This window comes from Hypomesus nipponensis, chromosome 8 (assembly GCF_054491055.1).
Source record: "Hypomesus nipponensis isolate SF chromosome 8, ASM5449105v1, whole genome shotgun sequence".
Classification (NCBI taxonomy): Eukaryota; Metazoa; Chordata; class Actinopteri; order Osmeriformes; family Osmeridae; genus Hypomesus; species Hypomesus nipponensis.
In genome coordinates, this window is record NC_140368.1 from 4,477,231 (window position 1) to 4,621,409 (window position 144,179).

At 43.7% G+C, this 144,179-nt stretch overlaps 5 protein-coding genes across 8 annotated transcripts; 3 read left to right on the top strand and 2 right to left on the bottom strand.

Moving 5' to 3' along the window:
• Positions 1-3,323: 3,323 nt before the first annotated feature.
• On the top strand, positions 3,324-15,283 carry LOC146274806 (cysteine-rich secretory protein LCCL domain-containing 1-like). The gene is made up of 15 exons (XM_084702992.1): positions 3,324-3,597; positions 4,158-4,559; positions 10,209-10,327; positions 10,504-10,636; positions 10,741-10,856; positions 11,038-11,138; positions 11,255-11,443; positions 12,160-12,220; positions 12,343-12,409; positions 12,505-12,635; positions 12,726-12,769; positions 12,880-12,952; positions 13,043-13,118; positions 13,278-13,411; positions 13,983-15,283. The coding sequence occupies exons 2-15, from the start codon at positions 4,299-4,301 to the stop codon at positions 14,032-14,034; spliced, it is 1,557 nt and encodes a 518-aa protein (XP_084559118.1). The 5' UTR covers positions 3,324-3,597; positions 4,158-4,298; the 3' UTR covers positions 14,035-15,283.
• An 8,521-nt stretch (positions 15,284-23,804) lies between these two features.
• dok6 (docking protein 6) lies at positions 23,805-57,188 on the top strand. The gene is made up of 8 exons (XM_084703585.1): positions 23,805-24,010; positions 40,402-40,509; positions 44,205-44,319; positions 46,515-46,634; positions 48,729-48,918; positions 49,300-49,438; positions 50,341-50,446; positions 55,198-57,188. The coding sequence occupies exons 1-8, from the start codon at positions 23,945-23,947 to the stop codon at positions 55,353-55,355; spliced, it is 1,002 nt and encodes a 333-aa protein (XP_084559711.1). The 5' UTR covers positions 23,805-23,944; the 3' UTR covers positions 55,356-57,188.
• Positions 57,189-57,237: 49 nt separating this feature from the next.
• On the bottom strand, positions 57,238-62,307 carry cd226 (CD226 molecule). Of its 2 annotated transcripts, none has more exons than XM_084703584.1 (6): positions 62,115-62,307; positions 61,095-61,427; positions 60,495-60,875; positions 59,281-59,383; positions 58,737-58,791; positions 57,238-57,630 (listed from the first exon to the last, which is right to left on the bottom strand). In XM_084703584.1, exons 1-6 carry the CDS (start codon positions 62,179-62,181, stop codon positions 57,604-57,606), a joined length of 966 nt encoding a protein of 321 aa, XP_084559710.1. In that variant the 5' UTR covers positions 62,182-62,307; the 3' UTR covers positions 57,238-57,603. The 2 variants fall into 2 exon arrangements, with proteins under 2 accessions (XP_084559710.1, XP_084559709.1); XM_084703583.1 differs by having other exon boundaries at positions 57,361-58,526.
• Positions 62,308-62,893: 586 nt separating this feature from the next.
• rttn (rotatin) lies at positions 62,894-87,531 on the bottom strand. Of its 3 annotated transcripts, none has more exons than XM_084702863.1 (48): positions 87,355-87,522; positions 86,883-87,070; positions 86,378-86,567; positions 86,062-86,148; positions 85,829-85,919; positions 85,363-85,477; positions 84,839-84,989; positions 84,030-84,204; positions 83,727-83,917; positions 83,216-83,331; positions 82,086-82,253; positions 81,791-82,003; positions 81,394-81,506; positions 81,051-81,177; positions 80,819-80,944; positions 80,467-80,583; positions 79,735-79,874; positions 78,669-78,810; positions 78,449-78,548; positions 78,270-78,358; positions 77,589-77,706; positions 77,094-77,190; positions 76,826-76,888; positions 76,528-76,707; positions 75,890-76,129; positions 75,430-75,580; positions 75,020-75,210; positions 74,295-74,514; positions 73,136-73,264; positions 72,919-73,029; positions 71,983-72,141; positions 71,494-71,571; positions 70,814-71,098; positions 70,481-70,574; positions 70,117-70,315; positions 69,724-69,814; positions 69,363-69,513; positions 68,799-68,936; positions 68,076-68,266; positions 67,799-67,904; positions 67,420-67,517; positions 67,050-67,127; positions 66,412-66,538; positions 65,202-65,392; positions 64,328-64,604; positions 63,733-63,836; positions 63,261-63,330; positions 62,894-63,130 (listed from the first exon to the last, which is right to left on the bottom strand). In XM_084702863.1, exons 1-48 carry the CDS (start codon positions 87,383-87,385, stop codon positions 63,051-63,053), a joined length of 6,687 nt encoding a protein of 2,228 aa, XP_084558989.1. In that variant the 5' UTR covers positions 87,386-87,522; the 3' UTR covers positions 62,894-63,050. The 3 variants fall into 3 exon arrangements, 2 of the variants coding, with proteins under 2 accessions (XP_084558989.1, XP_084558988.1); XM_084702862.1 differs by having other exon boundaries at positions 77,550-77,706; XR_014766290.1 differs by lacking the exons at positions 62,894-63,130; positions 63,261-63,330; positions 63,733-63,836; positions 66,412-66,538 and having other exon boundaries at positions 64,471-64,604; positions 77,550-77,706; positions 87,355-87,531.
• Positions 87,532-91,968: 4,437 nt separating this feature from the next.
• Positions 91,969-96,706, top strand: socs6a (suppressor of cytokine signaling 6a). The gene is made up of 2 exons (XM_084703476.1): positions 91,969-92,389; positions 93,233-96,706. The coding sequence occupies exon 2, from the start codon at positions 93,256-93,258 to the stop codon at positions 94,963-94,965; it is 1,710 nt and encodes a 569-aa protein (XP_084559602.1). The 5' UTR covers positions 91,969-92,389; positions 93,233-93,255; the 3' UTR covers positions 94,966-96,706.
• The last annotated feature ends 47,473 nt before the right edge of the window (positions 96,707-144,179 follow it).

The following is a 144,179-nucleotide window of genomic DNA, read 5'->3' on the forward strand; positions in this document are numbered from 1 at the left end:
GGCATCTAAAGTTCCGCTGATTGACATGGCCACAGACATCCTATTGTCTCTCTTATTGGTCTTCACGGTCCTTCTCATGTACTTTTGTCTAGAAAAACATTGGTGAATCCTAAATTTAATCTAGATTTTTATCAGAATCACTTTATTATTGAACTTACCGTCAATGTGTAACAGATAGCTGTGTGACCACATGCTAAAAGCCATGGTGAGAGAGTGGTGTGGTGAGACTGCTCGTGCCTTGAACAGGCACTGATGGACACTGCCCCCTGTTGGTCATCACTGAATGTGGATGAAAATCATGAAGCAGATGACAGGAAATCAGGAACTGAGATGTAGAGATCAACCCTACTTAGTAACATTAAACTACAATAAAACTTAATTCACTCATCCCTTTCTGACAGAAGGTTTCTAAGCACTGCAGTATGGTATAACATATAAAACACTTTGAATACAAAATGGACGCACCTGTGTGATTTTGTAAATTTTGAACGTGGATTAGTTTGCTGGGTAAAATCTCAGAAACGCATCAGATATGGACATGTTCTTTGATTTAATAAAAAACAGTTTGCTATTTGGGGGCCCACACACACACACACACACACACATTTGAGCACGCAGATCTGTCGAGTTTCTCAGTGCACTGACAATAAGGAACCTGCAGAAGGCAGAGTTAGACCAACTAAATCTAACATACATCTGCATCTACAGCTTCCAGAGCAGGACTGGTGACTGAACAGGATGGAGAGTTCTCCCATCCCAGTCCAGTGGCCCAGCAACCAGATGACCCTGGAGACCTTTACTCTCACTCTCACCCTTCTTCACCCCCGTCCAGTCCCCGAGCTCGCTTGAACTCCCAAACTGTGATGTTCCACAAATAATTCAAATTTAAACAGCCTGATAACCCAGCTTTGTGCCTGGTCCGTTTAGAGCGGTTGGTTGTGGTTCTGTCCCCAGGCTGTGGTCTGGCTGTGTAGATACATTCTCTGATCTCAGCCTGGCAAGAATACACACAGAGCAGCACTGGTGTACTGAATGCAGCATCTGGTCCTGGGTGATTTTTGAGAATGTGTTGGTAAGACACAGAGAACAAGGGATATTGAGTCAAACGGAACGGAGGAGGAGGAGGAGGAGGAGGAGGAGGGGGGAAATGAACCGTTCATCCAACTGAAAGGTAGATGAAGGGAGAGCTAGGAGAGATATGCGGTATCGTGAGAATGAAAAAGAGAGAAAGAGAGGGCTATAAAGAAGGAGAGAGAAAGGGGGGAGATTAAGAGAGCATGGACAGCCAGACCAAGAGGGAGAAAGAGAGGCAGTAAAAGACAGAGAGGATGACAGAGAGAGATGAAACAAGCAGAACTGGAAGGTGGGGGTTGCAGAAGCCCTGACAGTTACTTGAGATACAATTGAACCTGAACAGTTGAATCATCCTCACTGCTACCCGGAATACTATGTTTGGAGTTGTATTCAATAAGCATTTATCAGACGGTGTCAAAGGGACTTCAACGAATCGACTGACTTGAAAACTACCCGACTGTAAATCACAACAGGGTGAGAAACGGCCTGTGTTTTTTTTCGTCCTCAGGTCTCCTGGTTCATAGCGGGGTAGCAGAGTTTGCAACATGGTTGTATCAGGCACTCACAGTCAGTCTTTGTATAATTCAGCTACAACTTTAATTTAACACAAGCCATTTCATGTCTCTGAACCATAAAACATATTTGGGTTTTCAAAAATAAGTATATGTTTAGTGTCTCAGCTTAAATATTTACGTAATACACAGACGCACACACACACACACACACACACACACATACACACTTGTTCATAAGGAAACACACCCACGCTCACTCCATCCCTCCCTCTCTCACAAGTTAAATGTAGAGCAGTACGAATAATTCTATAGCAGATGAATTAATGTTATTCTGTGGGGCTTCCCCCTGGGAGCACTGAGTGAAGCTGGAGTGTGCTATTTCAGCTGCAGTGGCCGAGCAGGACCAGGGGGAAGGGGCAGGGCATGGGGAGGGGGTAGGGGGGGTCGGAGGGCCAGACTGGGGTGGCTGCAAAGAACACCATTGGCAGGACTGTGGCTGAAGCCCCTGCTGCTGACCCGTGGAGCAGACTGTAAACCTGGGGTTTATGGGAGTTCAACACGCGGTGGGTCTCTAATGTGAGGGCTCTTTCTAACAGTGACAGAAAAGTAAGTTAGATCTGTACAGGAGTGGGGGTGGGCATGGACTCCAACCTGGAACAAGAAATAACCATTCCCGGTTTCCCCAATTCGCTCCATTGAACATACCACCTTAGTATTTGTAAGAGGATGACCACTAATATTCCAAAGACCAAAAAATATCACTGGCTAGTCCCCATGTTGTGACAAAAAAAAAAAATCTACATCGCATGCATTAGAATTGTAGATTGGACAATCCGCCATACAGTATTTCCATTGACTTCTGTTGCTAGGTTTCTTTGCTTCTGTTTCCAAACCCCTTCGATTTTTCTAACACACAAACAACAAGGCAGTATCTACAATTCCAGAGAAGGTAGCCTGGCAACAAGGAGGAAACAACCATGACAAACCAGTGGGACTCAGCGGAAAACCCTAGATGTTGATGGCCACATATGGAGTCCAGTAGCTGAACACTTAGCTCAATGAGGGTTGGGTTGTTTTGGCTAGCGGTTGGTGTAATAGTGTTTGTCAAGTAGAATACAAGGGGATTATGTCCCAAGCATGGAAACTTTGTGTAGTTCTAGGGGAGGGAGAACACACCTCTTATGGAGGTTTGATAATTGGCTACTGTTTTCAGTCTTGTCATTGAAAAAGGACAGACCATCTACTCCATACACAGCTCCCTGTTCCCAGAATCCAAGTTAAACGGTACTGTAATGTATAAATAGTAAGGAAATTATGACCAGCAGTACAGGCTGAAGTGGATACTTTGTCAGAGGTGGACTCCCACAGAGCTACCAGTAGCCAGGCAGACCTGAGACAATAAAGACAATTTGCGCCATAATATCTTCTAATGAAGACGTGAGGAAGGCTTAGGGATCGTTGTTCACATTCCATTATAGCCGTGGTATTACAATAAAGTCCAAAAAATAACGATTTTATGTTGTTCTATGCTTTGCTTTATGTATTTAAACACACATGCACACACACACGCCCGCGCACACACACACACGCAAACACACACACACACACATGTAAAGACTCGCACACGCACATACACACGGTGTGGGCATGAACAAGTGGGTTGTTTTAGAACTTTGGGAAAGGCGTGGTCAGAAACGTCACATTACTGTGCAGCCAACTTGAGGATAAATGTGAAGTGATGCTTTTGCGGCTTTAGTGCAAGATTTTTGCCAGAAGAAAGACTTCTCAGCTGCGAAAGGTCGTCACGAGAAGTGTACACATACTTACACGTACAAAATATTCACATGCAGGGCGCTTTGAGTGGCAACATTCCAGTCACCTGTGCTATCCAAACTAGCCCACATGAATTTGTGGTATTCATCGCTGCCTCATACGGTCCATTCTGCATATTGCAAGTTTTGACTTCGTCACATCTTCGCAGGACTGGAAATATTGATACGGAACTAAGGTAATTATTTGGCTATTCGCTCTCTCGATTAATTACTGAAGTTTATATTTAGTGTTTTTTTTTTTTTTACACACTTTGTCACAGTTCAGAAACTACATCATAGCGTATCATTGCAGTTTCCAAAACAACCATTGGAACATAAATATGGCAGGAAATATGAGCTGCTGATGTGTACCCTGGAGGTTTTAGATGTTTCTCAACACTTCCAAAGACAGTGCATGGCCATTTAGCTGCAATCTGAGGTTCAGTTTTAACTAAAAGGAAATCTGTCAGCATAGCATGAAATGTCAAGGAAGTCAAAAACACTAGTAAGGGTTTATTTCCTTGGAAAGGGCAAATAGCTATCAATAGCGTGCCAATTTACTACCAGTGAATCCCCAGAGATTTCTAATGGCAACCCACCAAGCCAGGACTCTACTGTACACCAGCAAGCCTCTGCGGTCTAATGGACTCAACCTCCCAAGTTCAATATTGACTCAAATTATTTAGCGAATTGGATACAGTTTGCGAACCCAGACCAATAATACTGTTTTGCTCTCTTAAATGTCTTTCTTTGCCAGCTCATTTAGTGGAGGAAGAGAGGAAAAATAAACCGAGAGAAAGAGAAAAAAAGAGAAGGAAAAGGGAAGATCTCTGAGCCTCCCCTCTCTGTCCCGTTCCAGCAGAGGAGACGTTAAAAAGCTCATCGTCTTCCCCCGATTATGAGGTTTGCATCCCAGGGATGGTTCAGGGGTCTGACCCTGCTCCTGGTGTTCCGGACGGCCGTCTCCATGGTGATGCAGCCCAACTCCACAGGCTGGGAGGCCCTGCTGGACAAGTATTTGGATGAGGACGGGGAGTGGTGGCAGGCCAAGCAGAGAGGCCGGAGGGCCATCACAGACAGCGACATGCAAATGATCCTGGATCTGCACAACAAGCTGAGAGGACAGGTCTACCCCCAGGCCTCTAACATGGAGTACATGGTAAGATTCCGCAACACAGCAATTCACCCATACGCTGTAGCTATAGTCTACCGGACACGAGTCAGTTTCATTGTCCTAAAACAGCTTGACATTGTCAGTGTATCAGCGCAGACAGAGCAGCTGGAGTATCAGAAGTATGACTGTGGAGTTTGGCTGTCTCTTCAATAATAAAAGACTAGTATTCAGGTCAGAGTGATAGGCAGGGGCCCCTGAAGTTCTGGGAGATGTAGTTTTTTTCTCCAAATAGTGGCCTTCTTGCGACCTATACTACTGCCTAATGAGCAGGGCATGCCACGGTCTCCTCCGCCCGCGTCACCTGACCTGCTGGCACAGAGCCCATTGGGCAGAACCACAAACACACTGCGTTTTACCCCTTGCTGCTAACTCAAACACTCCCTACTGTAGCATCAGGTGCTGTGGTCGGGACTTTCCTTTCATTGTATGTTGTTCGACATATACAAATGAGCTCGGTTAGACTGTCTTCATCGGGTCTCTGGGTGGGTGTGAGGGTGTGTGTGTGTGTGTGTGTTTGTGTGTGTGGAGCAGGATCACCTTTCACGGAGCATGTGCAGCACACTCCCAGCTGCTGTTTGAGACCACCTCTCGTTTTATCAGCTTTCCCTCCCGCTCCTAATACCCCCACCTTACCCCCACCCTGCGCCCCTGAAGCCCTCCCCACCCAGCCTGGTGCCCTACCCCGGTTGTGCTGTACTCACAGAAACCATTACCCTTTTGGTAGTGCCAGGCAGCTCTACATAAGCACTCTGTGGAGCGAGGGCAAACAGATGAAAACAGATGCACATTTTTGATTGTGTCCAGTATGATCCTGACGGTGATGTTGTGCAGTGCAGTGCCACTAAGACAGCTCGTCTCAGATGAAGTGTGCAGGGTGCATTAGCTTCTCCCTTCCTTCATCTCAGCTGAGAAAGCGCTAGAAGAAGGGAGGGTGATACGTGATGACAGCAACACAAGAGTTTCACTCCAGTTAATGTCTGGACTGGCTGATTGGGTCACTGACAAGCTGTATTTGCGACCTCTGTGTTTTTGTGTATGAGACAGAGAGAAAGAAACAGAGAGAGACAGAGAGACAGAGAGAGAGAGAGAGAGAGAGAGAGAGAGAGAGAGAGAGAGAGAGGGAGAGACGGAGGGAGAGAGGGAGGGAGGGAGGGAGGGAGGGAGGGAGGGAGGGAGGGAGGGAGGGAGGGAGGGAGGGAGGGAGAGGGAGAGGGAGAGGGAGAGGGAGAGGGAGAGGGAGAGGGAGAGGGAGAGGGAGGTTTGTCTCTCTTCGTGGCAGCCCCCTGTTTGGGACATGCTCCAGTGAGGAGATGCTGAGGCAGCAGAGCGCAGCTTCTACTGGCTCCTGTTACAGTTGGCTGACTTTTTTAGCTGCAGGGGCACCCAGGGGTGAAATATTGAGAGACATGCAACAATAACACTGCAAAAGAGAGAGGAAGAGAAAGATGTAGATCATGAGAGTGTGTGCGTGTGTGAGAGAGGAAGGAAGACAGACTGAATTAATGCGTGTTTGATGTGTGTGCGTGAGAGAGAGAGAGGGACATTGGGGATAGTGTGGAATGAAGAAGGGAGAGGAGAGGCTGTATTAGAGAGTTGAGAGAAGGTAGAAATAGGAGGGGCTGTTGACGATGTGGTCAGGAGAGTGAGACACCAGAAGAGCTTGGATCAGAATGAGACAAAAAAAGTTGAAGAATTTGGAGAGGGATTTAAGGGAATACAAGTGTGAGAAAACTTAGAAAAGAATGATGATGGAGGGCTCAGAAAATGGACAGAGAGGAGGCAGGGACAGATGAAGGAGCGAAGAATGATTGGAGAATCTTGTGTAATACAGTTATTATGGACGATGGCATGCAGTATCAAGTGTATCATTGCTCTTACTGTCTTGCTTTTGTGCAGGGGCAAATGGGCCTCAGCCCAGCTTTTCAAAGGGCTCTGTTTTTCAATCTCTTTCTCTATTTCTTTCTATCTCTTTCTCTCTTTTTCTCTATTTTTCCCACACCGGCTTCCTAAATGAATGAATGTAACTTTCAGAATTGGCTTTATAGCTGTAGATACTCTCTGGTACCATGCCTCACTACAGTATCTATACCTTTTTTATCCCCACGTACACACACACAGTGGGTCAGTTGGGTTTGTAGTTTATCATAGTATTACAGAACAACCCTATTGACCTCGGTTGTAATCATAATAGCAGCTCTAGTAGATAACATCAAGCCAAAACTCCCCTCCTCGCTCCCTCTCTCTCCCTCTCTCTCTCTCTCTCTCTCTCTCTCTCTCTCTCTCTCTCTCTCTCTCCCTCCCTCCCTCCCTCCCTCCCTCCCTCCCTCTCCCTCTCCCTCTCTCTCTCTCTCTCCTCTCTCTCTCTCTCTCTCTCTCTCTCTCTCTCCCTCTCTCTCTCTCTCTCTCCCTGATCCCCGTGGCTCAGTTCCCACTCTGGCATGATCCCACACAGCGGCTGAGAAGAATTTCCTGGATAAGCACTCACTCCACAGCCATCCAGTCGGCCCGCCGTCCTCCCAGAGCCAGGAGTGACTAAGGCATTCTCCTCACTCCCAGGCTGACCTACTGATATAAACAGTAGGGTGTAAGTGTTTGAAGCACTGTTTGACAAACAGATGACATCTTGTGAAAGAGGGCCATCCTAGCTTTGATATTTGAGTGAGAGTGAGGCTATTTTCCAGTTGGAGCTGAGGTGCTGGTATTTACATTTTGGGATGTAGCTGTATTGATTTTTCTTCTCTATCTGGAAAGTGTGAACGTTCGTTCCTGTAAACATATCTGGACCATATCCCGGGAAGTCTGCTGGTGATCAAGTGTTTTACAGAGTCGAGTAAAGTTTTTCTCGGTTGACATTTCGGAGCAATTTTCAGACCAACTTGGCATTACCCCTGTTGATTTCGTCTTCCAAACCACAATCAGAAGGCAGTATTATAGTGAGCGGATGAGGAATGATGTGCTTGACAAAGGGTATCAATAGCCAGTTTGGTCAAAGGCTGCCTATGAGGGGCTTCTCCGGTCTGGAGTCAAGCTTTCACAGTTTGACAGCGTACTGGGGTGACAATGGCAGGACTTGCTCTGTGGCTGTGGGAATGCAACTGGTGTTCTGGACATTGGACTGTCAACACACATACTGTACACGCACGCACACATTCAGATAAACAGTCTCTTATTCTTCCTGTCTGCCTCTTGGTCGATCTCTCTTTCTCCCTCTATTTCTCACACTTGTTTTGCATGCTTCCTCACAACACAGCCAACCATCTTTTTATATATCAAACCTCTTCTTTTCTCTTTCTATCTTGTCTTTTTTTCTTCAGTGCGCCATCTCTCTCTCTCTCTAGCACTCTCATGTGCACTGTATTTTCTGCCCCTCTCTCTGTCTGTACACTCTCTCGTCTCTCTTTCTTTCTTTCTTTCTTTCTTTCTTTCTCTCTGTCTTTCTCTCTCTCTCTCTCTCTCTCTCTCTCTCTCTCTCTCTCTCTCTCTCTCTCTCTCTCTCTCTCTCTCTCTCTCTCTCTCTCTCTCTCTCTCTCCCTTTCTCTCTCAAACTCACAAATGGAAGTTTGCCATTCTGCACCCGTAGGAATGCAAGACCAGATGACCAAGCGTAAAAAAAAAGAAAAAAAGAACTGGACGTAAATGAGGTGTTAAGTGAAATAAACAATGCAGTGTGCACGGCGCTGAAAGCATTTAGCAGGGGACATGTTTTTCTTTACAAGCCCCAGCAGAAGTGCGGTCAGAGGCTGGGGTTCGGAGCCCCCCCCCCCCACTGGTTGACTGTGCAAACAGCAGTACTTTGACATTCAGGCAGCAGAAAGCACGAAACACAAGAGATCCCAAAAATGTGTCTTGGTAAAAAGCTTTTTTCATAACTCGTATGGTTCGTTTTTTTTGTCCGTCTTCCCTTTTGCGGGAATGTGGTTGTATACCGTGTGGAAAATTGCCACTTTTTTATGTGCTCACTGAATTATGTAACTTTAATGTTACAAAACATATATTTGTAATCATCCAAACCACACTAAGCTATTTTCTTACTTAAAAAAAAAAGATTTGGTCAAAGTTGGTGTGGCTCACTCGAATGGACTCAGTGACCTCCGTTGGATTGATCACTTGTGGTCTAAAACACTCCTGTCACCCTTACAAAGTAGCCATTCATAGGATTACATTGTGCTCACATTTCTAAAGTTGAAGGATTCAAAGACGATTTTGCCAATCTCCACATTTCATCGGTAATGTTTTGCGGTTGAGTTCCCAGCGTAAACACATTGATTAGTCTTTTGGCAAGGGAAAATAGGGTTACTTGTCAGGAGAATCGATGAAGAGTATGACATAGGGAACAAGGGTGTAATAAAGCAAAGCCATGGTCTACTAATCATCTGAGTTATAGTACCACAGATACTTTCCATGTCCCTTCCTAATACTTTCCCTGGCTGTGCTAAACAGCAAGTGTTACGCACTACTGTACAGTCCACCCTACAGGTAGAAAAAGGGACTGCAGAAAGTATGTACTTCACACAAACACACACAGGCACAGGTGCTGAATGAACGAACTCCCCCCCCTCCCTCCCCCCACAGTACCTAGGAAGGCCCCCTTGGTTTATTTATACAACGTTCCTTCAACGTTTTTTACAACAGACCTTCTCTGGTATCTGATATACCTCCTTGTGTTGCCATGGCAGTGTCAGTCCACCAACATTGCCTCAACATCCCAGCTTTACCCAAACAGCTCCACTCAGCTGCTTTAAATTCCCAGAATGAGCTGTGTAACCTGTTTAGAGAGTTAATGTGAAGCACTAGCAGGCATCCTGTTGCCGGGCAGGCTTGTGTCACAGCAGGACTAAATGTGGAGACCAGCAGTTGTTTTTAGGGGCACAAAATGAGCGTAGAGTGGAAGGGGGGGTGCTCTATTTTCGACTCTGTGATTGGTTGAGATTTACTGGGGGGCCACACTTTTGGATGTCCAGGACCCAACGTGTGAAATGTCTAAGCTCTGACACCCGCACACTTATATACACACACTTACATACACACACTTAAATACACACACTTAAATACACACACTTACACAATCGCCAAGTATAGGATGTCTCAGCCCAAGGTGAAAGTTAAGGTGTGCATTTAAAATAGAGTTACCTTCAACAGAATGATTACTGTTATTTTACTATGTGAAAAACGACAGTCTTTGCAATGCACCGCAAAACCTCCAGAACGGCTGGTGTATTCTGCTTCCGACCATAACCAAACTTGGCGAGAGGGCATCATAGAAGGGGCAGCCATACTGGACCCCTTTGCAGACATATGGGATGTATTACTTAAGGAAAATCAGCCTGCCCTGTCTCTCTTTTTTTTCTCTTTTTTTTCCTCATTTTTGGAATAACCTCAATCTTTAGGGAAAATAAGCCTCTGCCTGGTCCAGCACAGCCAACGAGAAATCCCTCTCCAGCCGTTCACTTTACAGCAACAGCAGATCTGCAGCGCAGCGTTCGCTCATGGCGTCTACGCCGTCTCTCCCGGTCGGCCTCAGCAGAGCCGTAGTGACTCACAGCGTCGATGTGTGGTGCTGTGTGTCGAGAGCCTTGTGTCTGTGTTTCTGTCCCCTCACGCGTCTCTCTCTGTCTCTCTTCTCTCTTGCTGCAGTCGTGGGACACCGAGCTGGAGAGGACGGCGGAGGAGTGGGCGGAGACGTGTTTATGGGAGCATGGGCCTGCCAGCCTCCTGCCTCAGATAGGACAGAACCTTGGGGCTCACTGGGGAAGGTGTGCCAGACACCACTCACACAGCCAGCCCACTGAATCTAAAACCACTCTGTTGTCACTTGACATTGTTGTATACAGTTAGGAGTTGGCTTCACGTTGAGTCTCACAGAACATAAACAACACATTCAAGTTTGGCTCTGACTCTGACTTTATTTTTTTACTCTGTCTCATGCTAGATTTCGTCCCCCCACGTTTCACGTCCAGGCGTGGTATGACGAGGTGAAAGACTTCTCCTTTCCCTACCCACAGGAGTGTGACCCCTACTGCCCCTATAGATGCTCCGGTCCTGTCTGCACACACTATACACAGGTAACGTGTAGACTGTACCACTTCTTCCGAACATGGGGGTATCCAGTGTGGACCTGGTTGACTGTGTTTTCCTTTGTTGTTAACTCTCTTTCCTGTTTCCACAGCTGGTATGGGCCACCAGCAATCGTATTGGCTGTGCCATCAACATGTGCTACAACATGAACGTTTGGGGTCAAATCTGGGCCAAAGCTGTCTACCTGGTTTGCAACTATCAGGCAAAGTACGGCTGTTATGAAATGGGTTTATTTTCCACTAAAGTTATTGTATAAAGTTTCCACATTCTCAGAGAGTACATAGTAAACCAGCATTAAGACTTAAATAAATCAAAATAAAGGGCATTTTTGCATATTGTCAGAGATAATGTATTCCACTAACCTGTAATATCTGACCTGTACCTGTAGAGGTAACTGGTGGGGCCACGCCCCCTACAAACATGGCACCCCATGCTCTGCCTGCCCGCCCAGCTATGGAGGAGGCTGCAAGGACAACCTCTGCTACAAAGGTGTGAGTGGGTTTGTGTAAGGGAGAGCCCAATAGCCTGCTATTTTCTGTCCGGCCCTGTAGCGAAACAGCAGCCCTGCGCTCTGAACCGAAACACTATCCTTCCCTTTCCTGCAGACGATGGCTCTGAAACCCATACTCCACAAGAGGAAACGGAGGAAAACAACTTCATTGAACAAGAGGAACCCCGAAACCTCCCGAAACCTCGGCCCCGGGCCCCCAAACCCAACCTCCCCCCGGCCACTACCACCAACCCCCGTTCTGAGAGTCTGGAAAGGAACGAGGTGGTCAACACACAGCAGATGTGTAAGCGGCCATTTAAGTGTTTATTCTGGGTCCGGTTTCTTCTCAGCATGGGGGGGATACGGGTTCTGGTTTTTGAGGGTGGGATGGTTGGGCTTAGGGAAAAGCAGGTCAAAACCATGGAATTCTAAGAACCCCTCCATCTTATACCGGTTATTGTTGATTAAGCAAAACGGGGAGCAAAAAGGAAAAAAAAACCTCCACGGAAATGTTTTGGTGCAATTTCTTCAAAATTGCCTTGAAGTTCTGCAGGTTTTATCTGTCACGTCCCTAATTCACCCTGACAGTTTTTTCTCTCCAGCAGACTTAATATTGCAAGTCACTCTTTAGAGCAAGGAGGAATGTCTTATTGTTTCAGCAGAGATCTCCTGTGTGTGTTTGCTTTTGGCTTGCAGAGTGCAGAGCGGGGGGCACGTGTGGGCAGGGGCTTGTGGTTTTTAAATGGCTTCCTCTCTCCTGAGCAGGGGGCCAGGCTGAGGCCTGCTTCTCTCGACTGACCACCCTGCTCAGCCCTGCGTCAGGAATGCTTCGTTCTGGAAGCATCAAAAGAACACCCCGATAATCCACCACAAGGCTCTCTATAGTGGTACCCATGCTTCAGAGAGCTGCTACTCCACATGCTGTGCACATGCACGGCATGCTGCCTTGTGCTAGGCTAACAGTTCTGTGTGTGTTTATGTGTCTGTTTGTGTGTGGGTTTGTGTCTCTGTGCAATTCAGCTCAACTTGTGACCTGTGATACTAAACTACGAGATCAATGCAAAGGAACCACCTGTAACAGGTAATGTAATCATTTGCTCACGCTCATCTACCTTTGAACAAATGATCAATACAGCCATAATCCATTGTTTTCCATAATTTTTTGAATGAATGCGACACCAACACGTTGCTATTTGTCTACAGGTATGAGTGTCCAGCTGGCTGTATTGATAGCAGAGGGAAAGTAGTGGGAACAGTGCACTATGAGATGGTGAGTGCTACAGAGACAGATAGTATTCATCTGTGTCCACTCAATTCAAATGGAAACATGAATAAAATTTTGTTTGAATTGGATTTGATTCGAAGCAATCGAGTATCTGCAGAGCTGGCCTCCACGCCGGTGTCATAGACAACGATGGAGGATGGCTGGATGTGACAAGACAAGGTAGAAAGGAGTTCTTCATCAAATCCAACAAGAATGGTGTCCAGTCCCTTGGGTAAGGTCATGTTGATGATCTATAGATGTGAGGTGAGATGCTATTTGATATCCTTCCGGATCTTGACTGACCTTGTGTGCTCTTTCACAGGAAGTACCAGAGTGCCAATGCTTTTATTGTTGACAGAGTAACAGGTCAGTTTCGCCGTGTCGTCTTTTTCATCAGTTACACTACAGAAGTCATCGTGTTGGTGTCTCACTTCAATCTTCTGTGAATCATGTGTTGTCTGTCATCCCCTCTCTAGTTAAAGCCATTAACTGTGAGACGACCGTAGCACAGTTATGTTCCTATCAGAAGCCTGTGAAGCATTGTCCAAGGTACTGTTCAACCTTGAATCTCTCTCCCTTTCTACTTTCTCTCTTTGATACAGAGTTAGCCTGATACTGACTTAGCCTGTCTCTTTTCAGACTGTACTGCCCCAGTAACTGTATGGAAGAGAACCCTCACATATCACGGGTCATCGGTACCAGAACATACTCAGATGTAAGTCACCAGGTCTTATAAATATATACAAAATATTAAAAATAGATTATAATTCAACGTGAAATGATGCAACCTTTGTAATGGATACAAAATTGGAACGGATGTGAGATTCTGAAATGCAGTTGTCTACTCTGTTCTCTGTGGCGTTGGGGTCTCCAGAAATCCAGCATATGCCGGTCAGCGTTACACGCAGGGGTGCTCAGGAACGATGTGGGTGGCTACATCGACGTGATGCCGGTGGACAAGCGGAAACAGTACATCGCCTCGTACCAAAACGGCATTTTCTCCGAGAGGTACAGCTGGACGGCTAATCCGTCAGTTTGCTGGCTAATCTGGCCATGGTGTCTAGCACTTGTCAGCACGTTAAACCAGTCAGGGAGGAGAGAGAGTCAGGGAATCTGAGAGAGGGAAATGCTGAGGGGAAGAATGGAAAGTATTCTTCATCATAGTGGGTAGTCAGTATCAAATATTCAAAAAGTTCTAATGATCTGTCTCTGTTTCTCTATGTGTGCTGGTTTGGATTCATGGCAGGAGCCTTTGTGTTTGTGTCTGTCTATCATCTATTTGTTTTTCAATAATCCCTTCATTCATGTCACTTTTTTCAAAAATTGTATTGTTGGCGTATAAACGGCAGCAATTTCTGTGCTTGTTTTGAAGAGCGCCAGAACCCAACTGTTTGAGTTGTATCTGTCATCTGTGCGTTTGTACTAGCTTGACGTGGACGTCTTTCTTTGAACCACTGAAATCTGATCTCACCTGACCTGTGTCTTTCATCCTCGCGTCTGAACAGTGGCAGAACGTGTTCTGTTCCTGACGCATGCCACACCCTGCCTGACCTCTGGATGTGTTTTCCTCGTCCTCCAGCCTGCAGAACCCCCCAGGAGGAAAGGCCTTCCAGCTCTTCGCAGTGATCTGAGCGCCGCTACAGGGCAGACTGGCCAATCACACCGAGCACGTGGATGTTTATCAGGCAGTCCTCCGGCCCACCGTCTGTTTGCTGGGGGTTGCGCTAGGCTTCGCCGACCTTGTCGTTGCCCGCAGATCGTCTCCACGGCAACGTAAAACGAGAAAGGAAACTTTACACACTCAAACGCAGAGCTAGGGAGGGGCTATGGGTAGGGGTTCTTATGCTCCTACTTAGATGCTGTCTCGTTAGGGAAAATGGTATAAACTGTAAATATATTTTATACGTTCAATATATGTTATGTTGCACATACTGTAAGTGGATCTTGTCTCTTTGACAAATTGACAGAAAATGTAAAAAGGATACAGTAGTCGGCACTTAAAGATAATAAACCATATTATTTGCTGTTCTTTTTCATCTCTTTGTTGTTTTTAGAGCATGTTCCGTTAAACGTTTTCAAGTTAGGCACATGTTAGTGGTGCTCTGGAGTATTCTGATGTTGTGGTTGTCCTTTTAAAGAATATAAGTGGTGCACATTATGATGCATTTATTTTTGTATTGAGTTTTTATATTGCATTATGGGTAGTTGAGTCAAGGAATGCTGCTATAATTTTGCTGTGTCATTATTCCTATAGAGATGTTATGACTTTGTAAGATAATGTTTATCAGAGGTGAAGCTCCCTGCTGGTCGGGTAGTCAGAAACATCCAGAACATCCTACTTTATTCTCCCATCATGCTTGAGTTCTTGCTTTGTGTTCACCTGTTTCTCACTCAGTAATCCCAACATCGTAATTGTTCTGGTTGTCACATAACGGGACTTTGTTTATGGTGCTTGTCAAGAAAAATACAATTTAGCATTGTAGTTGGTACGTTTTTTTGTCTGATTGGACTGTGAAATAAAGACCAGCTTATCGAACAACAAGTACAACTTAGTTACAGTACATTGGTATATAAAGCCTTCATCTGACCTTTAGCTGTACTGTACTGTATGCACACTAAATGATTTGTGACACAAAACTAGAACACACAACATTCAAGGGTGCTACTTTTAATGTAATTATGCCTACTACCCGCATGTTAAATCTGAATATATTGTTTCTGGTGACCTTGATATTTGTGTGGTAGACAATAAAACTTTATTTATAAAACAGCTCTTTTCAACTTGTTTTCAACAACTTGTTTTCAACAAGTCTTTTCAAAATCATCATGCATAATGGAAACACACAATTTGCCATGTTGTCTTTGTACATGCATTTTCCCTACCTCAATTTGTTAGAGAAAATCAGTTCATTTTGCAATAAAACATTTCAACTATATGTCTTTTGTGTCATATTTAAGCAATCCTTCCTCCTTTTGTCGAGGGAATTTAGCAAATGATTTAATACAACACAACCAAGTTCCCTCGTGATTTTGACTGTAATACAGTGCATGTTATCCCTGAACAGCCAACATACTGATGTTTTGTGGTTCTTTGGCCGGGATCCTTTTGATATTTCCCTGCTGTCTCAAAACAATGTTTCTTGTTTAGTAAGTAAAGTAATGTAACGTAGTAGTACTAACTGGAACTTGAGCTTCTTTTCTCAACTTGAACAAGGCCCATGGCCCTTACCGGATCCAGCAGGTTAGACAAACATGACTCTTCGATGATTGGAAAAACACCTCAAGAGGTCCAGGTCTAGTCCACTGCTCCTCCACACAGAAGGAAAGTGTCTCCCTTTATCCAGTCACTGGGGAGATGAGTTGTCACCCCTCGTCTCACTCAAGGCTGGAGGTGGGGCAGCCTGGCCGCGGCGTGTTGATGTCTGGTTGCAATAAGGCATCCGCTGACTGGAGGGGCCAGTGGGTTAGGATTCAGGCTGCTGGCCGTACTTACAGAATGGGGGAAGTGTAACCAAAGCTGTACCACAGGGTTGGTTTATGATGTGATGCACATGCCGCTACTGGCCCCGCAAAACCAGGGTGATGGAATGAAAAAAATTAAAAGATGATTTCACAAATATTTTCTTTGCCACAAAGTGGGGAAACGGGTTCAATAGGACTAATGTTTTCGCTTCATACAGGACAAAGCATAGAGACATTCTAATCCTTACACTGTATGTTAGACCACTTACATGCACACTGGCTTTGAACCAGAAGGGGCAGACAAAGACTGGAATTGTGTGTGTGGGTGCATGCATGTGTGTGAGTGAGTGTGTGAGTGAGAGAGAGGCCTTGGAGATAATATCTACGGACGTAATGTTTGCATTGAATCTTCTCACAAGAAGTGAATCAGCTATCCAGGAAAAATGAAGAGGAAGAAAAAAATTAAGAAGGGGGTAGAAGGTGATGCTACCGTAGAGAAAGCCTCCCTCCATGGTTTAAAAGCTCTTTATCCTGTTTTAGCAGAGCGGATATGTGGAAAAACGTGCAGAATATGAGCATACAACTAAAAATGATCCTGAAGTTATCGCCAGGACTGTCCACAATCAATCTTGTAGCGTCTCATAAAGGTGAATGAGAACGCCTGGCTAAAGCCTGATTTATAAATGATTCCTTGTGTTCAGACTCCAGACGTTACACTGGTTTAGCTGGAGGTGTGAGGTGTGACACACACACACTGAGAACCCAATGGATGAACAGACATACATACACACATTACACGATGGAGAGAAAGATAGATGGACGCATGGCTGCACAGCCAGACTGACATGGAGGAGAGAGACAGTGGGAGACAGGGTGTTGAGAAATGGATGAAAGACGAGCTCAAATGCGACAGAGTTGTTTTGATGTTGTTATTGTTTACGTAAGATGAGAATTGTTCTTCTTTTCGAAACAGTCATTTATCTGCTCGTTTCCTCAGCTGCAATCTGACCTGCACCACTAAGGGTAACGCTGAATGGAAGCAGGCTGTTAGCAGCCTGGAAGACTGTGTGCAGCATGTCTAATGTATCTGAGGAGAGACAGAGAGAATTAGAGAGAGAAAAACAGAGCGAGTGAGAGAGGTAGGTAGAGAGAGAGAGAGAGAGAGAGAGAGAGAGAGAGAGAGAGAGAGAGAGAGAGAGAGAGAGAGAGAGAGAGAGAGAGAGAGAGAGAGAGAGAGAGAGAGAGATTGGGTGTTGTGCGTGTGTGTGTGTGCCAGGCATGTGTGGGCGAGTGTTTGTGAGTGTGTGACTACACGTGTGTGTTTTCTGCCTTTGCGGGCCCCGCACACACTGGATGTGTTCCTGCTTTCATTGACTCCTCTGTTTGTTGATATTATATGTGGCCTTCTGCACCACATTCAGACAGTAGGGATGCAGTCTCAGCTTGTCAACACAGAGGTGAGTTATGGCTACCTGTTGTAACGTCTGTGTTTCTTCTTTTCATAGCTTTACTTTGGCAGATGAAGAAAACATAAAAATTTGACGGGGTGAGTTTTTTTCTAACATGTTCCAAAAATATTACATACACACTGAACGGTTTCTCGCTTAAGAAGCAACTTTGGCAACTTGACTTATAAACTTTTGAGTTATTTTGGGTTCTCTTTATGTTCTTGAAACAACCCTTTGACACATTGAAAGACGTTTGATTTTGAATTGCTGTTCATTACCCACCGACTCTACTTTTGACTACTGAAACACTAGGCACCTGTTTTTCTAGTGGATATAAAACTTTGTTAGGTTCATTGAGTTTCTGAAAACTGGGCCGTGCAGGTAGGGTCTAATGAGATCAAAAGCAGAACAGATATTAGATTTGCGTGGATAAATCACTTTATATAAAGTGAGTGGAGAGAAGAATGATTGATCTTCACACTTCAGTTGGAATTTAGGATAAAGTCTCATATGTGTGTGTGTTTCTGTGTCTGTCACTCTCTTCCACTTTCTTTGAGTGTGTGCATGTGTGTATATGAGTGTGTGTGTGTGTGTGTGTGTGTGTATGTGTGTACAGTTTGTGTGAGTGTGCCGCATGCACATATACTGTGTTTGTATTCTTTGGCTAAAACCTTAGTGTTGAGGCTTCTAGAAAACCAAACTTTTCCACCTTGAAATACTTACACCACCACTGACACAAAAGGCTGTTTGTGACCTTATACCACAGTGGGTCGTAAACTACAGCTTGTCCATTAACCACAACAATGGTGCATTCAAATTATATTGTAAACTGTTCAAAAGGAGAACACGTGCTGAGGTTCTGAGGAGTTCTTATGCAGGGTCGTTATTCCAAAGTGTTAGCAGCAAGGGTGCCCCTAGCACTGGCAGAACACTGCCCAGGAATGTGTATGATCCTTGCTTTTGTGTGTAATGTGAGCCAAAGTGCTGTAAGCACAGGTCATGGAGCCAAACAGTATGGTCTGAGCCTTGTGTATTGTGTGAGGGCGCTGCGCTCAGCCTGGCCCTCTATGGTCCTTGTGGTTAACTGCAGTTGGCTTTAACCAATCAAATGCCTTCTCGGCGTTCCATTCCAAGACAAATAAATGAGTCTTTTCTGCTGTGTGACTAAGAGAAAAGGTTTCTTTGTTCAGCAGACACATTTTTTTCCCCTTGAAAGTCTTGCTGAAAGATTATTTCCTTTGTAGCTACATAATCAGGTGAGGGTAGTTAGGGATTAGCAACAACTGGCAAGTTACTACTAATGAAATACAAATCTAATACACATGCAGCACTAACTAGTTATGGTAGCACTATACAGTACATATTGTTCAACCCACACACCAATGCTGACGCCACAACATAGATGACACACGCCGCTTGATTCATGTTTCCGTAGTAACCAAGGACTCACGTCACAAATTTCTTGTCCACTATGTGGTAACGTAAGAGACTGAGGGCTCCAGACGCCCTCACATATTTCATTCACAGGAATTGTATTGAAGCTAATGTAGCATTCGCTAAATGGACGTCAGTGGAGCCATGATGTGCACTGGATGCAGATGTGCAGCACGTGTCAAATCTTCTTAAAATAAGCAAACTGGAATAGCGAGAATCCAACTTGGAGTATCACGGCAGGAGAGGAGGTGAGCCTACAGATATACAGTACACTGGGGTTGCAGAAAGTCCACCACTTTGCTTTCAACTACATCTAGAGATAATCAATCATTCATTGATCTCCAAAACCGATGGAGACACTCTGGATTAGACGTATTCTAACGAGCAGAATTACAGTTAACATCCTGTATATCGAGAGGTGGGGCCAGTGTCTTATGAATCGTACTGTTCAGTGTAACAACATCGCTAAAGGGGAGGTACACCTTCAAAGCTAGAGCTGATTTGGACTGGGAACGGAGAAGTAAGTTCTTCCCAGACCAGGATGTGGGTCAGTGGAGACTTTGATAATACATGTCTGGAAGGTTGGTGTCTGCCTCCATAGACAGAGTTCCACATCACAGAGGAAATGGCTCCCTCATTCAAGACGTTTGTTCTATTCGAGGCACAATCAGTAAGGAAGCCAGAACAAACACTTGTTTGCAACAGAGAGGACCATTAATGAGTGCTGAGACTGGGTACCGGGCATGAAAGGACGAACAACACAGCAAGCCCATGGTTGGAATCATGCATTAACTATAAAATCATGCATGATAGATAAAGCACACCCCTTTCGATAATAAACGCAGACATTATTGTCTCCATGTTAAGAGAGGAAGTTTGGGAAGGCTGGGAACGAATCAGCAGTTGATAAAAGAAGACACATTGTGCAGAAAGAAGACTAGAGATCACAGTAAAAACAACATGAAAATAACCAACAACATTTCGCTGAAGTCAGCAGCGAAGCCTTCCGAGGGTGGATCCCGAACACACCTCTCTGACAAAACCATGTCCAATCCATGCTCTATTTATACTGGAATCATGGTCAAGGTGCACAGGGTGCAGATGTGAAGACCCGCAGCGAATCAGGAGGCACAGATGGGTCGCATAATCACGACGGGGGCCGTCCCTGGGCTCTGACGTCATCGCTGACCTTTCTGTGTTTACAGAACAGGTTTGATTTCGCCCCCTTTTTCCATGTTCACACATGAGCCGTTGTGGAGAGGAGCGCCGGGGTAAAAGAGTGGCTTTGTCCACACCGGGATGGTGAGCCATGGAGCCATGCACCAGTGCCAAACCTCGTGGAGAAGGGCCCACAAGCCCCTGCCATTGAGAAAAGCACAGCCCTCACCTGTTTTATATTAAGCCTGTCAGATTAAATAAGAAAAACCAATAACTTGCCTTTCTGAAGGTGTGGAGCTGTCGGCCAGAATGCAAAGCTCTCGTGATCCTTTACCCCACGGATCCAATACTGTATAGATCTCTGGGTAAAGAGACTGCACATCCGTACAGGAGATCTGATCACACTGTCAAACCAGGCAGCACTATTGATCCTGATGTGGCTGCTGTGTCGTTGCTGCACTTGAATGAACCTGCCAGACTGCCCTTGTTTTTCAAATATGAATCGTGTGTGAAAGTGAATGTACAGTCCCTGCGTGACTAATTCATGAATTGCCTTCACCTATTCGGTCGTTTTGATTCATAAAGACATAAAAGGCCGAAGCATTTCCAATTGAGAACTGTTTATGTGACCAAGTGAATCTGAATCGTTTTCAACATTGAAGGCCTATGGGAAGGTGCATCACATTTGTTTCAACAACTGTTCATGCTTAGACAAAACTCTTTCTGGTTGTCTGATCTCAGTGCCTGACAGAGGAATAGAGGGCAACGTCGCCCTCTGCAGGTCATCAATATAAATATCCCACAGCGCTCCACCTGACAGTTGTCTGAAGCGTAAGAAAAAAGTAAATTTTCAATTCATCACTCCCACGCACTTGTGAATAATGTTTTGGCAAAAACAATGTGCTTCAACTCAAACCAAGCTCTCAGCAAACTCTCTGACTTGGGCTGTTACAAAGTGCCTCAACCCTCCTTAAAGCTCTAGACGTACTTCTCTCTGTACTTGTCTCAGAACATTTAGTAGCTCTGGTGAAGGACCCTCTCAGAGGCCAGTGTTCGCCAGCTAACCTTCCAATCAAGGACAAAGAGAGCCTCCAACCATGTTCGGTTTGAACGGGTGTAGAGTAAATCACAAACATGACACTGTGAGCTCCCCTGGGACCCTCTGCAGCACACAGACATGTTACAGAAAATCTATCTACTGTGTAATGCCCTCCCAGGGACCCAGAGAGCCAGCGTTGGCCCTCATCACTTAGACTCAGAGCAGGAGAAGTGGAGTACAGAGCAGGAGTTGTGAACAATTTTCCCTTCCTTTTTTGTTCGTCCTCTGTTTTTCCTGAAGGCATTGACATTTAATCAAGCTCAAATCCCACTGTGCCTATTAACATATCAGACTGATGTGGGATGCTGTAAAAGCTTGCACAGAGAAACCCATAGAAAGACATTAACATAACTCTGCCTAATACTCTCTCTCTCTCCCTCCCTCTCTTCCAACACTTGCAAATGCTTACAAGGCAAATAGCTAAGCTTTAAGTATATCACTCCTTCCCCATTTCTCTCATCTCTCTCTCCCTTTTTTTCCTCTTTCACGTTTTTAAATGTGTTAATTATTCAGCTGTTCTCTTGAACGTTAGCCAAGGAACGCAATGAAAGTATGCTTCACCCCTTTCTTATTAAGACAGTTGATATATTTCACCAATACAGTGACCCATTTTGGTTAGAAGTATTATCTGTGCAACGTAGTAGTATGAGCACTGATGGTACTGAAGAAAGAATATTCTATGGCTGTCACAGCACCACTGGATGATGTAATCAATTCTCAGGTTTCAAAGATAGCAACTTTGACTTAGCAGTATTAATCATCATGGACGTGGATAGACTCATTCCAGTTGTGAAACACCTATGAAAAATGGTCATGGTCCATAGCTGATTCATTTCTAGATTGTCGGAGTGTTTCCACTCACGTCAGCAGAAAATATGTTGGTTTCCAGCGGTGACCTTGGTGAATGTCTTCCTCTGCTCTTGAAACTCCCTCTCTCCCTCCCATCTCCTCCCGACCCCATTGGCAAGCACCCATGTATGACATGGCCATATGCTGAGTCTTTGAGGGGACCTACTTACCGTACCTGAAATATACAGAGCCCCTGTGGTAGTCCTGTATCACGACATTCAGTCCTCTTCGACCCCCTGAAAAGTAGAGCAGTTCTTGTAAATGGCAAGAAGTATGTTTTGGAAAATAAAAATTCAACACTGCTGTCATCATTGTTTTTGTAGAACACAACACGCTTTGGGAACTGGCTATGGGCACGCAGTTAAAACACGATTATGAAGACAAAACAATTCTGACAAGTCTGAAATTTTAGGACACCTCTGGAAAGATATGTATCAAAGTAATGTTGCTTGTTGGTGGGAAGCGGCCCTGTCTCAACCCTACAAGCATGACAAGTACAACAGAGAACACAGGCATTGTTCTTTACCTTCACACTGAACAGCTGACACTTGACAAAACACGGTGCTCAAAGTATCAATCATCTATATGCCACAGTGAATAAAGCCTCTTCTTTTTGAGTGGAAAACAGCTTTTTTTGTACAAAGGCTTAAAAGAAAAAAGTAAGCAGGGGGGGCATTGTATGGTGCAAAATGGGATTGATTGAAATGTTGCTGTCCATGTTGTCCGTGTAGAACAAAAAGTCTATTTTGTGAAAAGGGGGCAGTTTTCATTTTGTGATGTTTTTTCAACCATCCTCCTTCACCCATGTCTGATCATGGATGCAAGATTGGAAAGATAATAGGAAACTGGGAAAAGGTATTTGTTGTCCAAACTTGATCTTCCTTGAATTAAATTGTTTACAAGACCTCTGTTGCATGAGAAAGCCTCTGGTTTGGTTCTATATTTTGATTCAGCATTAGCAATTAAACATCAGTATTCTCATATCAATGCGCAGTACCTGCCAGTTTAATATCCTAGAAAACACTCTTTATAATCACACAACCAACACAATCCCCCCTCCTTCCCCCTATAAGGATTACAGGATTTACAGTAATTGAGGTTTGGCATGGATAAGAAAAAATGCTTCTGTGTTTTGTTTTGTAATTTGTTTCCACAGAGTTGTATCTGTGCTACCGTGTGTTGATGGTGTAAGTTGGGTTTGCTGGTTGATTTGCATTTATTCTTTTTTGAAAATTTAAATTCAAATATGTCTAATCCGGCGGATTCTGATGTATTACAGTCAGAACAAATACGAGGATGTCCAATAATGACCAAACCAATTGCTAACACACAGGCGATCTGAAAATGTATTTTCTTATTATTGGGCTGCCTCATGAAATGTATGGAAATTATATTCATTCTCAGTCAGGTAATAACCAAAATACAAAGAACAAAGTTTGATGCAAATTAGTATGAATGCCAAACAATGCTGGTCATTAGCATATCGCATTATTTTTAACCCTGAAGAGAAAGATCAGGGTGTTCATGAATTTGGATGATCCGACCTATATCAAAGTAAATAGAACAAACAATTACTTTAGCTGCATGCTAATGAGGACTGCCGTGCCACACACACCAGCAACTAAATCTAAAGACGGGGTTAAACATTACAATCTGTTCTTCATCTGTCTGCCCTGAAATGAACCAGGTCTCTTTAACCAGGTCATCCCTCAACTGTTTACTGTGAGCAAAAAATATAATGAATAAAAACAAATCCCTCATTATTGTCCCTAACTGTTATATTTTATGTCGATACTTACACCTTGGGCTAAGTGCAGTGATAACCATTTCAACGCATATCAGACTCGTGTTGCCCCCTGCAGATTAGGGATGGTGTGATCCAGGAAGCGCTTCTCTCAGTTGAACTAAACCAGCTGACGAATGGTATCTCCCTACTCCCGGATGGAACGCGCCGCTGGAGCCGGGTGCCCAAGCGCTGACAGCAGAGCAGGTTGCCAACAGTGTATCGTGTTGGATGTCGGACTGACTCTGAGGACACTTCTTTGCCGAAAAGGAGGTTACTTTTCCGGGCAGTAACGGTGGGCGTTGACCATGGCCTCTAACTTCAATGATATAGTGAAACAGGGATACGTGAGAATACGGAGTAAAAAACTGGGGGTGAGTGGCATTGGATGTTACTGAAGATAGCCTGCTGGTATTCAGTTATGTGTGGGCAGTGGTAGATGCTTCAGGAGCAGCTGGACTAACTTGGTGCTTTAATTGCTCTATAGGCGGTTGTCCTGTGGGTGGCTCTTTAAGAGGGAGTACAGAACAGAACAACATAGTGAAGTTTCCCTTCATAACTGATTTTTTGTGGGGATTTTGTGCAAGGAATGTATTCTAAGTATTTATACAGTACATAACCTGTATAGCTTGTCCTAAATATACTGTTCTCCTTCGTCGATAGCACGTGCTAACATGTACTATTACAGTGCCATCTTTCATTAATTCAGGGGATGCATTTTTATAACTTTGTTGTGTTTGGGAAACTGATTTTAATTGTATACATTTGTATATATTATTATTGTAAATATTATTACATGTATCATAAATATTGTGATTAACACTGTACTATGAGAGCAGGCATGTATTGATTTTGAAGCCCTATACTTCGGCTAATCATTGGACTGCCATGGCACAGTTAAACTTGCCTTGTGTGTATCTGCTTAAAGTACAGTAGGCAATGCAATGTAATCCACAGGCTCATGTAGGAGTTTAACATGTCACAGTGTTCTGTGGGATAGCGTCTATATTACCATGCATCACCTGTATTTGTACTTTTCATTATTCAGTTCCCCTAGTTTGTCCTTGTCACGTTGATGGTGAATTCAGAGGGCTTGTAGGAAAATAGTTTGAGATATGACTGGAGTGACAGCAGGTGCTGCTGGTCAAGATACAAGGCTGTATATTTGAGATCTAATACGAGAATGTCAGTTGGGCAAAAAGAGGTTTTATCAGAATGGAATGTGCCTGTCATTCTTAGATTGCCACGGGCTGCTTTGTTCACTCATTCATAAAACCGTGTGGTTGGTTTTGGATGACAAAGCCCCAGCTTTCAAATGATAAATGAAAGCTGCTGTATTTGGATGATGTTTGCAGTGAAGGACAATGATCCCAGCCTACCCGAGCATCACCAACCGTGCTTTCTGAAGGCACTGAGTTAAGGCGTGACTCTTTTTGTGTGTAATCTGAAATCTGTAGTTTGTTCTTCTTAAAAAAAAATGTAATCCCATGTAATCACTGTAAATTATGTCTGGATGTTGAAGCACACACAGCCACATAGGAGGCTTAATATTTCCTCTATGCAGTCTGATGTAGAGATACACTGTAGTCTACTGACAGAGTGGACACCGATTGGCAGTGCTGGAGGTGAAGGTCTTATCTGTGCTGTCTCCTCCCTCTCTCTCTCTCTCTCTCTCTCTCTCTCTCTCTCTCTCTCTCTCTCTCTCTCTCTCTCTCCCCCTCTCGCTTTCGCAACATTTCTCTCTGTCTTTCTCTTCTCACCCCTTCTGTCCCTGTTTACTTCTCTTGCTTTCTCTCTCTTTCCCTTTCTGTCTCTCTCTCTCCCTCTTTTTCTCTCTCTCACTCATCCACCCCCCCCCCCCCCTGCACTTCACGCTGTTTGTCGATGTGTGGAGCTGGAGAAAAACAACATGTTTATTGTGTCCTTTTCACCCTTCTTACCTCTCTGGCTCATTTAATCATCGAAATGCCATGCTGAGATGGGGTTGCCTGTGTGTGTTTGAATTTGTTTGTGCCTTTGTACACGAGTGTGTGTGTGCGTGCACGCATGCATGGATTTGTGTGTGTGTGTGGGCTTGTTTATTCTTGTAAGTCCTCTAAAGAATAGTAAAACAAGGACTAACTTGTGGTGACATTGAGTTGGTCCTCACAAGTCCAAGTACTTTTGGTTTTAGAGGGGTTAGAATAAGTGTTAGGGTAAGAATTACATCAAGAGTTTGGGTTAAGAGTTAGGGATAGTTTAGGTTTAGGGTTCAGATCAACATTAAGGTTAGGGTTAAGGTAAGTGTTAAAGTTAGTGTTATGGTTTGTTACACAGGATTTTGAATTGTGAGTCCTTACAAGAATAGCAACACAAATGTGTACAAAATGTGCGCGTGTCTGTGTGTGTCTGTGTGTCTCTGTATGTGTGTGTGTCTGTGTATGTGTGTGTGTCTGTGTGTCTCTGTATGTGTGTGTGTCTGTGTGTCTGTGCGGCCACAAGTGATACACGGGTACACAGTCTATTCACTGACAAGATTTTTCTAGACAGACAGTAATTTCAGCTTCTAATTATACCATGTTCGCTGACACCTTTGCTTAGTCTAACATGCATATGACAAGGTGAGCTAAATCAGACATTCACATTTGTCTCCTTTCTGATAGATTTAGTTTGTTCCTTCATGTCTATTTAAGACGTCCTCTTCCACCACCACTACCACAAGGCTAAGTGTTATGTTAGAAGACATGCAATTGATATCTATACATTTGTCTGACTGTATTTTAAAATGTATGTAACATACAGTAGATTACATCTGTGTTATTAAGTGGGTTTTATTCTTAGTCAATTGCAGCTGTACGGGGAAGGTCTTGCAAATATCAGGCATCAAGGCAAATATCACTGACCTTTCAATATTATGACATTTTGCTTCATATTGTACTATTTTACATTTTTCATCCATTATATTTCTCTGTCTTATAATATACTAGATATTTTTGGTGAACATAACTGCTGCTGACAAAAGCTTTGGCCAAGCTCATTGACATCTCTGAATGTGTCTGGTTTAGTTAATGTATCCATGGTGTTAATAGCCAGAATTTGCCAGGCCTCCTTCCATTCCTTTTTGATCGGTTGTTTGACCTGGAAGCTAGCTGGTTGGTTCCTGCTTCAGCCCACTTTGTCGTTTTGTTTGGTGTGGACAAAAAATCAGTTTCTTATTCATTCTCATCCTCCTCCCCATTTTCCTCCCCTCTATTCGCACTCCCCACGCTGTTCCCTTCACCTATCTCCATTATTACTTCTCTATTATATCTCTCTTTTTCTTTCTCTCCCTCTCCACCTCTCTCTCTTTTGCCACCTCTTTATACGTCACCTCTGTTTTCTGACAATCATGGACAGCTGAGTGATTAAATGAAATGGGATTGGCGACCTATTCATTGCCCACACTGCCAAACCCCTACAGCGCATCACCTCTTGGACGCGCACGCACACACACACGCACTTCTCTCTATCTCAGACGACACTGTTTCTCGCAAGTACTGATCCAACATTGAAGAACGGGTTCCAAAACACACAGACAACAAGCTAGCAATCTGTTGCTCACAGATACGTGTGCATCCGCAATTAAATCTAATCCTGAAGCTTTGTATCCTAAACCATCACCCTACCTAAACTGTGTTGACTGACTGACTGCATATGCATACAAGACAAAGCATCGAGAGTGGCCCGACAGGAGAGAATATGATAAAACTGTGGTGAGACACGGATGTAATGAAAAAGATAGATCTAGTGCAGTGTGAGGAATAGGTTCGGTGGCAGAGGATATTGCCATTGTCCCCCTTTCCTTTCGGTTTCTGTGAGGAATGGCAGATATTATCGGAGGAAGGGTGGACTGTCTTGAAAAGAGGCATAACATGACCTTTGAGTAATTTGTGTGTCAGTCTGAATCCAGGTCCGTGTTTCACAGTTTGAGGTGGTTGCAGTAAATTGAAAAGGTCAGACAGTGAATATATTTACTCCACAAATTTCATGGTGCTGCAGTTTTAATGCACAGGGTGGTCCATTTGACTCCGGTCTCCTGCAAGTCAGACTGACAACCACTCGGACGTGCGTCTGTTGACACAAATGCACTGGGAGATGTTTACTGTGCACTGGGAAAGTTCCTAACTTGAGAACTGGAGTAAAAGAAAATGAGAGACTGCTGACGCGACAGCGACGGCAACATTCTATTTAATCTGACCTCATTTCTGGACGCTTGGTGATTGTGTGGTAATGTCGGTCGAGTCCATTCTGATAAATGTACTCTGCCCAACTTCCTTCATGTTGCACCATGTTGCACTGTGGCTTAGACTGTCCACATTGGTCAAACTGTAGCATCTGAATAGAACGTTATCTTCAGGAGAACAGGGAGGGTCCATCTGTTCTTGGTGGCTTGACTTACCCCTTCCCATCTCCTTTTCTCCCTTTTTCCCTTTATTTCTCCTTCTCTTACTGACTCTCTCCCACCCACCATTCTTATTAACTTGCCTAACCGTTCTCCTTTTGTGTTCTCTGGGGTGGGGTGGGCAGGGGTGGGGGTGGGGGGGCTGTGACTCACAAGGGGAGGTTTGTGTTGGGAGAGATCACTGGACTGTACATGAGGAATATGTATTGTCATAGTGTGGCTACACTCACTGTTGTTGACGCACAGCACTGCGACCCACAAAAGAGCAGGGAAGAAGTGCAGAACAATGTCCCTATTGTGAAAGATGGCCCAGCCATTTAAGATAGGATCTGGCCCCTTGTGGGCTTGCACTGTTAGCGCTGACAGGCCTGCCTGAATAGAGGGCGTCAGGAGATCCCCAACCTCCTACGGCTCTGACCATAGGGCCACGCAGGGGGAGTCTGAGGCGTCAGACAGAGACTCCATTTTATTAAAACACCGAGCCGATCTGAAAGGAGAAACAGAGACCGAAAAGAGAGGGAGTGGGAAGTGTCTGTGCTCGCAGAGCGCTGCAAAAGTGGCACTAATCACTAAAATAAGCCATCAGAACTCAGAAGGGATAAATTGTGAGACGGCTGTGTATTTTTGCAGGACATAGCGGGCATATTCACGATCCTCCTTCAGTAGTCTGTCTTGTTTGTAGGTATCATCACAGAGGTGTCTATACTGTGGGATGCTCTGGCTGAAAGTTCTGTAGCCTACTTTCTGTTTTGTTCCTGATAGATGTTGTTGAACTGAGTGGATTAATTCACAAATATGCAAGGTTGTGTGCAGTTTGTTTGGCCATTCGTTTTCACTTTCATCAGTTGCTATCAGACAAAGGCCAGAAGACAAATTGCTGGCTCTGATTGGCTCTGATGAATTGCATCTCACAGGAAATGGGAACAACAGCGCAAACGTTATTCACAGTGAAAAATGTGCCACTATTATACAGCTTCTTTCATAAATAAATCTTTGCCCCAACCTCACTTGAACATTTCACATCATTGATCCCCGCTGTACTTAATTATCAAAAAAGCTTTTTACTCAGAACAGGGACAAATGTTGCTATTAGCAGTTAGCAATGTCTAAGGCGGAATTGATTAAGTAATGTGCTCTATAGTAGGACCAGTACTCACAATACACCATTGTGTGTGTCATTACACTCTTACTCTCTGCCTCTTTCATAATGCCAGAGGACTCTCTCTTTCTCTCCCTCTCTCTTTTTCTCTCTCTCCCCCTTTCATTCACTCTCTCCCTCACTCCCTCACTCCCTCCCTCCCTCCCTCCCTCCCTCCCTCCCTCCCTCCCTCTCTCTCTCATTTTCTTGCTCCTCTCTCACTTTCTCTCTCTCTCTCTCTCTCTCTCTCTCTCTCTCAGCATCTCTTTCTCTCTCACTCTCTCACTGCCTTTCCCTCTCTCTCTCCCCATCCCTCCCTCTCTGAAATCCTCTGACGACGCGTAACATCAAGCTCCACGCTGCAGCTTTGTGTTGAGCCTGTGTGTTCTGATGAGCTGCTTTGTAAAGTGCAGGGATCCCTAATCCACATGGAGGGGAGAAGGCAGAGCTCAGCAACAGGACAGACAGGACAACCTCCACATCACCATGCCATTTAATCTCCCCAATCCCACCCGGCAGACACGCTGACCTCGCAAACCCCCCCAACACACACACACACACACATGCCCATGCACACTCTCGCTCTAACCCCCCCAACACACACACACACACACATGCCCATGCACACTCTCGCTCTAACCCCCCCAACACACACACACACACACACACATGCCCATGCACACTCTCGCTCTAACCCCCCCAACACACACACACAAACACACACACATGCCCATGCACACTCTCGCTCTAACCCCCCCAACACACACACACACATGCACACTCTCGCTCTAACCCCCCCAACACACACACACACACACACACACATGCACACTCTCGCTCTAACCCCCCCAACACACACACACACACACACACACATGCCCATGCACACTCTCGCTCTAACCCCCCCAACCCTTTACCTACTTACCCAAGACGAACGTGTTGTGACATTAATCATTTTGCATTGATACCTCCTGTCACCTCGGCTGCCACTTTCATGCTCTGGATTTGCTGGGAGCCAGCACATTTTCATTCATCTCAAATGGACATGATCAAATCACCTATCTTCCAACCACTAAATAAGAGTCAAGTTCAAAGAGAGGTGATTGGTGAACCGGAGACTGACCAACCAACCGACTGACTAACCGGCTGACCAAAATAGGGATTTATAGAGCTGCTTGTCACAGCAACAACAAAAAACTGAAGAAACACATAGATAGATGTACAGTTTTAGTTATCACCTTAAGGATGTTTAAGGATGCACTTTAAGGATGTTCTTCAAAATGACAATCTTTTACATTTGTAAACTCTTTACCCCCTGTTATTGACTCTTTGTTGACTTACAGAGAGATCTTTCCATAGTTTGAATCTCCCCTTCCCTTCTCAATCCTGTCTAGATCCAACTTTAGATGACAATTTCATATTTCAAAGATAAGTTTTTTATGATTCTCTGCGGTATTATTATATATTTTGTGGCCACACTTGAGATTCTCCTATAAAATCTAGAGCCTGAAGGAAGCTATCATAACTCCATTAACACCTCTGCTCTATCCTTCTGTCCTCTCTCCATCCGTTAGTCTTCAGACCATTCCTCTAGGCTCAGATCTACCTTGTCCTGGTGTGAGTGTGTGTGTTTGTGTGTTGGTTAGACTGCCAGTAGGAAAGCTTTGTATTTTCTGGGTAAACAATCAAGAACCATAGTGGAAGAAAATGCTGCTTTTATCAGGAAGGAATACGTTTACTATTACTATTTATTAGAAACACATCCTAATAAATAATCATTATTTTCTCCTCACTCGCCCTCTTTCCTTTTTCCTTTACACAATTTAGAATGTAATTGGCATAAATTGCTGTAGCCACTGAGAGATTATTGTACAAAGAGTAGAACTTGCACAGGTACAAGAGAGTAGACAGGAAGTGATGCAGAGGAAGGGCACGTCGGGTACTGTTTTAAATGTTTTCACAAATGCCCCTTTCCTGCAACAGTCAACAAAAATTTAATTAAAAAAACAACCAGGTTCAGGGTGAACCTTTGTCCAAACTGAAAATGGAAGTTCTCAGCAATCTAATCATACAGCTGGTCTGTCTGTCTATATCTCTCTGGAGGTTCTTTTAATAGTAAGAAGGTGACAGTTTCTTTATTTCCATGAACCGGGGATGACATACTAGGTACCTGTCTAACTGAGAACAATAGATACTGTAGCAAAACAACTCAGGGTGCCGTGCCGCGTGCTCTTATAAGATGCACTGTCTTCTAATGAGCTGAGCAGTCGCACTGCAAGACGATCCACTTTCTGGTAGACAGCTTTTGATATTTCCTCAAGAGTTATTGTTTAAGAAATTAATTTTGAAACAGGTCTGCCAAGGGATATAGTAAATGGAGCACAAAACCTTGGCGGTGCCACGAAAAAATATTTCATGATGCATAATGGAGAAAATAAGGACTTCCTCAGACATAAAATGCATGCCAAACATGAGGTTACTGGACAACATTTTGTATTGAAAAACGTGTGTTGTGTGCAATATGGAGAGAATTGTGAATTAAGCCTTGTGGAAATCATCTAAAGTTTAGTATGGACGTAGTGTTTAGCTAACTTGATCAAGGCTTGTTTGGAGCTGGTGTTGTACCAGGTACTGGTTATATCTATACAGCAAAAGGCTGTTTTTGTACTGCAGAAAATCCCACTTTTTTGCCTTCTTTTGTTTCAGATTGTTCCATCTCATTCTTGTGAATAGTCTGTTAGGCAAAGTGATAATTGCATTCCTCAATGACTTCATGCTGAGGCATACAGTGACACTGAATCACAAGCCTCTTATTCCAACGGAGTTTGTTCTTTGAGTGGAAATGAGACAAAAATAATATGACAAACTCCATTTCTACACCTCCTTTGACATTAAAATGCTACAATGTGTTTTCCCCCCTGTGCACATGTGTTTACTCCACAGTGTATAATTTGATTTGCCGTCCAAATGAGAGCTTGTGGCTGAATCTAGTTAGTTCCAGCAGACATGGGTATCTGCTTTAGGATGAAGAGAAATACGCTTCAGGCACAGCCCGAGCTTACCAGCTAAATGCACCAGAGAAGCAGCCCAAACATCAGTAGAGTACCTCTTTAGAATTAATCCTCAGGGAGATTTGAACCATTGCATGAGATTTACCACTCTCAAGAGTCTCTGATGATAATCCAATAAAGCAATGTTCCACAAAGTGTCCTCAGAACATCTTGTTCATTATTCTCCCAACTGCTCAACCTTCAGATCAAAATCTATATTTATATGATAATGAAGTGGTCAGCTAATGTTAATTAAAGTAGTCAAGTGGTGTATCTGGATTGCAATGATCTCAGTAAAGGTCCCTTTCATCCCTTATTAGAAGCTCCTCCGCTCCCTTTGAGGCCTTTATGGGTCCCTTCAGAGGGACACGGCCTATAGTCCCTGAACAACCAAAACACACCTGTGTAGCTCACATGCTAATTTGTCTTTGGTTAAAGAAGAGCCGCTAATATAGAGATGGTAAAAGCAACCAAGTGCAACGTTTTGATTTTAGAAAGAAAAAACACCTTCATTGTGCAGTTTAGATGCAGACCTTTGAGGATGTGGACAGGAGGAAGTAGATTTATCCTTTTCTTCCTTTTTCACAGGTTCTGAGTGCTGCTTGTCAGTTGGTCAATACTCTGTAATAGGAAAGAATGGCCAATCTCCCTAAAGTTGATGATTTGGCCTGTGTCTGTGACAGTGCTAGAGTTGTGCACACTGTCAGACAGGTTATTCTTGCATAGTCAAATCCCCTTTTTGTCTGCGTGTTATTGTCCGTGAACACAACGCTTCATCCTTGTAGATAGATTAAATGGAAATTGCTCTCTCTCTACCCAGACTGCTGACTAAAGCTGTAATGCTGAGAGGCTTGGATAAGAGACGCTTTAAAGAGCAGGCAATTGTCATAATGATGACTGAGAGCAAAATCCTTCCACTGTAGGCCTACAGGTATTTTTATTGTATTTACATCAGGACAGACATGGCCAGTAGCACTCAAGCTAACTTTGTTCATCCTAATTGGAATCATTGGTCCAATAAGGAAATATATATTTATCACCAGTATATCACCAGTCGGCATCTGGTGGGTTTGATGGCATCCATCAAACCCAAAACCGGGAGTAGCATTAAACTGGATGAAATTCTAGAGTAAAATACAGGTGTCACAGGAAAATGTCGCCCGTCGTGGTGTGCTACTCACCCTTTGTTTTGTCTTTTCCCCCGACTTTAATGTCAAACAGTTGTCCATGCTTCCTCCGTGATAGAACCCTGGCCATCAATCATGTATTTTGTGACAGCCAGGCTTGCCGAGTCCTGCAGGGCAGATGTTGGAGCCGACAGCAGCGACACCGAAACATCCCCTCTTCACTCTGGCACACCGGAGAAGGAGAAACTTCAATATTGACCTACATCTCCTTCAGAATAATTGTGCTGCTATTTTTGTCCTGTGCTTAAGTACGCTTTTTTGGGTGTCATGGCTGTATTCGCAGATCTGCGATGTGTTTGACATTTTAACTAATGTTCCCTGCTTTAGCCTACGGTGCTCGACATAGGTCAAACATCCCCTGCTGACGTGGTAACAAGAAAACCAGGTGAAACGCTTTCTCCCACAAAAATATTTGTATGAGAGCTGAGGCTGTTTTGTGTGGCTAGGTCCATAGTCTACTGTACGTGTCAAACCAATCAGCATAAAGCTTTGGATGAAGTTTTGGGTGAACAAGGGGTGAGGGAAAGATGGATCCCTTTAGGCTACAGAGCCTTGGATTCCATGTGCTGTTAAGTTCAGTGTTAAAATCTATTCACTGCCCTCTGACTATAAGGCCTATTTAAAAGCATAATTTATCATGATGCTTAATGTGAGGCAAGAGTGCCAACTGCAGGAGATGCTTGTGCCAGACTTCTGATGCAGCCTGTTCTACACAGCTGCTGCTTCATACTTTTTCCCTCTTTTTCTTTCTGTTTCTCCTTCTCACTTTATCTCTCTCTCTCTCTCTCTCTCTCTCTCTCTCTCTCTGTCTCACTCTCACTCTCTCTCTGTCTCTGTATCTCTCCCTCTCTCATTGTCACTCTTCATCCTTTTCACAGTAGTCTCTCTCACTGCCATGAATAGCAGCTGTGTTGCTGGTGTTATGCTTGCTACATCGTTGTTGTGCCTGAGGTGAGACACAGCTGTCACCTTCACACATCGCATCCTTTGACATCAGCTAGAAGTGAGTGAGTGGCACTGCATCCCACTTTTTCCCGATACAGTAGCAGGTACATACAGTGACTCTGACAGGTGAGACAGGGCAGGGCGTTCAGGCGTTAACACAGGACCCAGTCCGCTCTCTCTTAACGAACCGTGGGGCTACCATGACAGATCTTTGGTGTTACATTCCTGGACTAGTTTGGCCCATGAATGTTTGATGAGGATCTCTCTATCCATGCATAGTGAAAGAGAGAGAAAGATTGGGGTGGAGGAGAGGAAGGGGGAAATGAGAGGAACTGCGGGAAGAAGGGAGAGGAAAAGGAGGAAAAGAGATCAAGAAAAAGAGAGGGATGGTGAGAGAGTGGAACAGAAAGGAGGATAAGGGGAAAGAGAGAGCAAGAAGAAGAGGGTGAGAAGGAGACCGTGAAAAGGAGAGAGAGAGGAATGCTGCAAGGACTTGCCGCTGAGGTAGCACTGCATTCCACATGAGGATTTGGAATGGCCCAGATAAAGTAATCTATGATTAACTGGGACGCGGCAGGCTCACTACCCCGCCAACAGCTGTAGTCGGGGGCGAATTACAAAATTATGGGATGTCCAAACATTTTGGGGGCTGAGAAGGGTGTGTTTGAAGAGGGGGACACCAGGGAGGGAAGGGAGCAAAAGGTGGAGGTGTACAGGGAAGGGGAAAGAAGGAGAGACGAGGGAGCAGGGTACAATTAAGTCGAAACCCCTTAGTCATCACATTTACTGGGGGAATGTAGAAATGGTCCTAAGAGGGTGGGGTGAGGTGGGATCACTGCTATGATTGCTGTACCAACTGCCTGACGGTATAACAAATCAAATTATGAAGATGGACACCGTGACACTGGCTGGAATTGATTGCCGGCACCAGCAGCTGATATTGCAGGTTCGGGTCTGTCATAGTCCATCAGCACTCATTATTACCAGGGGAACAGTGAGCACTCCTGATAGGCAGAGAACTCACACCATGTAACTACACACACACACACACACACACACTCGCACACACACACGCACACACACACACACGTTAGGCACACGCACACAAAACACATACACAGGTACAGACACAGGCCTCCCAGCTTGCTATTTATTACATATTTACCCACACATATGATGCTAATTGAACAGTGATTATCATACACACAACATTCTAACAGTGCTATCCTTTCCTTCTCTGCTAGATTGAACTCCTTGTGGTTCAACAGTATTTATGTAGCAGACTGTCACCAAGTCATTTTACATCATTGTCTCAATACTGCTGAGTATGTTTATTAGTTTTGAAGTTTAAAACGTCAACAGTGTCTCTTTAAGACAGTGGACAGAGCCACAACTGAGATGAGATGAATGTAAGCATATCCTACTGAAACACTGATTATATTTCAATATTGAATACTGTCCCCCACTTCCAAGAGCTCTGGTTATTTTTATCCGTTCTGATTAGTCGGTTACCCAAAGCAACCTGTCATTTGGAATCATTTTCGTGTCTTTTGATGGTTACTTATGCTAATTCAAATGGTGACTAATATCATGGTGAGGGAGTGTGCCCTATATTTTATTGAAACACTAGGCATGTCTTCCATAAACCAGAAATGACATCATTCTGTGAAGTGAATGGACTCTGTGTATGGTGTCCCTTTAGAAAATGACTGATGGCTGATGTGAGTGGTCTTTTCTTTACTGTAATTAAAAAATGTAAATGTGTAGTTGTAGACTGCGTTATTTAAATGTATGTTTTGTTACCACTGTAACCTTTTTTTTAGATTCCTTCTCTTTTTACCGTGTACATCTCTATCACTCATGACTACGTCCCCTGGTGAATTTTGAAGCGCTAATGAGCTAACACTTAGCCTGGCAGCTGCCATCTCAGGTACCCCCCCCCCCCCCCCCCCCCCCCCCCCCCCCCCCCCACACACACACACATACACGCACACACACACATTCACACACACACACACCCAGACTATCTTAAAGGTGAGAAAAAAACTCCTTCAATACCACACAGCTGGCTGGTGTTAGTTTGTTTGTCTTCCTGTTGGCTGAAGAAAAAACATGCAAAGCAAACCCACCCACGAATGCTCCTGTGCACACATGATTTTCACATCTCATAGGACATGCTGTACTCAGGAGAACAGACACACACACACACACACACACAAGCATGCACGTCCCAAAGAATAAAATCAACGCAACACGCAGTGGTATAAAGTTCTGTTTCAGGGGGATTTCTATAATGATTTGTTCAAATTTAAGGATTCAATTGATTATTTTGAAGCTGTAAGTGGTAGCCCTGACCATTTCTATGAATACATAATCATGAATGCTTTGTGACTAGACATTAGTTTCCCCTAGGCTCAGAACGCTGGAAATCCTGTGTTTGTATAAATGCATTTGTATTAAAAACCAAAGCTGCAGTCAAATATGGATGGCATATTTGACCTGTCTTTGTAAGGAGCGATGAAGAGGGTGGTGATTGGAAACGTCAGGCCAGCCTAGGAGTCTGCAGTCTGTCTCACAATTACAGGCCTTCCAGTTGTTAATCAGACATTCAGATGTCAACATGCAATCAGAGCAGGGAGAGAGAGGCACTGTCCATCTTTAGCCCCTGAACCCTGTTGTGAAGCTGGTCCAATAAAGCCCCCACTGATTGCGTACAGTCCTTTATGCTGGTGTATTGGCTGGTGCATTGGGAATCTATGTTGAATGAATATGTCAATTTTTTTCGAAGTACGTTGGTATGGTTATGAAAGATCACCACTACAAAACTGTATGATTTCTACATCATGTGCCAGTATTGAACACACATAAGCGCTTAGTTGCATGTGATATTCGTCAGCCAATAGAGGGGCTTAAACAAGGGGCTTAAAAAATTACGTTTTTTTATATTGAATCGTATCAGTTTCGGAATAGCTATGATACTATTAAGTGACACAGCTCGTTTCTGGTTGTGCATGAAGTGTAATATTAGAGGGGAGGAAAAGGCTGGTGCCTCTACACAATGGTAATCAGATGACAGCGCAAAGCAGATTACGCTGATTATATTTTCACCAGCTCTGTCTTGATAATTATTGTGTCTTACTGGGAACTAACCTCTTTTTGTTCGGCGCCGAGCAACACTCACAAGAATGTTCCAGCATGCAGATGACTCACACAGCAGCAGTGGAGTTTCATTCACGTTGGTGTAATTAAAATCAGTGTGAGAGTGTCTCTGAATAAAACCCTCTAGAATACAGAGGATAGGACCTCACTGACAAAAGCGTTTGACAACTGTGGAACAGACAAAATTAAGCCCTCCCATTCATACCCTTTTGTTCTTATTATGCAGAAGCTACCTCTGCAAGCTTTCCTTTGTACTTTGATAATTACTTAATCTGTGCACATTCTGAGTGAATTACTCTTCTCTCCCCATAGTGGATTTGAAGCAACAGTTAATTCAGGGTTTCTTTGTTTGTTGAACTCAGATAGGAGATGTGTTGAACATAATCAGTACAGACTCCGATCCCATCCATTACCTCACCGATTGCTGCATTGCCCTCTGGATTTTTGTTTACCATTGTTTGCATTTAACAAATGTAGTCGTGAGAGGAAACGAGATGGTCCTTGAAGCAATGGCTGCTTTGTTCCAATCTGTGTTTCCACAGGAAGGCAAGGAGCAGATTTCTCCCAGCTCCGCTGTGTTCCTGTCTGTTTTGTTTGCAGTGTATAATGGGCCTGGCCGTCAACAGGACCGGGGGGCCTACCAAGGCAGATAGATAAGGACCCTGGAAACCCTCCGCAGTCAATTAACCGAGAGTGCCCAGTTCAGGTCATTCGTTTTCCTTTTTTTGTGAAGTACATCAGCTGAGGAAACAAGCTAATCCCAGTTCTCTGCTACCCCCGCACTATGCAGACAGGGATAATCCCACATCACGCAGATTATTATCAGCTGTCCGATAAGAGGAAATAAGGGGATCGTCACTAAGATCTGGCCGTGATAACGCAGGGCTAATAAGGTGTTCGACGATTGTCTTCACAGCACCATGCCGCATTTCGCAATTGTCTGCTTATTGGCTGACATTCACTATTAGTGGGGGTGGTTCATTTTCCGGTTGCCTGCTATTTTCAGGTGCCATCGAGGTTTTATAATAATGTAGGTGGAAAGATAGCGCCTAGGTATACAAGGGAAGGGACCCATCATCAGAGATATATAAAACCTGAAAATGCTGTGATTGACAGTCTTTTTCAGGTGATTTTTTATAGCAAAAGCCTGTATGATAGGTTACCATGACAAAATATTCTGCCATTGCTGACAGGTTGTCGATGTGTTTGAGGGTTTGTGCGTATGTGTACGTGGGAGACAACTTAGTGGAGAGGTCGTTAAAGAGCGTTCTTGAATCTAAGTGCGTGTGTCTCTTTTCATTCTCTGACCTTGAGGTGGCCCCTTGGCACACAGAGCTTGTCTGTGTCTGTGTGTGTGTGTGTGTATGTGTCTGTGTGTGCGTGCGTATGTGCGTGCGTGCGTGTGTGTATCAACAGCCCTAAGACCCTGCCGACGAGAATGGACCAGATCTTGGTCCTCCAATCAATACTCAGTAAGCTGCCACACCTTAGAGAAATGCAGGTGCAAGAAAATGACTATCAACGCCCTGCTGAGAAGAGCATCCAGAAATAATTCATGTGTGTTCAGAGTGCCAGTCCAGCCAGGATGAAATGGCTAACATACGATTTTGTTAAAACCAAAGTTACATATGGTTCAGTTGGTTCAATTTGCAAGCTCCATGCTTGTCACCATTTGCTGACCTATCTTTGCATCAACAATCCTGGCCATCCACACAGGTAGATCAGGCCACTAAATAGATGACACCACTCAAACTGTGTTGGGTTTCAATTGAGCACAAGGAAATTGTTTGTTTGCTTGGTGAGCTATTAATCTAGTGATGCGTGGATGAACATTTCAATGAGCTTGGTGCAATAGATAAAGAAATAACCATTTGGAGAACAGAGCATTTAAAAGGAGAAAGCATTTAAATTCATCCCATTTGTTCTTGTTCTCTGCCCCTTTCCAATTCTCTGAATTGATACTTTTCCTCTTCTGCTTAATTGTCCATCCAAATGTTGCTTGAAATCGTTGAAATGTTTTGTTTTCAAAGTGCATTTAAATGATGAATTAACTCTATTTGGTACCTATGGTATTGCACTGGTTGTTTTTGTCCATGCATTGTAGCCTGACTAATTTCAATATGGTAGCCAAGATGAATACACAGCCAGACTAGACACTGGCATTGATGGATGTCTAAGCACCAGGGAAAGAGAGAGACCTGCACACATTGCAGATACTATCACCACCAAGATCTCTACCTGTAGGCTTCTGATTTGGATGATGTTAATGATTATAGTGTTCGAATAAAGATAGTGTTAATGATTATAGTGTTCGAATGAGGATAGTGTTAATGATTATAGTGTTCGAATGAGGATAGTGTTAATGATTACAGGGTTCTGATAAGGATGATGTTAATGATTATAGTGTTCTGATGAGAATTATGTTAATGATTATAGTGTTTGAATAAGGATGATGTTAATGATTATAGGGTTCTGATAAGGATGATGTTAATGAATATAGTGTTGAGGATGATGTTCATATCAAAATTATGTTAGGGTTTCAAAAGAAATTACTGGATCCTGCTTCATTTTAAATGTTTGCTTCTGACAGAATTGAGGATCCTGGTTTTTGTGTTCTGTTGAGGATGATGTCCATAGTTTTGTTCTGTTTTCTGATTGCCATAATGTTGGTTGGTTCTGATATCTGAGAGGACTAACATATTCATACTACTAATATACTGTATCATAAGTGTACTAATATTGTGTTTTGGTGTTCTACAGTAAGGTGATTTGAGTCTGTTGTTTCAGGTTTGGGAGTTTGTGTTGTCTGATTCGAATAATTAGGGGTTGTGATTTCTGCGACTGGATGATTCTTCTGTGTGTGCAGATCTTCAGGAGGTGCTGGCTGGTGTTCAAGAAGGCTTCCAGCAAAGGGCCCAGGCGGTTAGAGAAGTATCCAGACGAGAAAGCAGCTTACTTCAGGAGTTTTCACAAGGTAAACACCATGTCTCCTTAACTGAAGTTCTCTTTTACTATAATATGCAGTCAATCACTCGAGCATGGTTTTCCATACAGTTCACTCCATTGTTTGTCAGAATGATACGGTATGAGATCATGACACCCGTGACAAGGAGCTTGATATAAAGGTGGCCCCGGGTCTGATAAATACATATTTATGTCTCTGAACTGATCTGACCATGTCATTGGTTGGTGTCCAGCCATCACAATATAGTCACACCCTTCACTTTGATTACGTAAAAATGATTCAAAAGCCTCTTTATTCTTGATGCTTTTGTTATTTTTGAAAACCTCTTGTGTTACCGGATAATCGTATTACACAGAAGTTAAAATATCCTTTCTCTTTTGTCCTTATATGAAAGTGCTGCTCTTTGGACACAGATAATACAGTTAAGAATCCATTAGAAGACATTTGCAACTTTATCTCATTCCTCTGGGGCCTTTTCTCCTTTTGAGGAGGATAATCCTGAATATAATATCTCTCTCCCCGCTTCTTAAGTCCTTTGAAAATACCCCAATTAGGGCTCATTATCAAGGCAGAGGCAGATTATCTTATATGAGTTACACTGCGAGAAGCGTACTGGTGTAATGAGGGAAGATGGAGTCTTAGATAGCCACTCTTGACAGGTTTTTGATGTGACTTCATTGTGCGAGAGCCCTTAATGTCCCATAACAGGCTGTCGAATACTCCCGTAATTACAAGTCAGACTTTCCGTGACCACGTCGCACAGCCTCGTCTTACAGTGTGATACAGTGGGTGAGGCACGCAGTGGGTGAGACACGCAGTGGGTGAGACACGCAGTGGGTGAGACATGGGCAGAAAACTTCAGACTGGAGTCCTGATTTTCCTCTGCTTTCCATGAAGCCCCTTGATAACATTTAGGTTAGGGTCTCAGACCTAAACAATCTATCTCCAGTAACGTTGTGAGGGAAATTGGGCTCTTGCACTGCATCATGCTGTCAGAGAGGGGCTCCCAAGGTGTGGTAACCCCCTCTAGGGACCTCTGCACACAGCAGAGGAGTGAGCGATGACTGCACACATGCACCAGTGCACCTGGTAATGCCTGGCTCTAGAGATCAGACAAGGTTCCGTCTGACAGAGGGAGTTTGTTCAAACAGCCAAACTGGAGAGGAATCACAGGCCACTCTCTCTCTCTCTCTCTCTCTCTCTCTCTCTCTCTCTCTCTCTCTCTCTCTCTCTCTCTCTCTCTCTCTCTCTCTCTCTCTCTCTCTCTCTCTCTCTCTCTCTCTCTCTCTCTCTCTCTCTCTCTCTCTCTCTCTCTCTCTCTCTCTCTCTCTCTCTCTCTCTCTCTCTGTCTCTCTGTCTCTCTGTCTCTCTCTCACCCACTCTCCTGATTCCATAAAACAACAGAATGGGCTACATTTGTTGTTGTGGTTTGATGTGTGGTTGTGTACTTCTTTACATGGCTGAATGGTTCCTGAATATTTTTTGAACAGGACTCAAATGGTCGGAGAAATCATTGATTTTTGGCTGCCTCTCTCTGGCTGCCTCTCTCTGTGTCTCTGCCTTTTGAAGATCTCTCTACAAGAAGGCCACAGACAGAAGACGTTGTGTTCAAGTGAACAGATATGAGCATGCAGTGCATACGACTTAACAAGCAAACTGTGGAATAGTAACTGGGTGTTTGGGGATAAGTGGGGGAAAAGAACAGGGGTCGAGAGGGGGAGGACATCACTAGTGATTCCCTATGCAACAAGCCAAACCCTGCAGGCTGAAACAATGCTCAAATCTTGCTTTCTCATACCCTCATACACACACACAGACACACACTCTAACACACACACACACATCTCATAAACGAATGAGATAGCAGAGTGATAATACACACATCCCCTCTCTGCTGATTTGGTCTCTGCTGGCAGTTGTCTGTTTGAATTGTGTTCTCTCTTTCACCACATCCACTTCCATACATGGAAAACATTCTGATGGTATCAGGAGTCTCAGGATAAGGCAATGCAGTAGCCAAACCAAAATAATAACTTGTCTCAGAATAATATCCCCCGTCGACTAACTCCCTCTAAACCACAGTTGCTTATTTTAAATAGGTAATATTAGCTATAATATTTGCAAACACACAGAAGAAAAATCTATTGTTCCTACATGTGTTGTTCAGTCGTGGCTCAAGGCTTTAACATGAAGGTTATACTATCTGTATGGGCTCACAGCCCACGTCATTTATTCCCAACCTGCTGGCGTTGTGCCCACTGCTGGGAGCTGGAACTACAATATTGTAATGGTCCTTATCTCTGGCAAAGAGAACACTGAGCACATTGTGGAATCAAATGGCCAATGAATGCAGACGATATTTAATGAATTGTAATCTTCTCTTTTTTTTATACAACCAATCAATCCTGCTGTAAAATGATTTAGATGCTTTTGATGGCATTGTTCGCTATTGAGCTGAGGTGTAGTTGTAGTTACAAATGTCAACGAATGGTTTCAATGTTGAAGTGAGGTGATATTTTGGAATCCTTGAAGAGATTTCACAGATATACTATAAAGTAAAAAAAAAAAATACTGTATTTTGTGAGCTGCAATTTGTTCCTCTTTAGTGTGTTACAGCAGTGTACCTCCCCTGCACAGCAGTGGATACAGGTACTTCACATTGACTATTACCTTATGCCTATTACCTTACCCTATAAGCTAACACACACGATTATATCACATTCAACTCAACCAAGCATCAAGAGAAAACGTGATGATTTCGGGGGAAATCAGGGGGAACAGGGGAACTGAACTCTCCGGAACACCATTTACCAAAACAGTTAGGCCTATATGTAAATATAAATATGCTACATGTTAATAATAAAACAGTAGCAGACATGTTAACGATACAACTCACCAGTCACCTAATGGTGTTAATTTACAGAAAGCTGCTGTAAATCTACTTGGTAGACTACTGCTATCTGTCCCACTGAAAACCATTCAAACTGGTTGACGGGTATCGAGAGCTATGCCTACATGAACCACATAATCGATGATGCTCTCTGTGTCTTGAATGAGGGCAATGAAACCGGAAATGCCATCCACTCACCGGAAACTGTAACTCGTGTGGACAAAAAAGTTTTCTCGTGCGTACGCGAAAGTTTCTCCTGCAGACCAAAAAGTGTCATTTTTTCTTCTGTACAGGTCCCTACAGGGGCCTTTCCAACCTATTGCTTTTCAACAATAGCTTTCCAACCTATTGGAAAAAAAAAATCTGAAACTTTCTTTTTACGCACAACACGACACAAAAACGTTGAAAGTTCTTCTTTTACATTTGTTTTTTCTTTCGAAAACTTATTTTAGAAACGTTTTAATCTGAACCTTTTTTTCGATAAAAAATGTTTTGAAAAAAAAAATACAGAAACCTTGTTTTCACACACAACACAAAAACGTGTTCAAGTTTATTGAAAATGTATAGTTCTGGTCGTTCTGATACCAGAAAAATCTACTGTAACGAAGCATTTGTACTTCCACAAGCCCAACACCAAGTTGTAGTCTCACTAATGACTAATGACTACTTCATTCATGCCTTCATTTTGTCTTAACTCATTCTTTTAACTTTGACCATAGCACACAGGAAACTCCGAGTCAAGACAGTGTGTTCTTCTAGGTTTTTCCTTCTGCTGCTTACTTGTGGAGGTAATGTTTGGACTGTGTTATCTCAGATCACAGAGCTTCACAGCATTAAGAACATCACCAGGATGCCCAGAGAGACCAAGAAGCACGCGGTGGCAATCATCTTCTACGATGAGACGTCCAAGACATTTGCCTGTGAGTCAGGTAAGCAACAGCCCCCTGTTTATCACCTTGAAGCTAATCCGCTGGAGTGGGAGGGAGAGACAGTTAGAGAGAGAGAGAGAGAGAGAGAGAGAGAGAGAGAGAGAGAGAGAGAGAGAGAGAGAGAGACAGAGAGAGAGAGAGAGAGAGAGAGAGAGAGGGGCGAGTATTGGAGCTTATCCAACTCTGTTCATTTTCTGCTTTATTAAGAAGGAGAGATATAACTGGAATTATGGATTTTCCCATTCCAGGTACTACAGAATTAATTTGCTACAGTATGTGATTCAAGCCAAATTACACACTGTAATTATTGCTGTTGCCTTTGAACTATGACCTTTGAATTGTCTGCAATGTGCCAGGCTGCCTTTGGAGCCTACCTTAAGCCTTGTATTTGTAAAGTGTTACCTTTGTTTTAGTCTTATTAAAAGAGAAAAATGTTGTGACTGAGTAATGCTAAACTACAAAACGGACTGAAAAACAGACTGTTGTTTACTGAAAGTAAACAATCACAACACAAGTTAACTTTCTTTAATTAGGCACCTGGTTTTTCATGTTTCTAACAAAGTAGGACAAGTGTTTGAAACTCTTAAAATATACAGCATCTCACGAGACTGGAAGGACAGTGAACTCCTCTCTCTCTCTTTCTCTCCACACACACCCTCCCTGGCCTCAGTTCCACCCTCTCCCCCTCTCTCCCCGAGCCATATGGAGGTCTTATCCATCCCGGGTCCACCACATGTAGCATGCTGACCTTCCAGGGTCCTTCACTTCCTGCCCCCCTCTCTGGCCCTCCCACAGTCCCTAAGTATGGCTGTACGCCTCTCTCTCTCTTTCTCTCTATGTGTCTCTCTCTTTCTCTCCACCTCTCTCTCTTTCTTTCTCTCTTTCCCTGTATGTCTCTCTCTCTTTCTGTCTCTCTCTACCCCCCACACTCACATGCAATCACCCTCTCCAGTCCTGTCATGCATCATCCCATCCACTAGAGAAACTGCCTCACTGATGAAGTGTTTGTTTATACGATTTTCCACTCAGCGGCCCAAAAAGTGTATGTGTGTGTGTGTGTGTGTGTTCGAGGGATTGTCTGAGGGAGAGAGGTCTAGGGAGGAAACATACCGTCACCAGTTCTGGGGACATCACAAATGAAACAGAGATGCATATGGAAGTGTATTGAGCAATGGTGTGTGAGTGTGTGTGTGCGTGTCTTAAAATAGAGCAACACACACACAAGCTCATTGTGGCATCCTTTCACTTTCACATGCATCTCTGTACACATCAGTGGCCACAGTGACATATCCCAGAATTCCGTTGGGGCCAGGGTGGAGGAGCTGCACAAAGATAAACAAGTCTGACGCTTCCCTCATTTCATACCTCACTGACTCTTACCAAAACTCACACAAAACAATTGGAGATCTTATTTCCCATTGTAAACATATACTTAAAAAAAAAACTGCTATTCACACACAACTTTCTGCTGTGCAACTTGAGAGTTCAGTAGACAATTAAACATTTGAATCCTAATGCAAATGTCACGTCTGAAACCTGGTGGTTTTGCATAGTGGGCGACAAAATGATTATTGAGACAGTCAAGTTGGATTAATAGGTTGCTTCTTACAGTCTTAGAGACAGAATTCTGTCCTGCTAATTATTTCTTTCACAGAGAAATCTCTCCAATTAAATGTTCTCTAACAGAAAAACTTGGCCCGTCCTTCAATTTGGATAATAGGCTATTGATTGTCTTGTCGGTTGATCTCCAGCCGTGAGCTTTTTGGTACCATCAGCTTTTGACGGTGTTGTTGTACTAGGGCTACTGCAATGAGAGGAGATGGAGAGAACAGAAAGAAGAAAACAGAGAGGAAATTCAGCATTCATCTGCCGTTTTGTGTTCATGAACTGCCTGCCTCTTTTCATCAGACCTGAATCAATCACATAGATTTTTTCTACACTTCTGGTTACCTGTACTCATGTCCTGCAGACTCTGGATTTTTTGCCGCGATCTTTGTTTGATTTATGTGTTTATTGTGTGTTTATGTGTGTGCGTGTTCCTTAGTGTCTGTATGTGTGTGTTTTCATGTGAGCACACGTGTGTGTGCCTCTAAGTGTGTGTTTGCTGGCGTGCAGGCGCGAAACCCTATAGTACACACACACACACAGATATCTGCAATTGGTTTAACCCTGTGTTGCCTGTCCTGTGTGAGCAGAGCTGGATGCTGAGGACTGGTGTAAGCTGCTGTGCGTGGAGTGCCTGGGCAGCCGTCTGAACGACATCAGCCTGGGCGAGCCGGACTTGCTGGCTGCTGGGGCACAGAGGGAGCAGAACGGTGAGTGCCCAGTTAGGCCCTGCTAACGCGGGCCATTCCGGGTCAGCCTTTGCCTCCACCCGGCCTCCTCCCCCCAGCCAGTGTTTAGAGCCAGAGACAAACGTGTTAATGCTACGCAGACCCCCCTAAGGCCTGCCTGAGCACAGCAACGACTATCCAATTAGTCGCCGCAAGCAGGGAGCGATGTCAATATCATCTCGCTGTGTGTGCGTGTGTTTTGTCAGTGCGTGTGTGCGCTTGTGTGTGTGTGTGTGTGTGTGTGTGTATTTTGACTCCCGTGCCCTCTTGTTCAAGTGCATGAAACGTGTGTACTGTAATGTGTGTGTGTTAGAGACAGACAGACAGACACAGACAGAGAGAGAGGGAGAGAGAGAGTGTACAGGTTCCTGGCTGTGGCTAGGGCTGTGTTCCAAGCCTAATGAGAGGTGCTGTGCATCACTGGGTTCCCTCATAATGAAGCGTGTCACAGAGATGGATGAGATTATAGCTCTTAAAGCCATGAGAAATAAATGTGCTTCCCCACATCCTCCACCCAGGAAACCGACAGGAGGACTCAGGGCAGGGGGCTACCGCAGTGGCTTTGTGTCATTTGTACCTTCGCTGTGGAAGGAAAAAGAAAATAAAGAAAAATGAAAAAGAAGTGTAATTGAAAAAGAAAACAGACCCATGGTCTCTTCTGTCTTTTCTTGCAGCACAATTAATCCTTTTTTCATTACTATGCTTTAGACATTATTATTATTTTTTTTGAATGTGCAGAATCTATAGTAACAAAACCATTTAATTTTTATCAGCAGTAAATGCTAGTCACAAACTTTTACCCACTAATTTAACAACAGTGGGTATACAGTAAGAATTTCTTTTCATAACAAAATGAGATAAGGGTGTCTAGAAAGTAATATCCCTCTCCTATCCCTGCCTGTCCTCACCACTCCTTCCCCTTTCTCTCCTTTCCTCTGCTCTCCTTATTTCATCTCCTTTCTTCTCCAGTCCTCTAATCTTTATGACCAAGATAGAAAGATATAAAACTGAGGTAGGAACCAGAGGCTCTGCTTTTCCTTACATTTCAATTAGAAACCCTGAGCAGTAGCGGACGATAATTAAATCAAGTTCATTTTCGCTTTTCTCTTTCTCTGTCACTCTAAAAATAGCCTTCGCTGTGACATCGCCATTTCCGCTGCGCCCCAGACACATGGCTTATTTTGAAACATTAGGCGTAATTAGCAGGCATTAATTTAGATTATGAAGTGCTCTCAGAGAGCCTGTTTAAATTGATTGGGTTGAGATTTGTACTGCGGCCCTGGGGTTGGCTACTGACAACATGACGATGCCTCGGATTCTACACTTTGCCTTAGCAACGGAACTGTGACCTTCACAAGTCATTCAGAGTCAGACACCTGGTGCCTGTTGTCTCTAGTGAGAGCCTAACTCCACACAGGAGGATAGGGGGTTGAGGGTTAGGTATCTTTCCAAGCCAGTTTTGTAACTAAAATACCTTTTTGAGGCTGTGCAGTGAGCAGTCCTAAAAACTTTTTAATTTACATGTTCTTATGACTTTTCCAACTTTTTCTGTTTGCCTCATTACTTTTTTGGAAACTGTTTTATCCCAACAATTCATGAATTTCATACTCATGTAAGTAGGTTTCAATGTTAATGCTTAATCCTTAAAGACATACATAATCTGTACTGAAATAACTTGGATCCATTACTTTCAGTGGCGCAACAAAGCAGCACGTCATGCAGAACTCCAACGTGCAGATATTGTGTATGTTTTTTACATAAACTCTGCCATGGTAAAGGCTTCTGTCGTCTTCTCTGAGTAGTCTACTAGGGTATATACTCCATTCACACTCCTAACCCTGGATGACTGTAAAACTCTTTCCATGTTACAGAGTAGGACTCATCTCTGGCCTTGCACTGGAATAACAAATTCAGAAATGACTTCCTTTATTCGCAGGTTAGCCTTAGAATGGCAAGTTTATAGAATTTCATCAAACAGATCGATATGTACCCTGTCAATTTTCTGTCTGAAATAAATCTACAGTATTTGATTCTTCCTGTTCCTGTATTCTCCTTTTCTTGTGTGTCTCGCTCCAGAGCGCTTCAATGTTTACCTGATGCCCACGCCTAACCTGGACATCTATGGGGAGTGCACCATGCAGATCACCCACGAAAACATCTATCTATGGGACATCCACAATGCCCGCGTCAAACTGGTCATGTGGCCACTGAACTCCCTAAGGCGATATGGGCGCGATTCGACCTGGTTCACCTTCGAGTCAGGAAGGTGTGTGTGTGTTCATTTATGTGTGTGTGTGTGTAAGTTCGTGCATGCGTGTACAGTGAATAGTTCACATGCTTTATTTTATTATTTTTTAGTTACTATTATAAACTTTGCGAGTTAGTGTATGTCAGTAACTTGTTTAAAGGAATTTTTGGAACTTTAAACATCCCAGGATATCAGCATGTGCCATCGACGCCCTCTGGCAATGAAATGACAGCTGTCTGTTCAGGTGTGTGTGTCTGTAGGCCTTTGAGGCTATGTGTCTGTATTTGTGTGTGTGTGTGTGTCTGGCTCACCGCAGCGCACCTGTATGCACCTGCACATTTGTAATCAAAGACGGTTTATGATCAAAGTGTGTGTGTGTGTGTGCCTTCCCTGTTTCAGGATGTGTGACACAGGGGAGGGCTTGTTCACGTTCCAGACAAGGGAGGGGGAGATGATTTACCAGCGGGTCCACTCTGCCACCCTGTCCATAGCCCAGCAGCATGAGAGGATGATGGAGGAAATGGAGAAGAGCTCCCAGGTACTGGCGAAAACACACACACACATCTGCGCAGACAAACACACTCACACACAAACACATTCGCACAAACACATACTAGCATTTATGCAGGATACAGATAGACACCCCCCCCAGATACACAAGGTAATATATAAACCAGAAACAATAAGATATTTCACAGAGCTGGAATGGTTAGCCTTGATTCTACTGCCACTTAATATGCATTTGGAAAATAAATCTTATGCCGTCTGTATGCGTTGGGGTTTTAATCTTTCTTCTGAGTATTGAGACAATGTTTTGTGGAATCCTCCCTCGGATTTTGAATTACCCTTTTCACACACACACACACACACACACACACACACACACACACACACACACACACACACACACACACACACACACACACGTGTACTCAAACACACTCCCCCAAGTTTGGTTTTGGATCAGTGCCTTTTGACATCCCACGGATCTAGCCTCTGTCTCCCCCTCCCCACGATCCTTCCTTCCTTTCTTCCTTCCTCTCTGCTATCATCTGTATTCTTTATTTATGTAGCCTTGCCTAGAGGTTGATGAGCCTTGACCATATGGCCATGGTCTTGGACCCCGCCGTGTGGGAATCATTCCAAAATCAGGCTTTACACTCACAACTATAAATCACAAAGCTACATGTAGGAAAACACAGACTGCTTTCGCTCTGGGTCAGCACTTTAGGAATAGGTCTTCTAATGCAAATTTAGAAGAAAATTACACCAAATACATTATGCTGGTACATTCCCAGATCAGCCACTGAAACAGCCGAAGGGTTGTATCATATTTAAGTATGTATTCATGATTTCCTTTTTTATAGCTGTCCCTGTTGGAGTAGAGATTCGGTAAAGTCTCTGTTTCAGAAACGCATGTTTTTTATGTCTATGTTTCAGACGCATTCTAATGAGACGTTAACCAAGTCCATCTCCCTGCCGCGGAGTGCTTACTGGCACCACATTATGCGTCAGAACAGCGTGGGAGACCTCTACAGTTACCAAGGTACAGTGGAACACAGCCCAGATGTACAACTGTAATGACCATGAACAGAACACAGACTTGTCTGTCTGCTCCAGTAAATGAGTGTGTGTGCGTGTGTGTGTGTGTGTGTTTGTGTGTGTGTGTGTTTGTGTGTATGTGGGAGGATCATGCTGCACAGGTAATGTTACTGAGACATAATATTGAACCTGCCTACTGACTGAACAGGCCACCTGGCCAGAACCACTGCCTGCATTCAGCCAGGATACTGTCTGAGAGGAAGGACCTGATCACATTAGATAGCATTAGTTTATTAGTGTACCTATCTAAGGAGTAAGTCTTAGAGGTCTTAGGGCTCTCACTGATCAAAGAAATTGGAGTCTGTAAGGGTTGAGACTAATCTTAGAAGTATTTTCCTCACTTACTAATTACTTGATAAGATGGAATTGATTAAATTAATATATCTGGTGTGACCAGTATTTTTACAGTCTACTTTCAGCCCTTGTACAGTCAATAAATTAAATCAATATGTTGATGTACATTAAAACTCTAATGGTTAAGTACAGTATCACATACTACAAAGGTCTATAAATCAGCTTGGTCTGAAAATTTGGTTCTAAAGCCTGAAACCTTTTTGTCTGGAGGTCCTTCATCAATGTGGTGGGCAGACCAGGGTCTTCTTCATCTTCATCTTCCTGTCAGGCCCATTAGGTCCGCCCCCCTGGTGGGCAGGGTTCTGACACAGGACTCTCTCATCTCATCTCTCTTCTCATCTATTCTCTTTCTCATGTCTCTTCCTCCTCTCTCTCCTCTTTCTCATTTCTCCTCGCCCTCCTCTCTCATCTCTTCCTCCTCCCTCCCTCCTCCCTCCTCTTCCTCCTCGTCGCTCCACATTCTTTTCTCTTCTTCATTTCTTCACCTCACCAGCTCTCCTGGTTTTCTCCTCTTGTCCACCCTGTCCTCCTCACTGTCTCCCCTGCTCAGTACGTCTCCGAGGTGTCCTCCTTGTCCCACTTCCTCCTATCTCTCCTTCTTTGTTCTCATACACATTCGACTCAGCTTGTCTTATTCTCGTTCTCGATGAATACATTGAATGTGTCAGTGTATGTGATGAGGCAGTGCGGGGCTACAGCGAGGGGACACGGCGATCTGGAGTGACAGGGCCGTTCTCCGGCCGTTTGAATGCCATCTAAAGTCCCCGTTTATAAAGTATAGGTATGCTCTCTGAATGTTACTCAGTTGAAGTCATTTCAGGTTCCTGGTGACCTGACAGCACTGTTCAGTTCCCAGTCCCTCGAGGTGCTGTCGGAGTTAAACAACATCCCAGCAGTGACAAAGCACCAGTCTGCCTTCCTAGGCCTAAATGAGAATTATTTATTTTCATACATTTTGTTTGTTCTCCTCAAACCTCTCAGCACAACCTGATGTGACGTAGGTACTGTACCCAAGTGTGATTTCACCCCACAAGTTCATCTGCAGCTGCTATGAACCAGATCTGCAGTGACTCACTTATATGTTACCATGGTTATGAAATTGTCATACATGGCACAAACTAACCTGTGCCTGCTGTGATGAAGCCCACGTTACTGCTCAGTGTATCCAATACATTTACCGGATACTGGATACAAAAGGAACAAAACACAAAGCAGAGACACACACAACAACATGAATATCTCAGATGCACATGATATAGATGTGGCAATACAGATTGTGTTAACCTCATAATGAAGGCTAACTTTGTAATTGGTCAACTATATATATAAAGACAGAGGCTGTATCAGTAGATGATAACTTGAAAGAGGGAAGGATGCTGATTTAGGTCTGAGCTGAAGTGAAAGATTGAGCTTTTCTTTGGGGTGAGGGTGGGGGGAGGGGGGGAGGGGGGAGGGGGGGAGGGACAACCAGCTCCCTGGGTATCAGTGTACACATGATGAATATCCAATCAGCACGCTCAATTTGCTGAGTCATGGTCGGGTGGCGTTCAAATCCCCCCGGGTCTGGGGAATAATTAAGGAACACTGTTTCCTGTCCCTCTGAGCCTTACTGCTGCTACTGTTTTGTTTATTATTTTGATTTTTTTATTCAGTTAATCAGGAACACACAAGCCAATTACCCTCTTTGAATACTTACCTATTTCAGTGTGACTGTTGCAGAAAATGTTAAACTGCAAAAATGCAAAACTTATAGACGTAGACTACTCCCTGGTAGAGACGACTGTAAAGGTCAGGTTATGTAGAAGAGTGTCAAAATGTTATGTAGCTGTTATAGTGTAAAGGTGCTGCAGATCTAAAGTTTTGTTAAATTATATTGCAAAGTCTATCACTTCAACAACCCAAAGTTGGAACTACAAGAAATAATTACCTTTTATTTCATCTGCTGGTGCCTATTTTACTTAATGGGATGCAGTTTCAGAGCCGATCTGTTTCTTTCACAAGCAGATTGCTGATGCAAAGAAATAATAAGCAGAAATAAAATTTATAATAAAAGCACAACCCTGCTATGTCTGAAATGGTTCAATTACCAGCACAGATACTGGAATGGGAAATGTTCAAGACTGCCTCCATTACGTTGTGTGCCATTTCAATTGATGTCTTCCTCTATCTCAATCTTTACCCATCCACTCTCATTTTCCCTCTTTCTCTCACTCTCTCGTCTTACAAACAGAGCTTTGTAAGAAGCTGTGTCCAGTGACCTGGCCTGGTCTGTCAGCGCTCTCACCTCACCTGGCCAGGTGGAAGGGGCTCTCCTTCTCTTGGTGCAGCTGTTACTAGATGGCCATCTGGGGGGATCAAACACTGCAGCGCTGGTGCAAGTGTGTCTGTCTGTAGGATTCTGTCTGTGTGTATGAGTGTGTATTTGTGTCTGAGTGTGTGTGTGTGTGTGTGTTTATGAGTGTGTATGTGTGTCTGAGTGTGTGTGTGTGTGTGTGTATGAGTGTGTTTGGGTTAGGGTGCCTGTACCACTCCCTCTCCAAACCCACCCCGCCACCCTCCCCCACCCCCTCCCCCACCCCGCCCCCCACCCCCCACCCCCTGCCCATCAGCAGCTGTCACGCTAGGCCAGATAGGATGACATGACCTTCCCTTGTAATGAAAAGGCACTGACAAATCACTGTCTGCCTTTGACTCTGTGTGTGTCTGTGTGGATGCGCATGCGTACCTATGCTCGATGAGGGAACCTATATTGTGAGAGTCTGAGTGTGATTGTGTATGTCTGCACGTGTGTGTGTGCTAAGTGAATGCACTAAGCATACACACATGATTCACTACCGGTAACTCTGTTCCCCACCTGCATGTCACTGGTGAAGGAGGAGACCAGATTGTCTGGACTGAAACATGAGAAGGATATTCACCTGTATTCCGGTCTTGGCAGAAATGTTCAAAGGACACCGGGCTCATTTTAGGGCACACAACTTCATTTTTATCATTAGAGTGGGACTGTGTGTGTGTGTGACTCATTCCCTCCACCTGTTCTGTCTGAAACCCCACTGGTGCAACCAGCTCCTCATTACCCCTTTCCCACCGGCCTCTCTCTCTCTCTTTCTCTCTCTCACACACACACATATATATATAACACACAAACTCTCATTCTCTCAGTCATGTAAACGTTCTCTGTTTTCTCTCGTTCCTCTCTTTCTACTTATTCCTACCACTCTCACCTCAGTGTTAACATCATTTTTGCAGAGCTGGCCAAGGTGAACTGGTGTGTTTTCTGTGTTAGAGTATGTAACAGAGTCTTGGCAGAACCACACACAGTCCTAGGACCCCACGGTGGCACGGTTGGAACCCCACACAGGAGGCTGGCAGAGTGGCACAGACAGAGCAGCCAGCAAGCAGTGCCAGCTCTACCATAGGACACTCCAGCTCCAGCTTACTGCACCGGCACGTCACAGGCCCGCCAACACATGTCCTTGTCCCTGCAGAATGCACTGCATCAGGTTGATACGTTGGACATGCTGAATATGAACTGAAGGCAGTTGCTTGAGTGATGCCAAGGCAGTCGTTTATAGGAACCCTTGATTAATTGAGATTATTGAATGGAAGTACAAAAAAAAATACATTGAGTCCCTTTAAATTCATTAATCAAACTTGCGTTCATGTTCTGCACTGAGTGAACTCAAAAAGTAATGGTCCTCAGCTCTTGAACATATTGATGTGTGATGGAACTGCTGAGCCCATTAGACTGGTGGATTGTCCAGTAAAACTGCTGGGCATAGTTGATTACAGTGTTTGTAGGATTTTGCACCTCATGGAATATTGATTGTTGGACACTTTCCACTTGTCTAGCAAACAATCACCAGTGTTGGCACTGTATCCTTATCTTACCTCTGTTGCACATCTCCAAATTGCTTCACATTCATTATTGATGATCCCAGTCTAACAGAAGCCCTCCTTATTTACCTCCCCAAAGCATCCAGTCCTCCTTCCTCAAATGACATGAAGTGTGCACTTGATAAGGCAATTAATTTAAATTAGGGAAAGGGATATTCTCCTCAGAGAACTGTTGTTTTTTGGTATAGCCAGGAATCCATCATACCATATCATTCCCATATACCATATCTAAAGTGGACTACCAGAAGCTTGATCTATGGTCGAATTCTTCGAGTGGAAATGAGATATATTTGTTAGCGGTATGGGGAAAATGTGTGTCTTTAACCATACTGTTGAGTCAGTTTTCAAACCACATGACCAACAGCTTATTTGATTATACCTCAGAAATATAAAATTAAGCTTGTTGGGATTTAGAAATGTTCATTCAATTTTCCTTCTGTCTAGGAACCAGTTTGACGATGACACTTATTCCCCGAGCACAGACTTTCCCCAGCTTCCTGTCTGAGAAGACAGAGGAGGAACTCACGCCAGAGCGCCAGGAAGAGGTGCTATCGCCCCCCAGTGGCTATGAGTCAAACTGCAGCCCAGAACTGCTCCAATGACGAGCACTGACTGGCCAAAACTGGACATTCCAAACCCTTACGAAGGATGTAGAAATCTGTAAAGCAACGTGTATGAAATACAATTGTACGTCCATAAATGAGTGTTTAATGCAGAGTGGTACATACAGTATCTATAGCTATGATACTATCATAGACTTTTTTATGTTGGTGTTGCGTGACAACAGTTGCCTAAAATATGACACCAAATATACTTTTCTTTGTTTTCATATGGAGACATGAAATGTAATGTACAAGGTCATCTCACTGTAGACCACTCCTCCAAACAAGTCTTTCATCACTGCATATCACAAAAATTAAATGACAAAAAAAACATTTGTATGCAGATTGCAGAGCATAGCTGAGGAGAAGGTTATGTTACAAAAGTATTTATTTTAAATGATTCCACATATCTGGTATAAAACAAAATTCCTACTTTCACGTAAAGTCATAAAGTCTAACAAGCAGACTGAAAACATTTTGAAGCCCCTTGAATGCGACTCTTTTTCCTGTTTGTACTTCATGGCAATGAGATGTGCGTGTAACTGGTTTGACCAATCTTTCCTCTGGGTTTAGCGACCTAAGTTCCTGTCCATAAGCCACAGTATGAAGTGCCTTCGACATAATCTGCAGCATGTGAGCCAAACACCAAGTCAAAGCTCCCTCTTTGGACCGGAGTTGGTTATCATATGATCTCACAATTCCAAAATGTTATCTTGACATCATCTGTGAAGTACCTTGACATGAGTAACTATGTAAAATAAAATATATGGTCAAACAAATGGGCAGGGTACGAACACAATGTCAGTATGTACAGTAAGAGACAATCAGACAGAGGTTTGGTTAAATGACAGATAGGCACCGTATTCAATGTCATTCAACCCCTTCCTCTGCTGTGTGAATGTTTGTATTGTATTATCATTTCAAAGACATCCATTTTATATCTGCCAAATCATACATTTGTTTTTGACTATTGCATTCATTACATCATGAATATTGTATTTGAATGTATTTGGATTAAATGATGGAAAACTAATAACAGGTTTGGGTACAAAGTCCAAGACATGCTGAACTAATACATAAAAACACTCTAAAGTTGCTTATATTTCACAGTTGCATACCACTTAAAATGTATTGGGGGAAAAACACATTGTTTGTGGCAGGATTAAACCCACAGATGGGTTTTACGTTCAGAGAAAGTGCCGTTCTAAGAAAGGTCCTTAGTATCTTTAAGATACTCTAATAACTGTATAAAAAACCTGTCCCGTTTGTGTTTTTCATTTGCCTTCTCTCAAGTCCACAAGACCTCCGACATAACAGCTGAAAACACAGTAGCTCCATTTAGCATGGAAGATCTCCCATGCCAGTCAAGGAGGTAGTTATAGTTTCACTTTTATATTCATAATTAGGTAACACTTTAGTATTATTGATGCAGTTTAAATACATAAGCAAGTACTGTGTGAAAGGCATGTCACAAATTGAGTTGTTTGTACATAGCATGTAATTCTGTTGTGGAATCACAAATTTAACAAAAATACTTAATTGGAGAGTCTTACTACAGCTCCATGAAAGAGCAAAGTGGTGCTTGGGGGCAATACCATCACACTGTCTATTTACAGTCTATTCCACAACATAAATGTATGCATGATACAAGTACAGCACATGGAGTCACCTTGCCAGTTACACTGTACGTCCTTAGGCAATTACACTGTAACACATATACTAATGTAAAGTGTCCTAATATTTATCTTGTCCTCCTTCTCCCTCTTCTCTGCCACATCTTGTTTTCACTATCGTGTAAAAAAAAAAACATGTACTTTTTGTCAGTTCTTGTCACTTAAGATGTCAGTTTGATGTTGGTACACGTCCGTGGAAATGATCACCCCATTTTGTTATTGTCGTAATATCTGTTCATAGCACTTTTCACACCTTGAGTGTAGATTACTGTTTTCACTTTAAATTTACATAAATAAATTAAGTTATGCTATCAAGGCCTTCATATTGTTTTCTTTTCAATTCGAGCCAATGCATTTGACATACTGTACCATATTTGACAGAAGGATTCTTTATTTAGTCCGTGAGATCAACACAAGAACAGGAAACACCTCCACACCCAGCATCCTGTGGAAGCCATGTATACTTAATGAATTAAAAGACAACCCTGTGTTCCAGAGGTACATTGTCCATCACTCCACGCCTCACCTCCTCTGGCGTGCGGTCTTCTAGCCGTGAGCCAGACACGCTGCATCAGTCATTCCCTGTGCCACTGTCTCCATCTCTACAGAGGGAGGATATTCAGAAAATTGTGCTTCTTCTCACATTAAACAATCATATATATATGATCTAATTTTTTTTCTCCTGTTTTCCTATAGTTATAAAAATAACATTGCTCTATGGCTGACGTGCAGACAATATAAACATTTGTCTTAATTAATGGTCCCCCTTTGCTGATGAGCAACCAGGCTCATCCAGATCTACATGCCGTGCCAGTACAGTAGCAGTCCCTCCCAGCACAAACATCAAAGGGACTGTTCTTCAGGGACGATGCATGCTGATTGGGTTATTGTTTGTCTACGCTGATTAAGTTAGAAGCTGCTGTCAGGGTTTGTAGAAATGGGAGGGGTGAAATGAGAGGATGATTAAAGGAGTTTCAGTCAAACTTCTGTGCTCAGAATCACTACTGATGTAATCTCCCACCTGTGTCTCTAGTTTATAAACATAAACTAGCTTGTGGTAAATATGTAAAACATGTTACATTCCATTAACTGCATCTAAACATAGCAACACAAAAAACACTGTGTTTTTTTTCTGTAGGAACGTCACATGGACTAGATGTGCAATGTTCATCTATGGCAAAATAACAGCCTCTCATGGCAACGGAACTACCCACAGTACAAAGAAGCCTTGTACTGCAGAGTTTCAGTCCCAGGGTTTAGGGCCTCTGTCTGTGGTTCATTCATCCACCCCAGCTTGTTAGATGCAGAGTGATGGGTTCTGACACCGGGCCTCAGACCAGATGGATACTCCAGAGAATAGTGCTCGCTATCGCTTCCTCTTGTTCTCCTGTCGCAGGGTCTGCACGTTGGCATACACTGGGCTTTCTCTAGGCTGCTTGGCCGTCTTCCCCTTCTCCATCTTGTCATGTAAATCTATGTTCTCATAGGTGTTAGGGTACTAGGAAGAAATTAGAGATATCAAGTATTTGACATTAGTTAGAGTTAGAGATGTGTCATTAAAGGCAGATTTCTGACTGATAGCGGAATTGTAGACAGTTAACGTAGCAGCTACTAACAGGGTAGTTATTCAAGTATCAGTGTGTATAGTGACAGTAGTAAGCACAAACAATTAACACTCAGTGTGAATGTCAGATAAAGTCATGTTTACCTGCCGATGAGCCGGGTGCAGTCTGACTCTGTATTCCTCTCTCCTCTTTTTTTTCCTGTAGTGAAAGGGAGAGACATAGAGAAAGAGAGAGAGAGAGAGAGAGAGAGAGAGAGAGAGAGAGAGAGAGAGAGAAAGAGAGAAAAGAGAGAAAAAGAGAGAGAAAGAGAGAGAAAAGAGAGAGAAAGAGAGAGAGAAAAAGAGAGAGAAAAAGAGAGAGAAAAAGAGAGAGAGAGGCTCTTTTCAGTGACTCCTGTAGTTGGATGTTAGCTCATTACATAGTCCACTTCATGTAAGAGCAGCACAGTGCCAAAGCTCTTCTTAGGAAGACAGCAAAAGGAGAGCACCATCTCCACGCAAAGACAAAAGAGGGATAAAACAGCTAAATAGTTTGCAGTTTCACACCAAAACCACTTTCTCAAAAAATAGGTTGCCCTGCATGTTAACCTCAAGCTAGGATTACTAACACATACGCATTATTAAACCTCAGTTCAACCCATAGTGGTTTTCTCTGAATCCGGATCATGTTTTCATGCTTGATTCTCACCTGTGCAATGCAAATAGTAGTAGAGTAACAGCGAGCAGTAGAACTACTGCAGCTCCACTTCCCACATAGATGTAGGTCATGTACTCAGACAGGCTCCATTCACCTGTCAGTACAGAGAAAAGGAAGCAAGAGAGTGAAAGAGTGGAACAGAGCCAACGAGATAGAGACTGATATAGAGACTGAGATAGAGACTGATATAGAGACTGACATAGAGACTGAGATAGAGACTGACATAGAGACTGACATAGAGACTGAGATAGAGACTGACATAGAGACTGAGCTAGAGACTGAGATAGAGACTGATATAGAGACTGAGATAGAGACTGACATAGAGACTGACATAGAGACTGAGATAGAGACTGAGGGAGAGAAAACAGCTATACTAAAACAGCTTAGTAAAAATAACTAACATCCATAATAAGCCTTGTGGTGTTACTCATGCTGCCCTGCACTTGTTCACAAGGAGGCCACCCGCACATCACTTCCTGTGGTGAGAGCTGGTTCAGGCGAGTCCACACATTAGTGTCGTTATGGGTAGTTTTAGTTCCTAGTTGTGGATCTCCCCGATAAGAAGTGGTTGGTATGGTGGAAGTGGTAATCCACAGTGAATTTGTGTCATGGATTTAGCGGATGTAGTCTTCTTAATGTTTTTTTAATTTATTTACATGAATGATGTTTCCATATGTGGGTGAGATGGATGTTTTATAAGATGAATCTGTTTGTAATACGCTTGAACACCCAACGTAGTTTGTGATATACTGTACCTGTTCACCAATCTGTCACTTTTATATACTGTACTGTGACTGTTTGATATCTAAACCCTGACCCGGGTTACATAAGTAGAGGAACGTGATCTCTGACTTCATGACTATACCACCCCTTGTGTGGTGTTTGGGTCTGTGGGACACATGTTCAACGTTGACTCGGGGGAAATTGTAATAGCCGTGTTGTTTCACAAACTCAAATAGTCGAGCCAAAAGCCGGGGTGTCCTTGGGCAAGGCACTTCACCCTACTTGCCTCGGGGAGAATGTCCCTGTACTTACGCTCAGAGTCGCCCAGAGCATCTGCTAAATGACTACATGTAAAAATGTAATGAACGCCTGTCAGACTTCCAAACATCGGGTGCTTCGCACGAACATGAACACCCTGTAAGGGTTAAACCCTCTGACCTCTCAACTCAGGTGAGAAAACACTGTGACCTCTGCCCTCTCACCTGGGCCGGGCACCGTCAGCAGCACAGTGGTGGTCTGGACCCCAGCATCCGTAGAGAAACGACAGCGGTAGAATCCTCCGTCCTCCTCCACCAACTCCGTCAGCTGAAGACTCACGTCCAGGCTGTCCGTGCAGTAAACCCTCCCCCTGGACGTGAACTCCTCCCCCACCAGACCACCGGCCACCACCCGGCACACCGCCATGATGCCTGTGCCGCCAGCCCATTGGTTGAGGCCCAGCTTCTCCACGGTAACCTCGTAGACGGTCCCATTGTGGTTGTGGTTGCAACTGATGGTCAGGTTGTCGCTTCTCTCGGCCACCAGCTCCGTATCAACCTTGATCATTTCGGGGGTCACTGCTGTGGTGAGAAGCTCAAGCTCTTCTGTTTTCAGAGACACAAGCAAGCCTTAGATCCTTCAAGCCTGATAACTATAGTCCTATTCTTGACGACTGCGGCGGCTGCAGCTGTTCCTCAAATATCTATTTTTATAAACTACCTACACTGAGAAACAATAGCAGTTACGAAAAAAACACGACAGTTCACAAAATTAAATAACCATGGATGTGAAGCAGGGAACCGCTGTGGTTCAGAGGGGTCTACCTGAGTCGTGGAGCTCCACCATAATGTCTCTGGTCCAGGAGCCCTGAGGAAACGTCTGGACAAAGCAGCGGTACAGGCCCAGGTCCTGCTGGCTGATGTTACTGATGGCTATGCTGCCGTCCAGGTGTGTGTCCCTTATGAAGGCCACCCTGCCTTGGTACAGGTGGGAGAAGGCCACGCCGTAGTCAGGATGGAACACTGCCACAGGATCCTTCTCCGGAACCTTGGTCCAGGACACCATGCTGAGGTTTCCCTCCCACGGACACAGACATTCCAGAACCATCCCTTCTTCTAGACTCACCGTAGCAACACTCTCTCTCTGCTGGACGGAAACTAGTCAGGGCAGATGTATGTCGTTAATGTGCTTCATTTATAATCATCACAGTGTATCGTGTAAGGTTTGCTTATAAACGTTTAAGGTTTGCTTTTAGCCAATACATGTCCTCAGGTCTTTGGTTTTCAAAATGGTTGAAAAAGATTTTCCAAGACATGAAAAAGATGTGGATTTTTGCACAAATTACATTTTAGACTGAGATGCAACCGTCTACAGTCACTCCAGCTTTGTGTGTGTGTCCCTGGGGATTCACTAATAAGGCTAATTAAAGCCCACACAAACAAGAGAGCTGACACAAGCCAGTGATCAAACTCTCACACCTTCAAACACCTCAATCACCGCTAGATGATAAAATACCCCATGCCTGGTTTTACACCTCTGGGAGCTCTGGCTGATTCGATGTGAGGTGGGTACAGTTTGTGTCTTGTCATATTCATCTGCTTGTTGAGAGCTCAGTTGTGTTTGTCTGTCTTTAAAAGGACAGCTGGAGAGATAAACACTATTAGTCAGATGAGACAGTTGGTTGAAAATAAGAAAGCAGTTGGTTAAAGTGTTCCATAGTCTAGAAACTTAGTCTTGGAAATAAATCTCTCTCAAAACACAATATTCTCAGTTACAATGTCAACGTTGATTGGAAACCTTTAACATATTTCTCAATAAAAGACACCAAAACTCAAAAAGCATACCTTTGAGTAGCGGGAAAAAGATAAGGAGTACCAACAAGTACCAGTGGTCCTTTTGTACAGCTTCCATCTTGCCCTTCCAAGGCAGAATGAAAGCTGCATTGATGAGATGAGTGGAGAGGCACCAAGACTACACTTCCTGCTAGCAGTGAGGCTAGCCACACAGAGCCTCTTCAGCTACTGGCAGACACTTCATGGTAACCCACGCTTTGCTCATTCTACACAGAGAGTCTTTGTGGCCAGGGTCAGCAGTGGTGGCCATCTTATGCTACATAGCCCACCACTACGAGAAGCCCTGCTCCAATAGTCACAAATATTGACACAATTTGGCATGGTTACAATGATGCCAAAACTAGTGTTATACTGTATATTTAAAATAAAGAGTACTTCCATTTTAGTTTGTAGTTGCATTACAATCTATTTACAGACTACGGAATAACAAAGTGGTACTGTATGACTTCTCAATTACAGGAAATATTATTTCAGTTTTGGTATATCTCTTATCTACTATACACAGACACATTGTGTCGAACGCCACAAAAGTGTACATGTGTTTCCTGAAATGCAAATAAGACGTCTGTTCTTATGGTAGGGATGTTGTTGACATTGCTATTACATTAATCTGAAGAATATTATTCAATTAAACATAATAATGTGTACTAGATTTAGATGCTATTACAAAGATCCAAATAAATTCTACAAACAAACATCTTTGCATTCTAGATCATTCAGCAGCAAGATGACCTCACAGCACCTTCAACGTAAAGTTATGGTACGAAGCATTTAACCAATGACATTTTTATTGCCTGATTCAATCACAATCTACAAAACTAACAAACATCAACACAAACTATTCAATGTAAACATAAATAACATACAAATACAGTTACCATTTTACATTTCATAAAATAGGAAAATATTATATATTGTCAATCAGCATCAGGTATTCAACAACTGGGACAAGCTTTCAAGGCACTTCAGCAAGTAGGCATTCATAGGGTCTTGCTTTTTCTCTGCATCTGATGGGAAGACACACGCACACAAACACACAGTTAGTTCTACAGATTACTAACTCAGCTATTCTTAAAATTCTCTAAAAGGAGACATTCTTGGTAATCAAAGAGAATAAATGTATAACCCCTACTGTACCTTTCTTAGTGGTGGCGTAGGCCTCATCGACCAGGAATCTGACTGAAGGACACTTCAAAGTGGTTTTGGCCTTTGTGGAGAAAACAATGACAGGCTAGGTTAGCAACAGCTTAACTCAATGGCTCTCGACCAGGCTGAAATTCTCTTAACAGTTTAGAAATCCAACTCTCTCCAACACATTTCTTACTTTCTCATTTTGAAAAGACAAGGAAAAGCTACCCTGGCAAGAAACCAGTGTAAATTTACATTGAGTCATTTAGCAGAAGCTCTTATCCAGAGCGACTTACAGTAAGTACAGGGACATTCCCCCCGAGGCAAGTAGTGTGAAGTGCCTTGCCCAAGGACACAAGGTCATTTGGCTCGGCGGGGAATCGATTCAGCAACCTTCTGATTACTAGCCCGACTCCCTCACTGCTCAGCCATCTGACTCACTGTAAAAATCTAACGAGGAGAAGTCTGTGCTGTAGCCTACTTTCTGGTTGTTGTGGAGGAGGGCCCACAGGGCCGAGGCCCCCATGGACTGGATATCTGTGTCTTTACTGTCCAGGCAGGAAACCAACACCTTCATCGCCTTGTCTGAGATGCAGAATGCAAACAACAAACAGCATGATGTTAGAAGCATCTTTGTGGTTGGTTGTCTTTGATGACACATGGCATCAACCTTGTGAATCTTATGTGCAGAGGAAATTAGGGTACATTTTGTAACTTTTTCCAATCCTCATCTCTAAATATGTACAAAAGGAGGGTTTTAGTTTTCTCCACTGACGTCATCACAATCGTAACCACAACAACTCATACACAGAGGGGGAACCAGCTTCAGGATGTAAGAAAGACCACTTCCTTACGCCCCCAAAGTCTCACTTTCCCTCTTGCAAACACACAAACGATACATTATTGGCTGTTGGGTTTCAGTTCATTGTGAGATACTTCTATTTCAACACCCAGCATTTCTTTAAAAATGCCAATACTTTTGCTTCAGACAACTATCACTGGAAGAGGCGACTTTCCAGTGGAAAGTCCGCATTCCCTCCTTCCCATCTTCCCCGTGCGTGCGCTGCACTGCGTACCGTTGGCGAGGAGGCGGGGCTTGTTGGCCGAGCTGAAACAGACGTTGTGGAGGACGAGGACGGCGTCGGCGGCCAGCGGCCTGTTGCCGTGGCGATGCTGCCCGGCAACGTCGGCCAGCAGTTCCAGAGCTCCGTTGAGCCTGAGGACGTTCAGCTGGCCGTCCTCGCCCTGCGTCAGACACACCAGCAGGCGCAGCCACAGCCCCATTAGACCCCCCGCCTTCCCTCCGCCCGCCTTGGGGACTGGAACAGCCAGGAAGCCCTGCAGGAAGTGACTCTGGACGAGGAAGGAGAAGTGGAAGGAGAGAGCTGTGTGAATTGTGAGGCGTCGCACAGACTAAGCTGAGAGAGAGTGGAGAGTCGGGATAGGTCAGCATGCTGCTCTCTCAACATAAAGAGGAGGAGGAGAAAGCTGCAGATGGGGGCGAAGACAAGCATGAAGTCATGAAGTACTGTAGAATGTACTGGACGCTGCGTGTCTCTGCTGTTTCTTGGCCAGAGGCTAAAACACATTTTCTGTCAAGAAAATGAGGGAAAGCTTTTTTTTTTTTTATAGATTGTAGATTATACTGTATATATGCAATATGCAAATGTATAACCTAGTAAATACACTATCCTTAATTAGACTTCAGAATGGTTAGGAAAGAACCAACTGTGGTTCTGATTCAGCTAAACGATTCCACTCGGTCACTAGATGATCTCCATTGTTTTCTGAAACTGAAAGTCACACAGTTCCTGTGGTTCCACTGAGAAATAATTGGTTCTAGTGTTCCTAACCACTTTCTTCACTCGACTAGTTTTGCAATCTACTGAAGTGAAGCTCTCCCTGAGAAAGGGAAAATGCAGGAGGTGTGACAGGGGGGGGGGTTGTCACCTTGTGCAGAATGCCCCTGCATTCTCCAGACACTGCCAGGTTGGCCAGCAAGGAGAAGGCCAGCCTCTGGACCAGGCTGAGGTCAGAGGCCAGCCCTGAGGCCAGCCTCATCACCATGTGCATGAGGGAGCCAGCTCCTCTAGGGCCAGGAGCCACACCCACACCACCAGTACCGCACAGAGCACTGCATGCTGGGAAACAGGAAAGGGAGGCATGGAACACAAGGGGAGAATGTATGTATGAAGTTAGTCAAAAACACGGACAACACTGATGACAGTTTCTATCAACAGACTAACACTCATATTGCTTCGTTCACACTGAAGAACGGCTAAAAATAAAATGGAATTTTGGAGAGAAAAAAAAGACTGACATCAGAAAATATGGACCCTGACAATTTACTATTGCATCATCTAAGCTCACACTGAGAAGCACACACATGCGGACGCACACCTACACACCACACACACACGTCACACACGTTCAGACTGGAAGCTGTCTGAAAGGATCTCAGATGCAAGACGCAGCATCCTGTCTCTATATCCCCTGCTTTCCACCACCTAAAAAGTTCTGCACAGCTCTTTGATAGCATGCACACGCACACACACAAACCGAATGGGTAGATGATGAAAGGACCCAGTACCCGTTTATCAAAGTCAAAGCCCGCTTGCTCATTCCTGCACACAACTCTAAACTCTTTCTATTGATCTCCCATGACTGTTTCTCCGTTATACAGTGGGTTTCAACCTCTTGCACACTCAACCACCAACACAGATTCTCTCCCTTTCTCCCCCCTCCCCCTCTCCCTCTCCCCCCTCTCGCCCTCTACCCCTCTCTCTCTCTCCCTCCCTCCCTCTCTCTCTCTCTCTCACTCTCTCGACACTGGAGTGCTTTGTGGTTTTTGCTCTGAGGATCCCAGAGATGTGCAGACCAGAGCAGAGCAGCACCATCCAGCATCAGGGCGGGGCAGCCTGCTCAGGGCCCCTCACAGGGGCGCTATTGTCAGGCAGCAGGCTAGCCGGCGCTGGCCTTATACACTGGAACAGAATGTTGTTTAACTGTCATCAGAGCAGACAATGGGGCTTTTGGTGGGACTGTGTATGACTCAGTCAGATCTCTGACCACAGACTTTGGTAAGCACGAGCCAGGCACTGTGCCTGGACAGACAGAGAGACAGGACGCACACACACACACACACACACACCCAGGTTACCTGCAGGACAGCTGGCAGTGTAGACACACAGCAGTTCCAGCGCTGCCTCCATGGCAGGGTCGTCCCCCAGCAGCCAGGGCCAGAGAGCTTGCAGCACGGCGGAGAGGCGAACATCAGTAGCCACAGCCTGAACACACACACACACACGTGCACACGCACACAGACAGACACACACACACACAGACAGACACACACAGACAGAGACACACACACACACATGCACACGCACAGACACACACACACAGACAAGGCGCGTACACGCACCCACCCATACACTTTAATGTTTCTACATTTTGCTAACCGTGCACAAACACAAGGCAAGCTCATAACTGTAGAGGGAAGTGTTTCATTAAAGCCTCTTCCCATATAGACCCTCCTATGCAAATGTAACTACAGCTCGGTTGAAGATATGTACCAATTACCATCTGTGATGTAACGGCGGTGGAGGCCAGCCAGCAGCCTCAGGGCTGAGCTGTGAGTTAAGGGTCTCATCAGACGTAAACAGGCCCATCAGCATGTGAGTGAATCTAATTCTAGACTCAGCACCAGTGCAATGGCCTTCATTAAAAAACAATCAGCGTGTGTGTGTGTGTTTGTGTGAGGGGGGGGGGGGGGGCTATTCAAAGGCCAATACCCACTTTGCACTCGTCGTTGTGGTAAAGACAATTCCTGAGGATTTCGGCGGCCATCTTAACCTCCATCATGTAGCTCTCCCCCTAATGGCACAGTGGACAGTGTAAATAACCAACAGTATGCCGTGACAGAAACCTCAGCGGAGACAATCGATTCGATTCAGAACACTAACAATCCAACGGCTTTGCATCTACAACAGCTATCAGGAACCTCGTCAGAGAGAGTACACATCTGTTAGTCCTAACACATAAATACCAAGCTCAAGACTCAAACATCCTCTAGTGGATGATTCCTCGGGTACATTCCTGTTTGTTCCCGTGTCTGTTGTCGTGAGGCTGTGTTGCCAGGTAGATGCAGCCCTCCAGCCCTCCTCACCTTCCTCCTGGGAGCTGCTCTGCCCGGCCTCACAGACTCCAGCTGCAGCTGGGCCTGGCTCTGCTTCAGCTGCTCCACACAGCTGTCCATCAGGCCGGCTACAGCACACACACACACACACACACACAAACACACACACACACACACACACACAGGCAGACACACACACACAAAGGTCAGACAAAGTCAGTGAAACAGTCTACACATAGAACAGTGTTGGACATGAAGCTAGCCTGCAGACACCCAGGGGAAGTTTAAACTATGGGATTATATCTAGAAACAGGGAAGTTATTTCATGCTCTTGGCCTAGTTAGAAAATGCCAAATGTAAAAGTTGTCCTCCAGAGAAGGTCCAGTCCAGTCCAGTCTGGTAGTCCTACCCTTAGCTGCGTGGTCCTGAGCTGTGGGGCTGCAGGCCAACAGGGCTGCCAGGGCTCTGCCAGTCATCTTCTTCACCGGATCCTGGTAGGACCTCTTCTCATAGCTCTAGTATTCACACAGCAGGGGAAGCAGAATCACAGTCTGGACTAGGAGACCCAGCACCTCAGACATCAGCATATGTGCAGTGAAACTAATGTCACTTTGAAATGTACCTCTGTGCTCCCATGAATGATAAGAGAGCTGTTGCCTGGTCAGAGTTTGGAAGGTTGTGGTCACCTGTAGGAGCAGTTCACACAGCTGGCCACCGGGGGCGCCGTTCAGGGCTTCTGAGAGGGGCGTCACAGGGTGCGGGGTTGCGACCTTCAGGGAGCGTCTGTTAGCCTCCTCAGAGAGCAGCACACACAGGAAGTCGAGTGCCGCCGAGTGGAGAGGGAGCTCCGAGTGATCCACACACACAGATAACGTGTCTGGGGAGAAACACGCACACACCCACACACACACACACACACACACACGGACACACTCACACACGCACGGTTGCACACACACACATACACACACACATGGGCAAACACACACAGAGGCATTAGAGAAGAGTTGAAGAGGCACCACATAGTCAACGCGTGTGACAGAACTAAACTCGCTTCAGGTTTTATGAATGAATCATCATGGTGCAGCCTACTGAAACTAATTCATACAAGACTCAAATCCCTAACCAGCTTAAAGACACAATCAGGCCTGAGGCCTTTCAGTCTATCTACCACATGGCCGACATGGCACGAGCAGTCATTAATCGCTCGCACGCACGCAGACAGACAGACACAGACAGACCGACAAGCTCAGCATTGATCTTGTGCTCGGCTCATCGGATTCCCCCACAGCTCTATTAGTCAGAGGGAGGGAGACCGCGAGGGGAGGAAGCAAGGACAAAACTGCATGTTCTCACTCCCCAGCAGTTGGCCAAGGCACACATACACACAGCAGGGGGTAGGTGTGTACCTGAGAATGCCTGCCAGCCTGGTCCCAGCACAGCGCAGACAGATGGATGAGCCTTGAAGCCGTCCCTCCTAACCAGCGTAGCCAGGAGCGTCAACAGGTCTGTCCAGCACACACCCACCGCAGCCTGGACTGGCACGCCTGACGACAGGCCCAGGAGAACCGGAGACAGAGAAATATATATATTTACACACACGCATACACATACACACAGAGGGGATCAAATAATGGCAGTGGAGTAAAGACTGGGTTAGCTGGCTGATCTTATGTTGAATAAGACATCACCAAGGACTACTAAGCAGTAGTCGACACCAAATCCAGACATGTTGGTACTCTATCAGCAGGACAATGGTCTTTTGAGTCTATTGACTCGCCCACAAACAATCAAAATGTAATTACTCTAAAACTGTAATGATTTGAATCGATTTAAATGTTCTTCTGTAGAGCCCTGAGAGAGATGTTGTTAATAGAGTATTATAGATAGTGTGTGTGAACATGCTGCTGGACTGAGTCCAGACGCCCAGTCTGGTATGAGAGATTATGTCCCACCGCCAGAGTCTCTCTCACCTAAGTCTTTGTTATCGAGCGTGAGGACAGCAAAGACATTGGTCAGCAGCGGTTTGAGGAAGTCGGCCTGACCAATCAGCTCCTTGCTGATCACGACACACGCCTGCAGCAGCTTGCAGTAGCTGGACAGGTACTGGAGCAGGGTGAGAACCTGGAAGAGGAGGCAAAACAGAGCAGAACACTCATCACACCCTCAGCTCCTCACCTCCACAGCTTAACAGCATTTGAGGCGGCTCTGGAACCCACTGACCAGGTTGTGTTCTAGTTGATATATTGGCGACGTTTAAAAAGCTGTGCCCTTGACAGTGTGTGTGGGTACATGGAGAGCTGACTGGGAGACTGCAGTCCATGCTCTACATACCTGACTCCTGATGCCCTCCTTGTCTCCAGGCAGGGTGGGTGAGCTCCTCAGCTCAGACACACAGCGCTGTATGGCCCTACAGTCCACCAGACTGCAACACACAGCCAGCAGAGAAACAGGACGTGGTGAAGTTACATCTATCCTAGTTGGTCAGGCTGTCATGTTGGGCACAAAGGTTTTGGTAACTACTTTTCTTGTTCTGAAACACCTAGCGAGCCTGTACCCTCGAGACCCCAGCTTCAAACTGGAATCCAGATTTATATTTTAGCGATCATATTTTGGACATTTGGACTGGAGATGCTGACCAAACCATAACAATTAGCACTCAGGTGTCAGGGATCCTTCACATGAGCTTCAGCGTTGGTCCAAATGTGGGTGTGTTTAAGGTCTAACCTGGCCAGCGATTGGAGGAGCTGGCTGTGTTGCAGCGCTCCGAGGGTGAAGTCAGGAAGGACGGCCAGCAGGTTGTGTAGGAGGCTGCACAGTGCTGACAGGAGGTCAGGGGTCACAATGGCGCAGGCCTCGGCTGAGGGGTCGCCTAGCCGGGAATCCTGGGACACGACAGAGTTGCTGGTATCTGTGTCACTCTGGCCTGTGCAGACACAAGAGATTTACAGTCAAAATACAAAAAATAATTACAAAAAAATTATAATAATGAAAAAACAGTTTGGATTTACCAAAAAAGGGATTGGCTTTATATATGACACATGCTATACACACACACACAGACACACACAGACACACACAGACACACTACCTTGAGCCATAAGTCTGCTGGCAGGTGTGTCCTGGGCAGTCCCAGAGGGGGAGGAGCCTGCAGGGGAGAGAGGTCTGGACCCCCCAGGTAGGAGCTGTGATGGACAAAACACAAGGACCAATCAGACGTCAGACCCCACCTCCCAACATGGCTACCAACTTGGTGAATTATGGTTTTAGGAGTATTCAAAACATTTAAATAATCTTAAAGCTTAACGTGGTGGTTTTCTATGGCAGACTGGCTTCCAGTGGAGCAGTATTTTCAGCCACTCTGATTGTCTATGGCACTTCCATATCTTGGGATAACATTTTGAACATGGCGTGTGATGCTAACCAGAGTGCTGGAGGTGGACATGGAGCCAGAAGCCCTGCTTTGGTTGTGTGCAGCAGGAGCACAGGACCTCCACAGGTTCAGAGAGTCCTCCGCCTCACGCCCGTCCTGTGGGCTAGGGGCGGGGGCGGGGAGGGAGGGCTGCAGGGGGAAGGTGTAGCGTCCACAGTAGCACGTGGAGGCCATAAGGGAGATGTGCTGGAAGAACTGGCAGTGGTAGAGCAAGGCTTGAAGGGCAGGCAGGCCCACCAAGGACACCCCAGAAGCCTCGTCATGAACACACGGGTTCTGCTGGGAGGAAGGAGAGAAAGGGCGAGGACAGAACAAAGAGAGAGGGAGAGAGGGAGGAGGAAAAGTAAATCAACTCATGCAACACCCGACTGGGACAAGACAGCAGGACTACAAAATAACTGAGTTATGAAGAGGCCTTGAAAAAGTAACGGCCCGACAGAGGAGGGGAAAGACATGAGAGAGTGAGAGTGAGAGTGAGAGTGAGAGTGAGAGTGAGAGTGAGAGAGAGAGAGAGAGAGAGAGAGAGAGAGAGAGAGATAGAAAGAAAGAAAGAAAGAAAGAAAAAATATGCAGGAACAGAGGGGAACGAGAGTTAGGAAAGAGCGAGGGTGGAAGTAAAAGATTGAAGCCACTCTTTTCCTTCACAGTCATTGTGGGGTTTGTTTAGTGACCTGCCAGGGGGAGTCTTTGGCCTCGTCTGCGTTGGCAGGCATGGGCATCACCAACAGATTTTGCAGGATAAATGCTGCCTGGAGACATAAAACCACACACATACACACACAAGGTGAGTTGAGAGCACAAGCAACACTGCCCTCTACTGGTACCCAACTGATAATGCATCAGCAGTTAGCCTGCAGTCTAAAACTAATTTGGGTTTGGCAGCAGATTTCCTGATGTTTGTGCAGATCAAAGAGGACAGTTAAGCATTACCGTCTGATCAGGTTTACTTTGATTAAAGGAGGGAATAATATTTATTTATAAGAAACACATATCTCTTAGAGGACTAGACATTTTAGACCAGTTATTTGACTTTAATGCCGTTAGGAAGCTGAAATCCTGCCTGGCAATTTTTCTGCGAGGTATATATTGTGTTGCACAGTTTGATTCTGTGGCGTGATTTACAGTGGTGTGGTGTAAGATGTTTCCCTGCCTGGCCCCACCTCTCTGCGGACCATGCTGCTCTCCTGTCGGTCCAGCAGGATGTTGAGCAGGGTGCCCCACAGGCCCCCACTGATGTTGTGGCAGCTGGCACACAAAGCGTGGCACCCACTGGGCAAACAGGACAGGGAAGAGCCCACCCCCAGACTGGCAAACCTCACCTGGTGGGGGACAGGGAGGAAGGAGGAGGGGCGTAGAAGGGAGGACGGGGTTGCAAATATAGAAACAGGGAGAGAGAGAAATTGAGGGATAGAGAGACAGAGAGAGAGAGAGAGAGAGAGAGAGAGAGAGAGAGAGAGAGAGAGAGAAATAGAGGGATAGAGACAGAGAAATAGAGAGAGAAATAGAGGGATAGAAAGAGAGAAATAGAGAGACAGAAATGGAGAGAGAGAGAAATAGAGGGATAGAGAGGGAGAAATAGAGAGAGAGAGAAATACAGGGATAGAGAGAGAGAGAGAAATAGAGGGATAGAGAGAGAGAAATAGAGAGAGAAAGAGAGTCAAGTACCACATGTTGGTGTGTGCATGTGTGTGTGTGTCTGCGTGGGTACAGCAGATTATTAAGTGATGGACACCTGACTCACCATCTGTCCCTCAAGTGCCCCCAGAGAGCTCTCCATGCATATTTGAATTTGTTGGTTATTTGTTCTGGCATTGGTGGCATTTACAGTGAGGAGTGCAAATAGAAATCCTGCTTGTCTAGGGAGTCCCTCAGATTGACTTCTACGGGAACTTACATTTTGAAAATAAAACAGAACATAAGTCTGCAAATGAGCTTCTATCAATCTGCCCTTTTCTTTTCACTGCCACAACAAGGAAACTGGAAAATAGGTCCAACAGAGAATTGGATTATCCCTCAAATCAGTTTCAGTTTTCAAGTGTTCACGAGTGTCTGTGAGTTGCTAGGTTGCTGTTGTTGTGGTGTTTTGTCATGGTTACCTCTGGGTCTCGGTCTACCCACAAAGGAATGAGCCAAGCCAGACCCAACTGAGACCCACTGGGCTCCTCAGAACCCACCTCATGCCCCAAAGACCACTGGGAAATGAAGTCCTAGACCAGTCCAGAATAAATAAAGAAGTCACACATTGTTATATTTACATAACGTAAAGTAAGCACTGAGACATTGTGGCTGAGACATTTCATTGGTTGCTCTGACCTTGTCCTTGCCCTCTGCCATCATCTCATGGGACAGATGCAGCAGGCAGATGATTGCATTCTTGGTGACCCCTTTCCCCATGAAGGACATGGAGTTGCCCCCCCACTCCACGTAGAAGGACGAGATGACCTGGGGAGGGGGGGGGGGGGAGGCACAGGGGTGAGAGTTCGTCTGAACAACGAGGTCAAGAGGAGGCGGCCCTCACGTCAAGATGGTGGTCATTTGGGCTGCATTTCTGAGTAAAGAGTCTGAGTCCGTTACAGTATCCTCATTCACTGCATGTAAATGAGGGTTAAGTACAGCTGGAAAGCAGACTGTGCCTTTGCTTTGATTTCCCTTCAAAGGGAGCGGGCCTCGTCTCTGAGGAGACGTGAGAGGCCAAGGCCAGATGAGCCCTGGGGCTACACTGCAGAGGGCGAGGCGGGGGAGGGCTAGGTGGAAGGTGGGGGAGAGGGATGAGAACTAGGGGAAGAGGGCTTAGGAGTGGAGGGCTGTTTGGAGGAAAGGGTGAGGGTTAGGGGAGAGGGCTTAGGAGTGGAGGGCTGTTTAGAGGAAAGGGTGAGGGTTAGGGGAGAGGGCTTAGGAGTGGAGGGCTGTTAAGAGGAAAGGGTGAGGGTTAGGGGAGAGGGCTTAGGAGTGGAGGGCTGTTTAGAGGAAAGGGTGAGGGTTAGGGGAAGAGGGGTGTAGCTGGGGTGAGCTCAGGTTAATTGACATGCCTTGGCCAAGCTTTTGAAAGTGTATTAGAGTTAGCTTGAACAAGGACTCGTTGCACATCCTGGCACTCTGCAGGAGCTGGTCCCAGGCCAGGCCAGGCAGTGCTGAGCGCCAGATGGAATCTGCAGGGATGATATCTCATCAGCAGCTTAACGGCATCGTCTGCATATTTAATTGATGAAAACTTTATCTATTCGTATCTCGTAGCCATATTTGGGGGGGATTTTAATTAATTCCACAGGTAGGCCAATACTTCTAGGACATGAATTAATTTCGGTGGGCAGAACAAAATTCTGCCACTGCAAATTCCATCTGTCTCTGCTTGGAAGAGAGAAGCACGCACACACAAACACATTAAAGCACATCACATAAAGACAGACCACAGATGCACGCACAAACACACACGCACAAAAACACACACACATACACACACACACACAGCTACCTCGAGCAGGCCGCTGAGGTACTTGAGACGGAGAGCGTGGGGTTCCAGTGAGTGGCACTGGGAGCTCCAGCCAGGCCGGGCCGTCAGGTGGACCATGCCCAGCAGAGTCCTCTCCAGGCTGGGCAGGCCATAGAAGCGAGGGGCGTCCGACACGCGCAGGCTCTGGAGCAAACGCAGGGCCAACTGGCTCTCAAACGGGCCCGCCATTGTCAGACACAGCCTGGACAGAACACAGATAAGGCATAATGAGAGAGTTTATGTGGATCGATGGGCAGCTGTGCTACTCAAAGGAAAGTATGGACTGTTTCTTAAATTCCAATTGAATTTATTGTCTCCATTATAGGACTCATCGCCTTGGATTTGGGATATTAACTTCCACATTATCAGACATCAGGTGGGTTGCAACATAGACTTGAGAAAACATCTTTCCATGCAGCCATAGGCATTGTTCTATTAGACGTGGTAGCACTTTAAACATTCATCTTGGCCCTACAGGCATCTAAATAATACAACAAGTCAGCATATATCAGTGTGCATAACACTGATTCATCCATTTTCAACAAGGAATCCTAATTCCGTAGAGATCTATCTATCTACAGAATGAAGTGGGTGGTAAAGTGTGTGTGCGCGTAGGTGTATGTGTGCGCGTGTATGTGTGTGTATGTGTGTGTATGTGTGTATGTGTGTGTATGTGTGTGTATGTGTGTGTATGTGTGTGTACATACCTGTCGGTGGTGTGTTGGAGGCGGCGCAGCAGTGTGTTAAAGAAGGAGGTGAGTTCTCTCTGGAGTCTCTGGTGAAGCAGGTTCCTCACCTCCTCAGGCTCCCCGTGGGTCTGAGCCTGGCTCTGAGCCTGGCTCTGAGCCTGCATGTGGGGCTGCGTGCCCAGCAGAGGGCCCAGCAGGGAGTGTGTTTCCTGCATGGCACATGGAAACACACACACACACACACACGTGCACCAGCACAAACGCACACAAAAAGCAAACACGTGCACACATAGTCAAGAGCATATTTCATACTGTGCTTGCTTTACAACATGCTAGTTACTATACATGGACATCCAGTCCTGTGTTTGGTATGTGTGTGTGGCCGATGTGTGCCCCATGCCCAGCCTGGCCTGGCCTGGCCAGCCCACCTGGTTGAGGAGTAGCTCCATGATCCAGCGCAGATCCTGGTCGTCCCTCTCAGACTCAGGACAAGGCTGATCGAAGTGGCCGTTCAGAAACGCTACAACGTCCACCAGCAACCTCTCATCCTCCATGCAGGCTGGCCGCACCTGCAGAAACCTGAGAGAGAGAAAGACATAGAGAGACATGGAGAAAGAGAGAGAGAGACAGAGAGACAGAGAGAGAGAGAGAGAGAGAGAGAGAGAGAGAGAGAGAGAGAGAGAAACATAGAGAGAGAGAGAGAGAGAGAGAGAGAGAGAGAGACAGAGACAGAGAGAGAGAGAGAGAGAGAGAATTAGAAGGGGAGGGAGAAAAGGGTCAGACAGAAAGAAAGACAAAACTTCATTAATAATATGTCGGACTACCTTTAACTTGTCTTGTGAGACACGTTTTGTGCGTGACATCCATGTACCAAACGGAATTCTGTACCTTGCGATGGCCGGTTGCCAGGTGACTGAACGCAGTGTGTTCCGGAAGCCTGTGTGAGCGTGCGTGAGGGCCAGCCTATCAGTGAGCCGGTAGAGGAGGAGCCTGGACACAGCAGAGGTCACAGACCTGTGATCTGCCGCCATGACGATGGCCTGGACGCAGTCTCGCAGGCCGCTGGGGAGGTGCGTTGCCCGGAGCAACAGTACCTGCGCCTCTGATAGGATGAGGTCACTGTGGAAGCTGGGGAGGAGAGGGTGAAGTTGTGGGATATTGATTACGTAAGCACAAAGCCAGCAGCACAAATACAATTATCATGACCAACCGGCAATCACCAGTTGGTGATGATGATTGACTGATTTGAAGACGGTGCGTCATTCAGCTGGCCAATAAAAAATCTCAGTCCAGCCTGTGCATGAGCTGCATGACGTTAGAATGTTTTGGCCCGTGCACAAGATGAATACATAATGATGGTAATGCCATCAACAAATCTGCGCAAGCCTGGATCAACCCTTTAGTGTTCCAAAATACTTCTGTCACAGTCATGCGCTAGCAAGACACTGTGCTGTGGATGAGGAGTGTTTCATGGTTTTCATAGGCTCACTTCCCCACACATGGATGAAGCCTGAAACGTGTCTTACTCGGCCGCGCTGCTGCGTTCCTCCAGGAGGGCGTCTATCCCCGAGTGCCATGCAGAGTTCCAGGCCAGCTGCAGGGCGTGTCTGGCTGGGGGGAGGGACAGCAGGTCGGCAGAGGGGGGCAGGACTGAGCAGTGGGGGCTGACCGCATGATGGGACGCAGATTGAAATGGGAGATTGTACCTGGAATTGAATAGGGAGGAGTGGTGGGGGGGGGGGTACCGTGCACAATGAGGCTTCAGATCATGTGAGCACACGCTGAGATATAATTTAGTATAAAGAAAGTGCGAGAGTACGTTACCTGCGTAGTACTGACACAGGGAGAGAGAAGGGCGAGAGGGACGACGTGCCAGCTTTGTCACACCTAGAGAGAGAGAGAGAGAGAGAGAGAGAAAGAGAGAGAGAGACAGAGAGAGAGAGAGAGAGAGAGAGAGAGAGAGAGAGAGAGAGAGAGAGAGAGAGAGAGAGAGGAGAGAGAGAGATAAAAGGCAGAGAGTGAGAGACTGAACCCAGACGTTATCACAACAGCTGACTATGAACAGGCCGTAGCGCAAGATGAGAGTACTCACCATGTGTCTACCGTGGCTATCTCATCAAAGAGCAGCAAGCACATTAAAGTAGCCAACTCGCGCACATCTCCTCCATTCTCCTTAATGAGCAGTGTAGCTAGCAGGGAGGCAAAACAACCATTAAAACCACCCAGTCACTTTATTAAAATACAAATGTAAGGCTGGGGGAAGGGGTTTCACTGTACACCGCCTGCTATGAAAACACCGCCATTTAGGTCACCAGAGCTCGGTGCATGTAATTAGGTCTTGTCAATGTGGCCCGGGGCAAAAGTGGTAAACAAGATGTACTTAACTGCGAATGTAACTAAGTGACTGTGAAAGTGTTGTGAGAGATGCTCAGAGCAGTGCTACCCTGATACGATGATTAGCAAAGGACGTCTTGCGAGTGTGCCTCAGAAGCTACGCAACATCCTGTGTTGGGCTGTGAACGTCCCTTCCTGAGTGTGGTGAACGTACCCCTGAGCAGAGCGAGGAGCGGACCTGTGGTGAACGTACCCCTGAGCAGAGCGAGGAGCAGACCGTTCTGCTCTGCCAGTCTGTGCCTCAGGGCAGGGTCTGCAAACACCAGCTTCCTCAGGATACACACACAGGGCTCCAGCAGGCTGCCTGGGCTCTGAGGGAACACACACACAAACACACACACTAGCGTTAACTTATATGAACAGATGAGTATCCTCAGGCTTGTATGTAATTAGCAAAACCAGCAATGCTGGACTAGTACTCTCCCTTTAGCAGAATTAATTCAATCCCATAGAATCAGCGGATTACCGCTCGGTGAGCCCTGGATTAAGAACTCAACTCAAATTGCATTCGACTGGCTCATGCTGGGCACCATTAACGCTGACTGGCAGTTTCATCCCTGTCACACACAAGCTTCAAAGTACACTGTCCATGTTCAAGAGCTGTACACACACACAACATAGACACACAGACACACAACGATCCACTCTACTGGTTGATTCAAGGGCAGCCGTCTCCTTCCAGTGATGGAGGACTTCCATCTTGATTTAAGTTTGACGTTCAGGTCTCACCTTCACCCTCCCATTTCCCTTTGTAGGTTGAATGATGTCCTTACATGAACTGTAACTCAGTCATGTATATCCTAAAAAGGGCTGCATGTTGTTCTGGGTGTATGTCCCCCAGGGCAGCCCTTCACTCGTGTGTGCGGGGTCTCACCTTCACGTCCCCGCTGACGCTCTCTGTGATGAAGGCAGTGACTGTGTCGGACACTCCCAGACTCTTCAGCACAGGGTGCATGGCTGTGTCTGAAGAGACGGCGGATAGACAGAGGCGTTAGCCACAGGTGACCCGGCGGTGCAGTGGAAGGCTCTCTAAAGCGTGGGGTTACACGGTACCTTGCAGGACGACGGCCAGCTGCTCGGCAGCTGACTTGCGCAGGGACGAGGCTACGGTGTCAGAGGTCAAGATGGCAAACAGCTTCTCTACTGACTCCACCTGAGACCCACAGCACAAAGGGAGGAGGAGGGTGAGCACAGTGTGTGTGTGTCTTCCTCTGAGTACGTGTGTGTGTGTGTGTGTGTGTGTGTTTGAGTCCATGCGTTAATGAAGCCGAACCTTAAGGAAAGACCTGCCGCTGCTGTCCAGGGTGATATCCAGGGTGCTGCTGAGGCAGAAGATGGAGGGCAGGGAGGACAGGCCCAGGGCCTCGTCAGTGGCCAGGTAGGAGACCAGGTGCTCCACCGCTTTCACTCTCACTCTGAAAATAACAAAGACAGGGTCATGAGTCGCTCACTTGTTTCTAAAAGAACAGCTATTTATTTATTTGTTATGTCTAGGAAACACTATTAATGCAATTTAGAATATCCTTGCAAAAGAGACCTTTGAAGAATAAGAAGCAGCTTTGACAAAATTGTAATAATAGTATTAATGCCACTTGAAAAGCGTTGATCCCACGTTTAATGAGCTGAAACAATTATGCCAGAAATTTCCCCTGCACACAAACAGCTTATTTCTTATGAATGTGAAACCCATAAATTAAGGCCTGAATGAATACATAATTTATTCAAATTTCTAATATAAAACACAGAATAAATCCACATTTATGGCAATACGAACAGATACAGATTTATGTAAGACGTAACGCACATAACACAATAAATAATCTATTATCTATCTACTTTAACGCATCAAATATTCAACCAACCAACAGCCGATTGATTAATCAATCCATGTCTATTGCCTGTCCATCAATAAATCAACGTAGGACTTATATTTGATTCAGCAATTAAATCAATCATATTACGCCTATGTTGTATAACCCTCTAAGGACTGTCAGGGCTCCAGTTTGAGCAGATTGATGTCTACATATCCACATGGCTGTGTGGATAAGCAGCATAGTGAGGTTCAGGTTAGCTGATGAGAACATCACAATGCAGCAGAAGCCAGCTGTAACACGTCCATCAGAACTGTTGCAGAGCACGAAAAAAACTCCACTCCTAGACACTTCTCTGATTCAGCAAACCCCACGAGGTTTGATGTCCAACTCATCAGACAGCCAACAAGCACACACAAGCAGGTTTCCTTTCAACGCATGCACAACAAACTACACAAATTTGCTCAGAAACACACACACACACACGTACACGCACACACTCACGCACACTCACGCACACACACTCACGTCTGCTGTTTCGTGAAGAGGAGCCGGAGTGCCGCTCTCAACCGGGTGGTGTTTGGCACCATGTCATCTCTCCCCAGCTTTGACACTTCACTTATCAGCAGCACACAGTTTCCCAGCGCATCCTCTGTGTCTGCATAACTCTGAAACACACACACACACACACACACACACACACATAGAAAAACAAATGCATGCAGGCACACACACATCCTGTTTTCAGGCTGCTTGAACAGACAATAGGTAACACATGGGAATTCTAGCTGAGCAGAAAAGTAAATAAATATGCATCATTTTGATTACAGATGGTTTGATCCATTCTCTGCTGACCTGGCAGGCACAGTGCTGGATGGGCTAGGCTAATCAAATCTAACTTGAGGACCCAGTCAAGATCTTTTGCATATTCATGCCCATTTTTTCGGTACTGATGTTGCTTTTGCCAAGCATTTAATAAAAGCTTGTTTCTGACATGAAAAAAACCAACATCACAATATATGTAAATTTGAAAATTACAAAATATAGTTTGGCTCAGGTTCAATATACTGCTGCTGCACTGCAGGAACAGCAAAATTACCCTTTGATTACTTTTTTTTATTTTTATTGTTAAGAAAAGAAAATCCTTTTTAAAGTGGCTGCATAACAGGTTCCAAATGAGATTTCCCTTTATGAGCTGTGTGTTCCTACCCTGGTGATCACCAGCCCTCAGAGCGTACACAGGGCCACACATCACTGTACCTGCAGTATAGGGATGACTGGGTAAAGTGCCTCGTTGAATCTATCCCAGGTGGAGGCTGTCATCATCAATCTCCCTTTCAGCAGGAACAGCAGGATATCCTTGGCAGCCGCATTCACCTATGGATCACACGTCAACTTTTGAACCCACAACAGTAAACATTAAACAAGCTGTTACACTATAAGTCAAGCCACCTAAGCGCTAACAGAGCCAACATGGATGCTTCTGGATGCTTTATGGCCATGCGCATGTAGATTGGCCTCACGTCTCAGTTTAACCTGACCGTAAGCAGTCACTTAGGACAAAATGATAGCTGACTGATGATAACTATATGGATCACACACACACACACACCTTCTCCGCTGGGTCCTGGAGGCCAAAGGCACTGATCTCATAGAGGACTCTGGCATGAAGCAGGAAGCAGACCCCAGCGCAGACTGATGACCCAAGCTTGGACTTATTCTGAACCCCCAGACAATCCTACAGGGGGCAAACGTGAGAATGTAAAACCTGCTGTCATGACTCTTGGACGCAGCGCTCCACGGATGACCGTGACAAACCCCATTAGAGGCGCGGTAGCACTCACCTTGACCACACGCAGGGTGCAGGAGTAGGTCTCAGTCTTCACCGGGAGAAGGGGGTGGGACAGGAGCTTGAGAAACACCTTCTGACTGTCTGTTTTTAGGAAAGGGCTGGCCTGTTCAATCTTCCACCTGACAGACAGCCCCCCCCCCCCCCCCCCGACAAGAACAGAGGGACATGGAGCAAAAATTACATTCTGGAAACCAGCCAATCAAAACCTTGTAGCTTGACTGTTTCTCATAACAGATAAATGATATCTATACAACACTTTTTTTTTTTTTTTTTTACTCAACATTATTCATCATTACAACACATGGACTGGCAGGATTCCAGTGGTAGGATCTTACAGGTTGGAGCAGATGTTTATGCACTCCTTGATGATGGGGAGGTGCTGGTGAAAGGGAAGCCCATCTACAGCCTGGTCTGCCAGCTCAAGCAGCTCCGGCCAGTTCTTCTCCCCCTGTGAGACGAGAGGAAACATGCTCTTCACATGCAAGTGCACGCCCCTGCTGGCAGCATCTCAACATGTGCAACACGAGGATCGTTCCGGAACCCCTTCTCGTGTAGGAAAACGTGTTTGGTATGGGTGGGGGGAAAAATCGATTCACATTCGAATCGCAATTCAGTCTTCTAGTGATTTACATCAATTCACAATTTTCAAAAATCGATTATTATAAAAAATATATATGTTTTTTGTCGAATCGCGACCCCAAGAAATCAAATTTTCTTCAGTGGGTTGGGTACCTCAGCCTGCGTGTCTTTGAGGAAGGCACAGGTGGACTCCATCCAGAGAGCCGCACGGGTCACCCTCCGGTAGAGGGCGTGGCCGTCCGAATTCACCTGCTCCAGGTACGCCACGGCCGCATCGTGCATGCTGGGAAACACCAGGCTGAAGGGCCTGTCCAGGGAGAGCGGGAGGAGGACGGCCGCAGTGCTCTCTGGGAGGTTCTCACTGGCCTGGGACGGAGGAGAGGCAGAGGCTGAAGTTACACGGCTGAGACGAAACAGACATACAGGGAGTTCACACACACACACACACTTTTTCCAGAGGCAAGATGGTCTGCAGGAGCCTGATGGTGAACACGGCCGTGCCTACGTAGGCCATCCGGTGGTGGAGCAGGCAGCCGGGAGGACTTTCGGCTGGACAGCTCTGGTGATATCTCAGGATCTCTCCTATCTCGGCGACACAGCTCTGCAGCTTCTCTTTCTGGAAAGCAATTGAAGTCGCAATCGGTCACCACTTAAATCTAGCTGACTTACCGAAAGTCATAAAAAAAACATTTGAGGTTTTTGATTGATAGAAATGATTGCTACCAGTGGCGAATCGTTGAACCAATCTTTTATAGTAGTCAAGAGAGTTAACAGCCTGATAATTCAAGGCTACAACAGCAGGTAATGACCAGCAGGGGGCAGCAAATATCCTTCCCATATTCCGGCTTACAAACTCACAGGACAAACCCAAAGGTCCATCCCATAACACTGGTCTTCAGATAAAGATGACAAAACAGTCATCATCCTAGGATACTCTTTGCCTGTGTAAAACATTTCAAAGCAGGGGGGGTACTGGGCTTAACAAGTCTACAAATCTCCCCACAAAGCACGTAAACACCAGCAGGGACAAACAGCTCAACACCAGCGCTCTCCAACCCTGTTTCTGAAGAGTTACCTTCCTGTAGATGTGTGCAGTTCAATGGTTCAATACCCGGTTCAATACGGTAGCCCAGCAAATTGTTAGAACCCAGTGTGTTACATTAAGGTTGGAGCCTAAACGAACAGGAAGGTAGCTCTGCAGGAACAGGGCTGGAGGTTGCTCTCCTGTGCCAGACCTATACACTGTAACTCTCAGGAGGGCAGTGGCAACAAACGCTATGCTATTTACAGAACCCGAGGCACAAAATGTCTACATTCATCATTGTGCATGTGAATACCATGGCTTCTGTAGGATAATGATCTAAATAGGCGATGTGTTTGTTTTGTGAGCATGTGTGTGCTTGTGCATGTATAAACTGAGCACATCTAAACTTATCCTTGACATAACACACTGTGTTCCATATCAAACATGCCCTAGGTGACTGCAATCTGCATTGTATACAACCCATTTGTTGGGAAGTACAGCAATTAATATTCATAGAGATAAATGTTGTTGTTGTTGTTGTTGTTTCGACTTGCCAGCTCCATTCCCACCAGGCTGTGGTCTTCCCAGACCAGCTCACACACACTGTCCCCCAGCAGCACTAAGGTCTCACACAACAACTCCAACACACGCTGGAACACACGCACCCCATCTGAGAGTCACAGAGAGTCAGAGAAAGTGAACGAGAGTGAAAGAGAGAGAGAGAGAGAGAGAGAGAGAGAGAGAGAGAGAGAGAGAGAGAGAGAGAGAGAGAGAGAGAGAGAGAGAGAGGGTGAGAGGGAGAAAGAGAGAAAAAAAAAGGCGAGATTAAGTGAGAATAATGAAGGTACACTTATCCTTTAAAAAAACACACCCTGCAACACCTTCATTTGTTAGGAATTACAAGAACACATAGTGGGACACTTTCACACTCACTCTCTATAAAAAAAGAAAAGGGGGGGGGTGGGGGGAGTGGTAAGAGAGCTGAGTAGATGTTGACGTGTCAACCGAAAAGGACAAAGAAACCATTTTGCAGTACTTGATCAACACGCGATCACAAACGCACACCTGTTCTGAGCAGGGGTATGGCGTGCTCCATGGTGGTGACTGCGAACTGGGGCAAGCTGAGCTGCTGCAGCTGCAGCTCCAACACGTCCTCCGCCCCCAGGTCAGGCAGCTCCAGCTGGGCAGCGTCCGCAGGAGACTGGGGGGTCTGCCTCAAGGCCTGGGACCCTCCTCCAGCTCCACGAGAGCTGCCGCTGTGGAGAGCCACAAACGAGGAATGAAAGGAAAAAAACACGAAACAAGTGGGTGTGACAGAAACAAAGGGGAGCTGTAGAGGAAAAACAAGCCCGGATAAGTGACACAAACCTGCTGGAGGCGGCGTCGCCGTCTTGGCCGTCCCCACTGGCCCTCTGGCCTGTGCGGCCCACGACGGAGGGCCTGGGCGAGCACTCCGCCCCAGGAGAGGAGGCCAAGGAGCGCTGGACCTGGGTCCCACGGACGTCCTGGGAGTAGGACAGGGACGAGTTCTGGGACACTGGGTCTAGGAGAGACTCAAACTGGTTATCATTTACATTTAGCAGACGCTCTTATCCAGAGCAACTTACAGTAAGTACAGGGGCATTCCCCCCCCCCGAGGCAAGTAGGGTGAAGTGCCTTGCCCAAGGACACAACGTTATTTGGCACAGACGGAAATCGAACCGGCAACCTTCAGATTACTTGCCCGATTCCCTAACTGTTCAGCCACTTGATTCCCTTATCACCATCCCACTTGGGAATTGATACAATACGCCTATGAAGATGTTGGTGGGAGACGTGCTGTTTTAGAGTGGGCAGCACAGAATGGGTATGATCTATATTTTGTGTTGGAGATGAGTGTCTAAGTGAGATGTTCCCTGATCCTGTACTTTGTGGCCATTCAAGTCCCTGGACTATTTAACAGTGAATAGATCTATAAATAGAGGTGTTGCGAGATAATTGGTGTGCCAACAGCCTGACACCTATGCAAATGAATCATAATTAATGCATTAGGAGCAATAAGACTACCATGTGAGCTTTTTTCTCTCTATATGAATTAAGAAACTCAGCTTCCGCCAGGGTAATAGCTTTGATTTTCTATTTATTATCTCACTTTAGTTTGGGACCTGACGGTTTTTAAAGAGGTAACATTTTAAAACCTTGCTTTGCCGAGTAGAAGCTAGGGTCTTGATGGAAGCGCAGTCTGGTTCTAAGAGCCCCACTGAGCTGGCGGAGGCAGGCCAGGGCCTGCAGGCGTAAGTAGCCCACCTCCCCCTCAGCTGGTCCCAGCCTTAGGAGGGACAGAAGGTTCTGAGGAGAGACAGTGGTAAACACAGAATCATGTAGGCTACAGAACAAATCATAAATCATTTTCAACACCACAAGGTCCTCGACCACATGATACTGGAGAGTAAAAAATATCCTTCAGAACTTGGATGATCGGCACAAAAAAAGGGCACTTGGGAGTATCACCATTTCAACTTGCCATGTGTTCAATGCAAGATGAATTTTCCTGCTTTTTTGCCAGTAACGTCATGCCTCTAAATCAGAGACCTTTGATCTACGCAGGTCTAGCGGCAGTATGAAGGCCAATAAGGACTGTTGCATCAAAATGGATGAACTATGTACCTATCCTGGATCAAGGTGTGTAAAAAAGCAGAAAGGGATAAACAAGTGGTGTTACCTGGACTATGCTGGGTCTCTGGAGGAAAATCTCAGCTGGGAAATCCTGCATGATGACATCACGCAGCAGCTCGCATGTGCTACGGACCAGGTTATGGTTGTTACTCCTCAAAGAGCTGTGAAACAGCAGAAAAACACACAGGATGTTTGCGTCTGTGCTAGTATGAACCGCTTTGGGTGCGTAGCCTCGTCTTGTATATATATTATTTATATTATATTTATATTTAGTCATTTAGCAGACGCTCTTATCCAGAGCGACTTACATTAAGTACAGGGACATTCCACAGAGGCAAGTAGGATGAAGTGAATTACCAAAGGACACAACGTCATTTTGCATGGCCGGGAATCGGACCAACAACTTTCAGATTAATAGCCCGCCTCCCTAACTGCACAGCCATCTGACTCCTTGTAGTAAAACATGTACTTGTATTATGTTAACTGCAAACTAGGGATTGATAAACACTCACCTCTCATTGGATGACAGTATGTGTCGGTCTGTAGTGGTCAACGTCAGCCATGGGAATGTAGAAAACTTTAAGCATCTCACAGTGTTACTCACTGTAAAAGTAGATATACACAAAATAGATCAACACCAATTGTGTTTCACAGCATGTTGATTACCATCTATAGATGATGACTGCTCCTTCCTATGTGCTACTGTTGTGGATGGGGGCCAAAAGCAGAGCAGGTGGTTCCATACCTGCTTTTCTCTGTGGTGGAATGTCTGCCTGGTTTGGCTTTCCGCTCTGGAAGTAACCAACTGTTGGAGCACTGTGCTCTGGGGGGACTGCAACAACATTTAAATTGGATGTAATGAAATGGTACTCCAACTAGAAAACACTCCAATGAATTATGCCCAAATAAGTAAGTAGCCCTGGCCTAGCGTCGTCAAGAAATATTTAGTAGTGTGTGTGTGTGTATTATTTGCCATCAAAGATGTGTAGTATACATAGCAAAATACTAAAATCATTATAGATTAATCTAGAAATCACCAACAAAGATTCATTGCCCCTCACATGTAGAGGTCATCACAGCCTGTTCTTGGGAGTAGACAGTCGGACCAGCAGTGAACAGTTCAGGCAGATGAAACAGTTGGTCGACGATGCCATCGATAACAGTCCTTAACTCGGGCTCCACATTGTGGGAGAGCTGTGTGAAAAACTCCACTGCCCCAACATCTCTCAGCATCTGGGCTCCCGTCTCATGCTTTGGGGACAGAATGTTTTAAGTGTCTAGCTATCTAGTAAACTTAAATACCAATACCAAGATCATATTGAGGGCATTTGGACAAGAATACATCCAACATCTTTAAGCATCGTGGTGTCTTCTTCACTGTTTCGTACAGACACGGCCTATGTCTGTCATAGTGTAGATGATTACTGCATGAAGTGCCCAGCTGACAGTCATTGTATATGTTGTGTTTAGCTTACTTTATTTGGCAAGGTATTCAAAATAGAGTATAGACCTGAAAAACTGCCTGTCAGTACAGTAGGTTGGTTACAATTTATACCAGGCTTCTACCTTAGATAGTGTTCTCAGCAGTTGAAGGACCTCCTCTTGCATTGGCACCTCAGGAAAGTTAAACCATTCCAGAAGAAGGACGAATAGCATTCTCTCTTGTACCACATCAGAAATGGACAATAGGAAATGGTCCAGTTTACATATGATGCTCTTCAGAGCACGAACTCTGATCTCCAACAAAGAATGACCTGTTTTGAGGGGCAGACATAATTGACAAGTGCCTTCTATTGTAAAGTCTGAACGGCTAGCCTAAAGTTAATAAGCACCAGATATCTGTAACCAACTCTTAGTACTCTTAGATAGTCTGGTTCGATAGTAAATATATTAATATATGGTTTAGTAGCGCGTCTACAGATAGGCTAGCACATTGTTTTGCGGTTAGTTGTTTTCAAACTTTTCAACTTAAGCTAAAAGATTGCTACTGTACAGTAGCTATTGGGATTGTTAATTTGTCAAACTGCGTAGTTCTTACCAATTTTCCTAATGAGAGAGCGTATCTCCATGGCCGGTCTATGATTATAACCCAACAAACGAAGGTTTGATAACTATATTTTCATTAGCCTAAGCAGTTCGTCCGTTTTTTCTGTTGTTGACAACATTGACTGCCCGGGGTTCGTTTTCAATGAACGCGCCAGTGTCAGTTCTTGTTGCTTCCTGGTCGTCGGAGTGCAGCTTGGGGTGCATTCAAGAACACATTTGCGGGGTCGCATTAAACGTTCAAGTCTCTCTTTATATTTATATATAAATATATATATATATTTTATATATACATATATATATTATATATATATATATTATATATATTTTATAAATATATTTGTATATATATATGTATATATCTATATATAAACAATATGGCAGCAAACGTGCCCACCATCTAAAGCATCCTGCCTTTATTAATAATTGTGCCTTTTCCCTGCAGGATACACCAGTTAAATGCCACTCCACATACTGTCAATAAACAGGACCGTAATATGATTATTGGCCTCTCCCATCAGATTCTCAATGTTTGGAGAAGCATTTGAACATCTAAAAGGCTTTTCATTTCTGACACATTTTGATCCAAATGACACATCCAAATGATCATTCCATTCAATTAATCTCCAGTGTTCTAAAGCATCAAAGCTGCTCAACGTTGCTTCTCCCCAAAAATAAAGGCCTAATTTCAGAGGTTATCCGACTGTAATAATTCAATTGCTTGAATTCTCACTCTTGACAGGTGATGCAGAAATATAACATGATTAGTCTGTAGAGGTGATAATTAACAACCTTAACAAATTATACTTTCACCCGATAATTATATAATCACGCAGTACTTGAGAACCCTGTTGGGAATTAAGAGCTTTTGAACATGCACTTGGTTTGATGCTGCTGTTTGGGGAATCTGTAGTCTACTGCCTTCAATGGGCAATTACATTACCCTCCTCCCTTTGACGTTAAAAAGTAATTAAGTTTTTTTTTTATCAAACCTTTACACTTCTGCTGCTGTTGTTTACTCTTCAAGTTATACAAACTATTCCACTCTCGTGTGGCCTGAAGAGGCACATTTTAAGCCTTTTAGCTGTGTTTCCATCCACCTCAAACTGATGCGACATCAGACATATCTTAAAGCAGGGCTCTGAGACTTTAACTTCACAAAGAAATATGTTGACATTCAACTGATCCCCAATGAGAATACAAGACAACCTCTTCTCTGACAGATTTCAAAGAACATGGCACCTCTTCCGAGGGACAGCTCCTGTGACCAGAGCCCTTCATCTGTCTGAACAATACTGTGTGAGAGAGTAACCCATGACTATTGAGTAGGTTCAAATGTTTCAAAGCGTGCAGTCTCTTTTTTGGCATGAGTCTGCTTTTAGCTGTGTTATTCTTGTCAGAAACAAGACTTCTCTTCAAATACATGAGAAGAGGCCCATTGTGAAAAGCCCCCAGTCCAACTAAATTGTAATCGTGTTTTTTTGTAATTCACAGCGTTTTCAGCTTAATTCTCTATGAACACATTTATTAATATCTATACATGACTGCAAACCAGTTACGTTTCTAAAAGGACAGGTGGATGTTGTTCTCTGGATCTGCTCTTTAACCTAAGGCAACATTTCAAAAGTAGAAGAAAGAAATCCATGTTTGGAACCTTTGAAGCCAGATTCTGACCGTATGTGGTCTAGAAGCATCATGCTTCAGATTTGAAATGTTATCACATCAGTGATAGGATCAGTGTGGAGAAATAGTAAATATTCACCCATGGTATGTGAAAGGAATTCAGCCAGATAAAGTGTAGGCATGTTGCTAGGTGACAAGTACCATTTGATGTCTTACATTGAAATGACTACAGTGTTATGGCCCCCAAGGTATAGCATACTTATAGTGTTGATATCCTGGTAGCTCTGTAGCTTTTCCTACCTGGGGCTGTTTTACAACCACAAATACATTTATTAAGTAAATAAATACATGTGGGCAAAATAGATAGAAGCACATCAGCTCTCTACACATTAGGATTCCAATTGTTCCTAACAGTGTAACAGTGTCACACGCCCAGTGTAGTGGTCATATATACTTAAATAGGAAATGTACTGATTTTGAATATTTAAGTTAGTGCTTGAATTCATAAAAAGAAAATGCAGTCATGTCTTGGTGATATTAAACCTGAGTTAAGCACAGTGCTACTGTTTTGTACAAGCTTGTAGAAAAATGAGAAATATACAACTGCCTTTATTCACAGAAAATACATTAACATTCAGCTCAGGTTCCACTATAGCTGACTCATTAAATTCTGCAAGGGATACAGCTGTTGTAAGTGTAATTAATGCACAGTCCTCCAAGACCTCTTACAATCTCTTCCCTGCGGATTGCAGGGTGACTTAAAGGACTGGACTGCACTCCGAATCTTAAACATGGCCAAACCTTGCTCCTTTAAACAGTAAAGGGGAGTGTCAGACCGTGAAGTAAAAGAGGTAAACATCATCCATTCTACGTTGAGAGGAAAACCTCTCCCTGTTATCCCACATTCATTGCTAGGACAAAAACACAAGTGGTCCCACCGGCTCTGTCACTGCTTGACATGCCTTCTGCGCACCGTCTTACGCTCCACTGCCAGTGTTGAGGATATGGGGGTGGGCACCTTGGGACCCTTGACAAACCCCCTCGGCAGAGCAGTCAAGTTGAAGGACTGAGTCAACCTGAAGGATGCTGTGGACATGTTGAACAAAGAATATATGGCATATATGGCTTTCGCATGAAATTATAAAGACATATAAAATAATTCCTCCCACGTGTGTTGGTATCTCCTTAAAATACAGGTTCACTTGTTGCCTGGTCCCATCTTGACTTGAAAGTTTCCTAATTGAAATTCTGAAATGTAGATTTTTTCATTCTCTTGTTGACAGAAAAACTAGAACTGAACAGTATCTTTTAAAACATTTAACATGTTAACTGTTGATATAGTAATTCATATATATGCCAACACTAATACTCTTTTTTCTTTGCTCTGTAATTGCAATGACACATAACAATGTTGATGTTGAATATGTAATAATATTTACCTCAACCTTTCTCAGATATAATGTTAACTCAAACTAACAGAGAGAGCAAATATCCTTCGCACTAAAGTTTGTTTGTCAGGTCCAATTTGGTTTGTAAAAACATTGCACCCTTGCTTGCCAGTGTCTTTAGTACTTTCTAAGAACTTCTTGTTGCTCCCCCTCCTTCCTCTCTGCCCACACATCAAGTGAAGGCAGCCTGATCAACCCTTAATAGGGACTGGTAATTAGAGATTTTGCATTGCTTGTCACATTGCAGCCCTAAGCAGGCTTTCCATGGTTGCTATACACTTGACAGTTTAACAGTGTGGAAAAAAACAATATAATGTACAGTGTATGGCCCAAATTAGCCTGGCAGCAGTAAACACAATTACACACTTTAAAACAATACTGACACTAATTAGGCCACCAATGTCTCATTTCAGAGTTCACGTTCTTTGCTCATTTCTGGGATACAAAGTTACTGGAAAACACACTTGGACAGCCAGGATGATATGTATTTGGAATACAAATCAGACTTGTTTTAATTGTTTTGCATTTCAGTCCTTCAGGAAAACCATATGAGTGGTTTGTAAGATGAATGGAATCATTATTTTGGTTCTTGAATCAGAATCTGCTCTAAGACATTACAAATTAAACATTTTCATTGCATTGATATCCTTACTGTGTAGTAGATCTGCTTCAAGTACAGATCTGCTATGTATGTAGTATATGTAAATGCTTGCATTAAGTCAATGAATATAAGCCCTCATTGCATATTCGGATGTCATTAAGATATTTTGTTTATAGCATAACTGTATACCAAAAAATATATTTTTAATAAATAGTTAGCTAGTATAATTATCTCTTTGTATAATGTGTCAACCATTCTGTGAGAAAGAACCATGCTTTGCAATGAAAGATCCGGGTCAAGGTACTTTAAACAGTTCAGTCCTGGGTGAAACAGAACCAGGGGAAAACAACCTTCAACATGTGTACAAAATACTTTTTTTTTCTGAAACTCCTTCTGCAATGGTGCAACAAGCAGGGCCTTTACTATCTACAGAAGCGCTGCTATTGTGAGAGGATTGCAGGGACATGTTTGTGCAAAAAAAAACTGTGTCGCCCTAGCTGACTGTTTGATTTTGTGCAAACCAAAAATAACATTTGCCTGCTAAATGTGTTTCCCCATCCTTCTGTACTAAACAGAATTCATATTTTATTTACATGCATTTCCATTTCTGAGGCTAACCGGCTTTTTAATATTAATGACACTTTTAAAAGTGGCAGAGTGCATTGTCTGAGATTGTCTCATGCATTTCCACTGTAAAATATTGCATTAATCAAAACTGTCCATCAATCCTGATTCCTTGCGTGAATGCTGGATGCATCATGTGATCAAATACAGTTTAACAGAATGTATCTCTTTCCGTGCGTGCGAGACAGATTGATCAAATAACAACTTTGTGTTAATAGACACAGATCCGTAAATTATATTATTTGCTTAATAAAAATGTATTTAGGTAAGTAAATCATTGTCAGTGTTACGTATTGACAAAACATTTTTTGGGTTGCGATACGACCTCAGCGTGTGATTCGCTGTATTCTCAGAAGCCTGTTCTCCCACAATTCAACAGGCAACAAAGAAAGGAAGGGTTCGACTTGAAGAAGCTATATTACAAGAAAGAACAGCCTTGCTTCTGTCACTAAAGGAAACGAGAAGAAGCTAACATGTAGACCAGACATCAGAACACTCTTTGAATATTTGGCTGCTTTTTATCTCTAGAATAAAACACAGAAAAGTGATCCTCCAAGAGATGTTTTTGACAGCTAAAGCTAGCTAGCTAGCAAATAGGCTAAGCTTGCTAGCTAGCGAGCTATAAAGCTAGATGCTAGCTAGCTAATCAGTCACTCCTGGTTGCTGTCGTCTTCTTTTATTGGAAAATTCAAATCAATTTTCGGAAAACCAGAAATGCAGATGTTCAACTAAGAGTAAGTAGCTAGACTAGCTACCTTTCCAAACACGGGGTTGATGTCTAGCTAGCCACCTTGACACAGCCAGCTGCATAGTTTGGTTATACCTAGCTAGCTAGCTTTGTGGCAAGTAGCAAATCAGTACCTATAATCCACACAGATACTAGCATTGCCATTAGTAGCATTGTTCGTTTAGCCTGACAGGTAGTCTAGTGATTTTCTACGCCGTTGTCTTGCTAGCTAGTGAGTTTTTAATCATCGTCAAAAGCACAACAGGCCCACAAAGCTTACCACTGCGGTACGTGTCCATATATCAAGTTGACCTCATTATGAGTAGCCTAAAAAGTTAGCTGCTTTTTCATTTGTCGTTTAGCTACCTAGAAGCAAGGCCTAATATTAGCTTGCTTGATAAAACAGTAGAGAAGTAGCAAGGCAGGCACCTAGCTAGTTAGCTACTTACTAGCATTATGTCTGGCACATTTTAACTGGCGCGCAGAGAAGTAATTGTTAAATGTATAATTGGAAGCAGATGTATTGCATGTTAAAATATTTATTATTGATAATGATAGCTCCGTTCACGATGGTTCAGAAACAGCTCTGCTAGATTGTTGACAGCTGGAAAAATAGAAAGCAAGTTAGCAACCACATTTAATTTGTAGCTTTAACTGGGTATACTGAAAAGGTATCATTCCATAGTTGGCTGGCACATTTACTACTGCAGTATCTAAACATGATTACTGCAGTTTTAATATTGATGAAACGCTATTAACAAACACAAAATGATGATCAACTGTGATGGTTACTATAAGCATTGACATGACATTTAACAGTGGTCTGTTTTATGCTGTTGTCTCCTCACAGGGGATGCCAGCGAACGTGTATGCATGACCAGCTGTGTGGAGCCTGATGGGAGGACATTGTGGATAGCACCTTCATCAGGAGATCAGGAGTGTCATCACATCCCATGCCCCCACCTCGGCGGACCATTTAGAATGAAGAAAATCAGCCTTAAGACCATCCGCAAGTCCCTTAACATCAACAAGGGCAAAGAGGAGGGTGACTTTGTCATGCTACAGCAGCCTTCACTGGCCCCTGATTTCGCGAAAGAGGACTCTTTGTTCGGGGGCTGCTATACCAAAGACCTCTCAGGCTGCGACCTGGGTGTTGACGAGGACAAGACGGGTCCCAAGGGCCGCTCTAAGAGCGAGAGTCTGATGGGCTCTCTCAAGAGGAGGCTGTCGGCTAAGCAGAAGGCCAAGGTCAAGGGAGGCTCGTCGGCCATGGGCTCAGCGGACGACGACGATACCTTTTCCTCCTCCTCGGTTCCCATCAGCTTCAATGAGGTCAAAGCCCAGCGGCCTTTGAGGTCTGCGTCTCTCCGTAGCCATCATTACAGCCCTTCGCCATGGCCTCTTAGGCCGGTCAATTCGGATGAAGCCTGCATCAAGATGGAGGTAAAGGTTAAAGCCATGGTGCACTCTCCAAGCCCTAGTCCCAACCTCAATGGGGTCAGGAAGGAATTTCACGACTTCCAAATGGAGGGGATTTTCCAGGACCAGGCAGAATCCCTAAAAACCATGCAGCAGCCGCAGAACGGAGACATGCACCTAAATATTGACGAACACGTGCCTGTGGTCCTAGGCCTCACACCCCAGGACTACATCCAGTATACGATGCCTTTAGATGAGGGAATGTACCCTGAGGGGTCCCACTCCTTCTGCCTGGATAGCTCCTCTCCCATGGAGGTGGTGGCAGAGGCAGACAGTGACTCCCTGCACACGGACCAGGTTCAGGTAGACCAAGACCTGGTGAACCTGCCCCCAGACATTTTCATGGAGCAGTCAGTGAATGGGCTGCTCCTAGGCTCCGCTGAAGTGATGCTTCGAAACTCCAGGGTGGAGCCCCCGCCCCCTCTGTCCCCTCTCTTACCTCCGCTGCCTAGCAACGAAATTCCAAGGACTTTCTCCGGGTTTGGCTCGGCTGACAGTCAGGTGGCAGAGAGGATGAGACGCCACCTGAACTTCGACCCTAATTCTGCCCCTGGGGTCAGCCGGGTGTACGACTCGGTGCAAAGCAGTGGCCCCATGGTGGTGACGAGCCTGACTGAGGAGCTGAAGAAGCTGGCCAGACAGGGCTGGTACTGGGGCCCCATAACCCGCTGGGAAGCGGAGGAAAAGCTGATCAACTTGCCCGATGGCTCTTTTCTGGTAAGGGACAGCTCGGACGACCGCTATCTCCTCAGCCTAAGCTTCCGGTCCCAGGTCAAGACTCTCCACACGCGGATAGAACACTCGAACGGCCGGTTCAGCTTCTACGAGCAGCCGGATGTTGAGGGCCACACGTCCATTGTGGACCTGATAGAACACTCTATCAAGGACTCGGAGAGCGGAGCGTTCTGCTACTCCAGATCCCGCTTACCAGGATCTGCCACCTACCCTGTCAGACTGACCAATCCTGTGTCGAGGTTTATGCAAGTGCGCTCTTTGCAGTATCTGTGTCGGTTTGTGATTAGACAGTACACCCGGATAGACCTAATTCAGAAACTGCCTTTGCCCAACAAAATGAAAGATTACCTGCAGGAGAAGCACTACTGAGGACGTGAGATAGGATCATGGTAGCAACTTGCACTTTTGGGTTCAATTAAGAGATTTAACAAGGTTTACAGACATCCATACTTTTGCGATGATTGGTTCCATTGGCTCTTTTTGTCCAGCAATGACTGTTTCAGTGTCCAGTATGTGTGTACAGCCTACCCTTCATAAATGCATAGAACCCCTGTATGAATCTGTTAGAGGGCTAAGGGTTAAGGCTAGGCTATACAGATTTAAGGTAAATTCTTACATTAAATAGGACTGTACTGAAGATGAGTAGTTCTCCCCAGTAACGGCAAAGGACGATGGAAGAATCGCAGGTAGTGTCGGTGAGGATTAATGATATTTTGCATTCTGTATAAAACTAGGGCCAATTGAAGAATATGGTTTCACTACACATGACATCTGAAAATGCTGCAGTGAAGAAATGTGACATTTGGGATTGTAATTTTCTTAATTCATGATTCATTTTAAAGTTCTTCCAACTATTCAGAATTCATTGTGACAAATTTTAAAAGTGGCCTCATAAAAAAATTGGTAGGTTGAAGGTGTTTACCAACCAAGTAGGTTACTACTTAGGCTAACTAACTTTTAGGCCTAACGTTGATCTAAATAATGTTAAGCAACTTGGTCGACTTTGCAAGTAGGTAAACAAGCAGTGTGTAGCCATGTCGGTTTCAAGTAATAAAGGTACTATTAGAATATGCTGGTTTCTATGTTGCTGCACACGCAACTCTAGTGTGCTAGTATGATGGCCTTTTGAATGCAACTATAAGTAACAAATGATCATAACCTTACGATAAAAAGTGTATCATGCTTATCGTCATTGTCCCTGATGGAACAATACTTCCCCTCATACTCAGTTTCTCTATATGAGTTTGTATATTGGAGCAAAGGGAAGAGCACATAGTATGTGACACAAGTGCTTTATATGTAAACTTCGACAGGGAATCATGTTTTCACGCAAGTCAGAGCATCTTTTGTCATTGGTGTCCTAGAAAGTATTTTGAAATTGATTTCAGAGTACTTTGGTATGTTGGTAGATTGTGCATATAGTCTAGGCTTAGTTAGCGAGATGGGAAGGGACCAGAGGAGGAAACCACAGCGCCAGGCAGCAGAGAGTAGTTAGGAACATTGAATGGTGTTGCATGTAAAAAAAAAAAAAAAAGAAGAAAAAAAAAGCATAAAGACTTGTTAACAGTTTATTTCTTTGAAATGTATAGAAATGAAGGATCTAGATTGTATGTAGGGGTGTAGAGGGATTTTTGTTCTTGGTTTTGATGATCATGAGCTGAACATTGTGTGGAAGTTTTCTGTTCTGTTTTCATCTTGGTGACATCTGCCATTTGGAGGACTAGAAAGACGCCTTGTTTAGAGGTTACATCAGTGTTTATGATTGGCTTGTATCTTACTTTGCCTGTAATTCATTTGTTTACAGGAGGCATGTACATCCACTACATTAATGATATTAGTGATGGTAGCCATCATGTATTTAAAAAAAAATTGAAACATTACTAGAAACTTTATTCTCTGTTATTGTGCCTGGCAAAGGTATTTATCCTCTTTCAATCTATTGAAAAGTTTCACATATCAGCCTAATGTCTACACACAATAACCCATATTCGAAGTTTAACCAATATTCTGAAATATTTTCAGATTTATTGAAAATGAAATGCAGTCATCATTCGCCTCAGTATTCAAACCCCTGCTTACATGTGCAATAAAGTAGTTGTGTTTTATACTTTTTTTGCATGCCTTGATTTCATTTCGTTGACTAAATCGCAGCAAGTGATCAAGGGTCTGGGGTGCTTCTGCTGAGTGGTGGTGGGTATAGATCCATAGAGCAATTGTTTCTTCTGACTGATGTTTCAATCGGAGAACTTTGTCAGGATCATTAGGATCCATGCTTTCCACAAACCTCAGTAGTGTGATGGTTTGCTTCTGGGTTCCTACTTCCCTTGATGACTTGGTGGTTATTTAGTGAACTAAGTATGGGAAAGAGTTGTGAGCGGCCCAGGCCACAGCTGATTTCTCAGAGACCATTTGAACAAATAAGAAAGATATTCTTTTTCAATAGAATGTTTTTTTGATTAGACTGGTAGTACAATCTAATTAGTGTCAATTAAATAAGGTTGATAGTTTGAAATGAGGTGAATTCCTTCACAAGGCTCTGTACAAATACTGTCCTCCATATGGTAGTGTTGAAATGGGTCCCAACTGTCCACACCTGATAGCACAGGTGTGGTCTGTGTTGGTGTAACTGTTTGTATTGCGTTCAAATCCTTGGTTTGATGTGTCGTCTATGGGATACAAAGGGTAAGGCTCCTGTAAAACAGCAATGTCACTCATGACGATTATCAAGGAACTAGAGAACTAGAATGTGGATTCAAATTGAAGAGAATTTAAATGTGAATTGATAATGTCAGTCTTTTGACTACATTAATAATTATTAAGTGTGTTTCTGTTTTAATTGCCATTTGTTGTTTGATTTTGATAAACAGGAACCAATATGATATACACCTTAATATAGTATTTCTGCTGTGATTTTTCCAAATACTTCAGTAGCCTGTTTTTTTTTGTTTCCCAAATTCATTGTCATATTGCCTCCAATGTGTGAGGTTGATGCTTGGTTAAACTGCTGCATTTTGAATCCATGGTTGTTTAGCACTTAACCAGCTCCATCAATTTGTGTTTTATGTTATGCATCTCTGCAAATGAAGGTAATTGTTTACAATGATATATTTGGTGGTAAATACCATTTCCCTTCTCCTTTACTTTTTCCTTTCTTACACAAATATCTTGGTACAATTTCAAACCCCAGTTTATTTAATGTGTTATACACATTTGTGCTGCTTAATGGATATGATTGCCTTTTCTTGTATTTAACTATGGGAAAACAGAATGTCACAATTTAGATGTATGTACACCTAATGACTTATCATCTTGGGAGAGCAAAAATACATCTGCAATTTGTAAGGAAAAAATTCAGTCAGTAAAAACAGCATTAGTATCTATTTAGGAAATCCTCAGTAGAAAATGCATCACTCCAGTTTACATTTGTTGTTAACTGTCAATTTTCCAAAGTAGATTGTTTTCGTCTTTTGTATTTTTTTCTTTTGGAAAAAATCAAGTGATTTATTGCACATTTTGGATACAGTTCAAGAAGTTTTTGTATCTGCCGATTATAAATTATAAATAAACACTATATTCCGAAAGTTCTATTTACCGTTTTTGTATCTGCTCAAACCTTAAGGGAAAATGATCCCAAACACAGCAACATGACCCTCAACTTCACTGTTGTCCATTTCATGTGTGAGAACTCCCTACATGCAAGTTAGTCCAATTGAGCGGCATCGTTGTTCCATAACACTGTCAAGAGAGTCTATGCAGGAGACCGGAGTTAGTTAGTGTTAGAGAGAGGAGAAAAGATTGTTGGTAGGAGAAGAGGGGGGAGTATTGGTGTCAGGCTTGGACCTCAGATCTCCTTTTACACCGTTTGCATCCTGATGAGGAGGTGAGCCTTGTTAACTGTGGTGTCTGACAGCCCTCTCCAGGCATCTGAGGTGAAGATACACAACTGTTTACTCTCTTCGCTCAGCTCCTGATGATTTATTCATAGCATACACTGGTGGTCGCATGTCATAGTGAGATGCCTCCATCATGAAAGGGCTCATCCCAGCCTTTTTGGCGTCTTTTTTTCTGTAGCTTTAAAAATATATATTTATTCGGGAATTTGGAATAACTTATATTTGCTCTGCCGGTACAACCTTCTGTAGTGCAACTTGCCATGATATGAAACAGTATTTCTGTTTTTCAGGGGTATCTGTAGGATGCTCATGTCTACGCCAGGAACATTCACTTTCCGTGCTCTGAATACCTACAATATTGATTGAGGCTAGGCCTTAAAACTATGATTTAGGAGCAGTTTGCTTTGATGGAACACTGTTGTTAATTTGGCAGCAGCAAGCATCGCTGTTCCTGTTGCCTTTCTAGCAAATATACCATCAAGAGAACAGCTTGAGAGTGTTTTCTTCATGGTTAATTTACTTGCCCACATATTTACTACAATGGATCGAAATGTTAATAAAACAACAACTGCTTATAGATTAGCCGAAACAGAAAAGGAGAGCTTGAGTCGGTATTGTGGGTCCTTTGTGTGAGTATTGCTCCTCAATACTCCTAGTACTGTCACTGTTTGCAATGTCACTGTTTGCAATGGGGTTCTCATTTTAAAGCTAATTTCTTTGTGCGATTTTCAGTTAAAGACTGTTGACTGAGGACCAATCCATCAAACTTCTGGGTGCCCGGATTGATGATCTAGCCCTGCCATCTGCTGCACTGCATGGCGCACCCATTTGTCACTACCAAACAAGGATGATGAGGATAGCTTGAATTAGTGGGTGAACATATATAACCTTTTAAATCGACATGCCAGGAAAGCATTGGTGGGTCTGGCTTGTAATGATAAAGCTGCGGTTACCTGCTGGCAACAGATGTCTCTCAGCTCTGAGTGAAAGGTTCAGCCCCATTGGTGCTTGTGATCTCATGCCAGCAGGCCCATACACCACTGAGACCGTCTCCTTCCACATCTATCATGCATTAGCTATCTCTGAACTTCAATTAGCCCTGTTAGAGTAGAGACTGTGTCCATAATTACCAAGTTCCCCTTCCGTTGAAGGACTCATTTGACATGACAAGGGCTGTGATCCCTCTACACAGTGGTGAGTTCAGCTGGTTCAATTGAGTTGTTATTTTATTGATTTACTTAAGTATACATCTGGAATTAATACATTTTAGAAGTAATTGCTGCTCCTCCAGACACTACCCTGTTAGAACAAAGTGGTCCTAATTGTGGCCATAATATTCAGTACACAGCATATTTATCTACCTACAGCACCTGCTCAGTGAAGAGACTCTGTTACAGTACCTGGCAGTGGACATTGTTAACTGCCACTAGACGATGGGGCCATCTGGCACTATCTCTTTGGAGAAAATGAGGTAAACAGATAAAACAGTTTGAAGCTTTATCTGGCCACTGTTGTGTCTCATCCACCTCTTAAAAAATTGTGACAAGAGAAAGTGGTGGTGAGATTGTGTTTTCATTACAGTTAATGAAATGCACACGTTTGTTGTGGAGAGCAGTAGTCATGCAACCACTACTCCATGTAGCTAGTTAGTAGCCTTGAGCACTATTTGTCTCGTTATATTTAGCATGGCATAGAAGTACGCACTCCTGCACAAGGCCACAGTACAAGGTGGTATGTTTGTGGAATGGTGTTGCACGTGTGGTTTGGGTACGTGCTCAATTGAGGGAGTGTGTGCGTGTTGGCATTTGTGATTAACATAAGGAGCAGGATGAAGGCCAAGGGGAGTCATAGGAACAGCCATAATTGCACCATTAAAAGGAGTGACATCTGGAAACCTGGGGCAGCCAAGGTAAAAGAGACAGTGCTCTGCTATCCTCACACACACACACACACACACAAACACACACACACCACACACCCCGCCCAGTGACAGTGACAACGCTTTCTCCTCCCCTCAGCAACCTTCCCATATCTCAAGCGGGAGGAAGAACAGGTGGCGGCCATCAGGAAATGGATGGAAAGAGTTTTGAACACAAGCCTCGCTTCCATTCCTCAAGGAGCACCTTGCTACCTGCCCTTCACTGACGGTCCAAGTGGCACGGTGAGGACGGGGAGATGAAACGAGAACAGGTGTTAGTGTGTGGTGTTTGAAGAGGGGGAGTCCTCCCTTAGGTCTCTGTCAGAGCTGCTCTGGGACTACAGCTGGCCTGCCTCCTCAGTTTGGCTCCCTGGCTTTCAGCACAAACCTGAAATACCAGGACACATTACACACTACAGGTGTTTGCTAGTTCAGGAACATGAACCAACAGTTACCACATAGTATGTTCAGTCATATATTTTAACTGACTCATTGACTCTTTTGACTTCATTTGGTTTCGGTGTTCTTTTGCAGGTTGTAGAAGTGAGTATTAGGCTACAAATGCATTGCTGTACAGCCAGCTTGATATTTAGCAAAAATGCATCAACACAAGATTTCACTCTAATTTGGAAAATGGAAAAATGTATAATTAATGACATGTCTGCCGCCAATCTGTTTTTTAAATAGTGAACTAAAGTACCGTTGCTTTGTGATTGAATTTCCCCCTCATCCTTCACACTTTGAACTACTGCCATCCCAGAGGCCATTGCCACTCCCACAGTCAAGATGTCGCATGGCAATTAACCAACAGCACTCCTTCCAGAGAACATCGTTCCAGTCCTCAGAGCCGCCTTACCTTCACATGTATTCAGGCATCATTCTGTGAAGCTCCTCCCTGCCAACCAAGATGAACTACTGTACCATAGCAAGTTACGCTTCCTGTGCACGCTCAAGAAACACGTTGCTTTTCTGCTGTGCGGCAGTTCTACTTTGCTTCTGTGCTGCCAACCTCTGGCATGAGACGATCAAGGGGTCTCTGAATTGAGTCGGAGCACCTGAAGATCCCATCTCTTAACAGCCATCATTGTGACATGCTCTGCATGAATCAAGCTGCGTCCCAGTCTGTTGCTGTTGTGGCTGTGAAAGGGCTCTGCTACTTATAGCTAGGCTCACGCCATATGGATGCCAGTATATGCCTGTGGTGCATTCATTTGTGAGTAGAAGCCTGGTAATGACTCCAGTGCTATTATTTGCCCCCAACACGAAAAGCGCATCATAAGGAGAATGAGTATTCATCATTACGATCTTCTACCGAGAGAAGCCTGTGCCTTTCTCTCTGCAAGTCACCGCTTCAGGGTGGTTTGATTTGATATGCACACATCTCTGAGAGATATGCTAATTGGTCTGCCTCACAGCACCCGCGGACATGAATCATGAAATCAAATCGAAAATAAAATCACATCGTGCCACTCCGTCTCTCCAGGGAAGGATAGGAAACATCAAGGCATGTCAATATGTTTGACCTCATCTGTCTTTATGACTTCTCTTTCAGAGTAACAAATGCATCTACTGTACAAGTGAATTCTTATCAAGGAATTTAATTTGCCTTAAATTGTGCTTTCTTCTTTGCTTGTAAAGTATTGAGCCGGTCTTAACTGTCATTGTTTACTTCACACAGTGCTTAAAATGCCCCAGCAACAGCTCAAGCCAATGGGGCTAATGAACAGACGGCAATCTAAAGGAATATTACACTTCATCAAATCAACAGCTTGATATGGATATTTTACTTGACAAATATTTACATTAGCCATCATTGCATTTCACACATTTTACACTGGCCATCTATTCAATTCAGTTTATTTTATTTAACCTTTATTTACACAGGCAAGATCATTAAGAACCAATTTGTATTTCCTTCTTTACATTAGCATGCACACAAACCCCACTCAACACCAGCCCCCATCCTAGTGATTGTCATACCTTAGGGTCCTGAGATTCTGACTAGCTTGTTAACATTCTAACCGACAGAACTCACAGTTGAGGTTTTGCTAACAATTATCCACCAGAAGAACCAACCGTTTTGCACCTTGATTATATTGTCAGCGACACCATATGTTGGGGCTCCATGTGAACACTTAAATGGCTAAGTGTGTGTTTATGTCTTAACTGACTGATCAGATTTGTTAGCAAGTAATTTGATTTAAGACTGGGGGGCCCTCGTTTCCAGACTCTCCCCTCTGCCCTGGTTCAGACGTTTAAGCCAAAACATTTTTTTGAACGATTCCCAAAATGCCTGCAATGCTGGAGTTGGTGAGTCACAATTTCCCTAAAGGCATTCTTGGCATACTGGCGTTCCTTTCATAAACATCTAGAGAGCACTGCATGATGTTGGAAGGCTGACAGTCTGCAAGGGGAATACAGTACTTTATGCTTGATCCCACCATGATTTAGTCCTAAATGGTGTTTAGACGTCTGATTAAGATTTCTAGTTTTTTTTGTATCCTCCTCTTGCTCTGCCAGATCTTAGATTCCGCCCTTTTCAAGTGCAATTAAAGTTTTGAGATTCAAAGAACAGTAATGTTCAAATGATGCCTAGAAATAAAAAGGCAGGAAAAGAATGATTCTGTCTATATCATGGAATGTCACGACCACGGTCATTCACGGTCACACAAGGCTACGGTACATGATCCCAAAAAATAATTCACTGCAGATATGGTGTCATTAGCTAATCATTGGGATGGTATGTTCTGTGTGTTTTTTCTGCACACAGCAGAGTTTCACTCTTATGGGGAAGATCTAAGGAGTGGACCCATCTATAACCTTGATGGATATTAGAGTGAGCACATGTGGGTAGCAGGCTTGAAAGGGTGCCTAGAGGGGACAATACTAGTAGCCAGCATTAATGGCAAAATCCAGAGCTAAGGAATTAGAAGACAGGTTCACAGTTTGCTGTATGAATGCACATTTCTTTAACCAGCTTCAATTTTAATGGTCAGTTGGTCAGCTGGTTACATTGATAAACAACTCAGTAAAACCCAGTGTTATTTTAGGATGATCATGGTAAGGAAATTCTTAAGCAGAATCTGGTATAGCTTTATACTGAATGGTAAGTTTACATTTCTCAAAGAACTAAATCCCAGTTTTCTGACAACAGCTGCCCACTAACCCCAGACTCCTTTCTTTCCAGTTAGTTCTACTTCTACCGATCCCTGTTAAGTCAGCTAACGTTGACTTTGTTCTGTAGACGTCCATCTGATTGACACAGCAGTTGAGTCACTCCTCTGTCTGTCTCTGCCTCTTTGAACCTCCAACCTCTATTCAGTCACACAGACTGTCTGGTCTAGATTCTCCACTCTGAGGGAACTCCGAGGCCTAGGAGCGCTGTTCTTTCACTTATCTCCAGAACAGGGGAGCCTGGCAGGGCAGGCTGTCCTAAATATGTCCATCTCCCTTCTTCTTAAATGCATCCTGGATTGACACAATGGCAGGCCCCTAAATTCATGCAAGATGGCTAATGAGGGACAGTACTGTTAATGACGTACATTCATTTATTATTCAGAGTTGGTGGTCTTGATAGTGTCTCCAGTCGTGTATTACAGTCACCCTGCAATTGTTTCCAGTTAGTAAATAATGCAGCACAGTCTTGATGAGTAAAAATGACCGTGGGCCATGCAATAGTAATGAAGATTGGGAGCAGACTAAAGCAGAACTGAAATAATTCTGTTTGAGGATAACGGTTAAATATCCACAGCTGTCGTAGCACAGATCTGCAGGGATGCACTTGGATAAAAGAATGTGTTGCTTTATTTATTCATTTCTAAAAGTGTCAATAGCTGGAAAAACACTGTGGATGGTTTAACGTCAGCTTAAAATAAAAGGAGAAAAAAGAAAATAAACTAATAATCAAATCAAGGAGTAGGAGGTCTTTGTGAATTATGGTGCTCTAATAGCACAAACAAACATTTATCCAGATGTTTGATGTGAGACAAGTCACATGCCAGATCTTCAACACAATTATGTAAGAGAGAGGGAGCTAAACTGATCAAAGTTGAGTGTGGCTGTGAGTTTTTATGGGCAACACTGGGGGCGCGTTAAAGTTCGAGGTCTGAAGGTGAAAGTGAAGGTTGGTACTAAAATGATATCTAATATCTGACGAAACATTTGTTTTTTTAGCTCAAGCATGGCATTTCATTGAAAGTTTGATAGAGGCTCTACTTTTAAAGGCACCTATGCTGTCTTTAAATACTGGTCTCCACTCACATTCTTAGTTTTGAAGGTCAAAGTCATCTTTTAAATCAGAATCAATGCCCCTGAATGTTGGAAAGTACATTTTGTGAATTGAGTACATCTAATCTGTTGGGGGGTCATTGAAATTCACTTAAATACTGTGAATGTGCTGAACCCAAGCATCCTATAACCATTATTTCACTCACTTGGCTCTCTAGAAATACCCATTGATTGTGACTAAATCTAAGACAAAGACTTAGTTATTTTCCAATTACTGTAGTATAGTAGATGTTTGCCACAGTGAACTTACTTTGCTGCAGTGCATTGAGATGCCCCTAGATGTCCTTGTTCAGCAAGTGATTCTGAACCTGGCTATAAAAGTGAATTGCTATATTGTTCAGAGGAAATGTCTTTTGATGGAAAACTATATATTTACATTTCATTTACATTTAGTAGACGCTCTTATCCAGAGCGACTTACAGTAAGTACAGGGACATTCCCCCCGAGGCAAGTAGGGTGAAGTGCCTTGCCCAAGGACACAACGCCATTTGGCACAGCCGGGAAACGAACCAGTGACCTTCTGATTACTTGCCCGATTCCCTAACCGCTCAGCCATCCGACATATCTCAAAGCATTGAAAACGGTTTGGTGAGCAACAGGGAAAAGATAACAAAGACACAAGAAGGACGTGCAAACATGGCATTTAAGAAGCAGGGGGAGAATCCGTTAAAACCCTTATGTGTTAAAATAATCATCATGGATCTATGGACAAAATGTAACCATACCCAACTCGATTAAAAATGATCGTATTCCCTAACAACCCCTGTGGTTCTCTCAATCTGAGACTGTAAGAGTAAATCCTCTCTGCTTGACAGTTACAGTATAGGGATGAACAAGGAATAACTTACATTGACGACTCCTTCTATAGAGAGCACACTCATTTGAATACACCTTGGTTTCCTCAAGACCAGCCCCTCTCTAATGGATTGAGCCAACCAGCAACATTACTATTCTATAAGTGTTCAATATTTTGTTACAGCTAGATCTAGGGATTTCAAAACAGCACATATTTGATTTGCCATCTGTATAACATTTCAACAGCTCTTCCAAGGTTTACAAAGTAAGCTGGGATACTTAAACTCTCTGTCAGCCTGTCTGTCTGCAAACCCGCTTTTAGAACACAAAATATGCACAATGTGCAGTGTTTGGATCTATGAATCATAAAGCTAAAGAACTGTCAGCCTCAGCATTGGGGAGTCGGTGTCTCAACAGGAGAGATCTGGAGCACACGTGGGTGGTATTTAAAACTAAATAGGAATCAAATAAAAGTGAAAATATATAAAGAAATACTATTCTCTTTACTGAGCTGAGTTCATTGAGAGAGAGAGAGAGAGAGAGAGAGAGAGAGAGAGAGAGAGAGAGAGAGAGAGAGAAAGAAAGAAAGAAAGAAAGAAATGGTTGTTTCATTGGAAGGGTACCATTGTATTGGTCTACGGGTTTGTGTCTCTATGAATGAGATTGTCCCTGTAGTGTGACACTAATAAAGTGTGACATATATGCTCGTTCCAACCGTTTAGAATGGTGCACTTTCTGTGACACATTTTAGCACCCTGTCAAGTATTTCTACTTCACTAAACTTTGAGAAGTAGTGTTAAAAGATTATTATTATATAACTATTACTGTCAATTCTCTCTATCATTTTGAAGGAAATGTTCTCAGTAATGTAGATAATGTGCATATTAGCTACAAAAGCTACACATTTAAGAATATTATCTCAATTGGTTTGGCTCCTTTTGAAATACAATGTTTCAAGTCTGTGCTCGCCTGCCCAATGCTTGTCACTCAAGAAAAAACTGCAAGTCTCCTTTCATCTATGCAGGTAGGTGCCTTTTTTTCTGGATAAGTGCTCCCAGGTGATATTCTCTGCTATTCAGAATTAGAAATATAAAATATGTGTCAACATCAGTCAGTTGTCACATTTGGTATTGTGGAACGTTACAAAAATCATGATTTATTCCTCAAGTAAAATGTCCCTCAAGCATGTATTCTCATTTAGGCCTACAATGTAAATATGTGTATTCCTACTATTAGTAAGGTGGCTGAGCGGTTAGGGAATTGGGCTAGTAATCAGAAGGTCGCTAGTTCGATTCCTGGCCATGCCAAGTGACGTTGTGTCCATGGGAAAGGCACTTCACCCTACTTGCATCGGGGGGAATGTCCCTGTACTTAACTGTAAGTCGCTCTGGATAAGAGCATCTGCTAAATGTATTAATATCATTAAACATGTGTTCATGTTGTGGAAGGAGCTGGTGCTCTTGGTAAGCAGTGTCTTGTTTAAGATTCCCTTCCGATAATGAGATAGTTTTACAATGAGATGTTTTATATGTGTCATTTGTTTTAGAATGTGCCATGTATGCTGGTCCCTACCTAAAAGAGACTCTGGAGGAACAACAATGAAGTGCGAAACAGAGCTGTCATTCATCTAGGGGTTGACTGTAACCAGATACCCAATGAGAGGGGTAGGATCACTGGCCAGGATGCAGTAAATCAATAGCCATATTTAAAGGCCTGCTATTGGCCTCTGTATTGCAAATAAATAGTGACCTGATTGTATAATAATAACATAAAGCTTGTCCAGAAAAAGTTACCACATAATTATTTTTTAAATACACTCAACACAACTCAAAATGGTTCTTCACTTAGAACAGTGGATTTTTGGTGTTTTAAAACCCATTGACACTGTATGACTATGTTTAGCTTGTGTTCTGCTCCTCTCTCTTGCCAACCGTCTCTGGAGGAGGGGATCCCTCTCTGAATTGCTCCTCCCAAGGTTTCTTCCATTTTTTCTCCCGTTGGGAGTTTTTCTGGGAGTTTTTCCTTGTCTTCCTTGAGGGTTTAGGTTGGTTGAGGGGCAGTTCTATGGGCGTATGTGAAGCCCTCTGTGACATGCTTGCGTGTAAAAAGGGCTATACAAATAAATTTGATTTGATTTGATTTGAACAGATTTGGGACAAACAGTCTTGCGTGATGTTCTGCAACTCGCAGAAAAATGCATCCGTCGCTTATTATTCCATGTTCAAGAGTACTCCCTTAACCTGTGCAACCACACTCAGCAGGTACTAAGTGGACATTACCAGAAGTGTTTCTCATGATACAGAACTAGCTGATGAACCACTTGAACCTGTCAGATTTTCTGGCAATCACCTGCCCTGTAGGAAGATATTTTCAGATGGACGTTGAATCTGAAAGTGAAGCAACAAGCACTGATGCTCGAGATGTGACTTTCAACGTGTCCTTGTTGATTTGACATTCCCCATTGGGTGATTGTTCATTCCTCAAAACATATTTCCAGATACCAGAGTTGCACGGTGCGTTCTTATGTGTCCGTCCATGTGTGAGTGTGTATGACATATGCGTGGTCACACTTACGTGGGTAGCAAATCTAAGTCAACCTCTCTGAGATACCGCTGTCCCGTGAAGCTACTGTGCTGCAGTCAGTGGGTTACCTTGACAACAATGACCTAGGCTTGGTTGGGTTTTGGTTTAGGAGTTTGGTTGTGTTTTTAAAAATAAACGTGACAAAGGATGTACATTTTGAATTTACTAAATACATCATGAACTCAAAATGATGTCAGTTGGAAAATGTCCCCCAAAATCTCTCCCTCTCCCTTTTTCTTTTCTCTCTCTTTCTCTCTCTCTTTTACTTTCTTTCCTCCCTCTCTCCTTTCTCCAGACTACAAATAGAATTCTGCTGGAGTAGCTTAGTTTGGGGTACTGTGGCACTTTGTTTACGTATGTACCTGGTGTCAGAGTCTTGACTTCCTTTCCCTTTGTTAATCTGCAGTAAACAACATGCCTGTCTGGAGACTGTGTATGGCGGGGGACATATTTTTACCCAAGAAAAAAAAAAAAGACAAGAAAAAAGAAAAAAACACAAGCCATGATTAAAGATGATGCCTCTCCCACTCCACAGTGTGCACCATGATAAAAGGGGCTTAGATATCCCGGTGACAGGTTAAAGCAACACGCCAGGCTAATTGACGCTGCTGCCTCTGTATCTCTCTGCAGCATCGAAATGTTACCCAGTTTCATATCGTAGTGCACACAATCTGGTCCCCAAAGTGTGATGCAGAATACATACCAATTGCAGTGTTTTAGTCTAGCTGTCAGTTGCGGGTGATTCTTGTACTATTGCAATGAGGTCAACATGTATTGTTAATTGAGAGGGTATTGTCACATGTGGTCTGCTCGGTTATGCTGAATATTAATATGTTGTCTGTAGGCAATGTACTCTGCGTTTTCTATCTGAGCTCACAGCATGTCAGGTATTCAAATAAGCAAAGTATGTCTGCATGAAAACACATGGTCACAGTTTGGTCTATTTTCTACAAAGACATAAAAGAGCAATCAAGGTCATTCCCAAATGCCAAACAATCACCTTTCTGTGGCAACTGAACCAAAGAAATGAAAGAATAATAAAAATTAAAAAAAAGAATTAATAATGATTTGAAACCAAACTGGGAAAAATACAAATTTTTATATTTAATTTGACACATAAAAATAAAGATCCCAATGTTTTTGTGTTAAATAACAGATATTATTGAAGCAAATCATTCAATGCCAATTATGTAAATTGTGTGTTATCTAGTCTAGTAACACATAGAGTTCTCATTTAGATTAAACACACTTATGATGGCTGGAGTGCGAGGATATAAAGCTACACACACTTTATGTAATGCTGCTGCACAAAAGCACACTTTAATGCACTGCCACTGTTGAACACATTACACTCATATTTTCCCATGATTCAATTTTCTTACAATGAGCAGTGCTTTAATAATGTGTCAGAGAATGAAACCAAAAACAACACAAGCATCAACATTTACTCCACAAGCCCTCCAGCTCATCTTCTCTGCCAGCCCATGTGGAGTCTGTGGTGGCTGAGAGTGTGTGTTTGTCGTAAGAGTACTTTCAGCTGATTAAATATGTGAATATTTAGAAATGACAATTCTTAGCGCCAGCTGCAGATAGTCAGCGGGTCCATTCCTTGGGGAGACACCAAGCTGTTCCTCCTGCATTCACCAACACGCGCCTCACTCAGAAGGAGGCTCCAGTAGCATTCAAGGGGGCTCCATGTTGTTTGTAGAATCCGATTTTTCCTGTAAATACAGAGCACTTCGCACGCTCCGTGTACAAAAGGGACCGTTCCCAAAGGACTGCCAATGTTTGGCTTTCAATTAGCGATGCAGCCTCTTCCCCCCTCTGTGCGTGCCGTTTGATAGCGGCCGTGGTGGCTTTGGAGGCTTGCGGCTCTGCTGTGTTCGTCTGGGCAGCCCGGGGATGAGGACGGGCCGTATGAGAACACTGTTCACATGCTCCTCTGTGTGCAAGGCTGCTTGTATGTTTGACAACAGAGAATATGCATTCTGGTTGTATGCACGGTAACACAGTTCAATGTCATGACAGATCTTTCGGAGAGGGTTGGTGTTGGCTGATAGGGCCTGAGGGGACGGGGAGAAGGTGAAGGATTAGGTTTTGAGGCCCATTTGTCAAAGAGATTGCGTCTGTGATTTTCTAAACCCTTTTTTTCATTTATTTATCCTTGTCCCATTAAAAACGGAATTCTGAAACGTTTCCACGGTGTCATATTGCATACAAATAAAATACAATGAAGATTCCTCTATGTTCCGTTTATGAGCGTGTACAAGGTTTGGGTTTGTGCTGTGTGAATGCCTTTCTCTTCGTCATTGTTGAGGCATATTCCTGGAACAGATTTGAAGCATCGTGCCAAGATCACCTTGCTGTCTCTTACTATTACTAGCAGAACGGATGAAGACCTTGCCCTAAGCTCTTCATTTATATCTCCAAAGGAAGAAAACAGACAGATGTCATTCACATTAGAGAAACCTCAGTCTGGATGTGTTCCTGCCCTGGCTCGAGCACCAAGGAAGAAAGGCTAGTCATCTCAGAGGGCAACAGTTCTCTGGTATTCTAACTTGTTGGAATCTCAAATATCTACTGCGCGCAGATAAACAGACACACTCACAAGAAAACACATACAGTACATTGCACAAAAAAAAATGCACACAACACAAATACTCAAATGCATACACGTGCAGAACTCATACATACCTACAATACACACACACATTTAGGTTTATTTGTATTGACAGTGTAGGCATCCCATCATGTTGTGCCTCTTTTGAACCTGTAGCTGGTGCCATGCACAGCTACTAGATTCCTAGAGAGCCGGAAATGACCCAGTGTCTGGTATAGAATATGTGAATAAACACTGGTCTACTTTTTCTTTCCAAGATAATTGTTCTTATCAACAACAGCTCACAGGGGGAAATATTATGACACCTTTACTCCGCATGTGATGACAGCCCGATGCGTCTGCACACGCTCAGGGGAGCTCATTTGCATACGGCGAGGTGGGATGGGAGCTGATGAGGGCCTCTTACTTTGGTGGAGTGCTTGAGTCGTGCCTCACAGATCTCTTCTCTATCCCACCTCTCACACACACTCCCCGCTGTGCCCATCTGCAAGCGAGTCCCCCCCGCTCATGAAGCCTCAGCGTGCGTCAGCCCCACTCCCCAGACTTCCCTCGCTCTCCTCGAGTGTCTTTGAGCTCTGCCAGGGCCCCCTTTTCACATCTAAAACCCCCAAGCGAAAACACACGCTCAAAAGTAAATACACACTGCAAAAGCGCACAATTCCATGCACACGCACGTAAACACCAAAACATAGCCTATCTAGCCTATCATCATGTATGTGCACACACATGTAATTGTCAAACAAAATTATATTCCAGGACCTTTCCAATATACTGAACAATGTGCCCAGTCATTTAATTTGCCTGCCTGCCTGCCTGCCTGCCTGCCTGCCTGCCTGCCTGCCTGCCTGCCTGCCTGCCTGCCTGCCTGCCTGCCTGCCTGCCTGCCTGCCTGCCAGCCTGCTTGCCTGTCTGTCTGTCTGTCCAGACTCTGCCAAATGGCTGCTTCTGCTGCATAGACGTGGCATCATTATCAGCACAGCCTCACCTTCTGCTGAAAGGGGTGAAATCAGCCACTGGTGCCCACAAGCACACGCCTGTCAGTGTGGGTGCCTCTCACACCCATATCTTACCTTTCTCTGTCCCCTCTCTCTCTCTTTCTCTCTTCCTCTCTCCCTCCCCTTCTCTCCTCCTCCACTCTCTACCCTCCTTCTTTTCTGTCACCCACCTCCTCCACCCACACTGCCAGTGATAGGAAGTCCCACGATCTCGATGGTTGCCACATTGAACAAACAGTGTCAGTATGCAAGTCCTTTTTTTGGTTCACCCTGTTTTACTTTCAAAACAGATGAGTTTGTGTATTTTGCGTTGTAGAGACTATTGAAATAAAGTATTAAAGATGGCACAGACGAGTGATCAATGTTATGAAAACATACCAGATCATGATTGCGATAACATTAAAGAACGGTTAAATAATCAAATTTATCTTTGTCTCTAGATATTCAAATTCTTAGTTCTTAGTGGGAATTTTACTGTGAAGGGAGAGGGCAGGGGTTTCTAAGGTACAGTAGATTCCATCAATATGCAAATCCTCTCGTTTTCAGGGACTAGGATGGAGTTACTGTAACCTGTTACGTAACAAATGGCACAATTGTGATGAATAACCTGCGGTTTTGTGATTCCCCTACTGACATCGTGGAGCTGAGTGGGGTGGCTACGCAATTACATGAAATAATATATGTATTATGGAAATATTATGCAAATTATCTAGACCATTTTCCTCCTGCAGAGCCTTGTGAAGATGTGGATTGTAAAAGTTGTTTCATTATGTTGGAACCACCCGGATTATAGGTCTGTGCAATAAGCAGACAAGTTTGTTGTGATTTTTCAAAATCCAAATTACATATTTTAGCATTCATGCTGCTGAACTATTTAATAACAGAACAGTGTTTTCTAGAGAAGAGAAATTGATGACTAACATGAGAAGTGCTGAAAGTACTTTCTCTACATTTTTCTTAGTCCACCTGGGTAAATTCAAGTCATGATGTCACCAGGCCTATTCCAGCAATTGTCAAGCCCTGCCATCAAGCAACAGTCCTTACCTTTCCCTCAGGGTGGAGCAAGAGAGCTACAACATTCTGCCCCTCCCCAGACACACCCCCTCAGATCTCGGCTGTACCTCCATCCATCGGATTGGCAGTTTATGAGTCAATCCATGCCTAAATGTCTCTGACACACCAAGACTCCTGACCACCTGGGTTCAATCAATCTCACTTAGCACCTCTCTCATCACCTCACTGTCTTTGAGGCTGAGACAACAGTGAGGGCAATTCTCCTGTAATGTTATCAGATCTTTTCAGGCGAGATAGGATGATCACTCTTGAGAAGAAAGGGAGGACAGAGAGAGAAAGAGGAGGCTGCTCTCTGCTTTGGTTCCAGTGAGGCAATTATAAGCTGGTCATGTGACAAGAGGGTGTTGAGACCCAGAGCAGACAAAAACTCCTAAGAGGATCTCTGGCTCTGTTAAATTCAGGTAATACATCAGATCTGCCACAGCAGGCTGCAGATGTGTGTTTAGGACTCCCTTAGATAAGCACAGTAATAACCCTCTGTGTAACCCTGTACAACCTGACAACTGCTGCACTATGATCGAGCATTGACCAAGCACGCAGAGCGTTCCTCACACCTCTTAGTTTCTCTTTCTTCTTCTGCTGCTGTTGAGACTCATCTGTTCGTGACCGGCTACTGTGGAGGAACCCCAATTTACCCACAAACCCTCAGTGTTGAAAACAAGTGAACTTTCATTATTGCCGATTTTGTCGACTCCCACAAATAACTTCACACGAGAGGAAGCTGAGAATGATTGATACTGTTCATCATCTCGGCCTCTCTCCCCAGCACCCCTAATCTAATTCCAGACGACTGCCAAGCTGTGTCACCCATTCCAAGGACCTCTTCAATGTTGCTACGCTATCGATTTGATCTTAACAACATACTTTCCACAGATTTTCCCCACAGAACTAAACAAAGAAAAACTAAAATCATTAAAAAAAATGCAAACATGGTGAGATAACAGAAGTGAGTTGCAAATGGGGGAAGAACACATTTTCAACCTAATCATATGATATGGTTGGAAGCATTACTTCAGATAAATGTTCTTAATACCAGCCCCCTCGTCATAATGGGTACGAGACCCCCTACAGCTCTCTCTCTCTATCTCTCTCTCTCTTTCACTCCACTCTATTTTACTGTCCTCTGTCTGAAAGTACAGTACCAGTCAGCATCCTTTTCGTCTCCTGAATAGTCATCAGATTCCTATCCACAGCGGTATAATCGGCCCAGATGAGTCTCCTCCGGACTATGAACTAAGCATTTTTGAACCAGAGAAGCACAGCAGCTCCAGGCCCACATCAGTGTTTTTAGGCAGAGGAGGTAAAATCCCCACGTTAACAGCCTGGGCTGGCGTCTCCCCCTCTCCCTGCAGTCTGCATTCTTTTCAGCAGGGCTTCATATTTATCACATCAAAGACAAAGCAAATTGCTCCATAATTCAGTTTTGAAAAAATTCTGCCAAGGGTGCACAAAAAGAAAATTGCAAAAAATAGCTTAATTTCCCAAGAAAGTGAAGCATTTATCGACAAATATTATTACAGGGAGGACTAGTATTTTGGTCCTGAAACAAACTTTTTGCTGAGCTTTGTTAAAGGTCTGCTCCTGGTTAAATTGGGCATCCTTCTGTGAGGAACACCTGATTTCATCTGCAGCTCAGCAAGGTGGCAGCTCCCAGGATGCTTGTCTCCAAACAGCTTAGCTCAGCACCAAGAGATGAGAGATCCAGCTTCCCGAACACACCGCGGAATAAAACATCTGGCTTAGTGTGTTTCTCCTTATCTAGCTTATTGTATTCTGGAATAAAGGCATGAGCCATGTTGCTGGGGCATGGTAGGAAATAACACCACAGACGATTGCGTTGATATAGTTTGCTGTGATATAATATATTACAGCCTGTGATAATGTGTTTAACAAACACTGTGGTGTACTTGAACAGCATCTGAGATAAACGGCTGGTGTCATGTGATCCGTGTCCCTCCGAGGACCAGATGGATCAGGTGACGCAAGGTGCTGTGTCGGGTCCACTGAGTGACGGGTAATTTGTGACCTGATTCAGATAAACACTGAGGTACCACTATTGTCCCTGTTCTCTCTTTCTCTCCCTGCTCCATTGACCTTCCTCGATCTCTTTTCTCTTGCTCTGTCTATTAGTTCTCAACCTCCCTGTCTCTGTCAATTTCTTGCTTTCTTTACTCCACTTCTCTTTGTCTGCCTTCCTGTCGTCATGTACTGTATGTTCTGTACTTAGAGTTCCATACAGTATCCCATAAAAGCGAGTCAGAAAAGTAAAAAACTAATTATTGATTCTTAACAACGGATGTTTTGATGGCAAATTGTACTTATTTGCAACTATTTATAAACGTATATGTGCAGGTTAACAGAATATGTCTCAATTTGATAAAATGGAACCACTCAAAGAACCAAGTGCAAAATACTTCCCATTTCTGACCTCTTCATTTATCTTACCACATCCTAATGCTTATATGCCACAACCTGGATGAAGGTGAATGGGAAATGCATTATTCATAGTCCCTAAAAGTCTGAATATAAAAGGTCTGCACAATATTTCCCATAGACACAGCAGTGAAGACAAAGCACTCCTCTACTCAATCATTCACAAATGTAATTGTTTCTTGTGTCTGTTTTTCTCCATGTGGAATAAGTTGTAGCTGAAAAGTTAAAGGCCTCACTTCTGCATCGAGTGTTCAAAACAGAAGGGCACATGTAGTGGAATTTTAGTGAGTGAAAACAAAGGCATTGAACATTTAAATATGAGTATATGCTGTAGGGGACAAGAAAAAAAAGCCTCTTCGGTTTCCTATCCGTTATGATTGATGACTCAGCAAGAGTATGGCATGCAATGATTCAGCATGTTGATCAAGCTTTTGTATTGTAGCCTTTGTTGAAGAAATATTGCTGTGAAACCGAGAATAGACAGCAACGAGATCAATTACCACTTAAGTTCTGGTGTGTGCAGTCACACATTGCATCTACCTCAAGCAGTGGGGCTACCTTCTAACATTATCACAACCACCTTCTCAGCAATACACAAACACAGTAAAACAACATTTTACCATGCAATTTTTACATCTAATCTGGTTTTTTTATTTTGAAATAAATCAAAGTATTAACATACAGTACATAGGTAATTATCCTTTTTCAACCAAATGGAGGAAGGAGGGAAGGGAAGATTTCCAAAATCCTGTGAATCAGACTTCAATATAGCTGTGAGATACTTGCCACTCTGAGGCAGAGAGCCAGGGAGAAATATAAATATTTAAGTGGGCACTTGGTCAGGAGGTGCTGTATCTACAAAATGTGCAATTACTTCACCCCTCCTGGGACAAGAAGCTGTTTATGACAGAAGGGCCAAAGGCCAGAGGGTCTCTTCAGGCCAACCTACATCAAATCCCTCTATTACTGTCTGCGTCATTTCATTTTACTTGGAAGCCATACAGACCGAAGAGTCAGCATCCGTATAAAAAGACAAAAACACAATCCAACTGACACAAGCAAGACACTGGTAATGCTGGAAAGGCAGCTCAGGTCCCGAACTGTTAGCAGTTACATTTGGGAACGTCCTTTTAGGTGGAAATTCACATTAAGGCACCATGCTGTAACAGGTTAATACACGTGTGAAGCCTGGATATATTTTACACAGCTGTGTGGCTGACAGCGCTCAGGGAACATATGGTTCAGACATTTGGCAATTTTTTTTTGGACTTTAAACCACAGATGGAGATATCACTGCGATACTAAACATCGTCTCTCCTGACCTTTCAAATAGATTTTAAAAAATCTGTCGTCGTTTGGAAGCCGTCTAAATCTATGCATTTTCCATTCAAACAATATTTGTTGTACTTTCTATTAGGGAGCAATATTTCAGCCCTTTCCATTAATCTCCGTCTGACTCATCTCCAAATCCAGCAGAACTCTGAAGACTCAGCATCCACAAGATCCATGGGAGACAGCTGGAAATGAGCAACAGGAAAAGGTCAACAATGTTTTTCAGGTGAATGCTAAAGAAAATCAAGGATATTTACATTTGCCATAAATGAGGAGAAAATGCTGATTTTCTGTAAATCAAAAAGGCATAAAGGCATCATTGGTCACAACACTTGATATGACAGCTTGGCACATAGATTGACCAAAGCTCGTAGCATTACTCCTCTCGAGTAGTGTTTGTTTATGCACAAGTAGACGCCTGGCTAATGTTTGTTGATTTACATGGTAAGCAGAAAAAGAGCTTCATGCATGATTAGCATCAAAAATTGCATTCAGTTGAGACACACTGTTAGCAATTTTCCAACATCACTGACTCCAACAGTCACTCAAAGACTATCAGGGCACATGAACATTCTCATTGTGAGGGATTTGACCCAGTGATGTAAACATGCTCTTTGTGCCAATGAATGAGGCTATGAATTAAAAGCATATCTTTCACAATAAACAACCCAGACTTTTCTGATTTGATGTAATCCCCCTTGATAGAACAGCTGATGTAAAACATGCATCTGTTTCTAAACAGGCTTTAGGATAGAGGACCCACCCCCTTCTCCCACCTCGTTCTCCTCCTCCGAGCACCACCACCTCAGGTGTTTTGTGTGTGTGTCTGCGCAACGATCGGCTGCCTTAATCAGAAGCAAATCTTGTTTTCAATAATTAGCAGACAGACAAAAAGGGGAGAAAACTCATTTTCCTAAGAGACACAGTGTTTATAGATAAATGTCATGAATGTCTAATAGCAGCTTTGTTTGCCTCTGGAAGGAAGCCCTCTAATACTGAATTAAAACATGTCACCCTCATCAAAATCATATGTTGCTGTTTCATGTTAAATCCACATGCCAAAATGTCTTATCACATTGGCAACAAACAGAATGATGAATGACTAACATTTAGAAAATTAGACGTTTTAATTTACAGCCTTGGTTAAATTACCTCTCAAATTTAATTAGACTTAAGGCAAAATATATGAATGCTAATGGCAGTGTTCCAATGAGACCTAAAACTGAAGACTAAATGCAACAATTAGTGCTGACACTTTCTTTCACAGTAATTGCATCCACACTTACATACAGAATTACATTAGAAAGTTGTATGTGTGCAGACTATGATAACATTTATGCCATCTTCTCAAATCACAAACTATCACAATTCGAAACAACCATGATCCCCAACAGTTTTGTTTGTCTGTTTGCTGCTATCACTTTTACAGTTGATCCTATTTATGTTTACAGTGTTTTGTAACACTAGGCTACCTTTACATAGTACACAATACTGTGTAGCAAGCTCACAGCGAGGAACGTCCCAGTGATGAGAGCAGAGACCCAGAGACCCCCGTGGAGCACCGGAAAGCTGAGACAATGTGTCTGTAATATAACCTAACTGCTGCTCCTTCTTCAGGGGACATCAGCTCCTGATTAATGCAGTCATCCCAGCGTGGTGACAGGGGGCGGCCGAGCTTTCACAGGACCCGGACCTGACACTCAAGCAAAGCAACGAAGATAAAGAAGTAATTAAGGATGGTAAAAGGTGAATATGATTTTTGGAACCTGTCAGTAATTGGACAGATGAAAGACACACGGCGGGCGCCGATGCCGCTGCTGCTTCTCCTTATTAGGCTCTAATGTGAAAGCCGATACTTCAGTCTGGGTGGGGGCAGCGGGGGGGGGGGGGAGGCCGGGGGTTACAGTTTGCTCAGGGGGGCCACTGTGTCCCCTCCTCACTTAAAGATGAGCGAGCCCCCATTGTGAGCTTTAGAGCAGTCAGAATGTACTTCTTCTCCTACCGTTTTAATTCAAAGGAGCAGCACAGAGCAGAGGGGGTGACTGGTTCCCTGGAAATTGTTTTCAGCTAGTTACTGTAAGGCTGGCTGAAGCTGGAGAAGCATGAGAGAACCTGAAAAAGACAATGGGAAAGGGAATAGGTTTCCATACGATTGTTCTTACGTGGCCAGGCTTACATGTCAGAGAGTCTGGAAGTCCACTTCAGAGCTTTACATCTCAATGAGCCTTGTTGTGGATATTGGGGCAGTTTGTTTAATAAACACTTGACAAGCTCTCAACCCTATAAGACGTACTGTTTCTCCCACTGTATTCGGAAAAATCCCCCACTTCCTGTGCTGTCAACCAATGGCACTGCCAATGATGCACAAGGCACCCTCCCTTATTAGAGGATGTACAAACAGTCTTCTCCAAAAAGGTGCCAAGCTATGAGGCAGAACTTCCCTTCCCAGGACTCGGTACTATAATCTGCCCCAGCAGGGACATAGTGACACTGGCAGTTATGTGAGATGGGCACTTACAGTATATAGTGTGACAGGACACCATACAATGTGTTCATTGCATTACAGTACCGAGGAGTGTTGTTAGATCACAAATCCCACCAATTGCAGTGTGTGAAGATTGGTCTTAGAAAAATGTTCAGAATCCAAAACTAAATTAAGGTGACACATGCTTTGGTACCTGTGTTGTGCATGCTGCACAATCTCAAACCTGCTGATGGCATGGATGCATTTACATTTTGCCAGTGATTACAATTCAACTGGGGAAGAAAAACATTGCTGTGTAGAGTTGCAGAGAGACAAACATTACAGTTTGTAATTTCAACATCTAATATCTAATTAGCTCCTGTGTTCAAAACATTGAAGTAAACTTAGAGCAGGCTTTGAAGTGGCAGTAAGGCTTTAAAACGTGTGAAAAGCATGCATCTGTGCAGCTCCTCTGTTCCCTGTAAGTAAAAGTATAGTGGATTGTCTTTCAACCTGTGAACATGGGTCCAAAGAGACATTAGAAATTCTTCAGTCTAACAAGTCCATAGAGATCCAGTGGTTGAGGGTTGGCACTTCTATATCCAAACAAAAACACTTAATTGTCAGCTGAGTTTAATTTAATCCAGTCTCAGTAAGTGGTTAAATTAATGTGTCAGGTTAGAGTACAAAGTTCCTGTCTGAGAACACATTCTAAAGATAAATGTGTAACACTAAATATATTCACATGAGCCCTTTTTGCCTTTAATTGTACCTAAATCCATTAGGGATAATGGTTGCTTTAAAGGTCTTTTGAAATCCCCTAAAGTCATAATAGGCTCTCTATGTTTTTTGTGTTGTCTCCCCCCACCCTTACTCTGCCAGACACACAGAACAAGTTTACAAAGTTGTAGAGGATTCATTTACTGTCTAATTGCCCCCTGAGGAGGCTGGTGTCAGCTCCCCTCTCATTGGCCTCTTGCATAATGAGTAAAAATGATGGAGCTGGGATAGATTCTGCAAAGGTCACACTATAATCCTCCTTTACAGAATCAAATGGAATTAATGAAAGCTCTCTGTCTCCCTGTCTGTCTCTCTCTCTGTCTGTCTCTATTTGTCTGTCTGTCTCTGTCTGTTTGTCTGTCTGAAAGCTCTGTCTCTCTCTCTCTCTCTCTCTCTCTATGTGTCTGTCTCTCCCTCTCTCTCTTTCCCCTTTTCTTTCTTTCACCTTGTGTTGCCATTCTCTACAAGGGCATAGTAATTTTGTGTTCTCACAGTTCAGATCTGAACTGTTTCTGTTTGAGTCTTCTTGACATATTTATTACTTATTCCAGCAGGGATCCTGTGTTACTGCCTCATCTGTTAAATTCATGAATTCCTTTTAATAAACTATGATTATGCAGTGACAACAGTGGAAATGAATGACTTTTACATACGAAATAACAAAAGATAACAATAGAGAGGGTACTATTCTGGGTAAATTGTGAGGTGTGCTTGCTTCGGTGCAGCTGGGGCATAAAAAAAAATACTATATCATCTCCAAAGCTATTGTTTAAACAAATAGCAAACATCCAGTGAATTTTCACGAGTGTTCTTAAATTTGAACTGATATGAACTGATATTTTGGTATATTTTAAATAAGTATGCATAGCCTACTTATTATTTATGAAGATTGCATAGCATACATTTGTTGCTGCTCATTTACACTTCTTACTAGACTACCGTTGTTGTGGGTATGGCAGGAGCTAACCAGTAGGCTACAAACGGGGTACAAAAATACACGGTGTTGATCACATTCTGGAAACATAGCTAGCTACATGTTATCAACCGGGCCTTTGCCTGTGGCGTTTCTGCAGCTGTGTTGCAGTTTCAGGTTGCTGGCACTAGCTATTTTCCAGGAGTTAACAAGCTACTAAACTGATTTTTGTGATCGCGCGCGGGTTTGTGACGTTTGTGACTGTGGCTAACTAGTTAGCTACCGTTAGCTTCACTGTTCGCCACAAAAACTTTTTAGATTTAGCCTAAACCTGTTCGTTAGCCTATTCGTTCACTTCAATGGAGCTGCGAGTAACGTTCCCGGTAGTGAGAAGGACATTTGTTCACATTTGTTATATGCGCCGTTTTCAATGTTACATTTTTATGAGAATTTAGTTAATTGGCAAAGGAAGACCTACACCAGGACTTAATTTTGTGCAGAAAACCAAAGCTCATCAAAGGTATGCTATGTTATTTAAAAACCTTTCGGCCGCCGTGCCAACTCTTTTTTATTCAAGGCCGCCGCTGCGAGTTTGTAGCCCTAACCTAGCTAACGCTATATGTTATAGTGTTGTGCAGAATGACCGGTCAATCTGTAAGCTAAATGTACCAACGCAACGTAATTATGCACAATTACCGTACATAGCGCCGCAAAGGCTGGCTCAAATAATGCGTAATGACCAACACAATTTGATGTAGGCCTAATGCTGCATGCGCGCTGTATCGTGTCAGAGGGCCGAGGTTTAAGAGTCACGGTTCGCTACTGCTCAGAACTTAACGCTAATTAATTTTACAAAGTTGTCAAGATGTGACCATGTCTTGGGAACCGTAAGAGTAGGCCTAAAGCATCAAAACTGCATGAGCTTAGAGTAGGGGGATAAACTGTTCAAACTTTTATGTTCTTCCTGTGTGAAAAAAACAATGGCTTTAAAGTATTATGACATGGACACACCAGAGTCAAAGTAACATCCTGGACTTAAAATTCAGTGCTTATCGAATTTTCCACTGTCCAGCGTAAAGGAAATGAATACCGAGGAAAGCCCTGATTCCTCGTAGCATGTGGTATATCCCCCTACTGATCGTAAGATTGCCTTTTTCCAAGATGGAGAAACAAAGAAAGGCCATGTTACCATCAAGCTGATCTGAAGATCAGAGGTTCAAGGACTTGACAGTGCCATCCTTAAAGAGCCTTTACAGTTGTCGATGGTACATAATGATTACTGTAAAAACGTGCAAAAAAAACAAAAACAAAGCATAAGATTGAAATAATCACAGATATTTTGAGATTTCACCTGAGGCTTCAATGGAACTCTATGTTGCATGACTGACTCACAGTGTGTGTATGGAAAGCTGCTAAATTTAGCCCACTGAGTGATCCTTCATATCAGCTCTAGATTGTAATTGGCAGATGCGAGGAGTCTTTGAGTTGGGCCTTGTGTGTGTGTGTGTCTGTGTTGTGTGTGGGTATGTGTGTGTCTGTGTTGTGTGTGTGTGTCTGTGTTGTTGGCTCCTGTCCTGGTCTTTTCACAGTTTGGTACCAAGGAGACATAAGCCACCTCCATCTGCCTTGAGTTTTGTGTCTCTGTTCCCAAATGAAAGACAAACACACAAGATGTTGGGTTTAATTCAACATTTTATCAGTGCTCTAATTACAGGCAAGGACGAGGAAGTGCTGTGGTCCTACACACGCTGCTGGGGACTGAGCATGAGGCAGAGCTGTGGTTTGGCACATGGCTGGGGACTGCACATGCTCAGTGAGCCATTGCTGCCTGCTTCGCTGTCTGTCCTGTGAGGACTGACAGGAAGGCCTGTAAACCCCTGAATAGGGTTTATTCAAACAAGCACAATTGTATTGTACACAGAAGTATGATGATGAAACTTCATATTATTATTATGTAGCCTATGTGAATCGGTGAAACTCACTCCTCAAGTATGTAACAGGCCACCCGCGTCATTGAATAGCTAGCTTTTCTTTGGCGTAGCTGGTAGTGGTGGCGCTTGGGAAGTCAGAGTTGGCGTGTACGATCCTCGGTGAAGGATGAACACGGTCCGGAGAACTCTGACGGAACTTGCAAGACTACGTCTGTTACATACCCGTCGCGATTACATTGTTCCCTCTGTCTTGGTCAGGAATAAGAGGAATTTGGTATAGCCAGACACTAAACTAATTTAAGTTTTCTCTTAGTGAGCATTTCATCTTTGACACATTGAAGTTTAATGACATCTCATTAAACATAAAAAAGGCATTAGCCATACAAGGTTCCTGACAACTATGATGTGTTTTCTTGTTTGATCAGGGTGCTGTGTGGTTTCAGTTTGAGCTCTCCTTTCTATAAAAACCATGGTCTCATAGTCAAATGAGCTATCACATTAATTTCAACATGAGTGTGAATTTCAAACACCTCGAAAAAGAACATTTTCTCCCTGTGGAAGCAAAACTCCAAGGGGTTTCACTTACTCCAATGTTATCTGGAATTACATTTAAGATGGAAAGATAGATAGACAGATGTTAACTAACATACTGTATAGTACAATGTACAATATCACTGCATTAGAAACTCACACATGCTACACACTTAATTGCCACTGATTATGGCATGTTTTACCTCTTAATTGGATACTTTGCCATTTCATACATATGCCACAGTACATAATTGTGGTGAGAGCCTGTAACCTTTGTTAAACACCAATATGTTGTGTAATGATGATGTCCACACATTAACCTCTGCTGATAAGCAGGACAGATGGCTGGCTGGGTTGCCCTTTCAGAGCCCCTGCGACTCACTGTGCTGACAGTGTGTGTGTGCCCGTGTGTGTGTGTGTGTGTATGTATGTGAGTCTATGTTTGCATACCATGCAAATGTTTGTACGTACGCACGTAGGACAGTTAAATACAAGAACAGCAATCAAAACACTCCAGCAATGATAAAGTTCTGCCATTGGCCTATTTACAATCATCTAATTCAATGCAAATTCAGCTAAAGGACAGTGTCGGTACAGTTTGGGATCTCACTTATTAGACCTACTCAAATGTAGAATGTGTAGCATGTAAAAGAATGAAATAACTGAACAGATGGATGTGGGGGAGAGAGATGGTGACACCACAAAGCCTTCTAACCTTAGTAACTTTCAGAGAGATATTAAATATGTCCCCCACTGAGTAAAAATAAGAGAAATCGGGGCTGGCTGGTTGGGTTTTTAACTTGTCAGAGTAATCCTGGTGTACGCCCCCAAGGGAGAACTGGCTACTGGCATTTTCTCTGTGATTTGTTATAAGAGAGTGAGTTTACATTTTGATTTAATAAGGCCCAAAGGCATGGCCCCAAACAAGAATCAATCATCAGGCTTCAGCAAATGAGGTGCTGGCCAGGGGAGAACAAGTGGACTGGTTTGGGATTAGTACTGCTGGAGAGCACACAGAGACACACCTGAGTGCAAACATACAGAACACACACACACACACACGTGCTGTACGCACACACAACAACACACGTGCACAGATCTGGGTTTCCCGCAGCACTTTTCAGTTAAGGCGGCCGCCTAAGCAACACACGCCAGCCGCCTGCAGATTCTCACCCCCACTCATACTCACACCTGCCTACTCTACCTTTTTGCTTGTGTGCAATGGTATGCAAGAAGCGGCTTTTTATCTCTCAAAATCAAAGCATGTTCCTACCCTGCAGGATTCCTGCAGAAACACACGTCCAGATACTTCAGTAATGCAGTAATAGTACAGCCCAAGACTTGGTGGATTGAATGAATGCAAATGTATTTAAAACACTGAAGGAATGCTGAGGGAGATACCTGCTTCTGCACCTCAACATCGTCATGCTATAATGCCTGTTTCGTTCTGCTGATAGAGGAACCACACTACATTTGAATCCGAGTCCCTAGTTAGCTATAGACTCCATACCAGCGTATTGTTGCTGTAGGTGTAGATGGCAATAAGAGATGTTTTTTTTCTTCTAAAGCCATTTATTTTCTTAATTGCACAAATACCTGCCTGTTCTCATGTTTCTGCATGATACCTTAAACATCTTGTTGGCTCTATAATAGTCAAGCAGCAGGGGGTATGTTTTGCAAGTGCAGGCAAAAATGATAATGATATCAAATGGATTACATTTTCCGAGGTGAAGTGTTTCCTTGTGGAGTACCTGTCTGGAAATACAGTACATAAAGGGAAGCCGTAATAAGCCCTGGTGCAAGCCCATACATGGCACGTCAGGTTGTCTTCCCCTCCGTGTGTGTGTAATGATCAAGGTTGAACAAATCTCTTGAGGAGAGAGCCCTCTTGAAAATAAATTGTTAGATTTTCTTTATCGGGTGAAGGGGCCAGGGACTGGGGCGGCTCACAGAGAAAACATGACACTGCCGTGATGAGATAACAAGATTAGTGGCCCTGACCCTGTCTAATGCCACTCCGTCATATTTACCAAATGGTATTTGGAGCTGGCACGGCAGACAGCAGAAGATGGAATAGATTGGTGACAACAAAGCCATACGCCCTCAAGGGTGTGCTACAGTGGCACCTTATCCCCGCAGCCCGCCTGCTCATAACACAGAGCAAACAAACAAGAGGTTTCATCCCCGACTCCTAGAGCTCTCTATCAGGAGGTCGGTAAGGGGCTGGGGGCTTGTTAGGGCGCGTCAGGGGCCTGTGTAGGGACTGATGTTTTAGGCTTTTGATTTTACTCGATAGTGTCAATATATGGAGATTTTAACTCACCGGTTGTGCACACAGCACAGAGTAATGTGTGGGCACACACAATTTACCTTCTTCCCCCCCCTACCTCATTCCCCATCCACCATCTCTGTTTTTCTTGTCGTCGTCGTCATCTGCCGCTTGTCCGGGGGTCGGGTCGCGGGGGAAGCAACCTAAGCAGGGAGGCCCAGACTTCCCTCTGCCCGGCGACTTCCGCCAGCTCTTCCATCTCTGTTTTTCTGTTTGGTATAAATACATTCATGTTAAACAGTTATGAAATTACTCAACATTTTCTATATCTCCCCCCCGCCCCCCCTGATAGAAAAGGGGGAGGGAAGAGGAGAACAGAAGAAGATGACGATTAGAGGAGGTGAAGGAAGACGATGTGTACAGAGGGAGCAGTCAGTGACATAGGAGAGGAGCAGAGAAAGATAGGAGGAACAGTGGACGGAGAGGGGAAAGAGGAAGTGTGAGAAGGGTTAGCAGGAGAACAAAAGAAGAAGAGTCGATCCATTGGCATGCAGAGACAGTTCATGCTGCACACGTGGCGGTGCCTTGTGGTCTGGTCTCCTCGGAGGACGGAAAAGAAATCGCTCCTTGTCTTGTCAGGGATGATAATACAGTGTGAGTCTCTGCTGGGATAAACACCAGAGTGACAAATACATATGCTGTGAAAAGAGCATTCATCGTCGGCTTGGTGAGACGCTTGTCCTTATGAAGAAGGAGGGAGACATTTGTCAGTCTGTTCTGTAGATGCCCCCACAGGAAAAGTTGATGAATAACCTCCACCTTGCTTTAACTTGCCACAAACATGGGCACTCTTGGTCTACAATCGCCTCACATACACATACATGCACGCACAAACACATGCACAGAAACGCACAAACACACACACACATAACTACTTTCCCCTTAACGACCTTCAAAAATATTGTCCATTATTCATACCCAATGCCCTTGCAAGCTTTCTGGCACTAATAAGTAATTAAACCCTAAGTGACTGGCCCTGGGATTCGAATGGCTACTCTTTGGTGTAAATATTTCATGTTCAGCTATGGTGAGCATGTCACATAGTTTAAGGCCTTTTTTCCCCACTTTGCTATGTGAATGTACTCTGTTGTGATTCCATGACCTTGGTAGTGACTACACTACACACTAGACTACACATAAACCTTGCCAGGTGGGCTGAGAGCTCTATCTCTCTTTCACTGATACCAGATTTGGACTTCTTTAGGAATCCAAAACGCACATAAAATGACACTGATTGACTGGCGTTCTGTGATGCTGTACATGCTGGCTGAGTTGTTTAGGGGGGAAAGGCAGAGCAGGAGAGAACCCCAAAACACTCAACAAGCCCAGCAGCATCGAGTCCACTAATTGGTCATGTAGTGTGTAGATTATTATTTCCTTGGCACATACTGTCTGTCCTCTGAGCTCTGTAGAACTTAAACACTTCTCCAAACTGCAGTGTTGTAATGGCTCCTCACATTCGGCTTTGTTTTAATGTCTTCACCGTTCAGCATACACTGTACTGCAGAGGACTCCCTGTGAGCAAAAATCCATCTATTATGCATACTATTAAATATGTATATCTATGGCTTTGTTTATTTGATTGGAGTAGACTGATATTTCTCTTTCTCTCCAAATCATTAAAAAAGGAAAATTAAAGAACTCCCCAACTGACTTACAATAGTGCTTGATTTTATTAAAGTTGGACATGGTTTGTAATTTCGGCATCTTTTCTGACTCAAAACAAACTTCACGTGACATCACAGAACCCAGGGATGTATTATAACCCTCACAAAATAAAACTGATTTTCCCCAAGTGGAGCCCACAGACACCACCTGCCTGTGACAGATGATCTTCTCTCACAGGTTCCAACTTACACCGAGATCTGACATTCTCCAGAAATCCTCACTCAGACAGAGCGAGAAGCCGCTAAATGCTGGCTTGGGATCCTGGCCTACTGTTTGCTCATGACTCAAAGACGTGTATTTGTATGTTAGTGCAGGGAGTTTGAGGGATTAGAGGGCATAATAGATTTCTCTGTGCTACACCACAGTCCCGATTCAAACCATGCCCGGGGGCCGATAAGCTTCCTGACTACAGATTTCAGCAGAAATGATGGTGTTTTTTCTGGCATGGGGGTGCTAATAGCCTCTTAAGACAATCCCAGAATAGTGGCAGATAACCCAGCTCTGTTTCAATTGAACAATGGCACTGGGATATGCCTGGGTCCTCTTCACTCACCACCCTCATCTACAATATCTCATTCTTACTGCTCCTGAAAAATCCATTATACAAAGAACTATGAAGGAAAAGTGGATACCATTAGACGTTTTAGAGTTATCCTCACAGGTCGTGCCGTAGAGGTGAACACTGTCGAGCTGGTCTGATAGTTAACAGAAAACAAATAGGAAAACCCACGCACTTGTGTTTTTATACACTTCTTTTCAAATGTGAATAAGATGATCTTAACTGATTGGGCCTTAATTATAGGACATCTCTATTATAGAGGTGTGCATCCTTGTATGAAGAGAGTGTACTTCCCGATCTTGACCCCAGACATGAATAATGTACATGGTGACAGATAGGGGCCATTAAAAAACAATAAAGACGTAATAAAAGTGACGTCAATTAGATTAAATCTGCTAAATATTCAGTAGCAGGTCCTTTTTCCTCTCTAATTCCTCTGGACGTTGGAGAACTGTACAAAAGCAGAAACAAAAACAGGGATAATGATCTCATTGCAGCCCTTAGTGATTCTGGTTCATGAGTCAAACTAAGGAAATGGCCTTGGCTATAAAAGACCTCATGTCCCACCATGCAGGAACTAACAAATGCATGCACACGTATACACACACATCGTATACACATGCACACACACATACACATATTTTCCTCACCGCTTCTTCATCATCATCAACTGAACTTCCACAGTCGTATTTGAGTGTTTGTGTTCCCTGTGTGAATATTTAATTCAGGCACAGGCTAAAACCAGGGACACATGCCACCAAATGCATCATTAATTATTAACTCACGACTTGTGTTTGCCATCTAGAAAAGTTCTCTGTGCATTCATTAAAGTGTCCGAGTCTTATTGTGTGAAAGCTGTTAACCCTGATGCAGTGAAACAGGTTCCACCCAATAGTTAGGGAATCCTCCATTTTACTTGGAGGAAGGCTATGCTTCATCTATTGAAATGGGAGAAAAGAAAGAAATTGATTGGGGATGTTAACTGATGTATTAACTAGCAACTTTGACATTTGATAACCAAAAAGGCTGTCAATAATGTCATAATCACGACTAATAAAGAAAATTGTAAAAGCACATTTATCCAGAGTTTAAAATTAGCAAACAACATGTATTTTATTTCAAGGCATGATAAGTTACAGTTTTTGGCTCAGTTCTCGAATGAAAATAATTCATTTCATAACCATAAGTTCAAATCTTTGAACAATTAGAGTAATAATAACAATTGTGTGTATTTCTTTTAGTGTAGTACTAAGAAAAATACAGGAGGAGGTATATTTGCTTGTCATTTATCTGACTGACTTAACTGTCAGCAACAACATAAACTGCGTTTGGCAAAAAAGAAAGAGGCATTAGGACTTTTCCCATCCTGCAAAGATGACAATGTTAAATGTTGTAGCTTGAATGCATTTCCATTTCAATGGATTGACAATTGTCACGTTGAGTCCTGTGGTCTAATTGTGATCAAAATAGAGAACACACAGGAGTTATACAGTCCAGATATGAGTCATGGTTCTCAAGTTACTGAGTTTGCTCTGAAGCGTCTGTTTCAGTTCATGTCACTCTAACAGACAAGCCCCCATTAGTCTCTCTGACACGTTGTCAAGTGTAAATATAGGGTGGACGGAAATACTATATGGTTACATAAGAAAGCCAGTGAGGACAGAAACAGGAAGCTTCTGGATCACCTGAACGTCAGCATCAGACAGTGTACAGTCTGGAACCTGCTAATTAAACACCCAGACTGTGTCTATCAAGTCCAGGAGTGGCAGGTCACACTATTCAAGGAAACTAAAACATATTTCCATGTAATGTTATCCTTCAGTTCTTCTTCTGAACTAGGCAGTTTGAGCCATATATTCCATAACCATTCTATAGGGAACGCCTCCATTGTTTAGTTGTATATTTTTGTTATTTTCCCATTTCTTCTGCTCATCCTCATCCTCTTCTTCTGTCTCTCTTTCTCTCTTTTATTCTCTCTTTCCTCTCTTTCTTTCTTTCTTTCTCTCTCTTTCTTTTATTCTCCCTCTCTCTCCCTCTCTCTCTTTCTGTCTGTCTGCCTGTCTGTGTCCCTCTACAGTGGCAGTGGTATGGGTGATAAGGGTATGTCTGCTGTAGGTTTCCAGAGCTCAGGCATCATGCTAATCAATGCTGGGGAGAAATGACGGGCGGAAAAATGTGATTCAGACCTAATCTTGGGACTTGCTGGGGAAGCTAACTTGTGAGTTATTGTGCCCTAAGGGCAGATTGGACTTCTGTATCTTTCTTTCCCCTTCGTCTTCATCACAATCTACGGCCACTTTTTGTGTGTGATGTGTGTGTGTCAGAGTGTATCTGATTGTTCTCAGTGTTCTGTGCTTGTGTGTGGGTCCCTGTCCCTTCTCTTGTTCGTCCTTCCCACCAGCCACTTTCCAATACATATTTCTTTGAAATGGCTGCATGCACAAGTGGACAGAAGGTCACTTGCAAAACACACAACTGGAAGCAGACTGACAGAAGACACAGCCCTACTGTCAGCCAGAATCTCGGCATTGTGTTCACCTCAGGGAATCCAGTTAGACGGTCAGGCAGAGAACTGAATGACACAATTAAATGCCGTTTTCAAGGAACAACTTCAGTGTCAAAGAAAAAATCTGAACAAACAAAAGAAATACTGGGTTTTACAGACTCAGATGTAATCAAAGAAGAAAATCACTCCTTCCCAGTGAAACCTATTACCAGCCCACAACTGGTATCTGAGACTGAGGCTAAAGATGGAGAGCTGGCCAAGCAGCCATCCCTTAATAGCAGGGCTCTTGTTATGTGGCTCAACAAGGCCAGTCAGCGCCAACCTCCTCCGTTTCAACTCTGTAAACAGCTCAATGCAGCTTGGTGTTGACACTAAAACTAGATTCCATGAGGCAGTAATAGTGGCCCAAATTCCTGTAATCTCTCCAGTTCCCTGGAGTCAAAACACATGTATCACTAAGCAATACAGGCTGGACTGAGGGGTGGAGAATACACTGAATATTTAAAAACCATTGGTTGTGGCTTCGCCACGGAAATGTATTCACGCCTGCTGGACAAGGAATTCTTTCTTTTGTTTTTATCCGAGCCCAATTTCCTGTTGGTTTTCCATTTGCATTCTCAGATTCCCTGGAAAAATCACATGCACGCAGTCCAGATTTATTTGAATTCCAATCTTCTTGTATTCACTGACTTTATCTGCAGTCACCAGCTTTCAAAAGGACGGAAAGCCTCCACCTATACTGTCCAAGATGACGCCAAAACACCACTGGAAGGTAGAATAGAGTGGAAACATATTACTGTGAACTCCTCCATGGACGCATAAAAATTATCCCTCTCATTTCCCTCCGGAGGACCTCTAAGAATTTTCAGAATGATGCGTGGAGCAGATTCTCTCCTCTCATTCCCCTTCTATGAATGCTCTCTGAAGACTCCATAATAGGTGGGGCAGTGATGGACGGCTTCTAATCCCCTGGAGTGAATTGATAAGAAATATAAGTGTATGTGTGTGTGTGTGGAGGGGGGCTTTGTGTGTGTGTGTGTGTGTTGGAGGAATAAGGTATAGCAGAAATCTCCAGTACACAGGGGAGAGGGAAAGGTACATACAGGTGAGGTCAGGTGGCTGAGCGGTTAGGGAATCGGTCTAGTAATCAGAAGGTTGCCGGATCGATTCCGGCTGTGCCAAATGACGTTGTGTTCTTGGGCAAGGCACTTCACCCTACTTGCCTCGGGGGAATGTCCCTGTACTCACTGTAAGTCGCTCTGGATAAGAGCGTCTGCTAAATGACTACATGTAATTGTAATATCTAAAAATAGAACTTTGTATGAAAAGATCAAAAGATATTCCTCTCTTTGCATAATTTTTTTCTTTACTCTTTATTGCTCTCTTTCTCTCTACCATCCCGCTGTCTCTTCCTCATTCTTCTTCGTCTTTCTATATCTATATATTTTTGTCCACTTCCCTTTCCCTACTAGTAAATGTATGACGATTAATCAGGATGGGCAAGAAAAGCACAAAACAATTCAATGAGTTCAATGGGATCAATAAAAACAAATTGTCATAGTCAAATCAAAATGCACACAAATCCCACGGAAAAAGAATAATTGACATACCTGCCTATATTGATTTAGCAGTATTATGCCCAGTGGAGAAATTGACCTCCGCAAATAACTCAGAGATACACAATTGTTCTCTGGTTGTTTAAGATAATAGCTGGCAATTTGTTGTGTCCCTGCAGACTCAACATCTCTTACATCAGATGTGAGTCAGCCAGTCATGTTTGGGCTACTGGAGTGGTCGAAAGGGAAGTGAAATACTGGAATACACAATGCCAACTCCTATCAGAGAGCAAAGATCATCAGACTGCAGAATTTACACATACAATGCTTTCAGAATGTTTTCAGACTCCTTCATGTTTTTCACATTTTAGTAGTTACAGCCCTACTCTAAAATGGATTAAAGCCTGGATTAGAGTTAGCCCCAGTGGCATACACAAAGAAAAAAGTATATTTGTGGGCAAGTTGCATCATGCCAATTGCAATCCCATAGTCCCTTGTCAATTCAGAAGTATTCTTTTGGTTGGAGCTGTGGGTAGATTCTATTGTAATATAGCAAGTATTTACTGTAAAATGTGTTAATTGGCCATAAAAATATGAAACTCCAATACTTCTAGGCAAGCGTTCAGGATAAACAAAAGTCTGAAATTATGTTAATTAAGTCATTCCATAAGATTTGTGGAGCATCTTATTTTCTGCAGGAATTTAGGGGAGTAGGTTCATGGGACTGGATGTGTTGGTGAGGTGTAAGTTGTTAAACGTTGCTGTTAAATATAATGTATTTCTACTATTAAAGATTAGGCTATGCCATACTCTGTGACTCTTTTAAATAATTGTTAATAATGATCATATTATAATATTTTCCTCATACAACATTCCTACCCATTACCCGTGTCAGGTATAATTTATGGATTTTAATAAAGAAGAAGAGATTCCTTGTAAGGCAGTTGGAGCTGAGCGTGGTACACCGCAACATGCAGTGTATGAAAACATATTGCAATGCTGAGGAAAGGGAAAGCAGCCATACATCAAACCACAGTAATGTTCATACCTCAGTCCTCACCACTGCACCACCACCCTTATTGTGTGTGTGTGTGTGTGTGAGAAGAATGTGTGTGTATATGTGTTTGTGTGTGTGTGTGTGTGTGTGTGTGTGTGTGTGTGAGAAGAATGTGTGTGTATATGTGTTTGTGTGTGTGTGTGAGAAGAATGTGTGTATATGTGTTTGTGTGTGTGTGTGAGAGAGAGAGACAGAGAGTGTGTGTGAGAGACTGTGTGTGTGTGTGTGTGAGGGGTGGGCGATTGACAATCAACTTAGTGTGTTATCTGAGCTGCTCGTGTATGGCTATTTATGATGTGTATCCTCATTAGGATATAATCTCTTGGTGATAAATGTTAATGGTGAGACTAAATCCCTGTCTCTGTCCACACTGGGATTGGTAAAGCTCTGTAATGCTGTTACCACCAACAGGGAGACTGGCCCTTCATCCAGAAATACATCAGAACAATGACCGTGGAGATAGGTGTTAGACCCAGGGAATGAGAGATAAAAACAATGCTAAAACTGAATTAAGTTGCAAGTCAACAGTTTCCCAGTAGTAATTTTGAACATGCACATAGACACATAAACACAAATGCACCCATTATATTGCGATATTTACTCATAGACACTTAGAGACACAACGCCTGGCTGTTTTGCACTTATTAAGTAAGGACTACTGTTAACAACAGTCCATTTGAACGCATTATGTAGTTTTAAAAAGTTTTTTTTGTAAAATGTTGCCACGTCTATTTTGGTTAAGTATGGCTATTTTGTATTGTGCCTGTCAATTTTCTTGTAACAGTGCAATTTCTTCCCGGATAGCAAGCATCTCTCTCTCATATGTATGCCCAAAATCTAGGCCATGATTTTATTATTCTGAGACCATGTGCTCTCTCAGTTATTTGTGGGAAGAGAATAACAATCAAGACTACAGTAGATCCACACCCAGTAAATGTGTCTCCTCCAGTGCTCAAACACTTTCAGATGTATACAAGCGGGGGCATTTTAAATCGTCTGCTTGCCCTTCCCGAATTGAGAATAGGCCTCCCTGTTGTGGAGGAGCTCTTAGAAGATTCAGCTCCGTCTGCAGCAGCTGCTGGTCTAATGACTCTTTGATGCCATATGTCAAATCTCATCGCTTGCTGAGTCGAGTGACATTTCTGTTGATCGCTCATAGCAACGACGACACAAGTGGTCGACACACCTCGTCTTCAAAAAAAAAAAATGCTAAAAAAAAATGCTAAGAAGAAAAAAATCTATACTGACAAAGTCATGCAGCTCAATTTTATTCGGAGCCACTTGCATATTCTAGTGAGCTCACAGGTGACAAAGCCTCCTGTGTCATTTCCATAACAAAGACATTTTCATCAGGTACTTGTGTATTACGCTGAAGGGGACACAACGTCCCTTGGAAACACATGGTATTTAATGTGTTTTTGTTTGTGTGTGTGCTTACAGTACGTGTTGATTTAATTGCCTCGAGTACGTCTGTCGTGGTTGGCTCCTAAGAGTGTGTTTCTGCACGCTTGGGTTCATGTTAACATGCATATCTGTGTGTGTGCTGGATGTGTCCTTTCTGTGTGTCGGTCTTCCCATGGTATCTTGATAGTAGCAGGTTCTATCATGGAGAACAGGTCAATTATTTCCACACCCATACGCAATTATTTCCACATCAACCCAACGGTAGTTACATGCACCCTACAAAACTCCACTGTCCCATTGACAAGCAGTCACTCTGCTTCACATTGATGTCTCATACCATATCTAACTTCCCAGGTCCTCAGGTACAAGTGCTGCAGTAATGGCTAGCATCCTGTCAGAGGATCAGACACAGACAACACTGGTCGTAAACACAGAGCAAAAGAGACATGCTTGCCCTCTATGGTGGCCTGGCCATGTGCCACAATGAGCACTCACAAAGGGGAGGAGCCTGGGTGTTGACATCAAAGGAACAGCTATCACTGGTCATCACCTGACCAGCAGAGCAGCCTTAGGCTACAGCACACCTCACAGCCCACATCAACACCTCAATGCTCAGATGAAGGCAAAGTACGCCCCTAATCTCTCATCTCTCGACAAAGAATCTTCACAGTTGAGGTTAACATAGCAGAAGAAGCACTCATTGGTAGAAAAAGTTTGTTCGCAAAGAAAAACATCTGTAGCTGGTGATTTATGTATATACGTGAGTAAGCTCTAATCAATGGTCATGTGAATATGTGGGACAAATTCAATGCCAGAGAGAAGGCTCCTCTCCCAGCTCAACAACACAGTGCTTCTAGGGGTGATCTGTCCCCTAATGTCTTCTAATCAGCTCTCTACATCCAATCTTGGTTTCACCTGGAGAACCAGCTACTGATTTCCTGTCAGTGGTAAAGTACACCATAATTATGCTGCCATTTAAAATGTAAATGTTCACCTTGCAGAGCAAGGTGGAAAAAAATGAGGCTTCTCATTGAAATGTAAGCTGAATGCTTGGGGGATGTAATGTTGAGTAAACCTTGTCTTTTTAATTAAAGGGAAGGCTGGCCTTGGCGAATTGGTTGTGACGCAGGTAACGATCAGGGCACTCAGAGGGCTGCAGTTCAGGAAAATATGCCTTTAACACCTCATGGGACAGTGAAGAGGGCATGACTTGACCTCTTATGGGACTGAATGGACATTGGGATGGAAATGCATTTTGAATGGTTGGATACACATTTTCCTGACATCACAGCCCATTGGTTCATCGTGAATGTGATAGGAATGTCTCAACTGAGTCTCTCAGCTACTTAAAAAAGGCATTTTATCACATGAAATGAACCTTAAACATACATTTGCTCTTAAGTCTATTTAAAGCTTTCTCTTTGAAACAGAGTTCACATGCATCAATGAAGTCCATAGTTTTGATTATGTAAATTTTCAGGTTGTTGCAACGCTTTACATTTAGACTCCCTCTCCCTAATTTGTGTGATTTTGACTGCCATCCAGATTTGCAAATGCTTTACTGTTTTACTTTGTTTCCCAAAACTCCCAGACGCTTTTTCATTTCTTTGTGCTCTGTATCTCATTTAAAAATTCAGAGCCACTCTGACAGGGGGAATATTAGACGCATATTCATCTGGAATCTCTCATTAATCTTCTGTTCTGGGATTTAAAAATTTAAATTTAAAAAAGCAGTTGACACTGTTACAGCTGGACTGAAAAGATGATGCGGAGATCTGTAAATCAAGAAAGACAAAGTCTTATGACCTTGACATTAAGCGTCACTGAAATGTCAGTGGATTATTCTGTTGACTGAAAAGAAATAGAACGAGAGTGAAAAACAAAATAACTATTCTCAAGGACAAACATGTTTTTGTCTGTGTTACTCTGACGTAAAGCATTTAGATTTTTTGTCCAGTTTCCTGTCAGGTTTTTGTATATTTTAATCAGTTTTCTTAAGTCTCTAAATTGCCTATTTGAAGTTATACATAAACTTCCCCCAACTTTTTTTTGGGCAATCTTATAGATAATACATTTTAGCCACGTTTAAAGTACAGAAAGTAAAAAATAAAAACAAAACAACAGTAAAACAATAAGCAGAAATACATGCTGTGTTAGTATCGCAAAAGTATTGCCGGATGCAGTTAGTCATCTTTGCAGTTTAGTCATGCTGTTTTGGATATAGGGCACTGTAGGGCTGTTTTGGCAGCCCCTTTGTCACTGGTCACCCAGACACTCGTCTGGGACAGTTGTTGATTTGCATGAATGCTAAAATGACAATCACACCTTGATGACACACCTCTGGAGAGGTGGTCTCAACAGTTGAAGAGGAAGGTGGACAGAGGAAGACTCTGAAATTATCATTAAAAGTTGTGTTCTTGAAAATAAGGTTCTAAACAGCTTTAAATGTCATGTTTGATATGCTTTTGTTTCTTATTTTGTGTGTTACATTCTAGTAATAATTTTAACACTGTAACATGTACATGTACAGGGTTTACAGAGTTTGTGCCTGCAGCAGACCAACATATGTTTAACATATTCCCTTGTCTTGCAAGGGCACCACTTGGTCTACTGCAGTCTTGATTAATGATCCAATTTGAATTTGTATGCGTTCGACAACTTTTCTGTCACATGACCGGTGTCCCCATTTTAGTCAGGTTTGGGTGTATATAGGAAGAAGTTTTTACCAATCACTTCGAGTTCTGTTTACGATACAGCTCCGGTGCGTTAGGCGCCTAGTCCTCATTGTGAATACCTTTGTTAACCATTGCTCTGAAGGTATGTTTTGTACTTGATGATATTTCATTATCATTGTATTGATTATCTTGCTATTTAGATAATAAACTATTAATGTGTGCATTTTAAAGTTACTTGTTCTCCTTGAAACGTATCTATCAAGCTACGGCGGTGAAAACTTTGATCTAGCCTGGTTGATGCGGCTAACTGATTATAAACATAGACTTTTGGAGTAGGTTTTAACTTAAGGCCTCTGAGTCACTTACAGTGGATCTCCACGCTCCGAAGGAATTTACCGGAGCCTCTGAGTGATCGATTACATATCCTACTAGGTCTACTATGGTTAAAATCCATATTATAGTAGAGATAAACGACTGTTTAGTGAACACGCATACTTTAGGGTCGGTGCTCTGATCAAGCAGACGATTTTTACCTACGTCAGAGTTTCATGTCATTAACTGTTTAGCGCTCAAGGTTACAGGTAACGCACTTGTGCACATTGTCAAAAATTTGAGTCAGATATTAACGAGTCAATTATCTCCCTGAGAATCTAACCAAAGGTGACTTGTGGTTCCCAAGCCAGGGACAAACACCAAGCGCGTCTCTGGCCTTTCGATTCACGGCCTACAGCACCATAGATCAGACATACTAAATACGTGTCTGACATGGTGATTAACATGGGTGTATGACCCCAGTAATGAGGCCAGGTGTGTCAATTCAGATACTCTATTTTTCCCACTAAAGTAGATGTCTGGTAACACATTTGGATACGGTTCCTGACATGTGGCATCCATCATCGGTATTGTCATACTAACATTCTAAATCATCATAAAAATACACAAGTTGCAAGTGGGATCAATTGAAACAAATACAAACATTTTGAGAGCACATTCATTTTAATCAGAGACTGTGTATTCAGTTGCAACCATTCTGAACTGATCTTAAGTGTCGTTTCTAAGCATGACTTACTGTTTCTAAAGATTGAACCAAGTAGTCCACCATGCTTGCAAAAGTGGGAGATGCTGGAGCCAGTGAAATTATGATGGAGTAGATAATAGTTATGAACATCCAGTCTAGCTAATAAATGTTAAAACGTGTTGCCAAATCCTGAAGGCCTGCACCCAAAAATGCACTTAGCAATAGCCTACATTACATCTTGTGATACCTGTGAAACTGTCCCTTTTCTGCATGGTATATTTGAGGTTGTGTTGTAACGTTCTCTTGTAAACCGACAATTTTTCTTACACTTAAAAAATGATCCTGTCACACATTCCCTGCTAGGGTTACTTAACCCTAGGTTTCCTTCTGGGTTTCCTTCTGTCTGATATATGAAATACAATACTGATGCATCCACACAACAATATTTTGGTGTCTTCAGTAAGAGAAGGAATAGGCTTTGGGGGCTATTCAAAAATGTGTTTGCGTTGCTCGAAACCTGCATGATTATAACAGACGTTGAAGAAAAACTTTACAATAAACATCCCTTGTTCTAACTGCCACGGACTATAACACACAGAACAATGTTCACTGGGTCTTCTCACTTCAATTATTTATTTCTACTTGTTAAGACGCATTCAACCTAGAAAATGCAGCTTTCCATCCCACTCCCAGAACCATGAAGACTCAAGTGTCTATTACTGATCCGGCAAGAGGACCAGGCCAGCTCCCCTGCGAGCGTAGATTTGACAAGTATACCATGTATAAAACATAAGTTCAATACATTTTGGTTTAACGGGAGGGTTTGTGAGTGTAAGCAGATAGTGTATGTTAGCCCACATATGCCGGAGCTCACAAACGCTGTATTTGTCTACTGCCCCTCTTGTTCCCATTTTCAAGATCTCCGATGGAGTTCTCTGCCTGACAAAATGTGGAAGATCAGCTGTCTGCCTTTTGTGTGTAACTTAGTTGGGAAGAAGTATCTTCAGTCAATCTTCAAGGTCTGTAGCTTCTTCACCCCATCAAAAATCTTTCCTTGCCTCGCAGCTCCACTGAACATTCAGCAAGAACATCACTTTCTTATCGTTTTACATCAAGGGTTTCATTTTTGTCTCACATCCTTCATCACTCGGTGTCGCAGGGAGGATATTTACCACCCTGGTAAACGGTGCGTTCTTAAATGATGATTGTATTTGGTCAAGGTTGATCGCCCAACTAGCCAAACGCTTTCTTTTTCTAAACAACTGACAAGGTCCAAACTGACACCTATGTTTTGTTTTGTCTTCCTCAGCAGAGTAGGGCTAGGTGTGACTTGTTTTTCTCTTGTCTCCAGCATTGCCAGTTTGATGCTCAGCCTCAACTCTGTCCGTCATTGATATCCTTCTTTATGTCTTGAATAGCTATATCTTGACCGAGACACTTTCTTTTGGCTCCCCCTTCATGTTCTTGCTGAGCTTCTGTTTGGAGTGGAGCCACTTCTACTATCATCGAGTCATCATTGTCAGACATTTCTCTGATATTTTGAGTTTTTTGCAGTCCTTGACATTTTGATACATACCAACCTCAAAAACATTATTGCTTTAATAAGTGTGGAGGTATGAGCTTTTAATATTTTACCCAAGTGTGACCTGAACGCTAAATTGTTCAGTTCAACACTATGATGCCTTTCATTACAATTATGATATTCTTGTGAAACAAGAAGAAAAAAACATAATAATTGGCAGTACTTTATAATGTGCTCTTTTGAGCATTATTAGGGTAAATAAAGTTGTATCTAAAGTATTTTTGTGTGTGTGTGTTGTGCATGTGAAAGAGAGGGTGCATGAATAATATGCACCAGTCTGTGTGCACGGATGCTGTAAGGGATCTGGAGCCCTGGGCAGACTGAGTCAGCCGTTACCCCTCGCTCTCCTCACGCTTTGCTGCCTCACCTCTCACCTGCCCTTTGGCCCTCTGCCGGGGGACAGCCACTGTCTCACCCCTCCTCCCCTTCCTCCCTCCCTCCTAGCAGTCCCTTCCCAGCAGGGCACAGGGGGCTTGCTAGTATTAACCGTCTCTCATACCGACCGCCCACCACTCAAAGTCATGACATCTTCAGAAAGTAGTTGTTGTTTTTCTGACTTTTTCCACCATGCTAAGAAAAAACTGCCAACCCCAAGTAACCTAGCCACATGGGAAAGACGATTCTTGTCAATGATTGAGAGACACATGGATGTGGGCCGTGGGTCATTTCTCATGAGAGGCCAGACCTTATCTGCCGTAAACTAAACGCAAAAGTCTTTGTTAGTATGACGTACTCCTATGAATTACTATAAATCCATCGTGACTTATTCAACCAATTATGTTCTGTGTCTACGTCTTGTTTAATAAAGGCACTGCAAGGACTAGACTTTCTCCTGTCGTTATTGTTTTGCCAGCAGTGTTATGTCTCTCCGACTCATCTCACTGAAATGTGCTTCTGCATGGCCTGTCATTCACAGCTGTGTTGGTTGATTGACAGCTGGCTCAGTGTGAAGGGAAGGTCTGTCTCTTACGGTTCACTGTGCCCATGTGTACATTTAAAGAAGTACAGGGTGGTGAAAAACACAACTGGTTGTGAGGAATCAACTCAAAGATTACATTATGAATGAGGTTTAGGATCATGTTTTCCCTGCAGATGGTTGGCATGTTCTCCAGGTTGCTGTGATCTGGATGCCACAGGGTAGCCCTGCCGCCACCGCAGGTACGAGGATGTTATCACTCTTGAACACGCCTCAGGCGGTCTACCTGAGGGAATCTGTAGAACACCTTACGGTCAAGTATCTTCAACATCCGCTTCGCGTGCCGGGAGGGCAGTTGCACAATCGATACATCTTCATCTGTGATTGATCCTGGACCAGACCTTTACAGTTCAATCATTAAAGGCTGAAGCACAGTCTCTACTCTGTCTTCCATTATGGCCCAATCTGACCCCAGCTTTGATGTCCTTCAACGGTCTCTGCCTGCTCTTCAGTCACACTTAACACGTCGCTTCAAGGCCAGTGGCTTCAAGGCTCTTGAGTATGGGTCAAACAACACAAATCAAAGAAACAGCCTTTCCTGATATTGGGGTGACAGCATATTATCAGATGTCATTTAAGTTAGGATTCAGTCATTGTAGAAGTATTGGTGTGCTAATTGTGCTTGTTTTCTGTACTTGTTGTCACAGGGACTAGGAAAATACATACAATACAAAGAAAACAATAAAAACAGTTCATACGCTGGTTGAATTCACCAGAAATAAAACGTGGACTTTTGATAGGATGATGTGTGTTGAAAATGTGTCCCTGACACTTGCAGAAGACATGCCACAAGATTTAAAAAAGAGTTTAAACTTGACAGTTTTGTGAATGTCTCCATGGAAACGGTGAGAGGGTCTCATTAGGCTGGTGCCATAAAAATATGTTTCAGAGGAACAAAACTCCTTGACAAAAAAGCTGAGAACCACAGAATTCTAAGAGCACCTACTAAATAACAGACACAGCAAAGGAACAATGAATTTTGTTTGAAAATCTAAAAACGAGGACTGCAAGAATAAAAGGATAAGGAGGGGGGGGCCTTGATACCGCCAAACTTGAGCAAATAAAACTGTTTGTTGCGGGCACAAAGAGTCTCTGACACACTGTGTGCTTGTTGCATCAGTCCATGTCAGTAACTTTCCCTTATGATACTTTCCAGGCGGTTCTCTGGTATTTCTATTCCTTTTAATCCACACAACATCTCTGTTTTTCCTCTTCTTCAGCAATTATGTTTTGTGTGAGAGATTTTCCCACACAGCCTTAACTCTGACACCACTAAAATGTAAATCTGCGTTCATCCAGTCTGTCACATACAAATTCCCAGACAGGAAAAACCTACCCTCATATATTCCCAGTACTTGCAGTATCTAATATTTAACGTTAGGTCTTTTGGAAAATGTTAATCGCATTCTTTTTGTGCATTCCTTTTATTTCATTATCGCAGCAAAATCTATAATAAAATGTTCTGTATCTCAGTGCAGGATTCAACGCTACTAAATTATGAACCAATATTCAACTTGCATTGCATATTTCTTTTTTATCTCAGTGAAATGCCTCCAGGAGGAGGCATAATGTAAAATAATGACAGTCGCCCCTAAGGAAACACTGGGCTTCCCAGATCCTATAATGGATCATATCCATCTCTCATTTAGGGAGTAAGCATGAGGACTTTTCCCCAATTTGAACAGATGGCTGTAATGAGTATATACTGAGATAATGTATCAGGGCTTGTTTAACAGTGTTATTGTCTCCTAACAGGGTGAGGTCCCAATTTAAACTTAATGTCAAAGTGAATGTCTTGTTTTGTAAGTGATGAAGTGGAATTGAAGCATACAATTGAAAAGTTGTGTACAGCATAAACTAGATAACAGGATTTAACACGGCCTTGCCAATGACCAACGTATTATCTTCACAACCATGACATACACATAAATGTGCACAGATCTGAGTAGTATTCTTGTGGGCATTAATTACTCAGCATTATCACTAACCCCATACTAATATAATCTAGATGTAATCACTACCTCAATCATGAGGTCTCCATTATCATTAAGCCATTTTAATGGAACAGCCCCATTAGTGTTGAATTGGAAATAAGGGTTGCTGACCCAAATGCAGCTCAATTTCCGGATAAGGAAGTGTAACAGCGGAGATGGGGAGAGGCCACAACATGCCTTGTGGAAAGCTGGGAATTAGATGGAAAGCCAGGAAGAAAAACCTTTATTTATGGAGAGGGAAACAAACAGGCCGGATGAGGAGGAAATATGGAAGGCATACCTGGGGACAGTGCTGAGTAGAGAGAGATTGTTCCCAAGACAGGAATTCTGCTGAAACCACGTGAAGAGCAGGATCTGGCTAGTGGGTGTTAGAAAGTAGGACAAAATCACACTGCATGCTTATTTTAACAGAGCAAACAAACAAGTCAAATGAATGTGTTTCTGTGTAATTTGTGAGTTACGTTCAACACATCCTGAGGTGTGTCTGAAAGTTAACTGGCAGCATGTTGTATGCGTAAAAACACCTCTTACCCCTTATATTAATTACAGAACACACCAAAGCACTCCAAAACACATCTCATTATCCACATGGCATACACGCCAGGAGAGCTGCAAGAGCTCAGGTAACAGAAGGACAACATTAAGTGTGTTTTTAGTGTGTGTGTGTGTGTGTGTGTGTGTGTGTAATTATTTCAAGAAAGGTGTGTGAAAGTATGTGTTTTTGGCATATTCTCCTTGATCATACTGAAGGAAAGGAGAATACTGAGTGAGTAAAAGGAGGGTGGGGGAAATTGTGAGCAGGAGACTGTGCTGAAAAGGGAGGAAAGATAGGTAGAGAGTGAGTGTTCGAGAACAATATCTCCCAATTTGGCTGCACTCTGCTGTCAATTTTGTGCCTTTGGAACTGGCCTTCACCTCCCTCTGTTGGCCTGATCAGGCCCGTTGAAGGGGGGGGGGGGGGGGCTAGGAGAGAGAGCTGGGGGGCGGAGGCTCTTCGTTGATCTTACACGTGACAGAGAGCCTGCAAAAGCCCTCATCCTGCCTGCTTGCCTGCCTGCCTGCCTGCCTGCCTGCCTGCCTGCGCCAAACCCTACAATTGCCTCATACACCTACTCATAACAAACAACCAAGAAGACAGACACAATATTTACCCCTCCTCGTTGCAGGAACAAAAAAAAAAAAGATATAGAGGAATAAAAACACAATATGAAGGCTGACAGCAAATTAGTGGCCTGCCTTGACACATGGTAGTATAGTGGGACAGGTCCCCTCATCCCTTCTTTTTATTATTATCCATGCTTGAATTATTCAGTATCCCCCATTAGCATACAGGCAGCCATTTTATATTTAGCCCTGCCTATGTTGACTGCATCAACAGCCTGTCCAAATATCCCACTAACGCTCCTGACAAGGGAAAAGAGGCAGCGACTCAGAACTGACTGCAATTAGTGACCAAGAAGAGCACATTGTTTCCCCTCCCTCTTGTCAGATCATGAGCCTAGGACCTGCCTGAATGTAATGTCTTTTTAATGCCTGACAGAAAATCCATTCCTTAATTTTGATGAGCAGGCAACACTGTTGGATTCTAATGTTTTTTTTCTTCCCTACAAAAACAGCAGCACATATGGCGTTGTAACTATCAACTGGCGTCATTTGTCACTATTAGTTGCAATGTGAGAGAGATTCTCCTTCTCGTCCTCATGGTCTCAT

Coding starts and splice junctions, on each gene's coding strand:
- LOC146274806 (XM_084702992.1), top strand. CDS start 4,299: ATGAGGTTTGCATCCCAGGGATGGTTCAGGGGTCTGACCCTGCTCCTG. Junction 11,444..12,159: donor GGTCAACACACAGCAGATGT/GTAAGCGGCCAT, acceptor TGTGCAATTCAG/CTCAACTTGTGACCTGTGAT. Junction 12,770..12,879: donor TATTGTTGACAGAGTAACAG/GTCAGTTTCGCC, acceptor TCCCCTCTCTAG/TTAAAGCCATTAACTGTGAG.
- dok6 (XM_084703585.1), top strand. CDS start 23,945: ATGGCCTCTAACTTCAATGATATAGTGAAACAGGGATACGTGAGAATA. Junction 24,011..40,401: donor TACGGAGTAAAAAACTGGGG/GTGAGTGGCATT, acceptor CTGTGTGTGCAG/ATCTTCAGGAGGTGCTGGCT. Junction 48,919..49,299: donor TTCACCTTCGAGTCAGGAAG/GTGTGTGTGTGT, acceptor TCCCTGTTTCAG/GATGTGTGACACAGGGGAGG.
- cd226 (XM_084703583.1), bottom strand. CDS start 62,181: ATGGAAGCTGTACAAAAGGACCACTGGTACTTGTTGGTACTCCTTATC. Junction 58,792..59,280: donor CTACTATTTGCATTGCACAG/GTGAGAATCAAG, acceptor CTTTCACTACAG/GAAAAAAAAGAGGAGAGAGG. Junction 58,527..58,736: donor TGCACCCGGCTCATCGGCAG/GTAAACATGACT, acceptor ATTTCTTCCTAG/TACCCTAACACCTATGAGAA.
- rttn (XM_084702862.1), bottom strand. CDS start 87,385: ATGGAGATACGCTCTCTCATTAGGAAAATTG. Junction 78,549..78,668: donor GCGGCAGGTCTTTCCTTAAG/GTTCGGCTTCAT, acceptor TGTGGGTCTCAG/GTGGAGTCAGTAGAGAAGCT. Junction 69,815..70,116: donor CTCCTCCAATCGCTGGCCAG/GTTAGACCTTAA, acceptor TGTGTGTTGCAG/TCTGGTGGACTGTAGGGCCA.
- socs6a (XM_084703476.1), top strand. CDS start 93,256: ATGACCAGCTGTGTGGAGCCTGATGGGAGGACATTGTGGATAGCACCT.